This window comes from Pelobates fuscus, chromosome 11 (assembly GCF_036172605.1).
Source record: "Pelobates fuscus isolate aPelFus1 chromosome 11, aPelFus1.pri, whole genome shotgun sequence".
Classification (NCBI taxonomy): Eukaryota; Metazoa; Chordata; class Amphibia; order Anura; family Pelobatidae; genus Pelobates; species Pelobates fuscus.
Window position 1 is genome coordinate 9588933 of NC_086327.1, and position 119645 is coordinate 9708577.

Below are 119645 nucleotides of genomic sequence, written 5' to 3' on the forward strand. Positions count from 1 at the left end.
GAAGATACAATCTTTATCCAAACTTCTATATGTCTGTGCAATCATCAGATATACATAGCGAATATACTGTCACATTAAATTGGAAACCTTTGGCAATCATTCACAAAATCGTTGCGATGGCTAATGGGATCAGGTATTATCTCACAATGAGATCGTATTGCCTTATCGCGCATGCACAAGATTATCTATGGAAGAACCGTGGTCTCAACCGATCTTCCACAGACTCTGTTTTATACTCTGGCACATGAGAAAGAGAAAAATGGCCGATTGGGGGAATGTGACTGGACACGGACTCACTGCACACCCATGCCAAATCATAGGAAGTTTGGGGGTGAATGGTACTCTCCGCTTAGTGACACAGCCCAACTTGATCATTTCCAGGTAGTCACCCCATTGTACCAGCACTGACACAGTTACTGCGAACATCACAGGATTCTGTTCATTTTCTCTCCTAGTGTTGGAATGAGTTCCTTAAACTACTGTACATTTCTTCATTCCCTGTAAAGAGACGTGCACAGGGCACTTGAACAGCCAAGGTGTGTGAAGATGAATGTTTGGATCAGTCATTCCAAGACTGGCACAGATAGTAATGGCCGTAGATCTCTAAGGGAGCTTAGACAATATTATTTAACTTTAACCATTAAAGAGAAGACAGCGTGCAGGTTTAGACTGCTTTCAAAGCAGAACATACAGAGCTGGTAGTGAGGTCAGCTGGATCCGGTTAATGAATGCAGGATGCCCCAGAAGCTTACACTCTGTCTGAGAATGATATCCTTGGCACCGAGTGAAAAATGGCCACTCGCCACCCATTGGGTACAACCTTCCAAAAAGGATTGGAGCCATTGCATAGCACATTCCTTTACCTCTCCCACACGTTCCAATTGTCTCACAAACATATTACAGCTAATGGTATCCGAGGCAGCTGACATGACAAGCATGACGAGGGTGGGTACGCGGCCAGTATCCATGGTACGCGGCCAGCGGCCATTGACTTAACCGGCTATAGGGCATCTCACTCCTGGGCCCTGGCATAAGGAGAGCAGCCACTGGGGTAAGCTGGGTCTTAAATAGTTCAGCATGGATGACGGAAAATGGGCAAAACTTGACGTAAGGTATCGGCTCTGGGGTGACGCAGGTCCGGGGTAACAATTTGCATATGCCATTTGGTGCTTTCTGAGAATTATATTTGCATCCAGGTCGTATTATCTGCAGCAGCAAGTCAATTCAGAAACGTGTTCTGGGTGCTCAAACGTTCTGAATATTGGAGGGCACTTAGTGTTTTGCAATAAGGTGTTATAGGGGCAATGGATCGATAGTGGGCTCTAGAATCCATCTGTAACCACTTACACCCAACACACAGAGCTAGAGTTATGTTTAGAACTATATATACTAGAAAGCATGTACTGTATCGTATAGAAAGGCAAATATGACGATCGATGAACGAAACAAGGTCTAGCAGTACAAGGTATCGGAGACGACAAGCTGAGTCAAAGTTACAGAAACCAGATAAAGCAAAGTCAAAGCCGTGTCAAAATACCACAGAGTCAGAATACATTATAATACTACTGGGACTACGAGATAGCAGAACAAGGCACCTGAATGAGCGAGAGGTTAATATTTATAGTCTGTGTCTATTTTGCTATTGACTCCACCTATTCTTGCACACCCAGAAGATGCGTGTATGCTGGTTCACATATAAAGCAGTAGTACGCGCACCGGTAGCCTGCCACACAGTAGTGATAGTATAGCATAATAGTGATGTATGAAAACCTTGGAAAGATATCGTTGTGTAGGAGTACTGATGCACAAAACAAATCCTGGGCCTATATGGCAATTTTCTGTACGGGATTATAATATACAACTTATACATACATATACGCAAATTGTATACTTCATATACTGGAAAGACAATCAGTACATGGGGTATACAATCCCTGGGTGAGGTATACAATCTCTGTGTGAGGTATACAATCTCTGTGTGAGGTATACAATCTCTGTGTGAAGTATGAAATCACTGGGTGAGGTACACAATCAGTGTGTAAAGTATACAATCAGTGTGTGCGGCATACAGTCAGTGTTCAGTGTGCGCGGCATGCAGTCAGTGTGCGCTACATGCAGTCTCATACAGTCAGTGTGCGCGGCGTGCAGTCAGTGTGCGTTGCATGCAGTCTCATACAGTCAGTGTGCGCGGCATGCAGTCAGTGTGCACGGCATGCAGTCAGTGTGCGCGGCATGCAGTCAGTGTGCGCGGCATGCAGTCAATGTTCAGTGTGCGCGGCATACAGTCAGTGTGCGTGGCATACAGTCAGTGTTCAGTGTGCACGGCACGCAGTCAGTGTTCAGTGTGCGCGGCACACAGTCAGTGTGCGCGGCACACAGTCAGTGTGCGCGGCACACAGTCAGTGTGCGCGGCACACAGTCAGTGTGCGCGGCACACAGTCAGTGTGCGCGGCATACAGTCAGTGTTCAGTGTGCGCGGCATACAGTCAGTGTTCAGTGTGCGCGGCATACAGTCAGTGTTCAGTGTGCGCGGCATACAGTCAGTGTGCGTGGCATACAGTCAGTGTGCGTGGCAGTCAGTGTGCGCGGTATACAGTCAGTGTGTGCGGCATACAGTCAGTGTTCAGTGTGTGCGGCATACAGTCAGTGTGTGCAGTATACAGTCAGTGTGCGTGGCATACAGTCAGTGTGTGCGGCAGTCAGTGTGCGCGGTATACAGTCAGTGTGTGCGGCATACAGTCAGTGTTCAGTGTGCGTGTCAGTGTGTGCGGCATACAGTCAGTATGTGTGCAGTATGTGCGCGGTATACAGTCAGTGTGTGCGGCATACAGTCAGTGTGCGCGTCAGTGTGTGCGGCATACAGTCAGTGTGCGCGTCAGTGTGTGCGGCATACAGTCAGTATGTGTGCAGTATGTGCGCGGTATACAGTCAGTGTGTGCGGCATACAGTCAGTGTGCACGGCATACAGTCAGTATGTGTGCAGTATACAGTCAGTGTGCGCGTCAGTGTGTGTGCAGTATGTGCGCGGCATACAGTCAGTATGTGTGCAGTATGTGCGCCGTATACAGTCAGTGTGTGCGGCATACAGTCAGTGTGCGCGTCAGTGTGTGCGGCATACAGTCAGTATGTGTGCAGTATGTGCGCGGTATACAGTCAGTGTGTGCGGCAGTCAGTATGTGTGCAGTATGTGCGCGGTATACAGTCAATGTGTGCGGCGTGCAGTCAGTGTGCGCGGCGTGCGGTCAGTGTGCGCGGCGTGAGGTCAGTGTGCGCGGCGTGAGGTCAGTGTGCGCAGCGTGAGGTCAGTGTGCGCGGCGTGCAGCCCGTGTGCGCGGCGTGCAGTCAGTGTGCGCGGCGTGCAGTCAGTGTGCACGGCGTACAGTGTATGAAGGCAGTAAATCTCATTATCTCCAGTTATTATTATCATTATTATTATTAATATCATTATTATTATTATTGTAATGGTCAGGGGGTCCGTTTACCCGGCATGTATTCTCCTGCCCGATCCGGCTGATCCCTCTCCATCACCGGCAGCTCCCCGACCCCCCAGTGCAGCCGTCACACACAGCCCGGGGCGGGGCACTGAGCTCGGCGGCAAAATCTACTCCAACCCGGGGATTCGGCCTGTACCGCCCACCCCGCAGGCTGGACAGGGATGGGTGGGCAGAGCCGGAGCACATGGGCCCCAGATGGATGGAGGGCCCCAAACTGGGTCTCACGGGAGGGAGCAATAAATGGTTTAGATACAGGATGATGGGGGGGGGAGGCAGTTATAAGGCCCCAAATACAGAACGGGGGGGGGGGGGGGGGCAATTATAAAGACACAGACAGAGAAGGGGGGGGCAGTTATAGAGACACAGACAGAGAAGGGGTGGGGGGGCAGTTATAGAGACACAGACAGAGAAGGGGTGGGGGGGCAGTTATAGAGACACAGACAGAGAAGGGGGGGGCAGTTATAGAGACACAGACAGAGAAGGGGGGGGGGGCAGTTATAAGGCCCCAAATACAGAACGGGGGGGGGGGCAGTTATAAGGCCCCAAATACAGAACGGGGGGGGGGGGTCAGTTATAGAGACACAGACAGAGAAGGGGGGGCAGTTATAAAGTCACAGACAGAGAAGGGGGGGCAGTTATAGAGACACAGACAGAGAAGGGGTGGGGGGGCAGTTATAGAGACACAGACATAGAAGGGGGGGGGGCAGTTATAAGGCCCCAAATACAGAACGGGGGGCAGTTATAAGGCCCCAAATACAGAACGGGGGGGTGGGGGGGGCAGTTATACAGACAGAGAAGGGGGGGGGGCAGTTATAGAGACACAGACAGAGAAGGGGGGGGGCAGTTATAAGGCCCCAAATACAGAACGGGGGGGGAGGTCAGTTATAGAGACACAGACAGAGAAGGGGGGGCAGTTATAGAGACACAGACAGAGAAGGGGTGGGGGGGGCAGTTATAGAGACACAGACAGAGAAGGGGTGGGGGGGCAGTTATAGAGACACAGACAGAGAAGGGGTGGGGGGGCAGTTATAGAGACACAGACAGAGAAGGGGTGGGGGGCAGTTATAGAGACACAGACAGAGAAGGGGTGGGGGGGCAGTTATAGAGACACAGACAGAGAAGGGGTGGGGGGGGCAGTTATAGAGACACAGACAGAGAAGGGGGGGGGGGCAGTTATAAGGCCCCAAATACAGAAGGGGGGGGGGGGCAGTTATAGATACACAGATAGAGAAGGGGGGGGGGTCAGTTATAGGGCCCCAAATACAGAAGGGGGGGGGGGTCAGTTATAGAGACAGATAGAGAACAGGGGGGTATATAGTATACAATCTTATTATAAATTATACAGCTTATTATATAGTATACATCTTATTATATAGTATAGTATACAGCTTAATATATAGTATAAAGTATACAGCTTATTATATAGTATACATCTTATTATATAATATAGTATACATCTTATTATATAATATAGTATATAGTATACAGCTTATTATATAATATAGTATATAGTATACATCTTAGTATATAGTATATAGTATACATCTTATTATATAATATAGTATATATCTTAGTATATAGTATACCACTTATTATATAATATAGTATGCAGCTTATTATATAATATAGTACGGTATATAGTATACCACTTATTATATAATATAGTATACAGCTTATTATATAATATAGTATACAGCTTATTATATAATATAGTATATAGTATACATCTTAATGTAGTTGTTCTGGTAAGTATAGTCAATCTCTGCAGACTTGCTGGGGCTGGGAATAATGTTTTTTTTTTTTTTTTTTTACTAAGGGGAGGCTAAATAGTGTTTTAGCACTATATGTTAGGAATACATGTTTGCATTATTGACCCTATAGTGTTCCTTTATATGTGAAATTTACCTGAATTCTAACTTCAGTAAATACAACTGATGGAGGTTTAGGCATACCAGTCAAACACTTGAACCGATGTTAAATATCTATACGGATGGAGCTTATACAATGCATGGAAGGGACCCTTCTATAGACTGTCAACCTATCGTTCCTGTAAGATTTCTTGGAATTGTCCTATTTATGGTTAAACCCCCCCCTCTCATAATATTGTAAAGCGCTACGGAATCTGTTGGCGCTATATAAATGGCAATAAGAATAATATATGTGACTATTGTTTTACCATAGCTCCATTTACATTAAAATTCTGACTTACTTTCTCTATAATTATCTTTTCTCAGAATTCACCTTTGATTGTCAATCATTGCCTGCTTGCAGCTGGAATTAAAACCAATTTACTGTTTGTTATTTATGCTAAACACCTGCATTTAGTGTTATGTTGCTCGGTGCTGGAGGGGGCAGAGAGATGCAGACTCTGTGCATTACAATAATAAAGAATGGAAGGTTCCTTAAATGTACAACAGGTTGAGAAATCTTGGCCTACTTACAATCAGTCACTAGAATTGGACATGTTGCCGTGGTAGCATCAATACACACAGCACAAAGTGACACCACCTTGTGATAGTGATTAAGATGTTTTGTGTACTATCCCCTCATGGATTCAGGTCTACAGACAGAAAGTAAAATGTGAATGGCCTAATCTGATCAGAGATAAAGGATCCCACCAGGTTTTCCATGTCACAGTTATTTGAGTGAATGCAATATATTCTGCAAGGATTGTAAAGGCAATACGAAATGTCACGGTGATATTAAACTGTTGTGGTTATGGTGTTTAGAGTCTAATTCTAAACGAAAGCTGGAAGTATTCTTTAATATAGTATTATTATTATTTATTTTTTTTAGCTACAACTATATTTGTAAATATCCTTAAAAAAAAATGTTGCTTTAATTCTACACTGTTCCATATTTCTATTGTATGTACGGTATACATTTTATTAGACATAAGGTAAGTTTGGTTCTCAGATCAGACACTGGCGTTAGAAATGAATTATTCTCTGAACTTTAGGAAAATAGCCAAACTGAAAAATGTATTGTAGTCGGCACCTTTCTCTGCTTGTGTGGTCTAAATGTGTAATTCCCTTCTTAGTGAATCGACCCTGAAAAAAAATACTTTATACTGAACAAATGCTTGGCGCACCTGTTTGTGAACGAGATTTCCCATAATGCTCAGCATTTATTGTATATAGTCTTTGGTTACCAACCATTATATTGAACACAGTAGCTGTCCTGTGATAGATCCAGGAACAGCCAGCTTAGTTGCCTATAAGCAGCCATCTTGCTGCTATGGCAGACTGAATCTGAGCACAGCTCAGCTCAAATTTCAAGGAATTCAGTTAATCGCTGTATAACATAATATTATTGGTAAAGTGATATGTAAACATGATTTTGTGAGCTTATAGAATCCACAGTGTGTATCATTTACATTCAGCGCAATTTGCAATTACTTTAGAATTGGACTACAAAAAGCCATTGGGATTTTATTTGGTAAATGGTGAGTTTATTATGAAGTTGTAATAAAAATAGGATATTTTATCTGTTTGTGCTAGATTTTGCAAATACTGTATATGGAAAAATTAAACCTGCATAATGCACTGATTGACATGTTACCATAATGAGGTGAATAGGCTGCATCAATGGATCAATTTAATTCTATATGATAAAAGGTTAATGCATCTCATGGTCCTAGTATGTCTGCAAACGGAACGGGTTATTCTCTGTTAGAAATTGAAATTTAAGTTTAAAATCGTGAGCTGCTTCCAGTTGGGCTATTTTTGTTTTTTTTAAATTCTGAAATTCACTTTGTCTTACTCACATATAAAAACTAACCATATCTGCAAGGTACATATACTGTGTCTTTAAGAAAGGATGCTTCTAACAGCTGTACATCCATAGTGTATCTCTTTCTATAATCAGGCCTAGTAGCAGATATCTGGTCACCTTCCATATAAAGCACATTTTGTACAATAGTGAAAAGGCGTGAATAAATCATATTGACTTTTCGGGGTGTCACTGCTCCATGGTTATAAAGAGCAGAAGGCTGTAACGACTGTCTGAGAATTGGGTTAAACACCTGTAAAATGACACTGTGAATACTAAAAATGACTTGCAATATACAGACCTGCGATTACAAATGTAGCACTAAAGCGAGATCCTGGGGGAACCCCCCAAATATTAATAAACCCCTTACCAGGCAGAAGTATGAACTCGTGTAGTAATCTAAAGGTGATATAAAATTTCCTAGTAAGGTAAGCCATTGCAGCCTAGCAGAGTACAAGGCATTTGCACAAGTCTCAGCTGCCCATTTAATAAAATTTAGGGATGTTTTTGCCAGGAAGGTCCCCTTAATTTCTATTTCGTATTACCAGCTAGAGACGGCTTACCTCTGTGCAGGATTTGAATTCAGCAATCAGTCAAAGCACCCAGGGGACCGTCCCAATCCCTCCTCAATGTGTCTTCTGAAGATCAGGCTGGGTGACTTTTTTTAAACAAGGTGATTTTGATCCCCGCCCCCTTCAGTTTGAATTAAATATCTTTTGTTCTCTGCCCTAGTAACCAGGTACTAAAGGCCAACGAGTGTACGCTAGAAACTGTACAATAATCTGTGGTTAGGGCCTCACTTCCTATAGTTAAGCTTATTAACATGTAGCTGTCATTAGCTGGTAAACACAACAATATCAGCATACAAAGAATGTTAGCATGGAGATAGGCACTGTTGCTAAGGAATGTCCCAATCTAGTGACTGTCCTTTCATATTTCATTTGGAAATAAAGATAAATGAGGTCTGATTTAACCCTGTGTGTGCCACAGGGTATATAAACATAGCTTGTAGTGATTGTGGAGCAGTTACAGTAAGTGCAGCACTTGTAGGATCCAACAGAGGAGACAATTCTAGAATAATCCCGCTATATTAAAGCATACATTCAGAATAAACGCCTTACATTTCACAATCTGTATGACGGCATGCAGGGAGTATGATCAGTCAGCTTCTACAATTTTGTGCAAAACTGATGTTTGAAAGAAAACTTCCACAGGTCTTTATGGGACATCCCTCCCTCCCCCCCCCCCCCTAAAATGTACTATTCTGGCCAAAATCCCCATAAAGTTGTTTATATACTTGGTGCAGCTGTTTACCATGTAGCAAATACTTTAAGCTCCAAACGTTAGTGAATTGAAACCCAATGGCAAATCTTAGGCGAAAATCGTAGATTTGGAAAGTATTTAAGTGATGGGCGCTGCCATGGTATTTTATCCTAGATTTTACAAATAAATGTATAGTGAATACGCCATAATAGGTCTATTCACCAAACTAGGAATTGTGGAGAATTAAAGAGGGAATACAATATTAACCAAAATACATGACAACTCCTACACTTTGTCTATATTTGTCATACAATATCTTTCCAATGCTCCACAAATCCCAGTTTAAAACCTCCCAGCATTTTGATTAATTCTGTGTTTATTGATTTTAGAAGATTCCACATTACATCCGAGAAAATTAAAATTGGAAGTGTTAAAGCAAAATCCACTGACAATACAAAACGGACTCAAAAAGCTCCCCCGGTGTCAACACATACCATGCAGTAGTAAAAGAATACAATTATCAGCAATCTGGGTAGTCATATAACAGACATTAGTTGTGAGATACCTCTCGTACGTCCCAGGGAGAAAACCCCAGCATTTTTAAATATGCAAGATACTCCATACAAACCTACTTTACTCAAAAATGCAGACTACATGTTTATTTTCCCAATTTTGAAGACCAACCATAGACTTTATTAGAGTTGCATGCATTGATTAAAGTGGTCAGACACCATGACCATTTCAGTGTTTCACTTGGAAACGCTGCACCTACAGAGTTTATCCCCATTGTTGTCGGCGGTGTAACTCCTCCCCCAGCAGCATCACTGTGGCTTTATTAGTCAGTCTGGAACTAATGTTCTGGGCTGGTTAATGTCGATTCTGTGCAATATTTGTGCAGAGATGCTCAATCATTGGCTGAGAATGGTCAGCGGGTGCTATTAGCCAATGAGCAGGAGGATCGGTTTCTGCTGTTCTGCAATAGCTGTGAATCTGGCTTCCAAGAACAGCAGGAGCCAACAGGATGCTGGTAAGATGGCAAACGGGTACAAAATGGTGACAAGGGGACTTCTACCATCATCACCATTACAGCAGGCTATGATGATTGGAGTAGCCCTTGGATCAAAAAACTATTAATCTATAGATCAGTGGTAGGGGTCCTGATATTGTGGAACACACAACCACATTCTTTTAGGATCATTACTGAGCATCAAGCAGTTTAAACATGCAGCAATTCACAAAGAGCAATATATAATCATTATTTCCCAGTTACATCATTGAAAATCAACTTTGTCAGCTCAAGTTTTACATTATATCAGAATTCTCATCAGGTAATGCCAAGCTCGTGTGTTCCTTTAAAATTGGACATCATGACTTGGAAGGACAAACCCTAGCTATGATATATATAAAGATTAATTCTAAAACATGCAGATTGTTTTTTTTTTTCTTCAACAAAGGCTTGTGGTTTATCAGGGACCTATTCATAAAAAAATATATCAAAAACATCCACATTAGGTAATATATTGCTGTGGTAATACATTTACTGTGTACCATGCACAGACACTCAAACATTGCCAAGCAAATCTACAATGAGTTAAATAAAAGCCAAAACAACATTTTACTTAATAATCAGAATCTCCCAGACAACTTTATTTCATTTTTTTTTTTTTTTTTTTTTTTAAACATACACCTTCAAAAAAGCATAAATCTGCCTATATCAAATTTGAGAAATAGTTTATTTTTATATATATTTATATTTGTAATTTTTTTTTAAACATCTCACAAAATTTGTCAGTGGGTAAAAGAAAAAAAACATTTGTGAATCGACAAAAGTATAGATTTAAGAATATGCATAGGTTATTAGTAAAATACTTATGCTATTTATAAATAGATCCTTTACAAAAAAGAGAAAAGTAAACATTGGAAAATATAAAATTCTTAGCTGGTAAAAGTAAAAATATTCTTTGCTGGTTTTCATTCTTCAATTTAAAATATATCTGACTATGAAAACAATGGGAATGATATAAGAATGGAAGCTTCTGAGTGACTGATGCAGGAGTTGGTCCTTCTAAGTAGAAGAATGTAATTACCACCAAATGACAGGGGCGGGTGGGGGGCCGGGACAGACACTCAAATTGTGAACTTTACTATAAAATGCCAGTGAATTCCAACGACCAAATATGTGCCAAGTGACAAATCCTTCAAAATTGATGTTCTAGTTTCCTGTAAATCTCTTTCCAGGAGTTAAAAATAAATTGCTTAAAGTAAGGGAAAAAATTACACACAAAACCAAAAATAGCCAATGCTATTTGTACATTAAAATGTTATCAGTTCATCCTTGGTATTCCAGAGATTTGAATTTGGTTTCACTTGGATTATGCTGGTGATATAGCAGGCAGGAGTATACTCTGTATGAAGCAAAGCCCTCTGCTGGATAGAGGCACGTATTACTCAGACGTACTTAATACTAAGTAAGTAAACCACATTACACAAATTTTAAACTACACTCTGCTTAGATTGCTGGATGGATCTGAAAATCTCAACGCTAAAAAATGCTGTGTGACGTAGAATGAAACTAAATTCTGTTGGGCAATGAAATGGATATATCAAAAACTTATCAGTAATTAACAAAACAAAAAAAACAAAAAAAAACTTTTGAAAAATTTACAAATACCCCCCCTCCCCCCAAAATCTTGCACATAACAAACCCTCCACCTTTGTGGGCTGAATAAGACCTTTAACTCCCGCAGCAGCTTATAAATAACCAAATACGAAACTCCTGAACTCACTAGGGGATAAGGCAAGGTATCAAGGTAGGAGTGAAGAATAAAGAATAAAATATGACATTCTTAAACGCCCCTCTCAGCTTTCCATGTTTTGGTCCCTGTGTTACTCACATCTAGAAATGATCAATATATTGCACTCTTGATTTCTGCTTGATAAAAGGATAGAAACTGGTATAGATGGTATAAGAGAGCTGATAAAAGCAGCAAATAAAGAGCTGGTGGTATGTCTCCTCCATGATTCTTCCTGGAATTAGAGTGCACCACCTAGAATATAACTTGTGTTTTCAGTATCAAACTGCCAACACAACTCCAGGAAATTGGATTCACTTGGATACAAGGAAGTGAACTTTCGCCTGATTCTCTTATCCTGTAGCAGTTCCACAGAGCACCAGTCCCCGCTCTGAAAACCTTCAGGGTTTAACCAGTGCAGAGAGATCTGAAAATCGTCAACGTTAGGGTCGCCTCTAACCCTGGATCTGCAAGATACAGGAGAGATCTGAGACCTGATCTGATGCTTCTTCCAGTAATGGATGAAGATTAAATGAGACCTGAAGTACTAGCGTTTTAAAATGAGTCCAAGGGATGCCGTCCACAGCTGATGTGACTTTTTTAATTCATTTTTCTGGGAAGATGAGAGACCCTTTCAGTTCTCTGACTGAATCAGAACTGCACCCATCCTGTGCTTTGCTGTCCGGCAGGAGCACTAAAGAAATAAAACATGGAATATACATTAATAATCTTCATTTTATTTGTAGTTTGACCCTCTGAGAACAGAGCAATGGTTTTAGAGCAGCCCCCGCCAATACAATGGATTGTAATTTTGTCCCTGGACCCACAGAGAAATCCTTAATTATTATTAAGTCCACCAACTACACATAGAAATAGAACCTTAGTTGCACAGTGTGTTTTTTTATGATGCTCTCCTGATGCCCAGTCAGACTTTGGGGATAATCTACTGGGTGAACTTGTGATTTAAAACGTCAGACAACTGATCAGTCGCTGGCTGAACATCATGAGAGTTACTGTGAATGATCATTTGATTAAAAATACTTCAAATTTACCCAGCAGCTTTCGTAAAGTCTCCCCACGAGTCTGAAGAACCTGCAGGCTCTGTCCAGAACGAGGTGGCCCCGAGGTCCAGTGATTGCCCTGATTCTAGAGAAAGAAAGAAAGACTTGTGAATCAAGCAAGCACGAAGGACACAGGACTTAACAGGAAACAGTCTTAACGTAGACCCCTCAAAAAACAGTGTGTGAAGGACAAGAACTGCATCTCCTGAGTGGTCACAATATCTAATCTGTGCAGGACTAATGAAATAATCAGCAAACTTAAAGGGACACTATAGTCACCTGAACAACTTCAGCTTAATGAGGTTGTTCAGGTGAAAACTATGGCTCCCTGCAGCCTCTCTCATGTAAACACTGTAGTTTCTGAGAAAATACAGTGTTTACATTGAAAGTTAGGAACACCTCCAGTTGCAGTCACTCAGAGGGACTTTGGAGTTGATGGAGGCATAACATGTCTCTAAAAACCTGAAATACTGCTTTGCGGGATAATACATCTATTTGGAGAGGAGGTCAAATACAACTATTATTAAAAAAAAAGTACAAATAAAAGCTGCATGGGCAAAGCAGAGAGGGTATGGAGCAAAACAAAAATCTATTCTCTGTGTTGCAATGCACTTATTTAGGCTAAACTAAAAGTGTAACCCAGACATGGACCCCGTTCTCACTGTGCCTAGAGGGGTAGGCCAAAATGTTTGTTACAGGGGAGGCTGTATCTCTCGTGCAGAGGGAACATGCCAGCATTTCGGATCTGGACTGCCCTTGTGGGAAGGATTAGTCTGATATGGAAAGAATAGCAGTTCTCTCTGTAATGTCACAAGTGAGCAAAACCATTTAAGACCTGAACAGATATTTACCGAAGGGCAAGCTACAGGGGTTTATCTAAGGTGTTCCTAAAGCCATCATACAGGCTTTATCCCCACCTCCATACACATTACATAAAACAGAACATGCTAACTGTACATAGCAGCAATGTATCCTGCTAGTAACTGTGTTACTGCAATATTCCTGCACAGTGACAGGTGAGCACTGCTGACCTGTGTTTGATGCCGGCTGGGGATCGCTATGTTGTGCTGGAATGGATCCGAAAGCTTGGATTTTACCTCCAGGCGGTGGTGGGAGTAGGCTTGGTCCACTACTACTCGGAGGGCGAGGTTTAGTGCCATCTTTCTTTTTAATGTTCTTTGAGAAATAAAATCAGTTATGGAGTATATAATTACATAGAAACAGAACTATTCACACTTCTTATAGACTTCCAAGTGTACCCATCACTGACACAATAAAACCATCAGAATAAAGTTGTTATGGTGAAGTCCTGGATGCCAGCTTACCTGAAGGGGTTAAATGAGGTACTGAAGAGTTTAACACCAAAGTCTTAAATCAGGTACACCTCACTTCTGTGCCAGTCCAAAGCTTCAATCAAAAAGCCTCGGACCAGGTACCACTAATTTGCTGTAAGCATCAGTTGATCAACAGCTCAACAATCACAACACAGAGTAAAAAAAAAAAAGTAAATATATGTTTTACTCCGTTTTGTGAATATGAAGTTACTGATAGGGGGAGAGCATCATCGGACGCTCTCAGCTGAAGCCTTGAACTGGAATAGAAGTCAAGGGGCAAAGCTATTGGGTGCCAGACTGAAGCGGTTAAACCATTCGTTAACGGATTAACTCCTTTAGATAACCATGCATCCAGGGACTCCTTGCACCATAACTTCATTCTCATGTCATTACGGTGCCCGAAGAGTCTATTTAAGTGTATTAAACACAAATAATTACTGGAATGTAATGCTTTTTTTAGGATTATAGGCTGTGATGTCCAAGCTGGCCTGTCCACTACAATATAAATCAGAATGTTTAGGTAGGCATACATTTAATCTATATACTATCCTAGTGAAAATGACAGCAAGTGGATAGAATAAAAGACATTCTTATATTACCTCCTCCAAGATGGTGGCTACACATGGACATACGGGCTGCACACAATGACAAGTCCCATCCCATGATGCCCCAATAATCACTATACCTTCACAGGAAGTACAGACTATACCCATTTCCTGACAGTCCTCACATGATACACTTGCATTAAACTGATATAGTATGATATATTAATGAAAATTCCATCATAATATATTCAATTATTTATTTTTGTAATTACCGCAATGTTGATCTTGATGGTCTGACCTTCCTTGAAGCCAAGATCCAGTTTGGGCCCGGGATCAGGATTCTGGGCTTGTTTTGCAAATTCGGTCTGCTGTTTCACCCACCTACAAGGAAAAAAGCAAAAACAAAAAAAATAACTATTTATGCTCAACAGATAAAATTCTCTCAATACCAACAGTGTTCCATGAACCCAATCAAGGAGAGAAACTCACTTGAAATGATCCTGCAACGCAACATTGAAGTCAAAAGCATCACCTCGATCAGCAAACCCTACTCCTATAAACGCACGGCGTCCTGTCAGAAAGAGACACGAGAAACGTGAAGAGAGATCGGACTGAGCAAACTGCAACTAGCACAATGGCGGACTCATTAAACTCACCATTCCCATCTTCAATGCAAATGACAAAATATCGACTGGAATCTGTGACACTTTCAACTGCGATGCCTGGAAACTGATCCACGGGCGCCTGAGCAAAAAGTTCCCCTGAAGAAAGAAAGGGGAAAGTGATTGAAGAAAAGTAAAAACTGGCGGTCAGTAACGAGACAAAGCAGACTTTCTTACATTTCAACTGTAATAAAACTTGGAACAGCAGGGATAATATCCCAAAATCTGAAATCAGGAATTCTAAGAACTCGCAAAACGTGAATCTGAACATCAGCATGTACAATTAATTTCACAATTAAAAGGGATTTTCTAGTGTGGATTTTTGCTCTAGTAAAAAAAAACCCATGATGTAATTTAGCCCCTACTGCACCAAAAATGAAATAGATAAATAAAAAATTGTCAAATACCTTGGCTCATAGGAATTTGTAAAGGACCCTGAAAGCAACAATAGCCGTAAAGCTTACTTACATAGGCAACAGAATGTAAAAAGAATATCTGCATTTGAGCATAATGTCAACATACAGGAAATACAGTTAAATAATATATTTCTAAAATAAAGGAATTAAACATATACGTCTATAGCTGTTTTAATCAAACTTCTGGGCTGTTAATGAAATGTGGACAGTGAAATGTCCATTCACTCCCCCCACCCAGACAAAAGGAATTGTATGACCGATTGAAACTTCCTGTAATGCTTGGAAGCACTGGGGAAGATAACATGTCATCTACTTTAGATGGCTTCAGGCAGATTACTGGTACACACAACTAGAGTATAAATTAGGTTAAGTGAGACATTATGAACTTAATTTTGTACTGCAAAACACATGAATATAAAAATGTTTATACACGATTTTGGTATTAAATGGGTCAAGAAATCGATCTACTTGTAAACTTTCCTAATAACAGCTTTTGAAATCGAGATTTTGAGGTAATCATTGTCTTAGCTAGTGGTCTTTGAATATTGATTGTGGATCCCCGTGTCAGCAAAGTTTTTCATAAAGGTTAGTTTTGTATTCCTATTCATGAACAACATTGACACAGTCATCACAACTACCATCAAATGAGACAGTGGCGGAGGGTTCATTTTTCTGAGCGCCACCTTTGGGGTAATTAATAAACTAGATGACAGGTCTGGTAATTTCCCCCCCATATTCGAATAAGTTTGTGGACATGTCAGCAATTTCAGGTATAGAACCTTTGATTGTTTTGCATCATGCTCTCTCAATATTAGGCATTTTTGTTGGGAGTGTCCTTGGAGTAGGGGCATATCTGTTAAACATTTAAAACTAGTGAATGAACAGACTATGCCCCCCCCCTCCCCTTGTCAAACAATTAGTAACATCAATCACACCAAGCTAGAGATCTGTGATGTTAATATTTCTATCAACAATCCAAACAGTTTGTACTGTCCTCACGGAGAATGTGCACTGAGCGCTCGGCAGAAGAAACCAGTTTGCTGCCTGGGGCTCAGATCTGTGCCTAATTTGTTCAATCCTCACTGGTGTTCCAGGTCAATCAGGTTTAGGGTAGAGTCTAAATAAAACCTACTACAGGTATACAGTATATAAATCACAGCTGGGATGACATTGCTGACCAGTGATTCCACACCTGATAACATGCAATTAGCTGCATTAAGGGGCAAGTAAGTGATCAGAACGTAGTATTAAAAAAAACCTATAGAAAAAAAATATATATACATACTGGTACAATTGTTTTATATAATGAAGGAAATATCAAAGCTGAGACATTCCTTTAACTGTGGGGGAGGGCATATGTTTGAATGACAGAAGATTGAGTGTGCACAGTGTGGAAGATCTTCACTATATCTGTGCAAATTCAAGTGTGCTCTGCATTTATGATGTGTGTACATCATGTGAAGTATATTACAAACACACTGAGGGCACATCATGCCCTATATCTGCATTTATGTCCCCAGTAGTTCCTCGTGTTTACATCATGCAACGTGCATTGCACAATCCATGAGGTACCCAATACCTAGTGTCTGCCCTGTACCCTGCTCCAGGTAATTACATCTGGGGTACCCCATACCTAGTGTCTGCCCTGTACCCACCCTGCTCCAGGTAATTACATCTGGGGTACCCCATACCTAGTGCATGAATGCCCTATACTGTGCTCCAGGAACTTACATCTGGGGTACCTCATACCTAGTGCATGAATGCCCTATACTGTGCTCCAGGAACTTACATCTGGGGTACCTCATACCTAGTGTAAGACCTGTACCCTACTCCAGGTATTTACCATACTGTGTGTGATGCCTCTTCTCTCCATACCCAGCTCCTGGTATTTATCATACCGTGTGCGATACCCAGCTCCCGGTATTTATCAAACCGTGTGCGATCCCCAGCTCCCGGTATTTATCATACTGTGTGCAATATCCAGCTCCCGGTATTTATCATACTGTGTGCGATATCCAGCTCCCGGTATTTATCATACTGTGTGCGATATCCAGCTCCCGGTATTTATCATACTGTGTGCGATATCCCGCTCGCGGTATTTATCATACTGTGTGCGATCCCCAGCTCCCGGTATTTATCATACTGTGTGCAATATCCAGCTCCCGGTATTTATCATACTGTGTGCGATATCCAGCTCGCGGTATTTATCATACTGTGTGCGATCCCCAGCTCCCGGTATTTATCATACTGTGTGCGATCCCCAGCTCCCGGTATTTATCATACTGTGTGCGATCCCCAGCTCCCGGTATTTATCATACTGTGTGCGATATCCCGCTCCCGGTATTTATCATACTGTGTGCGATCCCCAGCTCCCGGTATTTATCATACTGTGTGCGATCCCCAGCTCCCGGTATTTATCATACTGTGTGCGATCCCCAGCTCCCGGTATTTATCATACTGTGTGCGATCCCCAGCTCCCGGTATTTATCATACTGTGTGCGATATCCAGCTCCCGGTATTTATCATACTGTGTGCGATCCCCAGCTCCCGGTATTTATCATACCGTGTGCGATCCCCAGCTCCCGGTATTTATCATACTGTGTGCGATATCCAGCTCGCGGTATTTATCATACTGTGTGCGATATCCAGCTCCTGGTATTTATCATACTGTGTGCGATCCCCAGCTCCCGGTATTTATCATACTGTGTGCGATCCCCAGCTCCCGGTATTTATCATACTGTGTGCGATCCCCAGCTCCCGGTATTTATCATACTGTGTGCGATCCCCAGCTCCCGGTATTTATCATACTGTGTGCGATATCCAGCTCCCGGTATTTATCATACTGTGTGCGATATCCAGCTCCCGGTATTTATCATACTGTGTGCGATATCCAGCTCGCGGTATTTATCATACTGTGTGCGATCCCCAGCTCGCGGTATTTATCATACTGTGTGCGATATCCAGCTCCTGGTATTTATCATACTGTGTGCGATATCCAGCTCCCGGTATTTATCATACTGTGTGCGATCCCCAGCTCCCGGTATTTATCATACTGTGTGCGATCCCCAGCTCCCGGTATTTATCATACTGTGTGTGATATCCCGCTCCCGGTATTTATCATACTGTGTGCGATCCCCAGCTCCCGGTATTTATAATACTGTGCGCGACCCCCAGCTCCCGGTATTTATCATACTGTGTGCGATCCCCAGCTCCCGGTATTTATCATACTGTGTGCGATCCCCAGCTCCCGGTATTTATCATACTGTGTGCGATCCCCAGCTCCCGGTATTTATCATACTGTGTGCGATATCCAGCTCCCGGTATTTATCATACTGTGTGCGATATCCAGCTCGCGGTATTTATCATACTGTGTGCGATCCCCAGCTCGCGGTATTTATCATACTGTGTGCGATATCCAGCTCCTGGTATTTATCATACTGTGTGCGATATCCAGCTCCCGGTATTTATCATACTGTGTGCGATCCCCAGCTCCCGGTATTTATCATACTGTGTGCGATCCCCAGCTCCCGGTATTTATCATACTGTGTGTGATATCCCGCTCCCGGTATTTATCATACTGTGTGCGATCCCCAGCTCCCGGTATTTATAATACTGTGCGCGACCCCCAGCTCCCGGTATTTATCATACTGTGTGTGATATCCCGCTCGCGGTATTTATCATACTGTGTGCGATCTCCAGCTCCCGGTATTTATCATACTGTGTGCGATCCCCAGCTCGCGGTATTTATCATACTGTGTGCGATATCCAGCTCGCGGTATTTATCATACTGTGTGCGATCCCCAGCTCCCGGTATTTATCATACTGTGTGCGATCCCCAGCTCCCGGTATTTATCATACTGTGTGCGATCCCCAGCTCCCGGTATTTATCATACTGTGTGCGATATCCAGCTCCTGGTATTTATCATACTGTGTGCGATCCCCAGCTCCCGGTATTTATCATACTGTGTGCGATCCCCAGCTCCCGGTATTTATCATACTGTGTGCGATCCCCAGCTCCCGGTATTTATCATACTGTGTGCGATCCCCAGCTCCCGGTATTTATCATACTGTGTGCGATCCCCAGCTCCCGGTATTTATCATACTGTGTGCGATCCCCAGCTCCCGGTATTTATCATACTGTGTGCGATCCCCAGCTCCCGGTATTTATCATACTGTGTGCGATCCCCAGCTCCCGGTATTTATCATACTGTGTGCGATCCCCAGCTCCCGGTATTTATCATACTGTGCGCGATCCCCAGCTCCCGGTATTTATCATACTGTGTGCGATATCCAGCTCCCGGTATTTATCATACTGTGTGCGATCCCCAGCTCGCGGTATTTATCATACTGTGTGCAATCCCCAGCTCCCGGTATTTATCATACTGTGTGCGATCCCCAGCTCCCGGTATTTATCATACTGTGTGCGATCCCCAGCTCCCGGTATTTATCATACTGTGTGCGATATCCCGCTCCCGGTATTTATCATACTGTGTGCGATCCCCAGCTCCCGGTATTTATCATACTGTGTGCGATCCCCAGCTCCCGGTATTTATCATACTGTGTGCGATCCCCAGCTCCCGGTATTTATCATACTGTGTGCGATCCCCAGCTCCCGGTATTTATCATACTGTGTGCGATCCCCAGCTTGCGGTATTTATCATACCGTGTGCGATCCCCAGCTCGCGGTATTTATCATACTGTGTGCGATATCCAGCTCGCGGTATTTATCATACTGTGTGCGATCCCCAGCTCGCGGTATTTATCATACTGTGTGCGATCCCCAGCTCCCGGTATTTATCATACTGTGTGCGATCCCCAGCTCCCGGTATTTATCATACTGTGTGCGATCCCCAGCTCCCGGTATTTATCATACTGTGTGCGATCCCCAGCTCCCGGTATTTATCATACTGTGTGCGATCCCCAGCTCCCGGTATTTATCATACTGTGTGCGATCCCCAGCTCCCGGTATTTATCATACTGTGTGCGATATCCCGCTCCCGGTATTTATCATACTGTGTGCGATCCCCAGCTCCCGGTATTTATCATACTGTGTGCGATCCCCAGCTCCCGGTATTTATCATACTGTGTGCGATATCCAGCTCCCGGTATTTATCATACTGTGTGCGATATCCCGCTCCCGGTATTTATCAAGCTGCGGTTACCTGAGGTTTTGTCCTCCAGTTTGATGAAGGCTTTCTTGCCGAGGGCTGTGATCCTCAGGCGGCCGCTCCATGACGGTTGATCCAGCTGCCATTCGGCGGCCCTGGGGAGAGAGACATAGAGTCACCCCGCATCGAGGGAAACCCGACCCCGGTACCAACACACCGCCCGGACCCCCCCGGTACCGATACTTACCGGTACCCGCGGTTGGAGGCTCGAGGCGGAATACGGTAGACGTGCACTTCCGGCTTGACGCAGATGACCGACTCGTAGTCATTGTCCGCCATGTTGGTACTCCTGCACTTCCGGGACAGGCATCACGTGATAGACACAATGTGCACATAACACCATAGAGTTCTGTAGGCGGAGCTAGACGTGCCTGACTGACCATCCCTGGCTCACTCTGTGCTCTATTACTCTGCCTGGCTGACCATCCCTGGCTCACTCTGTGCTCTATTACTCTGCCTGGCTGACCATCCCTGTCTCACTCTGTGCTCTATTACTCTGCCTGGCTGACCATCCCTGGATCACTCTGTGCTCTATTACACTACCTGGCTGACCATCCCTGGATCACTCTGTGCTCTATTACTCTGCCTGGCTGACCATCCCTGTCTCACTCTGTGCTCTATTACTCTGCCTGGCTGACCATCCCTGTCTCACTCTGTGCTCTATTACACTACCTGGCTGACCATCCCTGGATCACTCTGTGCTCCATTACACTACCTGGCTGACCATCCCTGGATAACTCTGTGCTCTATTACACTGCCTGGCTGACCATCCCTGGATCACTCTGTGCTCTATTACACTGCCTGGCTGACCATCCCTGACTCACTCTGTGCTCTATTACACTGCCTGGCTGACCATCCCTGACTCACTCTGTGCTCTATTACACTGCCTGGCTGACCATCCCTGGCTCACTCTGTGCTCTATTACTCTGCCTGGCTGACCATCCCTGGCTCACTCTGTGCTCTATTACTCTGCCTGACTGGCCATCCCTGGCTCACTCTTGGCTCTATTACTCTGCCTGGCTGACCATCCCTGCCTCACTCTGTGCTCTATTACTCTGCCTGACTGACCATCCCTGGCTCACTCTTGGCTCTATTACTCTGCCTGGCCGACCATCCCTGGCTCACTCTGTGCTCTATTACTCTGCCTGGCTGACCATCCCTGGCTCACTCTGTGCTCTATTACACTACCTGACTGACCATCCCTGGCTCACTCTGTGCTCTATTACTCTGCCTGGCTGACCATCCCTGGCTCACTCTTGGCTCTATTACTCTGCCTGGCTCACTCTGTGCTCTATTACTCTGCCTGGCTGACCATCCCTGGCTCACTCTGTGCTCTATTACTCTGCCTGGCTGACCATCCCTGTCTCACTCTGTGCTCTATTACTCTGCCTGGCTGACCATCCCTGTCTCACTCTGTGCTCTATTACTCTGCCTGGCTGACCATCCCTGGATCACTCTGTGCTCTATTACACTACCTGGCTGACCATCCCTGGATCACTCTGTGCTCTATTACTCTGCCTGGCTGACCATCCCTGGCTCACTCTGTGCTCTATTACTCTGCCTGGCTGACCATCCCTGTCTCACTCTGTGCTCTATTACACTGCCTGGCTGACCATCCCTGTCTCACTCTGTGCTCTATTACACTGCCTGGCTGACCATCCCTGGATCACTCTGTGCTCTATTACACTGCCTGGCTGACCATCCCTGACTCACTCTGTGCTCTATTACACTGCCTGGCTGACCATCCCTGACTCACTCTGTGCTCTATTACACTGCCTGGCTGACCATCCCTGGCTCACTCTGTGCTCTATTACTCTGCCTGGCTGACCATCCCTGGCTCACTCTGTGCTCTATTACTCTGCCTGAGTGACCATCCCTGGCTCACTCTTGGCTCTATTACTCTGCCTGGCTGACCATCCCTGCCTCACTCTGTGCTCTATTACTCTGCCTGGCTGACCATCCCTGGCTCACTCTTGGCTCTATTACTCTGCCTGGCTCACTCTTGGCTCTATTACTCTGCCTGGCCGACCATCCCTGTCTCACTCTGTGCTCTATTACTCTGCCTGGCCAACCATCCCTGGCTCACTCTGTGCTCTATTACTCTGCCTGGCCGACCATCCCTGGCTCACTCTGTGCTCTATTACACTGCCTGGCTGACCATCCCTGGCTCACTCTGTGCTCTATTACTCTGCCTGACTGACCATCCCTGGCTCACTCTGTGCTCTATTACTCTGCCTGGCTGACCATCCCTGGCTCACTCTGTGCTCTATTACTCTGCCTGGCTGACCATCCCTGTCTCACTCTGTGCTCTATTACTCTGCCTGGCTGACCATCCCTGTCTCACTCTGTGCTCTATTACTCTGCCTGGCTGACCATCCCTGGATCACTCTGTGCTCTATTACACTACCTGGCTGACCATCCCTGTCTCACTCTGTGCTCTATTACTCTGCCTGGCTGACCATCCCTGTCTCACTCTGTGCTCTATTACACTACCTGGCTGACCATCCCTGGATCACTCTGTGCTCCATTACACTACCTGGCTGACCATCCCTGGATCACTCTGTGCTCTATTACACTGCCTGGCTGACCATCCCTGGATCACTCTGTGCTCGATTACACTGCCTGGCTGACCATCCCTGACTCACTCTGTGCTCTATTACACTGCCTGGCTGACCATCCCTGGCTCACTCTGTGCTCCATTACTCTGCCTGGCTGACCATCCCTGGCTCACTCTGTGCTCTATTACTCTGCCTGACTGACCATCCCTGGCTCACTCTTGGCTCTATTACTCTGCCTGGCTGACCATCCCTGCCTCACTCTGTGCTCTATTACTCTGCCTGACTGACCATCCCTGGCTCACTCTTGGCTCTATTACTCTGCCTGGCCGACCATCCCTGGCTCACTCTGTGCTCTATTACTCTGCCTGGCTGACCATCCCTGGCTCACTCTGTGCTCTATTACACTACCTGACTGACCATCCCTGGCTCACTCTGTGCTCTATTACTCTGCCTGGCTGACCATCCCTGGCTCACTCTTGGCTCTATTACTCTGCCTGGCTCACTCTTGGCTCTATTACTCTGCCTGGCCGACCATCCCTGTCTCACTCTGTGCTCTATTACTCTGCCTGGCCAACCATCCCTGGCTCACTCTGTGCTCTATTACTCTGCCTGGCCAACCATCCCTGGCTCACTCTGCGCTCTATTACACTGCCTGGCTGACCATCCCTGGCTCACTCTGTGCTCTATTACACTACCTGACTGACCATCCCTGGCTCACTCTGTGCTCTATTACTCTGCCTGGCTGACCACCCCTGGCTCAGTCTGTGCTCTATTACTCTGCCTGAGTGACCAGCCCCTCAAATGAAAACATTCAAGTACAAAGAAACTGAAATAAGTGGAAAAGTAATACCAAAACCCTTTTTATATTAATAAAAAAAATATATATATATATATGTGTGTGTGTGTGTGTGTGTGTGTGAAACATGTAAATACATGGAATACAGTCCCTACAGGAAGAGACTAAGAGAGAAGGGAGTCAATTCAATAAATCCAGAACTGCCTGTCCGTTTACTTCACATTGAAACAAGAACTGGTGCAGAAACTGCTTGGTAGCATCACATCCAGGGAGGGTGTAGTAACTTTGTATCCTGTGAATAACAGTAGCGATCTGTCTCTAACAGCTGGAATTATAGGAGAGGGAATTCCCATTATATAGATCTATATCAGTGACAGCAAGAGGGGGGATAGAGGGAAGAGCTACACACAGTGCCCACCCAGTCTAATGTAACCTACTACAATACAAAACCAGAGACTAAATAAAAGAAGCAAACAAAGGACTCGGTTACTACACCCTCCCTGGATGTGATGCTACCAAGCAGTTTCTGCACCAGTTCTTGTTTCAATGTGAAGTAAACGGACAGGCAGTTCTGGATTCATTGAATGGACTCCCTTATCTTTTTAGTGTTTGAGTGATGAAGCTTTAGCTGAACTACAGTATGTCTAGCCATCACCCTAAGCTAGATTATGGTTTAAAATATATCATACTCAATGTATTGCCATCTACATACAGCAATTCCAAGCTCAGCTTTGTATTTTGAGAGTCTAGAAACCGCTCATGAGTTAGTTCAATGGTCTCTTGAAACAGGGCCCAACTGACCAGACTCCAGCATAACTGCTTCCCTGATTTTCGTTGTAGGAGAACCCTGTTAACTGAATTAAAGAAACACTGTATTGTTAGGAATACAAAGCATTATCTTGGCCCCTCAGCGTGAGGAAATCCAGCATAGTGTCACAAAATCAAACTTACTGAAACTGCAGAAGGTGCCCCATAGACAGTCACTGGAGGCAGGCTTAACCCTGCAATATAAACCGCCGTTTCTCTAAAAGGGACTGGAACACTGCACTCGATGAGATGGAGTTGTCTGCATGCCTATAGTGTCCCTTTTAGCAGGGTCGAACACTCTCAGCCAATGAACACAGTCTTCTATCAGGCCTGCTTAGCGAATACAGCACAATGCGTCAATCAAACCCAGTAAATCATCAAAATGTTATAAACCGGTTTTCCATTTTACTATGGGAGGATGCCATAACCACTACAGCAGGCGGTAGCAGTTGTAATGGTTGGAGTGTTCCTTTAAGTGAAATGCAATGTATGGAAAGTGCGCATTGGTTGGCAACACAGAAGGATGGAACCACTGGGCCTGTCTAAGTTCTTACCTGCAATCAACGCATCACCCCACTGATCGATGCAGTACCAAACACTCAAGTGACAGAAGATTTGATTTACAGTTACAGACCATTTCCTACAGGCAGGGGGAGAAGAATTGTCATTTGCACTTTTTCAGCATAGAGCTGTTCAACAAACCAGAAAGAAACACACATTGTAATTACTTCTAATGTCCCTTTAAACATCTCAAGCATGGAAACCCCCGTTAATCTAGATGTAAAACGTTAAAAAGGGAAATTTCATTTTTCCTGGAATTTATACTTTAACAAAACACCTCGAACTTGCGCTAACTTTATGCAGGAGGTGCCATGCGTCTCTTTTAAAACGTATACTAGATACAAGATTCAAAAGTTAGATCATGAACTGGCTCAGACAAGGAAAACATTGCAAACGAAGAGGGGGGGGGTGATCAGAAATAGTTAGTCAATATAGTTTCTCGACACTGACTGCCCGATGTAAAGGACAGAGCTTATAATATGAATGACAGGGAGCCAAGATGGAGGCACCCAGGTGCAGGATAAAACAACTGAATTTTATTTCTCACATGTCACAAATGCAGATTTGTTAATAAAAGCAATAAGTAAACAGAATATTAATACTAGGAGGTGCAGTCCCCCATTTCATATTCTACACCTTTGGCTAAAACAACCCAGGAACATTTCCAATGGCTAACAAACTGAAAACCCAGTAGATAAAAACAAGTACAATTTGAAAAATGGTTTTATTTTAGGGAATCTTTGATGGGGAGAACATTTTAAACTACGCTATCACATGGCACGGTCTGTGTTGGTAACCGAACACATTATGAAAGAATAACAGCAGACTTTGCACGCTTTTCTTTACATATAGTTACTAGTAACAGAGGGACATATTGTTAAAAAACATATGTATGCATTGGAAAAGAAAACCCCCTTACCTAAACAAAAACAAAAAAAACACACACCAAAAACCACAGAGTACATGATACTTTAAGAAAATGTTATAATGGCTTTTATTGGAATAATGGAATACCCCTGTCATCATTACAGCAGGAGCAGAGATGTAATCACTCCACGTAATCGAGTGATCCTGCTAGAGTTTGTTCCTTATCGGCTAAGAGCTGCCCTGTGCATCTACCACCTTAAGCTCACTGGAGCAGGTGAGCCACGAGAGTTACAATATTGGGAAGAGCTGAGCTGCCAGTACTTCACCCTAATTAAAACAAATACTATCAGACATTAGCTTAAAAATTGTTACATGATTTGGAAGGTTCCAGCTAAGCTGCACATATATCACTTACTTGAAAAGAAAGATAAAAACCTTGATTTTCTAAGACAAACATGTAGCATTTACACAGAAATGCATATGAATGCTTCAGAACCGTAACCGGAGTTGGGTAGATTTATATAGAAAAAAAAATAAAATACAAAAAAAAAGGGGGAGGGGGGGGAACACGGCTCTTACAGCCTACTACTTAAAGGCACTCATAATGTAAGAGTAAAGGAACACACTGTGTAAACCTACAGATTCATTTATACACACCCAATGAAAAAAAAATAAAAAAAATCTCCAGTTAAAATAGAGAAAAAAAAAAAAGGAACTGCCCCTTGATTCTGGATTTCAAGCTAAAGGCTGTGACGGTGTGTGTACAATAGTAACACTCATCATGCTGCCATATTTGGATTTCAGACATTCTACCTGCAGGGACAAAAGGGACGGAAACCCCGTGAGAGGTTTTATTAAATCAATACACATAACCCAGAGAAGTTTAGTTTGAAGTGCAAGTGATATGACCGTATAAAATACTGCGTAAGAGGCATGTTTTCCGTCAACTTTATTCAACATGGTTTGTTCCCAATGTTCTGATTTCTAAAATTAATGTATATATTTTGTTACAGCACTGAGCTAGAACCAGAAAGAACAGCTCTACATCCATGTCACAACTGCTGACAGCCATGATAGCTTCAGAGTTCCATCCACATCCCTTAGAGGTCTTTACACATACTAGTGAACCCAGGCCCAGGGAGTTCGCTTTGCAAAATAGTAAAAAGTTCCCTACGGGCTTACGTCTCCCTTCAAATTAATTACTGCATTTATTTGAGATAGCCCAGAAGGTTGGGACCCAGCAGATATGGCAAGGGAACAGTTCTGGGCCAACTCCATCGTGACAAACTGTGCTGGAAAAGGCTGGAATTCAGCAACAAGAATGCCTGGGAGCACAGTACACTCAGCAATTGATTTCCATATTCCACATCTTTGTTTTCTAGGAAGAGCCCAGGCATCATGGATCAAGTCTTCATCCTAACATTGTTGTGCCAGAATCCTTCAGTCCAAGACAGATGACAGAACAGACCAGCAGAATACTGTAGCAAAGGGTTCTCCTGAGCGGTTTCTGCCACCCAGCTTGCAAGCCATGCTGGTTAATAGCTCATGCACACCTGCCCCTTCTCACACTCACACACGAGGGCATGTCTAGCCAAGCTTAATGCACTCAAAACATCCTGAAGCCACTGCAGGGGGAACGAGCTCCAAAAGCTTTCTTAATACAGGCCCTGAAACGCCAAACACTGGAGGGCTGGCTTTACCCCATTACTGTCTGTCAATACCAGTATGAGCAATGAAGCCATTGCACTGCTATGGTTTGCTGTGTTAAGAAAACTACAATCTAATTTCCGCAGTTAAATCAAAGCGCTTTGTCTTAGACATCTAAAACCCCCTCCATGCACAGTACATCATAACCGAAGGAAGCTGTTTGAAATGGAAATTCTTAGTAATGAGGCAGGCAGTCATTAAGAAAATATATGTGATAAAGTGGGGGGCTTGTGGACCCACTTCCCTCCCTGGAGATGCTGTTAACATTATTGCTGGCGGTAACTTCAACAGAAGTGGCAGTCGCAGGCACGTGGCACCCCCTTCTTTATCTATATGTGGCTTTTTTCCGCACCACCCTCCCTGCCTATTTTGCACATGCACACGCTTTCCCTTGTGTAAAGCGCCAGGGTAGCTTGTGGCAATGTGCCAATCACAGTGGTCGGAGCTAGAGGCGTGGCGGGAGGGGGGTCACAGTGCACAGGGTTTAAGGTCACAGTGGGCAGAGCAAAAAGGGCATCAAAGTGCAAGTAAATGAGGTGGTCCCCCTCTGCTCAGGTCCATTGGTGTAACAGGGCAGCACAGCCCTTGGCAGCGGTGCTCCGTCACATCTATCTGCGCTGAAGGAAGCCTTGTGATCCATCTGGACCCAGTGGTTGTCGGATCACATTGTTAGGTTGTCTGATGTCCTCAGGCTGATTGACTCTCGCTGTCCTAGGAGAAAGCATGAAGCACTTACATCTATACAAATAAAAACAGGATTGTAATATAATACCACCCCTTCTCTCTATCCCCTCATAATAATGCTGGATTTTTAGATTTTTTTTGGTTGTAGGGTAAATACAGATTCAGGGAACTAGACATAAAATTCTAGGCCAAAGTGATATCCCCTCTCTAGGAGATGGGACATGACACACTGGAAGACAATACAGGCCACCACAAAAAAGGAGGAGATATCCGCTTCAGGAACAAGAACTACCAGCCTCCTCGGAATGGATGCTGCTCTTTGCTAGACTATTTCTGATATCTTCCTCATTTCCAGAGGACAACGATGCGTCCCCTTTGAGTTATGGATAGTTCACCTTTCATTTTCCCCAATACAGGCTACTGAAGTATATAGTAGGGCAGACAACAGACAGAAGGAAAACTCAATTTTGCTGCCCTTACCACGTGAAAAGAGCCACCATGTTCCCAAGATGCTGTGCACACGGGCTATGCAGAGAGAATCAAGTGACATTTGGGAAATGTGCATTACGCTACTATACAAAGACCACGCGATCAATTGATTTATTTAGAATCTACTTTTCCTACTAAAGTGAAAGGGACTTGTTAAATTTGCTTTTGCAAATGTCCACAGCCTAGTGTTCATGCAAGCTAAACTGAATACACCAAAGTCTTGTTGTACGATTACTCCTGTCACACATGGTTAATGATTTGACTACATCTGAAAATTAAATGTGAGGATTCTACAATGTACCAGGGAGGATGTTATTGCTGATCAACCTTTATGTACACAAATTGAAATGTCTATGGCAGAACAGAGACCAATATCCAGAATTCTAACAACAGCCAAGTCTCAGCATAGACTAAATTAACTGAAAGCTCACAGCGAGCAAGATAAGTGGTATATGAAATCAATAAACAGGCATCAGGTTTTCCAGAGCATCCATACTCCAGAAAAAAATTACCTGTCGGCTACAGGTTTGTCTGGCTCTTCCTCTGGGCTGGCGCTTCCTAAAATACGCTTCCGAGCTTCTGCGTACTCTGCCTCTCTCTGTGCCAGAGACTTAACAGGCAGTGCAGGTCGGCTGCTGGCATTGGTGTTGCTTGCCAGGCCGTTACTCGTAGGTCGCTTTAGTATTCGGATCTGAGGAGGAGGTCCAGCTGGCAAGGAATCGTCCTGGATCACCACGGGAGCTTTAGGTGGAGACTTTGACTTGCTGAAAAGAAGAGCCGATGCTGGTTACAGCTAATCCACACATGCATTATGTCAAAAATTCCCCAAATAACATCCTTTTTTAGCAACTCTAGACAGAATCCCTGTATATTTGCATAAGAGAGTGCTATCCACAATGGAATCTGGAATGTGAGGGAGCAGTCTCCAAACGAACAATACTAGTTTTAGTAGAATGTAATTTGATAATACCCATGTCTAGAGGACTATGATCATTACCACATCAGAATACCCAAAATTAGTCAAGAGGTTTCATCTCTTACCTCTCTCTTTGAGTGATCTTTAGCTTCTTTTCCAACCGTCTGTCTATCTCCTGGAGGGGTAAAGACAAAAATACTGTTCAATCTACGAATAGAACCCTTAAATTTACACAACAGGGCCTATTTATCTTTGAGCACACAATACACTTTGGGTAACCCTTTAAACCAGTTAACGGTCTTTTCCTCAAACATCATAATCACTAAAGTCCGCCCTGTAAGCCCTGGTCCCCAATAATGGGGCAAACCGTTTAGCAATGGCTTGCCCACTTACCAGGAACCTGTCAGGCTTCTGGCCTGCTCTGAAGCAGAATTCAGAAGTTGGATGGCATAGAGTGTCAATGAACGGCAAAATGAGCATGACAATTTGCTAGCCTGGAACTTTTGTTCCTGCAGCAGAGGGGTTAAATCTCAATATGTATGAATACATAAAGATTGCCTTACTCAGATTACCTGCCTCATATCTAGAACACAATGTATTCCGCCATGCATCTAATCATTAATTCCCAAACTGCAACAAATCTGTAAATTTATATATATAGACCAGGGGTGTCAAACTGTGGTCAATATGCTGTTGGTGCACTGCATCTCCTATAATTATGATATGGAACACACCTATTTTATACTTTGTTTATTATACTACAGAGTTTAAATTCCAGCCTCATTCTGATTAGCTTAGATTCCTTCGGCACTCCAGATATTGTGAACAACCTCTCCCATAACGCTGGCAAAGGATCATGGGAAGTGCATTCCAAAACATCTGGAGTGCTGAAGGTTGCCTACGCCTGCTACTTAGAACATCGAGAAGCCAATCAGAATAAAGCTGTGGTTTGAAATAGATCATTTATATTAATTCACATCCTTGCAAGCAGCTTATTAACAGCCTTATTTAAAAAGCATAACGAGCAAGCTGTTTGATGTGTGTCTACACCTGCACTTGTCTTGGGACATCATATTAAAGCCATCAAAAATAAGATATTGCTGACCTTTCAAACAAGCTACCAGAAGTACTATGGCTGACGAAGCATTTTAAAATCTGTCCCCTTCCTGGGATCAGCATCAGATATAGGCCTCCACGTTTCCGAGGAATGTGGGTGACATGATCCCACCATGGCTTGCAGCAAGCTTTGGCAGCCGCTCAGCAATCCATTCCCTGTGGCGTGGAGGGTATTAATAACTGCCTACAAGCCATAGATAAATCTATATAGTCTTCCAAAAACCCAAAGTTAACATACATCGTTAAAATGGTGAAGTGGAATAGTACATTTAACACCAATTTAAATACCACACTCTCTAATGCATAATCTGCTCTTTATGTGAAGTCATGTCTGATATTTGGGTTATCTGGGCATATTGCAAATACAGATAAGAACACTAGTCTTTGTGGGAACAGGAATACCTAGTGTAGAGGTCATGTAGTTTATACCTCTATATTGAGAAAAGGAGGGGAGAACCATCAACCCTTCCCAAGAAAACCTTACACGTCATTTAGCTGTGCGCTGTATAGTTTAAATTAGGTAATTTTCCATACCACAATGCCTGTGCAATAAAGTGTGACTAATAGAAATGTACCTTTAATAGTGCATGTTCAAAATGCCAATTACTTTATTTATATCCTGTGTGTTTACAGCTCAGTCTTTAACTTATATAGCACAATTTAGCTCAGAAAACCCACCACAACTGGAATGTATCTAATGAAAAGGGACACTCCAGTCACCAAAACAAGTTTAGCTTAATGAAACCGTGTTGGTGTATAGACCATGCCCCTGCAGTCTCACTGGCCTATTCTCTGTTATATAGGAGTAAAATCAATGTTTATACAGCTCTATTCACGCCTCCCTGCATGTGATTTGCACAGCCTTCCTAAACACTTCCTGTAAAGAGTTTTCACTTCCTTTATTGCAAATTCTGATGAATTTAGAATTTCTCATCTCCTGCTCTGGTAATAGCTTGCAAGAACCTGCACAAGCATCCTGTGTGTGATTTAAGTTCAATTTACATAGCAGGAGTTAACTCTGAAGGTAATTTAAATTATATTGAAAATCAAACCATTTTGTTTCCATGCAGGTTGTGTCCGTCACACCTGAGGTGGTGTGGCTAGGGCTGCATAAAACAGAAGCAAAACTGATTTAACTCCTACATGGCAAAGGATTAAGCAGTTAGACTGCAGAGGCATGATCTATACACAAAAACTGCTTCATTCAGCTCAAGTTTTGGTGAATATAGTCCCCTTTACGGTCCAGAAGATGGGTTTTGCATGATCATTGCTCACTTTTCTAAGCTTCCATGAACATCAAGGAAACTGTGCAAGAACCAAACACTAAGACAGTAGGTCAGTAGCCAAATATGCAACATTTTAAGAAACAAGATTTATACTGACAGGATTCAAAAGAGAAATGAATGGGTTAAACAAACCATACATTTTAAACATAATTACAGGAAGCAGCCTGCTTGACTAATCCGGCTATTAAAGATTAGACTATGTAGCATTTTATTGCCTGTTAGGAGGGAGAACTTTCACTTTCAATCAATGAGCATTAAGCTTGAATGGGAATTGGATTGCAATGGAGAACACATACAGAGCAATAAATATAACAATACGCATATAGACAACACTAAAACACAGTGGACCCTCTAAGGAAAGGGTCATAGCACTAGAGAGAGGGGTGTTAATGGTTTAGGAAATAATTCAGACCATAAGGTGGATGTACAAATTAGATTTCCAGCTCAGATGCTGAAGGAAAAAGAAACCCACCACAACATTAAGAAAATAGCAAGCATTCACATTTAATGTGATCCAAATGAAGATATATTAAAGGAACACTATAGTCACCTAAACAACTTTAGCTTAAAGGGACATTCCAGGCCATTGGAGTGGTCTGGGTGCCAACTCCCACTACCCTTAACCCTGTAAGTGTAAATAATTACCTTGCAGGGTTAAGTCCGCTAGTGGCAGCCACTAGAGGGAATTCTGTGTTCTGTGAACACGAAAAGTATGTTATACGACGCTGGACGTCTTCATGCTATGTGAGGACCTCCAGCGTCGCCGAAATCCCCATAGGAAAGCATTTAATAATGCTTTCCCATGGGGAGGTCTAATGCGCGTGCCTGACTATTGCTGCGCTTGCGCGAACATTGGCACGCATGCGCATTAGGCCTCCCCCGCCGGCTGATGTCGGCGGGGAAGGAGAGTAGGCAGAGCCTGACCCAGCACCGGACTCCGGCAACTTGGGAAAGGGGGTGGGAGGGAGGGGACACTGTAGGGTCCTGCAGTAAGTTTTCCTGGCACTGGAGAGTCACTTTAATGAAGCAGTTTTTGTGTATAGATCATGCCTCTCAGATGTTACTGCTCAATTATCTGCCATTTAGGAGTTAAATCACTTTGTTTCTGTTTATACAGCCCTTGCCACACCTCCCCTGGCAATGATTGAGAAAACCTGCATGAAAAAAAACTGGTTTCACTTTCAATCAGATGTAATTTACCTTAAACAATTTTATCTCTCGCTCTGTAAATTGAACTTTAATCACATACAGGGGGCTCTTGCAGGGTCTAGCAAGCTATTAACATAGCAGGGGATGAAAAATAAATGAAAATCTAGGGGGCGGGGTTTCTAGGGGGCCGCCATTTCTAACTGCTCCTCATCTACCTCCTAAATCTAACCGAAAATTGTAAAACCACCTCGATCAACACTGAAATAAACCGCAGTACCGTAAGCTGGGCAACGGACTGCGTCGATCGATGCCTTTCTCGTTCACACCGAGTCACACAAAACCGAAACGCAAAACTGGGGCCTACTACGCTCCACAGATACGAGGCCTGGACAAGCTCATCGACTGCCTACTGGAGGCACACGACAAGTGAGTCGGTCTCCTGCCTATTGACGCCACAGCCCCACACACTTCCAATGGGGCGCCAATCGCAAAAACCCGACAGGGACATTGGGGTTATGCTCCAACGACCGGCAGCACCAAAAACACTGCAGAGAGAGACCGAGGAGACACTGGCACCCGTGCTCCGGAGTGCTAACAGGGACACCTCACCCACTCCACGAGTAACCAACAGCTCAGCAGCTCAGAAGTGATTATGGTCCCGGGAAGATATGGCCCTTTAAGTACAATATTTGGGCATATTGGACTTGTATGGTGCTGCTAGCCCTTTAAGAACAATTTTGGGGCATGGAGAAAATTTGGGACAATGCCCCTTTAAATCTGTGTCCCCAGACCTATTTGGGACAAGGCCCCTTTAAGACTGTGTCCCCAGACTTGTTTGGGGCACTGCTCCTTTAAGACGGTGTCCCCAGACTTTGGAAATAACTTTAAATGGCTTTTCCGCTTATGGTTCGGTAATTGGGGCACAGGCGGATCACCCAGAAGTGGAAGTGTGCAGGTAATTTACCTCCCAGGCTGGGAGCCTGCTGTAGGTAAATTGCCGAACGCTGGGTGGCCGCAGTTTGTGCAAACCAACACGTGGCGGCAGCCATCTTTGTTCATTCAATGCGGTCAGCGGTGAATGGAGCCAAATTCATGGAACTGAAATCGGCTACACAGTTCCACGAACACCACTGAGCCTTACCTTCTCCCCAATGATTTTGCAGCCGCAGAGACAAAGTCCCGTTCGAAGATTCGAACGCTCATTCGAATGGGACTTAGTCATTTTTTCAGCCTGAAATAGACCAACCGCACAGCCCAAATCTATGGAACTGTTTTGGGCATGAAAATGTGCTTGTGGTCGGTCGGTCAATTAGGACTCCCAGCTAACTTTTTAACCCCTGGATGGAATTGGCTGAATTTTGACTATGTTTATAATTAAAGTGTGCTGAGTTTGAATATGTTATTGCTTATTGAAACAGTTTTGGTGTATAGATCATGCCCCTGCAGCCTCACTGCTCTATTCTGTCATTTAGGAGTTAAATCACTTTTGTTTCTGTTTATACAACCCTAGCCCACACCTTCCCTGGCTGTGACTGACACAGCCGCATGAAAAGAAAATGGTTTCATTTTAAAATCAGTTAACTTGATTTTATCTCCTGTTTGATAAATTGAACTTGAAATCACACACAGGTGGATTAACAAAGCAGGAGATAAGAACTTATTAATTAAACAGACTGTGCAATAGTAAAAGTTTAAACATTAGATGACACTTTACAGGAAGTATGGGTAAGTCACGTGCAGGGAGGTGTGACTAGGCTGTATAAACAAATATATTTAACTCCTAAATGACAGAGGATTGAGCAGTGAGACCACAGGAGCATTATGTATACACCAAAACAGCTCCATTAAACTAAATTGTTTTGGTACCTAGAGTGTCCAATTAACTTCAAGCACTATACCCGGTGTCAAACCATTTACCTAGGACAGTAAGGCACCTGTGGTCTGTCTGTTCTGCACAACTATGCTAAAGCATAAGTTCATACTTTTGCATTCAAACTTTGGATATTATTCAATGGTGGAGAGCATTAGTTAATCAGTTATTACTACTAGTGCCCAGGAATATGCTGCAGTGATCTTTTCTTTGTATGAAAGTGTAAACTTGAAACAAATCCTCATTTAGAGCTCCTACCTCCTTCACATCCACGATGGCAATCCAGCCTGCTCGAAATTCCTGAACCCACCTCAATTACACAGCACCCCCTCCCGCAGGAATCTCAACAGCATACCTACTACCCTCTCTCAAAATCCTAACCTCTTAGACTGCCCCTCAAATCCTACTTTTTGCATCCTATTCCCAGTCTCTCAGATACACTCTACATTTTTACTGCATCCCCCGCACCTGCTTTTCAGATACCCACAACATTTGCATTATGCACCCATCCTACTGCCTTTATCCCCCATTTCCCCTGACTTTCAGATAGACCCCACATTTCAACCTACATCCCCCCCACTGCAAGATTTCCACTGCTGACCCAATTTACACAACCTGATTTTAAGGGATCCCCCGTCCCATTCACAGGGATACCTCCTCCTTCTCCCATTCCCAGGGACTTCCCCTTATGACCCCATGCGGTCTCCCACACCGGGACACGTGTGGGCCTGCGACAGAACGCTCCATGGTGGAGCCCCGAACCTGTGCCAGACCCCTCCATGGTGGAGCCCCGAACCTGTGCCAGACCCCTCCATGGTGGAGCCCCGAACCTGTGCCAGACCCCTCCATGGTGGAGCCCCGAACCTGTGACAGACCCCTCCATGCGTGACAGACCCCTCCATGCGTGACAGACCCCTCCATGCGTGACAGACCCCTCCATGCGTGACAGACCCCTCCATGCGTGACAGACCCCTCCATGCGTGACAGACCCCTCCATGCGTGACAGACCCCTCCATGCGTGACAGACCCCTCCATGCGTGACAGACCCCTCCATGCGTGACAGACCCCTCCATGCGTGACAGACCCCTCCATGCGTGACAGACCCCTCCATGCGTGACAGACCCCTCCATGCGTGACAGACCCCTCCATGCGTGACAGACCCCTCCATGCGTGACAGACCCCTCCATGCGTGACAGACCCCTCCATGCGTGACAGACCCCTCCATGCGTGACAGACCCCTCCATGCGTGACAGACCCCTCCATGCGTGACAGACCCCTCCATGCGTGAAAGCCGAGCCCGTGACAGACCCCTCCATGTGTGAAAGCCGAGCCCGTGACAGACCCCTCCATGTGTGAAAGCCGAGCCCGTGACAGACCCCTCCATGTGTGAAAGCCGAGCCCGTGACAGACCCCTCCATGTGTGAAAGCCGAGCCCGTGACAGACCCCTCCATGTGTGAAAGCCGAGCCCGTGACAGACCCCTCCATGTGTGAAAGCCGAGCCCGTGACAGACCCCTCCATGTGTGAAAGCCGAGCCCGTGACAGACCCCTCCATGTGTGAAAGCCGAGCCCGTGACAGACCCCTCCATGTGTGAAAGCCGAGCCCGTGACAGACCCCTCCATGTGTGAAAGCCGAGCCCGTGACAGACCCCTCCACGGTGGCGCGCCGAGCCCGTGACAGACCCCTCCATGTGTGAAAGCCGAGCCCGTGACAGACCCCTCCACGGTGGCGCCCCGAGCCCGTGACAGACCCCTCCACGGTGGCGCCCCGAGCCCGTGACAGACCCCTCCACGGTGGAGCCCAGAGCCCGTGACAGACCCCTCCACGGTGGAGCCCAGAGCCCGTGACAGACCCCTCCACGGTGGAGCCCAGAGCCCGTGACAGACCCCTCCACGGTGGAGCCCAGAGCCCGTGACAGACCCCTCCACGGTGGAGCCCAGAGCCCGTGACAGACCCCTCCACGGTGGAGCCCAGAGCCCGTGACAGACCCCTCCACGGTGGAGCCCAGAGCCCGTGACAGACCCCTCCACGTGTGAGCCCAGAGCCCGTGACAGACCCCTCCACGTGTGAGCCCAGAGCCCGTGACAGACCCCTCCACGTGTGAGCCCAGAGCCCGTGACAGACCCCTCCACGTGTGAGCCCAGAGCCCGTGACAGACCCCTCCATGTGTGAGCCCAGAGCCCGTGACAGACCCCTCCATGGGTGAGCCCAGAGCCCGTGACAGACCCCTCCATGGGTGAGCCCTGAGCCAGACCCTCCATGTGTGACAGACCCTCCATGTGTGAGCCCAGAGCCTGTGGCAGACCCTCCATGTGTGAGCCCTGAGCCAGACCCTCCATGTGTGAGCCCTGAGCCAGACCCTCCATGTGTGAGCCCTGAGCCAGACCCTCCATGTGTGAGCCCTGAGCCAGACCCTCCATGTGTGAGCCCTGAGCCAGACCCTCCATGTGTGAGCCCTGAGCCAGACCCTCCATGTGTGAGCCCTGAGCCAGACCCTCCATGTGTGAGCCCTGAGCCAGACCCTCCATGTGTGCCAGACCCCTCCATGTGTGCCAGACCCCTCCATGTGTGCCAGACCCCTCCATGTGTGCCAGACCCCTCCATGTGTGCCAGACCCCTCCATGTGTGCCAGACCCCTCCATGTGTGCCAGACCCCTCCATGTGTGCCAGACCCCTCCATGTGTGCCAGACCCCTCCATGTGTGCCAGACCCCTCCATGTGTGCCAGACCCCTCCATGTGTGCCAGACCCCTCCATGTGTGCCAGACCTCTCCATGTGTGCCAGACCTCTCCATGTGTGCCAGACCTCTCCATGTGTGCCAGACCCCTCCATGTGTGCCAGACCCCTCCATGTGTGGCAGACCCTCCATGGTGGAGCCCGGTTCCCGTGACGCGGAGGCTGTGTGGAGCCGGTTCCTGCGGCCCAGCCCGGGGGGAGATGTCACACTGGGGGCCCTGGCCGTACCGTGAGCTGTGGTCTCCACATTGTGCTGCGATGCGGCTTACGCTGGCGCCATATAACGCGGAGGGCAAAGGTCGGAGTCCCCGCCCCCCCACTCACCCCGCTGTCCGCAGCCTCCTCCCAGTTCTCCGCGACCTCATCTTCTTCCATTTTCCACTCAGCCGCCACCGGAAACCAGGCCGAACGCCGGGCTACACTGCGCATGCTCAGAACGGGAGCGCGCACGCACGCACGCGGACCAGCACGTCCTGTGTCAGCGCGGCGCTGCCGGAAGTCGGCCATGATAGCACACCCCAGGAGCGGAAGTGCTTGGCAGCCATGTTTCTACTCCAAATGTTATGGATACAGAGTGAATGGCTGCTCTGTGTCAAGCACTGACTGGGTTATTAAAGGAATTGTACTTTACTGTTCATAGTCTTGGTCCTTACAAGTTAGCATTGTCTGTGTATCTATCTACCCTGACTAATAAAACAATGTCCCATCCTCAGACTCTCACTGTTACTTTAGCACCCACTATGTGCTGGGTTTAGATTCTCCCCAGTAAACATTCTTACAGAAAAATCACTAAAAACTCAATTTGTCAAGAAAGCCTATAAATCAAACTATTAACATTCTATCTATTGTCTAACCCGCTTCACATCATCTCATCCAACTGCGCCATCTAACATTTACGATCTCATTTTATTGGAGACTCAACTAGCAATCCACCATGAGATGCCGTTTAATATTACGTTTATTAGTAATAATACCCAGCTCCGCTCAAAATGTTAGCTAGTCTGAGCTGGGCCATTGTCACTTTTTGATCCCGTACATCCTACATGACTTGTAAATGTGTGTTAGTCCACCTATTGGCACATTTAATGTATTCATTCATGGGGAAGCAAGGCGTTTAATGTATCTTTGCAATATATATATATATAATTTAGACGGATGATAAGATATTTTCACTGAACTGTGCAAAATGGTGGCTATTACCAACCCAAGATTTAGGCTATGAGATTTTGTTAAACTTTCTCAATTATGTCTATATTTTGTTTAGGGTGGGTACATGTGTTACTGTATATACAGATCTGTGAAGTTTGGTGTCAGGAGGCATGACTGAAAGTGTAACACAAGCACATAAATACCTCATCTGCCATTTTACCCCACTCCCCTTAGAATGCAAGTCTGCTTGAGCAGGTACCTCGGCATCTTCTGTTCCTGCATGTCTAAGTTGCCTTGTTGCAGCTATTTGTTTGTTAGTCCACCTATTGTACAGCACAGAGAAACATGTTGGTGCTTTATAGATAATATGTAGCTTCGCTCACTCTGCACTTTTCATGGTTTTCAGGGCATTTTGAGACATATACTTTGATTGCTCAGCACATGGCAAACTCTGATAATCTCCTTTACAGATGTCAGCTCAACCCCAGATACAACCACCAGACTGCACTCCATCTCCCAATAGCAGACCTGCCAAACTTTGGGTCACTATCCTCTGGACTGTGACTATACTCTCAGGTGAAAGTGGCTGTTACCAGGGTTACATTCTGGGCTGGATGGAGCTGCTGTATTTTGAGCTTAGAGCAACTGAGTCTGAGCCAAATAGCTATAACCATGGCTAAGTGGCTGTATTTTGCAATGTGAGTGACACTTCTGAGCTAAAAGAGGCTGAACTTGAGCCTAGTGGCTGCATCCAGCGTCGACCCATGGTATTCTGGGCTGAGAGAGCCTCAACTTAAGCCTACTGGCTGTAACCAGGGACGAGTGGCTAAGCCTAGTGGCTGTAACTAGGGATGAGTGGCTGAGCCTAGTGACTGTATCCAGGGATGAGTAGAGGTATTCTGGGCTGACAGAGGCTGAACCTGAGCCTAATGACTGTAACCAGGGGTGAGTGGCTGAGCCTAGTGGCTGTATCCAGGGTCAAGCGGTGGTAATCTGTGCTGAGAGGGGCTGAAACTGAGCCTAATGGCTGTAACCAGATGCGAGTGACTGTATCCAGGGGCGAGTTGCTGAGCCTAATGACTGTAATCAGGGGCGAGTTGCTGAACTAAGTGGCTGTAACCAGGGTGGCTGAGTGGCTGAGCCTAGTGACTGAACCTGAGCCTAATGACTGTAACCAGGGGTGAGTTGCTGAACTTAGTGGCTGTAACCAGGGTGGCTGAGTGGTTGAGCCTAGTGACTGAACCTGAGCCTAATGACTGTAACCAGGGGCGAGTTGCTGAACTTAGTGGCTGTAACCAGGGGAGAGTGGCTGAGCCTAGTGACTGTAAACATGGGCGAGTGGTTGAGCCTAGTGGCTGTAACCAGGGGCGAGTGGCTGAGCCTAGTGGCTGTAACCAGGGGCGAGTGGTTGAGCCTAGTGGCTGTAACCAGGGGCGAGTGGTTGAGCCTAGTGGCTGTAACCAGGGGCGAGTAGCTGACCCTAGAGGCTGTAACCAGGGGCGAGTGGTTGAGCCTAGTGACTGTAACCAGGGGTGAGTGGTTGAGCCTAGTGGCTGTAACCAGGGGCGAGTGGTTGAGCCTAGTGGCTGTAACCAGGGGCGAGTGGTTGAGCCTAGTGGCTGTAACCAGGGGCGAGTGGTTGAGCCTAGTGGCTGTAACCAGGGGCGAGTGGTTGAGCCTACTGGCTGTAACCAGGGACAAGCGGTGGTATTCTGTGCTGAAAGAGGCTGAACCTGAGCCTAGTGGCTGTAACCAGGGCTGAGTGACTGTAACCAGGGGCGAGGAGAGGTATTCTGGGCTGAGAGAGGCTGATCCTGAGCCTAGTGACTATATTCAGGGACAACTGACGGTATTCTGTGCTGAGAGAGGCTGAACCTGAGCCTAGTGGCTGTAACCAGGGGCGAGTGGTTAAGCCTAGTGGCTGTAACCAGGGGCGAGTAGCTGACCCTAGAGGCTGTAACCAGGGGCGAGTGGTTGAGCCCAGTGACTGTAACCAGGGGTGAGTGGTTGAGCCTAGTGACTGTAACCAGGGGCGAGTGGTTGAGCCTAGTGGCTGTAACCAGGGGCGAGTGGCTGAGGTTAGTGACTGTAACCAGGGGCGAGTGGCTGAGGTTAGTGGCTGTAACCAGGGGCGAATGGCTGAGCCTAGTGACTGTAACCAGGGGCGAATGGCTGAACCTAGTGACTGTAACCAGGGGCGAGTGGCTGACCCTAGTGGCTGTAACCAGGGGAGAGTGGCTGAGCCTAGTGGCTGTAACTATGGGTGTAACGGATCGCCTGGCACCCCGACTGGGCACCTCCGTTAATGGATGCTCCTAGTGCTTCCTGAGGACTCCAAGCACTCTGGCAGACACCACAATCACCGAATCTGAGAAGCATATAAATCCTCTCAAGCCTCTGAATGCTGTAGACAGTTGAATAGGAACCATACAAATAGGTTTGCACTCCTAGCAGTCAAACTGGAACAGCATGCAATAAATCCTCCCCCAATAATGAGACGACACTTCACTTTGAGGATTAAACAGGAACTCAGGTCTGGAACACCCAGCCTGGTTTTTATTACAGTTGTGCACATACAGGACACACCCAGGGGGAGGCATAAAACAACCAATCAAGTAACAGTACAACCCACACATCCCCTCCCCTCAGATAAGCAATTAACATAATTACTACATACAGTAAAAATACATTTTCCACACATACTCTGTAACTTTAAAACCATACATCCCATTCACATAAAAATACATATCCACAATCAATCCATTCAGGGGAACAACATATTAAAAAATGGCATGAATCAGACCAGGGGTTCAAAAGTTAGTAAAAGTATCTTTTGTTCCCCCTGGCTGGTAGTATTTTAATTAAACAGTAAAACAGCAAACAGTAAAAGTAAAAAAATCCCCACAATGCATCTTGGTTTCCTCCCTTCTGCCCTGGAGATAATTGGAGAAGTAATCCAATTATCTCCCAGGTCAAAGCCAAAACTCCATTACACATGTGGGGACCTAAATACAGGATTATGTTTTAAAATATATAAAGTCACTTTTTATACATTAAACACAGACATGTAACATATCCCCAGATAGCTCAGGTCTGCGTGCACATTATTAGGTGAATGGCACGCAGACCACACAAATACAGTTTAATTGCCATGGAGCCAAAGTCTTTCCCATAGTCTTTCATTATATGAATAGGCTCCATGGTATAGCTATCTGGGGTATCACATTCCCATAAAGTCTGGTCCATAGTCCAAAGGCAAGAGGCGGGCAATCAGCCCCCTCCAAGGACACGTGGCGAGGTCGGTTTCGCCACAATGGGCAAATGGCTGAGCCTAGTGACTGTAACCAGAGGCCAGTGGCTGAGCCTAGTGACTGTAACCAGGGGCAAATGGCTGAGCCTAGTGACTGTAACCAGGGGCGAGTGGCTGCCCCTAGTGGCTGTAACCAGGGGCAAATGGCTGAGCCTAGTGACTGTAACCAGTGGCGAGTGGCTGAGCTTAGTGGCTGTAACCAGGGGCGAGTGACTGTAACCAGGGGCGAGTGGCTGAGCCTAGTGGCTGTAACCAGGGGCGAGTGACTGTAACCAGTGGCGAGTGGCTTAGCTTAGTGGCTGTAACCAGGGGCAAGTGGCTGACCCTAGTGGCTGTAACTAGGGGCAAATGGCTGAGCCTAGTGACTGTAACCAGTGGCGAGTGGCTTAGCTTAGTGGCTGTAACCAGGGGCAAGTGACTGTAACCAGGGGCGAGTGGCTGGGGCGAGTGGCTGAGCCTAGTGACTGTAACCAGTGGCAAATGGCTGAGCCTAGTGGCTGTAACCAGGGGCGAGTGGCTGAGCCTAGTGGCTGTAACCAGGGACGAGTCGCTGAGCCTAGTGGCTGTAACCAGGGGCGGGTGACTGTAACCAGTGGCAAATGGCTGAGCCTAGTGACTGTAACCAGGGGCGAGTGGCTGAGCCTAGTGACTGTAACCAGGGACGAGTTGCTGAGCCTAGTGACTGTAACCAGGGGCGAGTGACTGTAACCAGTGGCAAATGGCTGAGCCTAGTGACTGTAACCAGGGGCGAGTGGCTGAGCCTAGTGACTGTAACCAGGGGCAAGTGACTGTAACCAGGGGCGAGTGGCTGGGGCGAGTGGCTGAGCCTAGTGACTGTAACCAGTGGCAAATGGCTGAGCCTAGTGGCTGTAACCAGGGGCGAGTGGCTGAGCCTAGTGGCTGTAACCAGGGACGAGTCGCTGAGCCTAGTGGCTGTAACCAGGGGCGGGTGACTGTAACCAGTGGCAAATGGCTGAGCCTAGTGACTGTAACCAGGGGCGAGTGGCTGAGCCTAGTGACTGTAACCAGTGGCGAGTGGCTTAGCTTAGTGGCTGTAACCAGGGGCAAGTGACTGTAACCAGGGGCGAGTGGCTGGGGCGAGTGGCTGAGCCTAGTGACTGTAACCAGTGGCAAATGGCTGAGCCTAGTGGCTGTAACCAGGGGCGAGTGGCTGAGCCTAGTGGCTGTAACCAGGGACGAGTCGCTGAGCCTAGTGGCTGTAACCAGGGGCGGGTGACTGTAACCAGTGGCAAATGGCTGAGCCTAGTGACTGTAACCAGGGGCGAGTGGCTGAGCCTAGTGACTGTAACCAGGGACGAGTTGCTGAGCCTAGTGACTGTAACCAGGGGCGAGTGACTGTAACCAGTGGCAAATGGCTGAGCCTAGTGACTGTAACCAGGGGCGAGTGGCTGAGCCTAGTGACTGTAACCAGGGACGAGTCGCTGAGCCTAGTGACTGTAACCAGGGGCGAGTGGCTGAGCCTAGTGACTGTAACCAGGGGCGAGTGGCTGAGCCTAGTGACTGTAACCAGGGACGAGTCGCTGAGCCTAGTGACTGTAACCAGGGGCGAGTGGCTGAGCCTAGTGACTGTAACCAGGGGCGAGTGGCTGAGCCTAGTGACAGTAACCAGTGGCAAATGGCTGAGCCTAGTGGCTGTAACCAGGGGCGAGTGGCTGAGCCTAGTGGCTGTAACCAGGGACGAGTCGCTGAGCCTAGTGGCTGTAACCAGGGGCGGGTGACTGTAACCAGTGGCAAATGGCTGGGCCTAGTGACTGTAACCAGGGGCGAGTGGCTGAGCCTAGTGACTGTAACCAGGGACGAGTCGCTGAGCCTAGTGACTGTAACCAGGGGCGAGTGACTGCAACCAGTGGCAAATGGCTGAGCCTAGTGACTGTAACCAGGGGCGAGTGGCTGAGCCTAGTGACTGTAACCAGGGACGAGTCGCTGAGCCTAGTGACTGTAACCAGGGGCGAGTGACTGCAACCAGTGGCAAATGGCTGAGCCTAGTGACTGTAACCAGGGGCGAGTGGCTGAGCCTAGTGACTGTAACCAGGGACGAGTCGCTGAGCCTAGTGGCTGTAACCAGGGGCGAGTGGCTGAGCCTAGTGGCTGTAACCAGGGGCTGTAAAAAATGGCTAGTTTTATTTGTATCCATGTATGCTATCTCTCTATATAATGTATATACAAAGTAAAATAAAAAATGAGAGCAGCTCTAAACATAAACATTCCTAAATTCATAGCAACGTGACCTCCACAATATGGCGCGTTTCAGTCTCCATAATTGACCTCCACAATATGGCGTCTGACCACGGTTACACTCACTATGATAGGAATTGACCTTCACAAGATGGCGCATATTCCAGGATACGCTTGTTGCGTACGTGTAGACACTCCTGCGTGCGCGCCCTCGCCGCGCTCTGTTCCTTCCTCTCCTGTCTGCCGCTGATAGTGCTGGAAGATGGCGGCTTCGTGAATAGGGAGGGACCGGCCTGAGCTCCGGGACACACGGGGCCCACCTGGCTGGGAGAGGCTCAGAGAACCCCGGGGGCCACACCGCGTGCAGGTGAGACCGGGGCCCCGTCCGTCTGTCTGTCTGTCACACAGTCTGTCTGTAGAGGGTCTGACTGTCACACAGTCTGTCTGTAGAGGGTCTGACTGTCACACAGTCTGTCTGTAGAGGGTCTGTCTGTCACACAGTCTGTCTGTAGAGGGTCTGTCTGTCTGTCACACAGTCTGTAGAGGGTCTGTCTGTCTGTCACACAGTCTGTCTGTAGAGGGTCTGTCTGTCTGTCACACAGTCTGTCTGTAGAGGGTCTGTCTGTCTGTCACACAGCCTGTCTGTAGAGGGTCTGTCTGTCTGTCACACAGCCTGTCTGTAGAGGGTCTGTCTGTCACACAGCCTGTCTGTAGAGGGTCTGTCTGTCACACAGCCTGTCTGTAGAGGGTCTGTCTGTCACACAGTCTGTCTGTAGAGGGTCTGTCTGTCTGTCACACAGTCTGTCTGTAGAGGGTCTGTCTGTCTGTCACACAGTCTGTAGAGGGTCTGTCTGTCTGTCACACAGTCTGTCTGTAGAGGGTCTGTCTGTCTGTCTGTCACACAGCCTGTCTGTAGAGGGTCTGTCTGTCACACAGTCTGTCTGTAGAGGGTCGGTCTGTCTGTCACACAGCCTGTCTGTAGAGGGTCTGACTGTCACACAGTCTTTCTGTAGAGGGTCTGTCTGTCTGTCACACAGTCTGTCTGTAGAGGGTCTGTCTGTCTGTCACACAGTCTGTCTGTAGAGGGTCTGTCTGTCTGTCACACAGTCTGTCTGTAGAGGGTCTGTCTGTCTGTCACACAGTCTGTCTGTAGAGGGTCTGTCTGTCTGTCACACAGTCTGTCTGTAGAGGGTCTGTCTGTCTGTCACACAGTCTGTCTGTAGAGGGTCTGACTGTCACACAGTCTGTCTGTAGAGGGTCTGACTGTCACACAGTCTGTCTGTAGAGGGTCTGACTGTCACACAGTCTGTCTGTCACACGGTCTGACTGTCACACAGTCTGTCTGTCACACGGTCTGTCTGTCACACGGTCTGTCTGTCACACGGTCTGTCTGTCACACGGTCTGTCTGTTACACGGTCTGTCTGTCACACGGTCTGTCTGTAGAGGATCTGTCTGTCACACAGTCTGTCTGTAGAGGGTCTGACTGTCACACAGTCTGTCTGTAGAGGGTCTGACTGTCACACAGTCTGTCTGTAGAGGGTCTGACTGTCACACAGTCGGTCTGTCTGTCACACGGTCTGTCTATAGAGTGTAGGGATCGACCGATATTGATTTTTTTAGAGCTGATACCGATATTCTGTGAACTTTCAGGCCGATAGCTGATATAATTTGCAGATATTCTGTACATTTACCATTTTGGAAAATAAAAACAATATCTAAAGGTAAATGCACAAAATTATAAATGCCACGTGTAGTGGATGTAGTGTGTTTAGACAGGGGAGCTGTGTGTGTTTGTGTAGTGTGTGTATGTAGTGGATGCAGTGTGCGTTTGTGTAGTGTGAGTTGTGGATGCAGTGTGTGGTTTTGTAGTGTGTTTTTGAAGTGTTTGTGTAGTGGATGCAGTGTGTATTTGTCTAGTGTGTGTAGTGGATGCAGTGTGTGTTTGTGTAGTGGATGCAGCGTGTATTTGTCTAATGTGTGTAGTGGATGCAGGGTGTATTTGTCTAGTGTGTATATAATTAAAGCAGAGTGTTTGTGTAGTGTGCGTAAAGTGGATGCAGTGTGTGTGTAAAGTGAATGCTGTATATATTAAATGCAGAGTGTGTTTGTGTAGTGTGTAGTGTGTGTGTATTTATGTAGTGTGAATGTAGTGTGTTTATATAATATAGTGTGTGTATATAATGCAGTGTGTTTGTGTAGTGTGCATTATAAAAACACACTACACAAACACACTGTGTATATAATGCAGTGTGTGTTTATATAATGCAGTGTGTTTGTATATAATGCAGTGTGTTTGTATAGTGTGTGTTTGTATAGTGTGTGTGTGTGTATATAATGCAGTGTGTTTGTGTAGTGTGCATTATATATACACACACTGCATTAAATACACACTTACTATACAAACACACACATACTATACAAACACACACTACATTATATACACACACACACTATACAAACACACTGCATTATATACAGTGTGTTTGTATAGTGTGTGTTTGTATAGTGTGTGTATCTAATGCAGTGTTTGTGTAGAGTGCATTATATACACAAACACACACTGCATTATATACACACATACTATACAAACACACACTGCATTATTATACACACATACTATACAAACACACTGCATTATGTAAACACTGCATTATATACACAGAGGGTCTGTCATTCATTGAGCGTGTCTCTGGAGGGTCTGTCATTCATTGAGCGTGTCTCTGGAGGGTCTGTCATTCATTGAGCGTGTCTCTGGAGGGTCTGTCATTCATTGAGCGTGTCTCTGGAGGGTCTGTCATTCATTGAGCGTGTCTCTGGAGGGTCTGTCAGTCATTGAGCGTGTCTCTGGAGGGTCTGTCAGTCATTGAGCGTGTCTCTGGAGGGTCTGTCAGTCATTGAGCGTGTCTCTGGAGGGTCTGTCATTCATTGAGCGTGTCTCTGGAGGGTCTGTCAGTCATTGAGCGTGTCTCTGGAGGGTCTGTCAGTCATTGAGCGTGTCTCTGGAGGGTCTGTCAGTCATTGAGCGTGTCTCTGGAGGGTCTATATCTATCTGCTGTTAGGTTGTCAACTCATAACAACTCATTGTTTACTGAATACGTACGCAAGTCTCAGTGTGGTATACATTGAAAGGTTACCTAGTGTAATGTAACCGTTTGTGTCAGTGTAGATATAAATAAATGTGGACATAATTTGTTTCCTCCCCAATCCTCCTCAACATGCATTGGTCTGGATGCATTGTATATAAACATAGTGCTAAAACTGTCTTTCGTAAAATAGCATTCTCCTGTTTGAATCTACAAATCATTTTATATCTATGCATTATGCTAGCCAATGGTGTTTATTTTTAGATAAAATTATCTCACATCCAGTTTCAGCTGGGCAAGGATCTTGCTGCATGGAGGTCCAGCGCATGTTTATGTGTTGCACAAGCCATTCTGTAATATTTATCCTAGAATTATTTGCTTTCAGAGATGATAACAAGTGGTGTCCACGAGTGCCCAGGGCTTCCTTCCTCCGTGCTGGGAACTGGATGTTGAATATGTTTTTCTGTTACATGGTCATTTAAAATAGAGGTTGTTAACCGTTGGGTCAGAACCCCCCATGCCTCTTGTGTTGCAACAAATATATTGTAATCTTCAAGCCTCAGACAATTGGTCACAATAAATTACGTTCTGTTGCATCTCTTCTTTCCCCAATTCATATGAAAAACCCTCTGACACTAGACACTAAGGATATTTGGAAAAAAATATTTTATTTATATAATATGTTACCAAGCTAATCTTATACTTAAAAGGACACTATAGTCACCAGAACCAGAAGTGTTCCTTTAAAGAATGGTTTGGCATGTTAATGACATGCACGTAACTCAGCTTCCTAAAAAAAAAGTTAAATAACCACTTCCTTAACCCCTTAAGGACACATGACGTGTGTGACACGTCATGATTCCTTTTTATTCCAGAAGTTTGGTCCTTAAGGGGTTAAAGAAGCCTTGGGGTTTATTCATTAAGCCAGAAACTGTTAATTATACATACATGGAAAGATAGAACAGAGACACAAGCTGATTAAGTAAATATTTAATCTGACAATAAAAGATTCACAGTGCTGAGTACAACATACAGTAATAAATGACATACAGATAACAAATTGCAAAACAGTACATAAAATAAAATAGGAGAAAACACATGAAATTCCTTACATATATTTACCCCATATAGAATTCTTGTGGGAGTCTTAGATGGTATTGATCTCCTAGAACAGGGGTAGGCAACCTACGGCACTAGTGCCATGCACGGCACTCGAGGTGTCTTTGCACGGCACTCAAGGCTGCTAGAGCCAAACAGGCTCTGGCCTATCAGGAGTCTCAGTAAAACTTCAAATATCTGCTAATATGAAAAGATGGTGAAGGACTGCAGCACATAGAGGAAAGCAATGCAGCACATAGAGGAAATGATCTCAGATCACTTCCTCCAAGCACTTGTGAATGGGAATCCACAACGTAGTAGAGCAGCCTGCAGCTGCTGTTGCAGCTCCTGTCTTTGACCTGTACCAGGCCAGCCTGGTCCCCACTGGAACCCAGGGAAGCCAACCATACTGCTAGATATACACAGATATTGTGGATCAAACCAAGTGTTTATCGGAGTATCTGCTCCTTTCCAAATTGTTAAAATAAATGCGTGCACGCTCTGAAGTAAATTACACTGAGACACAGGTATCAGGTTAATGAAAAACTTCGGAATGTTTATTCAGGGGGTGGCAAGCCCCTTATAAAGGCAATAAAACATGATATGCAAAAATGGAGATAACAGAGAGAATGCATCTTTAATTGGTTAGGTGTTAAGTGTCTTATCTAATGCACATCCTATGAGGCGTGATGTCACCATCATCCCGGGATTTTCCTCCGGATGTAGGCGCCATCTTGTTACACGAGGTAGTTAGTCGGTGGGAGGGGGTGCTGTAGCAGCCATTTCAAATAGATATTGAATACAGGTATACACAGTAAATAGACATTTTACTATCACTAATTTACATTCATAACACAGAAATGAAGAATAACCCTCCCCTTATACAAATAATACAAACAGCCCACACACAAACATACACACAATCTGCACAAACGTAACCCGCTAACAATCCACATACATGCACACAACCCCACATGCAGCCTCTCACATGCAATACCCCAAACAGCCCACACACACTACCAAACACACAATGTGACATATCCATCCAGACACAATTCCACAAGCAGCCCTCATACACAGCCCACATTCATATGTATCATACACAACACCATAAACTACCGTATATACTCGAATATAAGCCGAGTTTTTCATCACATTTTTTGTGCTGAAAAACTCCAACTCGACTTATACTCGAGTCAATGTCTGTATTATGGCAATTTACATTGCCATAATACAGACAATGGGGCTGTGGGGGCTGGCACGAAGCTCTTACCTCTCCTGCAGCTCCTGTCAGCTCCCTCCTCCTCCGCGCTGGTCCGTTCAGCACCTCTGTCAGCTCCCAGTGTAAGTCTTGCGAGAGCCGCGGGGTCATAGTACAGCCGCGAGACTTACACTGGGACTTGCAGAGGGAGCTGACCGGACCAGCGCGGAGGAGAAGGGAGCTGCAGGAGGGGTAAGCGCTCGCTGCCAGCCCCCCTCCACTGAACTGCCAATGCCACTGGACCACCAGGGACTGAGAGCCCCCCTCCCTGCCATGTATCAAGCAGGAAGGGGGGGCGAAAAAAATAATAAAAATATAAATAATAATAATAATAACAAAAAAATAATAATATAACAAAAAAATTAATAATAATTAAAATAATAATAATAAAAATGCCCACCCCTCACCAAGGCTCTGCAACACAAACACACACACACTGCACTCATACACAGACACTGCATTCATACACACTGCACTCATACACAGACACTGCACTCATACACACTGCACTCATACACACACACTGCACTCATACACACACACTGCACTCATACACACACACTGCACTCATACACACACACTGCACTCATACACACACACTGCACTCATACACACACACTGTACTCATACACACACACTATATTTATACACACACTGCACTCATACACACACTGTAAATAAATATTCAATTAATATAATTTTTTAGGATCTAATTTTATTTAGAAATTTACCAGTAGCTGCTGCATTTCCCACCCTAGTCTTATACTCGAGTCAATAAGTTTTCCCAGTTTTTTGGGGTAAAATTAGGGGCCTTGGCTTATATTCGGGTCAGTTATACTCAAGTATATACGGTACTAATGTAAATATACAATATAATAGCTTATACACGCACAAATACAACAATGCAAAGCAACTGCAGTAAAAATAACAAAAGCAGAATACGGCAGCATACTCACCTCAATTTAAAAAAATAGGACTGGCACGCTACGGGACATCACATTCCTATATCGGCACAGTGCTGCTAAAAGGTTGCCTACCCCTGTCCTAGAAGTTACTGACAAAAGAAAAATGAATAACTGAACTCTCTGGATAGTCCAGCACCCTCATTATATATCTAAACTAGTTGTTTCTCAGTGGGCAGACCCTGGGGGGGATCAGAGGGGGTTGGTCTGGCAGTCTATTGCCCACTCTATGAAATTCCTTGTGTCCAGCTCTGGTGATGGCTATCTAGATGTTTTATGGTCTAGGCCTGGTGCAAGATCAAAGACCACAATAAATGTCAACAAAAAAACAACTCTTAACATATATCTACACACATCAAACACCAACTCATGCTTTTGGCATGACACTGGGTAAAGGGAATCGTTACCTCTCGGGGAAGTTTGGTAAAGGGAAACCTTAGCTCACGGGGAAGCTGGGTAAAGGGAAACGTTAGGTCTTGGGGAAGCTTGGTAAAGGGAAACGTTAGCTCTCGGGGAAGCTGGGTAAAGGGAATCGTTGCCTCTCGGGGAAGCTGGGTAAAGGGAATCGTTGCCTCTCGGGGAAGCTGGGTAAAGGGAATCGTTGCCTCTCGGGGAAGCTGGGTAAAGGGAATCGTTGCCTCTCGGGGAAGCTGGGTAAAGGGAATCGTTGCCTCTCGGGGAAGCTGGGTAAAGGGAATCGTTGCCTCTCGGGGAAGCTGGGTAAAGGGAATCGTTGCCTCTCGGGGAAGCTGGGTAAAGGGAATCGTTGCCTCTCGGGGAAGCTGGCTAAAGGGAATCGTTGCCTCTCGGGGAAGCTGGCTAAAGGGAATCGTTGCCTCTCGGGGAAGCTGGCTAAAGGGAATCGTTGCCTCTCGGGGAAGCTGGCTAAAGGGAATCGTTGCCTCTCGGGGAAGCTGGCTAAAGGGAATCGTTGCCTCTCGGGGAAGCTGGCTAAAGGGAATCGTTGCCTCTCGGGGAAGCTGGCTAAAGGGAATCGTTGCCTCTCGGGGAAGCTGGCTAAAGGGAATCGTTGCCTCTCGGGGAAGCTGGCTAAAGGGAATCGTTGCCTCTCGGGGAAGCTGGCTAAAGGGAATCGTTGCCTCTCGGGGAAGCTGGCTAAAGGGAATCGTTGCCTCTCGGGGAAGCTGGCTAAAGGGAATCGTTGCCTCTCGGGGAAGCTGGCTAAAGGGAATCGTTGCCTCTCGGGGAAGCTGGCTAAAGGGAATCGTTGTCTCTCGGGGAAGCTGGCTAAAGGGAATCGTTGCCTCTCGGGGAAGCTGGGATAAAGGGAATCGTTGCCTCTCGGGGAAGCTGGGTAAAGGGAATCGTTGCCTCTCGGGGAAGCTGGGTAAAGGGAATCGTTGCCTCTCGGGGAAGCTGGGTAAAGGGAATCGTTGCCTCTCGGGGAAGCTGGGTAAAGGGAATCGTTGCCTCTCGGGGAAGCTGGGTAAAGGGAATCGTTGCCTCTCGGGGAAGCTGGGTAAAGGGAATCGTTGCCTCTCGGGGAAGCTGGGTAAAGGGAATCGTTGCCTCTCGGGGAAGCTGGGTAAAGGGAATCGTTGCCTCTCGGGGAAGCTGGGTAAAGGGAATCGTTGCCTCTCGGGGAAGCTGGGTAAAGGGAATCGTTGCCTCTCGGGGAAGCTGGGTAAAGGGAATCGTTGCCTCTCGGGGAAGCTGGGTAAAGGGAATCGTTGCCTCTCGGGGAAGCTGGGTAAAGGGAATCGTTGCCTCTCGGGGAAGCTGGGTAAAGGGAATCGTTGCCTCTCGGGGAAGCTGGGTAAAGGGAATCGTTGCCTCTCGGGGAAGCTGGGTAAAGGGAATCGTTGCCTCTCGGGGAAGCTGGGTAAAGGGAATCGTTGCCTCTCGGGGAAGCTGGGTAAAGGGAATCGTTGCCTCTCGGGGAAGCTGGGTAAAGGGAATCGTTGCCTCTCGGGGAAGCTGGGTAAAGGGAATCGTTGCCTCTCGGGGAAGCTGGGTAAAGGGAATCGTTGCCTCTCGGGGAAGCTGGGTAAAGGGAATCGTTGCCTCTCGGGGAAGCTGGGTAAAGGGAATCGTTGCCTCTCGGGGAAGCTGGGTAAAGGGAATCGTTGCCTCTCGGGGAAGCTGGGTAAAGGGAATCGTTGCCTCTCGGGGAAGCTGGGTAAAGGGAATCGTTGCCTCTCGGGGAAGCTGGGTAAAGGGAATCGTTGCCTCTCGGGGAAGCTGGGTAAAGGGAATCGTTGCCTCTCGGGGAAGCTGGGTAAAGGGAATCGTTGCCTCTCGGGGAAGCTGGGTAAAGGGAATCGTTGCCTCTCGGGGAAGCTGGGTAAAGGGAATCGTTGCCTCTCGGGGAAGCTGGGTAAAGGGAATCGTTGCCTCTCGGGGAAGCTGGGTAAAGGGAATCGTTGCCTCTCGGGGAAGCTGGGTAAAGGGAATCGTTGCCTCTCGGGGAAGCTGGGTAAAGGGAATCGTTGCCTCTCGGGGAAGCTGGGTAAAGGGAATCGTTGCCTCTCGGGGAAGCTGGGTAAAGGGAATCGTTGCCTCTCGGGGAAGCTGGGTAAAGGGAATCGTTGCCTCTCGGGGAAGCTGGGTAAAGGGAATCGTTGCCTCTCGGGGAAGCTGGGTAAAGGGAATCGTTGCCTCTCGGGGAAGCTGGGTAAAGGGAATCGTTGCCTCTCGGGGAAGCTGGGTAAAGGGAATCGTTGCCTCTCGGGGAAGCTGGGTAAAGGGAATCGTTGCCTCTCGGGGAAGCTGGGTAAAGGGAATCGTTGCCTCTCGGGGAAGCTGGGTAAAGGGAATCGTTGCCTCTCGGGGAAGCTGGGTAAAGGGAATCGTTGCCTCTCGGGGAAGCTGGGTAAAGGGAATCGTTGCCTCTCGGGGAAGCTGGGTAAAGGGAATCGTTGCCTCTCGGGGAAGCTGGGTAAAGGGAATCGTTGCCTCTCGGGGAAGCTGGGTAAAGGGAATCGTTGCCTCTCGGGGAAGCTGGGTAAAGGGAATCGTTGCCTCTCGGGGAAGCTGGGTAAAGGGAATCGTTGCCTCTCGGGGAAGCTGGGTAAAGGGAATCGTTGCCTCTCGGGGAAGCTGGGTAAAGGGAATCGTTGCCTCTCGGGGAAGCTGGGTAAAGGGAATCGTTGCCTCTCGGGGAAGCTGGGTAAAGGGAATCGTTGCCTCTCGGGGAAGCTGGGTAAAGGGAATCGTTGCCTCTCGGGGAAGCTGGGTAAAGGGAATCGTTGCCTCTCGGGGAAGCTGGGTAAAGGGAATCGTTGCCTCTCGGGGAAGCTGGGTAAAGGGAATCGTTGCCTCTCGGGGAAGCTGGGTAAAGGGAATCGTTGCCTCTCGGGGAAGCTGGGTAAAGGGAATCGTTGCCTCTCGGGGAAGCTGGGTAAAGGGAATCGTTGCCTCTCGGGGAAGCTGGGTAAAGGGAATCGTTGCCTCTCGGGGAAGCTGGGTAAAGGGAATCGTTGCCTCTCGGGGAAGCTGGGTAAAGGGAATCGTTGCCTCTCGGGGAAGCTGGGTAAAGGGAATCGTTGCCTCTCGGGGAAGCTGGGTAAAGGGAATCGTTGCCTCTCGGGGAAGCTGGGTAAAGGGAATCGTTGCCTCTCGGGGAAGCTGGGTAAAGGGAATCGTTGCCTCTCGGGGAAGCTGGGTAAAGGGAATCGTTGCCTCTCGGGGAAGCTGGGTAAAGGGAATCGTTGCCTCTCGGGGAAGCTGGGTAAAGGGAATCGTTGCCTCTCGGGGAAGCTGGGTAAAGGGAATCGTTGCCTCTCGGGGAAGCTGGGTAAAGGGAATCGTTGCCTCTCGGGGAAGCTGGGTAAAGGGAATCGTTGCCTCTCGGGGAAGCTGGGTAAAGGGAATCGTTGCCTCTCGGGGAAGCTGGGTAAAGGGAATCGTTGCCTCTCGGGGAAGCTGGGTAAAGGGAATCGTTGCCTCTCGGGGAAGCTGGGTAAAGGGAATCGTTGCCTCTCGGGGAAGCTGGGTAAAGGGAATCGTTGCCTCTCGGGGAAGCTGGGTAAAGGGAATCGTTGCCTCTCGGGGAAGCTGGGTAAAGGGAATCGTTGCCTCTCGGGGAAGCTGGGTAAAGGGAATCGTTGCCTCTCGGGGAAGCTGGGTAAAGGGAATCGTTGCCTCTCGGGGAAGCTGGGTAAAGGGAATCGTTGCCTCTCGGGGAAGCTGGGTAAAGGGAATCGTTGCCTCTCGGGGAAGCTGGGTAAAGGGAATCGTTGCCTCTCGGGGAAGCTGGGTAAAGGGAATCGTTGCCTCTCGGGGAAGCTGGGTAAAGGGAATCGTTGCCTCTCGGGGAAGCTGGGTAAAGGGAATCGTTGCCTCTCGGGGAAGCTGGGTAAAGGGAATCGTTGCCTCTCGGGGAAGCTGGGTAAAGGGAATCGTTGCCTCTCGGGGAAGCTGGGTAAAGGGAATCGTTGCCTCTCGGGGAAGCTGGGTAAAGGGAATCGTTGCCTCTCGGGGAAGCTGGGTAAAGGGAATCGTTGCCTCTCTGGGATGCAGGGTAAAGAAAGACGTTACCTCTCTGTAAAGCTGGGTCAAGGGAAACAACCTCTCTGAAAACCATTAATTAGTGCTTCCTCTGGGTGGCCGCCATTTCATATAACCGAACACGTGGCAGAGAGAATGGTGGCCATCTTGTCTCCCAGTGGTACTTGGTCGTCGAGTGCCTGGAACTCTTTTCGGCTAGGCACTCGCGCATACATCAGTAAACTGTCGACCACTGCCCATTCCTGTTCCCGACCACCTACACGAACGGCGTTCGGGAGATATAGACTACTGAAAAGGGGGATCATTCGTACCCTGAAAGCTATAATTCACTTGTATGGTGTTCGCACAGGAATCTCACGAATGGAGACCAGCCAGGACACCTATTTCTCTGGAACTATTTTGGGCTAGCGCCTCGTGTCTGGCTGGTCAAAACTTCATCACTATGGTATTCCCGTTCTACTGAACCGATCTGAGTGATTCTTGGATATGTTGGTCACTCAGATCGAGGCTATCGGGGAATGTGCTTTTTGTGGGGTTCCAATGTACTGCTGGGGTACAGGATATTTTGTGCATTTTCTGTACCTAAGAGATACTCAAGCAATTGTCTCTCAGGCACAGGGGATTCTGGGATTGAAACCACTGCATTTCTTGTGTAAGAAATCCCTTGCATTGGACTGGGCATAAAAGCAGTGTATGTGAGAATAAAACTGTTATACCCCCAGAGTTGTGTGTCGTCCAGTTGCTGGGGAGGAGGTGGGAGATTCTTGGATTGCATTGCTTGTTCCTGACTGTATTTTGGTATACCAGCGGAGTAGAGTCCCTGCTAGGACTAGGGCTCTGTTACATTGGTTTTCAGCGTCGGAATTGAGAATTTACGGAGGAACAAGAGTCAGTAGATTTAGCAGTACCAGATGGACCGTGGATGGACTCCGTCCTGAAACGGTCCACGTTAAAGGATCTCCTATAGGCAAGAGGGAAAAAAGCAAGCAACAAGAAAAAGGCTTCCCTCATTCCCAAAATCATGGCCGAGTACTGAATGGATGGTGGTTCGGTGCACGAACGGGAGCCGACAGAGTTTCAAAGGGAACTGCAATTTCGGTTATCCTTTTATGGAGAAAACCCATCCAGACATTTTTGCCCAAACTATGTCGGAGGTACAAGAGTTTCTGTTGAAGCAAAAAGATCAACAAACTCAAAACAAACCCAGGCAGTGACATTAGCACCAGAGGGTAAGACTAGTATACCATATGGGGCATTTAAAAACTTTGTGGAGGCGGAGGAAGATATTGATGCATTCCTCCAGGATTTTGAGAGACAATTCTTTTAATGTGTTGATTTACAGATATCCAGGAGTCGATACGAGATGGCAGACCCCACTACCATAACAGGAGCAGCCCGGCGGGCAGATGAATATCTGGATGCCCGCTGACAGCAGATGTTGGTCCAACCTAGACCCTTTATCAGACCTGCCACACCCCCTTTTGGACCAGTAGCACCGCCGAGGCATTTTAGTACCGCCAATGCTCCACTGCCCTTCTTTCAACCGCAGGGCCACATCCAGTGCCACACATGCAAGAAGATGGGACTAGTACGCAGAGATTGCCCCTAGAACCGGGACAGGGCTCAGTGGATCTGCCCGGAGCCGCCCCCACCTACCAGGGCAGCCGCCCACTACCAGGCAAAGACCCCCACCCGGTATGCCGCTCCAACCCCACAAATAGAACAATGGGACATCTTACACGAAGCCGACCCAGTTCAAGCGGCCGCCGATAATTGCCAGCATCAACGGCAGACCATACACCTTCAGGGTAAGGCAGTCCAAGCGCTGTTCCTGACTGTATTTTGGTATACCAGCGGAGAAGAGTCCCTACTAGGACTAGGGCTCCGCTACAGAAACCTCTCTGGCATGCTGGGTAAAGGGAAACGATTCCTCTCTGGGTCCCTGTGTAAAGGGGAACGTTACCTCTCTGGGACCCTGGGTAAAGGGGAACGTTACCTCTCTGGGACCCTGGGTAAAGGGGAACGTTACCTCTCTGGGACCCTGGGTAAAGGGGAACGTTACCTCTCTGGGACCCTGGGTAAAGGGGAACGTTACCTCTCTGGGACCCTGGGTAAAGGGGAACGTTACCTCTCTGGGACCCTGGGTAAAGGGGAACGTTACCTCTCTGGGACCCTGGGTAAAGGGAAACGTTACCTCTCTGGGACCCTGGGTAAAGGGAAACGTTACCTCTCTGGGACCCTGGGTAAAGGGAAACGTTACCTCTCTGGGACCCTGGGTAAAGGGAAACGTTACCTCTCTGGGACCCTGGGTAAAGGGAAACGTTACCTCTCTGGGACCCTGGGTAAAGGGAAACGTTACCTCTCTGGGACCCTGGGTAAAGGGAAACGTTACCTCTCTGGGACCCTGGGTAAAGGGAAACGTTACCTCTCTGGGACCCTGGGTAAAGGGAAACGTTACCTCTCTTGGACCCTGGGTAAAGGGAAACGTTACCTCTCTTGGAAGTTGCAATGCTGCCCTCCATTTAGTAGTATATTGAACTACAGATTCATGGAAATCCTGGCTGATCCCAAGGGATTGCAGATTTCTGCATTTTTATACTTAAATATTTTTGAATGCCCGTTTCTGTAACATCCTTAAAGTAGTATCACTTAACCAAGATAAACATTTTGTAATGCTGTTTTAGCAGCAGATATTCCAGACGTTGGATAATTGGAAGTAATAGATTATTTGACGGAATGGATCAGGTGAACTGAGAGAGGTACTTTGTAGCTGGTAGATGGCTATTGTTGCTAGAAGTTATTGTTCTAGCTCATTGAGATCTGGTTGTGGCTGTAGCTGATGGGGAACTGGTTGTGGTTGTAGTGAGTGTTCTGCTGTGTTTTATACTGTGCTCGCTTGCATTTTCCTGTTACAAAGGGAAATGTGAAACCACTTGCAGTAAACCAGAATCCCTCACTGAACATGTTCTCCTCCTGCAGGCTGTTTAACAAGTTATTTGCCACAGGACCGGCCGTGCTATTTCTACCAATAAATTGGCACCTCAGTGCCCTGCCCCCATTCCCTTGCACTTGGCACAGTGGTGCTGAGTCTGCACCTGTCCTAGCCAGTTTCCTCTCATGGGTGGAAATAATGTCATCTAGAGAACAAGCTGGGATCTCGAAGTTCTCGTCACGATTATAGCTAATTACCATCCAGACTGTGTATTCTGACACATGGGGAACTGCCTTCCCCCCCTCCCCTCCCCACAGCTGTGCCATGCTTCTGCTGCCAGGGGCTGAACCAGCCCCCTCCTGTGGGACTCTGAGGTTTTGAACATCTGCATGCCTTGGGAGATTATTTAAACATAGCCGTTCCAGGTCAGTCCATTAAACCCTTCTCTTTTTTTGTTCTGCATCTCATGCTGAGCTCCTGGAGCAGGTGAGTAACATTGGAATATGTTTGGGTGGGTTACATGCTGCATGTTAACTGTACGGTTCTTCTCCAGATGTTTTTAATAATCTATTACCTCTATAGGATTTAATGTCGGTTCCAGTGCATGCCAGCTAGAGTGTAAAAAATTAATGAACATGGACATTTTCTGGCATATTCAGCAATTTAATGTAGAAGCACAGATTTTACTGTCAGATAAAAGGCAGTTGGCCCTTCTAGTCCTTTCTAAAATCACACTATTTATCCTTGATGTTTTTCCTGCACATTAATACATCTACCACCTCTGCTGGAAGGCGTTGCCATGCATCTTCAAGTTCTATTCTAGGATTCTGGATTGACATGGTAGCTTGGGATTGAGCAGTTTAACTTTGCCTATGTACTAATTCCCACCCTGAGCTCAAAGATAAATGTAACCAAAAAATGCTTATTTTAATGAAAATTTGCAGGGTCTATGGCCCCTATTGTTTTTACAATATATCGCTGGATTTGCCCGGATTTGGGCAGGGTCCTTGGCTTTCAGAATCTGGTAAAATACTTTTTTTTTTTTTTTTAAAACTTGTTTGTGATAAGTTGTGCTACCCGAGCTGCTGTCTACGGTAAAAACAAAATGACTGCTTCTTGCTACTTTCTAGTATTGGGGAGCGAAAACTATTTCTATAATATTTTGATACAGTTTATTTAACAGCGTTGCATTTGTACACATTAGAAAGAACAGTGGCTGCAGACACCACGTTCTAACAAGGAATAAACTGCCCTATTGCTTTGAGTAGAGTTTCCCTCTGACACTCTGCTTGCCAGAAGGATGAGCCATGCATGTGATCTCAATTAAAATCACCCCTGCACACAGCTTGCGTTAGCGTAGTCTACATTGCATTCACAGGGCTTGCTGGCGATAGACGTGGAATCTAACAGAGCACTTTGTGTCTGATAAGCGTAGCTTGCGTTGTTGTGCGCCTTGCCAGGAGAAATATTTTTGTCTGTTGTGCCAGACAACGGAGTTAGAGAAACAGTCTATATTCCTTGCAGAGCAGAATGGAGAGTTATCAAATTGTTCTGTGCCAAAAAGTGGTGCAAAAATGTAAATGGGGAGGAGTCACACATTGAATGAGCCTGGTTTCCATGGTGACTCTACCAAGTTTAGCCTATTGAAGCAGAATATCTCCCTATATGTGGCCCTGTCGAAGGAGATTTATCAAAGTGTACAGTCACTATGGAAACCAACAGGCACGTTTTATGGATGACTCCTCCCCTTTTAGATCTTTCACCACGTTTAAGGACATATTCCCAGTGTTTGTGCACTTGGAACATGAGTGTAGGATGACAGCCTTGTGTTTTACATGGCAAGTCATGAAGCGAAATGGTTTTATGGTTAATGGCTTCACCTGTGAGGTTGGTAAACCCAGAAACCCGTGTTTGTTTGATCTCTAGCCCTGGATCTATTCCCTGGATCTTAACTCCAGAGTGTTACAGAAGCAGTTATTGCTTCCCCAGGCCAGTGGAGACCTTCTTGACACTGGGGAGAGTTCAAGTGTTTTTCTGATTTTAGTGCCTAATATTCTGCAACTAAAAAACACGTCAACAAGCTAATTCTCGAATTGTAGAATGAGTCTCCCAGGTGAAAGCAGTCACAAAATGTTGGGTCCATGCTAAGAGCCACTAAACCATAAGATCCCCACCTTAAACTGCTACACTACAGTAGGAAACAGCCCCATCCCAGATCAGGAAAACTATCCACCAATTAGGAGACTATTATTCTGGGTCTGATTATATATCGGAAACCTCTTAATCGAACCGCTGATTAGGCTGATAGCATTGGTTCTATGACTGCAATCAGTTTACTGACCGAGGATTTCACAGATTGAAAGTGCGGATGGAGGAGATAACAATTCCCCATTTTATGTCAGAAGAATTAAAATCAATCTTACAGCTCCAGCAAATTGTATAAATGCAATACAACGTGCAGAGCCCGTTATGGTTCATTGGACAAGGCTGTAGATTTAAACATTCTGCTTGTCGTCCCCCCACCCCAATTTGAAGTTTAGTGAATAACAAAACTCCATGTCCTCGCATAGTCTCTCTCTGCTGTCCTCCCTCATGGTGTGTGTTGGCTGTTGATACTGTGTGTGGATAGTTTGGGTGCTGGCTCTCTGTGTTGGACCAATGAGACAAAAACATATGTCAGAGACAAGTGTGACAAGCTGTTTACATCTAGACATTTTACAAGTCTGAACTGGTGGCCAGTTTAGGTGAAGACCCCAGAAAATGAAACATTCCAATACCCTAATGCCTAATAATAAATATTTGTACAATTGGGTTCTCTTTATAAACTATACAAAAGATACGCTTATCTGCAAAACGTGTTTGTATTCTGACTGGTTGTACTGTGTGTGGATGGTTTGTGTACAGGTTGTTGGTAATGTTTGTTGGCTGTATTCTGTCTGTCAAATGTGTGCGTGCATGCCCTGTTTTTCTATTCAGGAAGCTAAGCATTACACAGAGTCAGCACACGCCACATCCACACACATTACACAGAGCCAGCACACGCCACATCCTTACACATTACACAGAGCCATCACGCGCCAAATCCACACACATTACACAGAGCCAGCACACGCCACATCCACACACATTACACAGAGCCAGCACACGCCACATCCACACACATTACACAGAGCCAGCACACGCCACATCCACACACATTACACAGAGCCAGCACACGCCACATCCACACACATTACACAGAGCCAGCACACGCCACATCCACACACATTACACAGAGCCAGCACACGCCACATCCACACACATTACACAGAGCCAGCACACGCCACATCCACACACATTACACAGAGCCAGCACACGCCACATCCACACACATTACACAGAGCCAGCACCCGCCACATCCACACACATTACACAGAGCCAGCACCCGCCACATCCACACACATTACACAGAGCCAGCACCCGCCACATCCACACACATTACACAGAGCCAGCACCCGCCACATCCACACACATTACACAGAGCCAGCACACGCCACATCCACACACATTACACAGAGCCAGCACACGCCACATCCACACACATTACACAGAGCCAGCACACGCCACATCCACACACATTACACAGAGCCAGCACACGCCACATCCACACACATTACACAGAGCCAGCACACGCCACATCCACACACATTACACAGAGCCAGCACACGCCACATCCACACACATTACACAGAGCCAGCACACGCCACATCCACACACATTACACAGAGCCAGCACACGCCACATCCACACACATTACACAGAGCCAGCACACGCCACATCCACACACATTACACAGAGCCAGCACACGCCACATCCACACACATTACACAGAGCCAGCACACGCCACATCCACACACATTACACAGAGCCAGCACACGCCACATCCACACACATTACACAGAGCCAGCACACGCCACATCCACACACATTACACAGAGCCAGCACACGCCACATCCACACACATTACACAGAGCCAGCACGCGCCACATCCACACTCGTTACACAGAGCCAGCACGCGCCACATCCACACTCGTTGCACAGAGCCAGCACGCGCCACATCCACACTCGTTGCACAGAGCCAGCACGCGCCACATCCACACTCGTTGCACAGAGCCAGCACGCGCCACATCCACACTCGTTGCACAGAGCCAGCACGCGCCACATCCACACTCGTTGCACAGAGCCAGCACGCGCCACATCCACACTCGTTGCACAGAGCCAGCACGCGCCACATCCACACTCGTTGCACAGAGCCAGCACGCGCCACATCCACACTCGTTGCACAGAGCCAGCACGCGCCACATCCACACTCGTTGCACAGAGCCAGCACGCGCCACATCCACACTCGTTGCACAGAGCCAGCACGCGCCACATCCACACTCGTTGCACAGAGCCAGCACGCGCCACATCCACACTCGTTGCACAGAGCCAGCACGCGCCACATCCACACTCGTTGCACAGAGCCAGCACGCGCCACATCCACACTCGTTGCACAGAGCCAGCACGCGCCACATCCACACTCGTTGCACAGAGCCAGCACGCGCCACATCCACACTCGTTGCACAGAGCCAGCACGCGCCACATCCACACTCGTTGCACAGAGCCAGCACGCGCCACATCCACACTCGTTGCACAGAGCCAGCACGCGCCACATCCACACTCGTTGCACAGAGCCAGCACGCGCCACATCCACACTCGTTGCACAGAGCCAGCACGCGCCACATCCACACTCGTTGCACAGAGCCAGCACGCGCCACATCCACACTCGTTGCACAGAGCCAGCACGCGCCACATCCACACTCGTTGCACAGAGCCAGCACGCGCCACATCCACACTCGTTGCACAGAGCCAGCACGCGCCACATCCACACACACTGCACAGAGCCAGCACGCGCCACATCCACACACACTGCACAGAGCCAGCACGCGCCACATCCACACACACTGCACAGAGCCAGCACGCGCCACATCCACACTCATTGCACAGAGCCAGCACGCGCCACACCGGAGCACATTATGTGCTATGGTACATGGTGGCCCATTGGTGGTTGAACACGGTAGTTTGTGATCTGCTCTACCAGGAGGCTCAAACCAAAGTCCAGAGCTAGGAATTCCCCAGCGCTAATAGTATCCTTCTAAACTGCTAACTGGTAATATATTTCAGACTCCTGTAAGAGTCTGTCAGATTAGTGGAATATGCTATTCTTTGGTCAGCTGTAGCTGTGTGTTTAGGTGCTGTCAATGTGGGACTTGTGAAAAACTTTATTGAAAGCTGGCAGGTGTGGAACATTCCATGAACTTGACTGCCTTACTGTCTGCCAGTGCATGTGGTGAAAATGTTATGTTTTCTTTGACACCAAATTCTCTTTTGTCAACTTGTCTGTTTATTGCATGTATGTTCTCAGGGCTGAAGCGCCGGCATGCCCAGACAGATAGCACATTGTTGTTTTATGAAATGAGGCAGCTAATGAGGTGAGCAGCTCAGAGCTCAGTTGCCCTAAACAGTGTTACTGTTTTTGCAAGAAATAATATTTAACTGTGCCGGTCAATAGAATACACTTCACTAGCCAGATAGCCCCTGCTACTCCTGTCTGTTTGTCATTGCTCTCCAGGGCTGTGACTTTTCATGGATCCTAGCTCCTAAATTCAAGAAACACCGATACAAAAATACAAATAACAGATGGAGTTACGCAAGGCCAGTTTGGCTGTTCAGGCAGTTCGGGTTCCATGCAGAATAGTGGGGTAATGAGAGTAGAAAGGTCACAACAAACAAGACCCAGTGGAGCGCTAATAAAATGAATAAACTCACCCTTTTAAAAAGGGATATGAAATATGAGGGAATCTGGAGAGAGAATATAATGGAGACAATAGTGTAGTATGTATGAACTTGAGGTACATAAAGAGAGGAATTTATATGTAACACACTCACATGGTACAGAGCCTGAAAACGATAGGCTCAAATCATAAGCGCAGGGGTGTTTTAAAGCAAACACCAAGCTTCTTCGATGGTTTAGTAGCAATCCTCAAAGAAAGGGAGAGATAAGGGGACAATGGACCAAAGTCCTAGTGTGTTATCCTCAACCCAGAGTGGTACCAAAACAAGTATAAATGCTTGCTCACCTTTTAGAGAGCCAATCCAAACTGGGCTCTCAGTGTGATAGATAGTGTGCCTTTAAGAGGGCACTGCTCTTCTTTGTGGCAGGAAAGTAGATGCAGGTCGTAGGCTCAAATATAAAAAAACTTTTTATTATAAAACACTTACATAAAATATAAATAAAAAAGTTCCCATAAAATTATGGTGTAAAGATGAGTCCTCTTCCGAGACGCGTTTCGCCTTATGCAAAGGCTTTTTCAATCGGTATCCTGCTAGTGTCTTCCTGCTGTTTAAATATCCAGAGAGTCCTTCCTATTGGTTCTTACTGCCTTCCGGATGACCAAATATGGTGAGGGGTGTTCCGATCAGCTGTTGTGAGTTCTCGTAATTCCGGAAGTGACGTATCGCCCTTGCCGCGACGTCACTTCCGTTTCAATCGTAGCCGCCATTTTGGTTAGTGGCAAGCTTCAAGCTCATTCACATAGCGTTAGTGTTGTGGAATACAACGTAAAAGGAAAGGGAAAAAGGGATTGTTGCGGAGCTGCAATATTATAATCCCAGGATCTCCGCTGGTAGAACACAATAATCCAAGTACAAAGCTGGAAGCAGGCAATATTCCCAAATCCTCCCAAGAACCAGACGAAACACAGTCTGAGAGTCAACAGACACTTTATTCAAAAAGACTGATATTTAAAGCAGGTCACTCAACTGTCACTTTATTAAAAAAACGGATATTTATAGCAGGTCACTTAACAGGGGTTTCCAAAGATGGGCAGCAGGGGTTTTGGTTGAGGGGACTGGAGGGAGACTACCGTTTCCAGGTCCTCCTCCCATCAGCCCCTGCTGTAACATACAGTAATGAAAACCACGAGGACATAAACCGTTACCTTTCTACTTCAAAATATACAACTTAGTCAGTTTTAATAGCAATGCTAACGGATGGGGAGGATTCGAACAGACATACACAGTACAGCATAAATTAAACATAGCCGGAGACGCCACACTATACCGGAGCGCAGTACACAACAGAAAATAGGCACAACCATTCTATCTTAGGCAGTCCCAAGTGGCTAGGTTTGCCACAATGCTCCCCCAGAACCAAGCCGGCATACACAGTCTGATCCCAACGGATCGGCTTGGGGATGTCCGGGGGAGTGCTCACAGATCATTTCTCAAGTTCTGTCTGTCTGGACAACCCATCGGCGTTACCATTCTGTTTTCCAGGGCGATAATGGATCGTGAAATCAAACGGCTGCAGCGCCAAACTCCAGCGCAACAGCCGGGCATTGTCTCCTGACACCCTGTGTAGCCACACCAACGGGTTGTGATCTGTGAGCAAGGAGAATGGTTGTCCATACAAATAAGGTTGTAACTTTTTGAGGGCCCACACCACGGCCAGGCATTCCTTCTCGATGGCGGCGTAGCTTACTTCCCTTGGTAGTAATTTTCTGCTTAAGTAAGCTACGGGATGTTCTCCGCCATCAGCTCCCACTTGGCTCAGTACTGCCCCCAATCCAAACATGGAAGCGTCTGTGTGAACAAGAAATCGTTTAGTTGGATCAGGGGCAGTTAACACAGGAGCCTTAGTTAATGCAGTTTTTAGTTCATGGAATGCCTGTTCACACTCTGGGGCCCAGTTGACCTGTCGTGGCAAGTTTTTCTTGGTCAAGTCTGTCAGGGGTTTGGCCAGGGCGCTGTAATTGGGCACAAATTTTCTGTAGTAACCAGCGGTACCAAGGAACGCCAATACTTGTGTCTTTGTCCTGGGGGTAGGCCACTTAGCTACTGCCTCTATCTTGGCCGGTTCGGGCCTCTGCTGTCCGCATCCTACCCTGTGTCCCAGGTACTGCACCTCTGCCATCCCTATGTGACACTTGCTAGGTTTTAGTGTCAGCCCTGCCTCTCCAATACGGTCAATGACCACACTAATATGTTTCAAATGATCTGACCAGGTCTGGCTATAAATGGCTATATCATCTAAGTACGCACAGGCGTACTCTTGGAACCCGTCCAGTAGCCGATCTACCATCCTCTGAAAGGTAGCCGGAGCGTTTTTCATCCCGAAAGGCATGACCCGAAATTGATACAGGCCAAACGGGGTGACAAACGCCGACTTGGGGATGGCCTCCTTGGCTAGTGGAATCTGCCAGTATCCCTTACACAGATCAATGGTAGTGAGATACTGGCCTCTTGCCATCCTATCTAGCAGCTCGTCTATACGGGGCATCGGGTAGGCGTCAGACACTGTTTTGTCATTGAGCCTCCGGTAGTCTACACAAAACCGTGTGGTGCCATCCTTCTTGGGTACTAGCACTACCGGTGATGCCCAGGGGCTATCTGAATGTTCGATAACCCCTAACTGCAACATTTCCTCAATTTCTTTCCTCATGTGCTCCCTTACTGCTTCAGGGATACGATACGGAGTTTGTCTCATAGGGAGCTGTCCTGGGGTCTCTACTCGGTGGGTAGCTAACAGAGTGTACCCTGGTAAATTGGAGAAGGTAGCACCTTTTGCCGCAATCAACTCCTGTACCTGGGCACGCTCCTGGGGACTTAGCCGCTCCCCCAGCTGCACACCTGTAGCGTTTTCTGCAGAATCTTCCTTTTCTAACATGTCTGGTAAGGGCAGATTCTCATAATCCTCAGTGGCTGGGGCACAGATGGCTGCTACCTCCTCTATTCTCTGGTGATAGGGTTTGAGCATGTTCACATGGAGCATGCGTCGTTTCCCTACCCCAGAGCACGGGCCGATCACATAAGTGGTGTCACATCTCTGTTCTACCACTTGGTATGGGCCCTGCCAGGTGGCCTGTAGCTTGTCTGTGCGGACAGGTTTCAAAATTAGAACTTTCTGTCCCACCTGAAAGCTACGGTCTCTGGCTCCCCTATCGTACCACCGGCGCTGTCGCCGCTGAGCCGCCCGGAGGTTCTCCCGTACGGTTTGGGTCAGAGCCTCCAAGCGGTCCCGAAACTCCAGCACGTATGGCACAATGGGGACTCCATCTGCACTGCTCCCCCCCTCCCAATGCTCTCTAATTAAGTCTAGGGGTCCTCTCACCCTTCTCCCAAACAATAACTCAAATGGAGAGAAGCCGGTAGATTCCTGTGGCACTTCTCGGTACGCAAAAAGCAGATGGGGTAAAAACCTCTCCCAGTCCTTATGGGACTCCCCAAATGTCCTGAGCATCTGCTTCAAGGTACCGTTAAAGCGCTCACATAACCAATTGGACTGCGGGTGATAGGCAGAATTTACAATTGGCTTAATGCCACATAACTTCCATAGCTGGTGGGTCACTTCGGCTGTAAATTGGGTCCCCCTATCCGAAATTATCTCTTGGGGAAATCCCATCCTGGAAAATATCTTCATCATAGCTTCGGCTACCGTTTCTGCTTGTATATTGGAAAGGGCTATAGCCTCCGGGTACCGGGTGGCATAATCTACAATGGTCAGAATATACCGCTTGCCGGAAGGGCTAGGCTTGGACAGTGGTCCTACTATATCCACTGCTACTCTGCTAAAGGGTTCTTCAATAATGGGAAGGGGGCACAATTTTGCTTTGTGGCGGTCACCCCTTTTTCCCACTCTCTGACAAATGTCACATGTCTGACAATACTGTCTTACATCTCTAGATATACCTGGCCAGAAAAATGCATGTGTCAATCTGTACCTCGTTCTTGTCATCCCTAAATGCCCAGACAGCGGAATATCGTGGGCAATTCTAAGCAGTTCCTGCCGGTATTTCTGGGGCACTATAAGCTGCTTATTAGTCACATGTACAGACCCCCCTACCACCCGCTCAGCAACACGATACAACAGATTTTTCTCCCATACATACTGTTCTCCCTCTAAACCTGTCTGACCAGCTGTCGCCTTATCCTTATATATTTGCAACGTGGGATCGTTTTTAACCTCTGCCTCAAAGTCAGTCGGGGTATCCCAGGAAACACGGGTTACACGGGGTACATTGTCTCTTACCTGAGCCTCAGAGTGTGTGGAAGATGAAGCCGTGGTGCGAGCCTGCTGACGGGTGGTCACTGGATATGCCTCATGGCGAGGACTTTGGGGCACAAAAGTGGAAGTCATTTGCCCCAGGTCATTCCCCAAAACAACATCAGCTGGTAACTTGTGCATCAGCCCCACCTCCACCATACCTTCCCCCGCACCCCAATTCAGATGTACCTTGGCAGTGGGTAGCCGGTACATGGCACCCCCTGCTACCCGGACTGCTACCGATCCCCCGGTATGTGCTGATCCTGACACCAAATGCGGGGCAACCAAAGTTAAGGTAGCGCCGGAATCACGTAGCCCCTGTACCTCTTTCCCTTCCAGAGTCACGGTCTGGCGATGTGGTTGTCGGTTGTCAGTAGCATGGATGGACATTACATCGTGCAAAACGCCCAGGGGTTCATCAGCCGACTCAAGCGGCACTCCTGGCAAAGTTGGCTCTGTATGATAATAATGGGCAGCTGCCCGCGGGGCCATATTCTGCCGGAGCTGATTCCAGCTCTGGCGGCTCCGGTTTTGGGTGCACTCCCGGGCCATGTGCCCCCATTGCTTACAGGCATGGCACTGGATGTTGGCCCTGCCATTATAACGGGAGTGGGGAGGTTGTCCCACAAGTGCTGGTCTGGATGGTGCTGTCGCTAGGGCAGGAGCAATAACTGGAAACGGTTGCGGGTTGGGTTTTGCATACCCTCGGTTATTATTTTTATGATGCCTCCTAGCATCATAATGTTGGTCGGCCAATCGTGCCGCTTCGGTTAGGGTGTGAGGATTTCGGTCATTCACCCATTCTTGAGCCTCTGGCGCCAGGCCATTACAAAACTGCTCCAGTAGCAACATCTGGCGTAACTCCTCCATGGTGGTAGCTCTGCTGGCTTGTATCCAGCCTTGTGAGGCTTGGTCAAGCTTGTGTGCCCACTCCGCATGTGAGTCTTTGTCCCCTTTTTTCAATTCTCGGAACTTGCGCCGGTATGCCTCTGGGGTAATGGCATACCTTTCTAATAGCGCCTGCTTTACCTTGTCATAATTCTTGCTGTCCTCTCTGGGTACAGCCCGGTAGGCGTCTGCTGCACGCCCAGACAGTTTGCCTGCCAACAAGGGTACCCACATAGCTTGCTCTACATCATGCAAGTCACACAATCTTTCAAAATCTTGCAAGAATCCATCTATTTCGTCTTTATCCTCGCAAAAAGTTTTAAATGCATGATGTGGTATTTTTGGCCTTCCCTGGCCCACAGTTGAAACAGCAGCGGTTTCTGCTTGAGGTGAGAAGGCTTGATTCCTTTGCGCCATCACGTACTCCTGTGCATCCGCCGAAATTATGGTCATAATTTCTGGAGATACTGGAGCGGGCCAAAATGCCAATCTTGTCCTCATTTCTCGTTCAAATGGGGTCTCCTCCAAGTTTGCTGGGGGTGTAGCTCTACGAGCTCGGTCTCCTTCCATTAGCTCGGCAATAAGTCTTGCTTTAGGCTTATTGTTGGCTATCTTACCCCTGGCTTCCAACAGCTCCTTTAACGTTTGCCGTTTCAATATGGTGTAGTCCGTCCCCATTCACTTCTGCATCTGTATCAATTGCCTTCTGCTTTCCAGTATGTCAATTCCAATTGTATAAACAGCGTTTTTCCTGCTGTACGGTTGGATCCCGCCGCTTGCCACCAATTGTTGCGGAGCTGCAATATTATAATCCCAGGATCTCCGCTGGTAGAACACAATAATCCAAGTACAAAGCTGGAAGCAGGCAATATTCCCAAATCCTCCCAAGAACCAGACGAAACACAGTCTGAGAGTCAACAGACACTTTATTCAAAAAGACTGATATTTAAAGCAGGTCACTCAACTGTCACTTTATTAAAAAAACGGATATTTATAGCAGGTCACTTAACAGGGGTTTCCAAAGATGGGCAGCAGGGGTTTTGGTTGAGGGGACTGGAGGGAGACTACCGTTTCCAGGTCCTCCTCCCATCAGCCCCTGCTGTAACATACAGTAATGAAAACCACGAGGACATAAACCGTTACCTTTCTACTTCAAAATATACAACTTAGTCAGTTTTAATAGCAATGCTAACGGATGGGGAGGATTCGAACAGACATACACAGTACAGCATAAATTAAACATAGCCGGAGACGCCACACTATACCGGAGCGCAGTACACAACAGAAAATAGGCACAACCATTCTATCTTAGGCAGTCCCAAGTGGCTAGGTTTGCCACAGGGATCAATTCAACATCTTGGTTACATAGGTCTATTAATAAGACAATAAGTCCAATAAGAGTATGTTTGAAAGGAGATAAACTTAATCCTTTATATTAAGCAACAGCCTATATTCGGCTGTGTAAATAGATGGTCGTTTTAATCTTATATCTAGGTTCTTAAATATATAAGAAAATTTACAGTGACACTGCTGTCTTAAAGGAATACAGCCACCTATATTAAGCTGTATAAATAAATTGTCTTTTCAATCTTATATCTAGGATGTTGATTACATAGGTGAATTTTCAATAACGATGCTGTCTTAAAGGGATATACACCCAATTGGTGTTTAGTAGAATAGAAACGTAAATTGCAGACGTGTGTCATCCATATGAAGTATCCTGTTCTAATAAATATATACATACATTACTCAAATGTATATATAAATCTTAAGTGGTGTTATTGTCTTAAAGGGATACAATATCAATTCAATTATTAAAAAAAATGTGTCGATAAATTAAATTACGACTTATATATTTCATCATAGTGAGAACCATATGAAGGCTGAGATGAAGAGGAAAAGGAAAAAAAAAATGTTTTATAAAAAATGGCAAAGTTCAAAATCAAGATTAAGACCTCTAGGGTGTAGAGTGTCCAATTCGAATATCCACTTCATCTCAGCCTTACCCATTTTCCTCACCAAGTCATCACCTCTCCAGTCTGTGACTACCTTTTGGATGCCCTTAAATTGTATCCCTTTTGGATCACTATTATGCATATTTTTGAAGTGAAGTGATACACTGTGTTTAATAAATCCATTTTTCACATTTCTGACGTGTTCCTGTATTCTCACCTGCAGAGGGCGTATTGTCCGCCCAATGTATAGGAGGCCACATGGGCAAGTCAGCATGTAAATTACCCTTTTGGTGTGGCAGGTGATAATGTCCTTTATTTTATAGTTCTTATTAAGATCATTGGGATTTGCAAATTCCCTAATTGTTCTTTTAGGGTTATTGGTGTGCCTACAGGCCCCACAAACACCACAACCATAAAACCCTTTAGATTCATTAAAGGGGTTTAGCACTTCTTTAGCTCTGGTCGAATTGTTATTGGAAAGACTATTTCTTAAATTAGATACTCCCCTATAGATAATTTTGGGTTTCTCCGGTAGGAGAGTGTTTGTTTAGTATCTCGTCATTTTTAAGGATAGGCCAATGTTTATGGATTACTTTTTTAACTTGTTTGCTCTGTATGTTGAAATCGCAAATAAAGGCCAATTCACTGTCTGCAGAGGTGGTAGGTTTCACTTTATATTTTAAAAGGGATTCTCTTTCTCTAAGACTTATCTCATCATAAGCACTGTCGAGTAACTGTCTATCATATCCCTTATCTATGAAGTCCGTCATGATTTTTTGTGCTTGTTTATGAAACATAGCAATATCGGTACAGTTACGTCTTACTCTGAGAAGTTGTGCCTTAGGTGCGTTAAGGAGCCAAGGTGAGTAATGGCAACTATTGCCCTCGATGTAACTGTTTACATCAACCTTCTTAAAGAAGGTACTGGTCTTGATGGTGTTACTTTCAATAAAAATGTTGAGGTCGAGGAATTCGACAGAGTTCTTACTGCTATTTCTGGTAAGCTTGATACCCCAATCATTATTCTCAACACATGAAAAAAAGAGATCAAGGGACTCGCTGCTGCCCTTCCAAACAAAAAAAATATTGTCTATATAACGATGATAGGACACCAGGTTTGCATCCCACCTACGGTCACCAAAAACAAACTGATGTTCCCAGTATGACATGAACAAGTTGGCGTAGCTGGGTGCAAACCTGGTGCCCATCGCCGTTCCACAGATTTGCAAATAGAATGCCTCACTGAACCAAAAATAGTTATTGTGGAGTATCCAATTGATTCCCTCCAAAATGAAATCAATCTGAGATTGTGGAAAAAGTCCAGATCTCTCGAGGAAAAACTTTGTCGCTTCACATCCTCTATTATGTTGTATGATGGTATACAAGGAGCATTCATCATCCCATATAACATCTTTAAGGACCTGCAGGACATTAATGGTGTCTTTTAGATGACCTTTACAGTTCTTCACTATAGGCTGTAGGCATTGGTCGATGTATTGGGAAAGCCTACTCGATATAGATCCTATTCCTGAGATGATGGGGCGCCCAGGGGGTTTGGTGATGTGCTTATGGATCTTTGGCAAGTAATAGAAAACAGGGATCCTGGGATGATGGATGTTTAGAAATTCTGATTCTTTTTTTATTCAGGATACCTTCTAACTTGCCTTTGTCTAGCAATTTAGTATAACTGACCTTAATTTCACTAGTGGGGTCTTTATTTAAAACAATGTATGTTGTAGTGTCACCAAGTAACCTATTGGATTCTGCAATATAATCATCTTTCTCGATAAGGACAATTCCCCCCCCCCCCCCTTATCGGCCGGTTTAATGACCAGTGTGTTGTCATTTTTGAACTTCTTTAGACTGTCTCTTTCTTGAAAGGTAAGATTATATTCATTCTTCCCAATAGGTTTGATACGTTTAATATCCCTCATAACCATTTTTTTCAAATGTTGACATCTCATCAGAGATTCAAAACTTGGGAAAAAAACTGGATTTCTCTTTAAGTTCCGTATGCACAAATTCATCATTTATTTCACTTGGCATAGGTCTTGTTGATGGTTTCTTATGAAAGAATTTTTTTAAACACATTTTTCTTTTAAACCTGTTAAGGTCCAAATAGGTGCTGAATTTATCTAATGTTCTAGTCGGGGCAAATTTAAGGCCCTTTTCAAGTAATGATTGTTGGGATTTGGAGAGCACTCTATTTGTGAGGTTAAAGATACCATTCTTAATTATTTTTTGTCTCTTTTTCCTCTTTTGTAGAGATACTCCTCCTCTAATTCCCCTTCCTCTATGGATCTCCGCCTCTTTCCTAATGGGGAGCATTTGTATCTCTCCCTTTCCTGAAGTTCCCAAAAATCCTCCTGTCTTGGTGAACGGTCTAGGTGTGCAAATCTGTTATATAGAGGAACATTATCCTCCTTTTTTCTCTCAGGTCTATTCAAATATGGTTGGCGTTTGTCGAAATGCACACTCTGTTTTTTCCATCTATATGTGTCCCTTCCATCAGAGTGGTCATTTCTTTTTTTATTGGGAGAGACGACGTCTCTTCTACCATAGCTATAGTTAGCCTCCGCTTTATAACTTGATCTATTCATTGTTTTAGTTTGGGGTTCTTTATGAAAAGGAGTGTCACTATTAGAGTGCCTCCTACCAGAGAGACCTTTGTGGGTATTTGGATAGTAAGATATACTTCTATCAGGAATGTTTCTTTTAGGGTACTTTGTTCTTTGGAAATTATTTACATTATTATAGTTATATTTGGAGTATGTCCTGACTCTATTATTGGCATAATCATTTTTATCCCTCAAATATTTTCTATTTTTTGTTTCAATTACAGTTTTTTCCATTTTTTCTAAATTGTCTTTTATATCCTCTGTAATAGAGGTATATTCTTCTGAGGAGGTATTGTTTATTAGATAATTCTGTAGTTCATCAATTTTTTTATCTAGTTTTGCCAGATTATGCTGGCGTCTCTCAATAATTAAGTCCATTAATCCAAAAGAAAAACTCTCTAATTTGTTATTCCATTCGGTCATAAAGTCTTCTTCCTCTTGGTCAAAGGAAGGATCCTTTGAAAACCTTAGACCTCTTGGTGTGATCTTCTCTCTATTATATTTCTCAAGGGTTGCTATTTCCCACTTATTTTTAATCGGGTTCCATCACCAGCCATGGTTATAAGGTTTGCAGATCCTCCCTACTTGAGACAGGGGTTTTGGTTATTATTACAGACTATATTTTTTTTCCGGCAAAAAGGTTTCTCTAGCCCAGGGGTAGGCAACCTTCGGCTCTACAGATGTTGTGGACTACATCTCCCTTGATGCTTTGCCAGCAATATGGCTGTAAAAGCATTATGGGAGATGTAGTCCAAAACATCTGTAGAGCCGAAGGTTGCCTACCCCTGCTCTAGCCCTTATGTACTGGAATTGGACACTATCTTTACAAGGCCCTGGGCTACAAGGTTTTACTTAAAATATTGGTTTGGCATTGCTAACTTTGCTGGTAAATTTCCCAATGATGTGAGCCTGTTTTATACATACCATAAAATTACATATAACGTGTTTTTGGTTTGGGTGACCTCGGAAAGCCATGCTGCTTGTGACCCCCTGGTCCCTATTAACTTATTCTGTCTTTCTCTGCAGACAGTCCGTGGGATGCTATGGCTAGTTCCTCTGACAGTGAGGACGACGCATTCATGGCTGTTGACGCAGTGGAAGGAATAGAAGGAACGATGGAACAAGACTATGAGCCACATCCTCGGAAACAGCCGACCAGACATAACCGTTCCATGTCAGAGCTACCGGAGGAGGTGCTGGAATACATCCTGTCCTTCTTGTCTCCATATCAGGAGCACAAGACTGCAGCTTTGGTGTGCAAACAGTGGTACAGACTCATTAAAGGTAAGCTAGCTACTATGGGCCCAGGCGACTGCACAGAAATTCCCAACATAGCCAGTGTTGATATGTTATTTTCTCTCTCTCATGCCACTCACATGGTAGACACGCTGAAACGCACCCACACACATTTTTGTGCCTAATCCAGCCTGGACGCACACACAATGCTTTATACAAGCTTCTAGAGCCTACACACACTCTACATTAGCAGAATCACCCTAACTTTGTACTCTACATTCATATGTGTAGCTGATCTCATTTAGTACGCTTAGCTCAAACATTGGCTAAAGTTTAACCGGCTAGGCTAAGGTACCTCACTACCACTCATAGACACAGTGCCCCTACTCTCACTCTGTCTATGCAACCAATACCTAGGTCTCCACTCCAGTTTGTACACCTTTTATGAGCCAGCACTAGTTCTGTGCTTTTCTCACTTGAGTAATTAATATGGGAACCTAGGATGATTCATGATATTAGCCTTTTTAAAGTCTTTATATGATTTTTAGTACGGGAAATGCCCCACTTAAGCTTGTAATCACCAGACTTCCAATCCTTATGCCAGCAGTGTCAATTTGTCAGTACCGATTCTATATTATTTTATAGTTGACACAGAGATTTCTCTCGAATATTATACTTTATAATATAAAATGTGCAACATTAATGTATGCTTAACACATGTTTATAAATGTTGAATTGGCAGGTGAGCAACTGCTAATGAATAAAGGTAAGCTAGTTGTAACAAACGCTGGTATTTCAGATACCCGTTAGTTCCTTTCCTCCCGAAGTGCTAGAGGCTGAGTGATTATAGCTCGCAGTTCGGGTGTTGATTCGAACGTTCTCCAGATGAAATACAGCATCCAAGTAAATTCACCAAGCAAATCAGACGGAGACCCAAACATCAGCCTAAACTAGATGAAGGGTACAACAGGAATTAATTTATTCAGGCAAACTGGCCCATTTTAATGCAAGTACCCATGCACAGGGTTTACAGTGACATTCCAGGGGCGTTCTCAACTGACCTGAGAGGGGACTATGACAAAATACATACTGTAAGTACATTGGCTCTCAGGTCCAGGACACTCCCACATAAATAGGGTAATCCTTCCCCTGTGCGTGGGAGATAATTGAGTCAAGGATTGTACTAAACTCCATTATCTCCAGGCACAAAAAAAAAAACCATACTTTTCAACAAAACCCAGAAAGTACCTTAAAACCCATGGAAACCCCTACAAAAGTAATTTCCCCTGGAAACCCCGATTTGGGGGACCAACATATCCAAAAATCAACCAGATTGTTTCAGGGGTTTGGGATTTCCATGAAGGTCATAATTTGACCGATTGCATACAAAACTACCGAATAGCGCTCTCCTGGCTGGTTGGTGAAAAGAAGCAGGCATTCGTGAAGTCGATCGGCGTTTGGGAAGTCGAGTGTCCGATTTTAGTTCCAGTCACTCGACGACCAAGTACCGCTGCCTCTTTTCGTGCCACACAAGGAGAGCACTTAATTTGCGTTTTTCTTTGTAGATAATGAGCCAGGGGTTGGTCTGTGTTCGGTAGTTTTAACTACCGAACGAGAAAAATCAAAGTTAATGAATAAAGTGTGTGGTTTCTTCACACAAGGAGTTTCATTTTGTTTTATTGGTAGGTCTGTTGTCTGCCACAGATGCAAAAGGACTCAAACTCACCTAGTTTGGAGGTTATTACTTCTTTACAAATCATCTGCTTTTGGCTTTGTTTCTGTTAACCAATTGTGCGATTTTTTTTTTTTTTTAAATCCTCCAGAATACCTGTCAGGGAATTCATTTCCTTCACCTCCTTTGTTGACGTTTTAGTATACTATTAGATTGGTTATGTATACCCGGGCCGGTGTTGGTTTTAGAATATATAAGGCTTAGCCTTTGTGTAACTATCGATATCTTTGTAATAAATTATGACTGTGCTTTTGACACCTTTTCTACTCGGCGTGTGTATGCATGGATTTATAGCTCCATTTGGTGTAGCTGCAATTTAGTCAGCAGGTCCATTCATTTTATCTGCAAAATAGAATTGCTACTAATTGGTGAAGAACCTGCCCCATGCATCATCACGCTGCATCACTTCTTCTGTCTCTCTGCTCCAATCAAATGCTCTTCATAGAGCAAAAATAAAAAATAACACACATGAATGTAGGGAGATGGGGAGGGGGGACATATAGGCTTCCACTTGCAGGAGTGCTCCCATATGTTTTGCAGAGACCTAACACTAGGCAGTCTGTAACTGAGCTGCCTGAGTCATTTGTGCCGGTGGTGTAACCAGAACCCGGCACAAAAGTTCAGATATCTTTTTATGTGTAGTGTTTCAATAAGAAAATCTGCACATCCAGATTCCTTGCTTCATGACCACTTGTAGAAGCAGAAGTGATCTTGGAGGCTGGAGTGACCCTTTAAAACCTTAATAACAGTGGTTGCATGGCTGATGTGTGCAGCCATCATGAATGGAAGTAAACGGAACAGAGTACCAGTTGTTATAAGTCTTGTAGAGACTGATGAGTCAAAATCTGCCCATCAGCCCTAACACAGCTCAGGCACCATGCAAGGAGTTTTTTTTCCCACAGACAGGTTGACAGATTGATAGGGAAGAGAGGTTTCTCTCTTCTTGTACATGTGCAGAGACACTCAAGCGTTGTATGCATTGCTCTCCCGAAATGTCTGTGATTAATGTTTAATCTGAGATGTTACAGCAGTCCCCTAATGTTATCCCTTCCCAGAGATCACTTAGAGGAGGAATTTTCTACAGCGGTAACCTTTTAGTCCAGGCTAGCAGCGTGGGCTTTATTTGAACTTTGTTAAGAGGATCCCTAAAGAACAGATCATTATGACTGCATTAACCATCGCTTGTTATTAGTTTAATAATTATCTCCAATATGTACTAAAAGGCCCATTTACTGTTTTTCTTCTGCATATGTTGAGCTAGACACTGTATGGGAACCTCCCCTGACATTAGTGAAACATTTCTTTATATTCCTTAAAAAAATGCCTACAGCTGTAACTGACTGCAGTCTACAGGAAGGCTAAGTCGTCGGTCTCTCTGGCCGGCATCTGCTTTAACCCCTTAAGGACCAAACTTCTGGAATAAAAGGAAATCATGACATGGCATGTGTCCTTAAGTGGTTAAACTTCAATGTATTTATTTTCTTTTTTTGAGAATTTTGTATTCTTGCCTGTGGAATTATGTCTGTTTTATGGCTCTCTGCCCAATTTTCAGGTCTGCTTCCTTTTAAGGGTAAATAGAAATTAAGTAAGAGTTTGGGAAGGTTGCACAATCTGTTGCTTTGCGGTTTTTACAGCAGACTCTTTTAGAGCTGAAGCATTCACATCGAAATCTCTCCTCTCATTATTCCAACACAGTGTCGCAGTATCAGTCAGCCACTACCTTGTTATAGAACTGCATGTAGTGAATCTCTAACTGATGGCACGTTAGAACTTCCATGATTAAGCCAGCCTTCGGCTAGTGCAGTGGTAGTCAACCTTTTTCTACCTACCGCCCACTAATGCATCTTTTTGGTTGAAAAAATTTCCTTACCGCCCACCAGTTTTCGCGCAAATGCGGAATATTTTTAAGAAAGGGGGGTGTTTTTAAAAAAAATAAATGTACGTATTTATCTTTTTATTTCTACTTAATGCAGGTTTATAAGGATTTTAACTTTATAACGTTTAATGAGAAAACAATAAAGTAAATTGAAATTACCTTTACTAGTGATTAATGAGATCCTTGCGGTTGATGCTGCGAGACTAAATATTTGATATCTGGTTCGATTTTCGTAAGGAACAAACAAAGGTCTCTTTCAGTGATATTCAAACGACTTCTCTGTTTGCGCATAATATGATTTCTCATTTGTGCGTCAGCTCATCTCCTCTCCCTCCTCAATTCCCCTCCCCACCTTTTATTCCCCTTTTTTTCTATTTTTTAACCGTCCTTATAGCAATGCCCAGTAGGAAGGCTGAGCTAGGTAGCCCACTTACTATAGTCCACTATAACATACAGACACACACACACACAGGGGACACACACAAAGACACACAGGACACACACACAGACACAGACAGGCACACATACACACACACACACACGTATGTGTGCCTGTCTGTCTTTGTATGTGTGTCCTGTGTGTGTGTGTGTGTCCTGTGTGTGTGTGTGTGTCCTGTGTGTGTGTGTGTCCTGTGTGTGTGTGTGTGTCCTGTGTGTGTGTGTGTGTGTCCTGTGTGTGTGTCCTGTGTGTGTGTGTGTGTCCTGTGTGTGTGTGTGTGTGTGTCTTGTGTGTATGTTATAGTGGACTATAGTAAGTGGGCTACCTAGCTCAGCCTTCCTACTGGGCATTGCTATAAGGATGGTTAAAAAATAGAAAAAAGGGGAAAAAAAGGTGGGGAGGGGAATTGAGGAGGGAGAGGAGATGAGCTGACGCACAAATGAGAAATCATATTATGCGCAAACAGAGAAGTCGTCTGAATATCACTGAAAGAGACCTTCGTTTGTTCCTTACGAAAATCGAACCAGATATCAAATATTTAGTCTCGCAGCATATACATACAAACAGACATGCACACACACATAAGACATACATAGACACACACACATGCAGACACACAAACAATGACACATACATACAAAGACAAGACACACATACATACAGACAGACACATACGACACACAGACACATACGACACACACAAGACATACATACAGACACAGACAGGCACATATACAGACACACAAGACACACATACACACACACACACACACAAAGACACAGACAGGCACACATACACACAAGACACATACATACAAACAGACACACAGACATGCACACACACATGCAGACACACAGACATGCACACACACATGCAGACATACATAGACACACACACATGCAGACACAAGACACACATACAATGACACATACATACAAAGACAAGACACACATACATACAGACACACACACACACACACACACAAGACATACATACAAAGACACATACAGACACACACACACATATATACACAGACAGACACACACACATATACACAGACAGACACACACACAAGACATACATACAAAGACAAGACACACATACATACAGACAGACACACACACATATACACAGACAGACACACACACAAGACATACATACAAAGACAAGACACACATACATACAGACACACACACACATATATACACAGACAGACACACACACACACACAAGACATACATACAAAGACACATACAGACACACACACACACATATACACAGACAGACACATACACACACACAAGACATACCTACAAAGACACACACACACAAACAAACACACACACACACTTCATATTTAAGTCACCCTCCTGTTTCCTACCTTTAAGGTGCAGGAGGGTGACTTTCCCTGGGGTCCAGTGGTGGCTCAGGTGGATGGGAGTCAGAGTTCCCACTCTGACTCCCTGGTGTTTCCTCCCGCGCGGCTCTCAGTTTTAGCTGGGAGGAGTGACCGGGGAATCACTTCCTCCCAGCTCTGATGTCATCACAGGGGGCCCGGTCGCGCTGTTAAAGCGCCCAGCGCTGACCGGGCCCCCTTACAATCCGCATCCATCGGGTGGCCCTGACAGCATGGGCCACCCGATGGACACTTTGGAAGGCGGCCCCGGCGGTTTACCGGGCGGGCCGGAGCCGCAAATGGTCACGGCGGTACCCAGTCGCACGGGTACCGCCGGCTCGCACCGGCCCGATCAACCTGGAAATCCCTACCGCCCACCTGGAATCCTGAAACGCCCACTAGTGGGCGGTAGGGACCAGGTTGACGAACCATGGGCTAGTGAAAGCAGTTGGAGCTAACCCCTTGTTTCATTGTATCAGGAATACTTTTTTCCTATTTGACACCTTATCTTCACAGTGGTGTGATTACCCCTTACAATGAGTTGTGATTACAATGAATGTTCTGTATGTGTATGTGAAATTACAATAGAATGTTTGTGGTCCTAAGGCAGTGGGATAAAGTATAAAAAGGCCACAGTTTTATTGTAATAGTGACTAACCAATATGTTTGTGTATGTCAGTTTATAAAGCTTTGATTATGCATTGTACTTAATATTGTATTAACTAATTTTATAAAAAATAAATGTATATGAGAACAATGTGTGCATGTCCCTTATACACATTATGGAACATAGATGCTAGAATAAAAACTATGGGGTAAGTTATTTAGGGTGTAGTGGACAGATTGATGTGCCAACTATAAACAGCATGTGGGGCTCCAGTCTGTCTCTGAAACTAACTATATGGTTTCTTGCTTTTCCAGGAGTTGCCCATCAGTGCTATCATGGATTTATAAAGGCAGTCCAGGATGGGAATATCCAGTGGGAAAGTCGGACGTACCCCTACCCAGGAACTCCAATTACTCAGCGTTTTTCCCACAGTACGTGGCGCAGTTTGCTTTTAGTAACGTTATTTAAAATAGTGCCTACAAATCTCAAGGAGAGCTCCGGAGCTCACACAGCTACTTGCAAATCGTATAGTATGGGACATTCTCCAAAACACATTCCTCTTCCGGTGGCTGCTGTGGCCATCAGGGCAGATTAATGATTGTTTATACATGATTTTAGAGATTAGCTGCTTCCATGGACATATTGGCCGTTACACCAGAATAGAAGCAGTGCAAGTATTCAGAGTGGCTTGGCTCCTGACCTCTCATTGCAAGAACAGGCAAAGATTTCTTAAATAAATCATTGCTTTTCATTGAAACACAGCATTTTATTTGTGTGTATTGTATGAAGTGTGAGAGCACAGTCATGGCTATAACAGTCCATTTTCTGTGCAGGATTTGGGACTAGATAAAAGTCTGATGAACGTATTGTATAATCTGCATTTATGGTCGTGTAGTATAAATGCTGCATTCAGTACAGCCAGCAGTCCCACAATGCACTGGAGGTGAAGGGCTAAAGACCAAACCCAGTTACCTGTTCTGAGGTCCTCCTTCTCTTTCGCATGCTGGGTGCTTAGTTTACAGGCCCTTTTTGGTAACGGTTTGTTTATCTTTTAAAACTCACTAATAAGCAATTTGATTGACAGAAGCTGACCTGTTTATGTTACTGGCCTTTTTTGTAACATGCGGTTTTGTGTTTGTGGAATCCCCTTCTGGTGACATCCATGCAGGGGATGCTTCTTGATCTTCACTGTTTAGCTGCCTGCTGTTCATTGTGCTCAGTCTGTGTGTGGTTCTATATATACAGTGAATAACTGTTCATTGTGATCAGTCTGTGTGTGTGTTTCTATATATACAGTGAATAACTGTTCATTGTGATCAGTGTGTGTGTGGTTCTATATATACAGTGAATAACTGTTCATTGCGATCAGTCTGTGTGTGTGTGTTTCTATATATACAGTGAATAACTGTTCATTGTGATCAGTCTGTGTGAGGTTCTATATATACAGTGAATAACTGTTCATTGTGATCAGTCTGTGTGTGGTTCTATATATACAGTGAATAACTGATCATTGTGATCAGTCTGTGTGTGTTTCTATATATACAGTGAATAACTGATCATTGTGGTCAGTCTGTGTGTGGTTCTATATATACAGTGAATAACTGTTCGTTGTGATCAGTCTGTGTGTGTTTCCATATATACAGTGAATAACTGTTCATTGTGCTCAGTCTGTGTGTGGTTCTATATATACAGTGAATAACTGATCATTGTGCTCAGTCTGTGTGTGTTTCTGTATATACAGTGAATAACTGTTCATTGTGCTCAGTCTGTGTGTGTTTCTATATATACAGTGAATAACTGTTCATTGCGATCAGTCTGTGTGTGGTTCTATATATACAGCGAATAACTGTTCATTGTGATCAGTGTGTGTGTGTTTCTATATATACAGTGAATAACTGTTCATTGTGATCAGTCTGTGTGTGGTTCTATATATACAGCGAATAACTGTTCATTGTGATCAGTCTGTGTGTGTTTCTATATATACAGTGAATAACTGTTCATTGCGATCAGTCTGTGTGTGGTTCTATATATACAGTGAATAACTGTTCATTGTGATCAGTGTGTGTGTGTTTCTATATATACAGTGAATAACTGTTCATTGTGATCAGTCTGTGTGTGTGTTTCTATATATACAGTGAATAACTGATCATTGTGATCAGTCTGTGTGTGGTTCTATATATACAGTGAATAACTGTTCGTTGTGATCAGTCTGTGTGTGGTTCTATATATACAGTGAATAACTGATCATTGTGATCAGTCTGTGTGTGGTTCTATATATACAGTGAATAACTGTTCGTTGTGATCAGTGTGTGTGTGGTTCTATATATACAGTGAATAACTGATCATTGTGATCAGTCTGTGTGTGGTTCTATATATACAGTGAATAACTGTTCGTTGTGATCAGTCTGTGTGTGTTTCTATATATACAGTGAATAACTGTTCGTTGTGTTCAGTCTGTGTGAGGTTCTATATATACAGTGAATAACTGTTCATTGTGATCAGTCTGTGTGTGTTTCTATATATACAGTGAATAACTGATCATTGTGATCAGTCTGTGTGTGGTTCTATATATACAGTGAATAACTGTTCGTTGTGATCAGTCTGTGTGTGTTTCTATATATACAGTGAATAACTGTTCGTTGTGTTCAGTCTGTGTGAGGTTCTATATATACAGTGAATAACTGATCATTGTGATCAGTCTGTGTGTGATTCTATATATACAGTGAATAACTGTTCGTTGTGATCAGTCTGTGTGTGTTTCTATATATACAGTGAATAACTGTTCGTTGTGATCAGTGTGTGTGTGGTTCTATATATACAGTGAATAACTGATCATTGTGATCAGTCTGTGTGTGGTTCTATATATACAGTGAATAACTGTTCGTTGTGATCAGTCTGTGTGTGTTTCTATATATACAGTGAATAACTGTTCGTTGTGTTCAGTCTGTGTGAGGTTCTATATATACAGTGAATAACTTCATTGTGCTCAGTCTGTGTGTGTTTCTATATATACAGTGAATAACTGTTCATTGTGATCAGTCTGTGTGTGTTTCCATATATACAGTGAATAACTGTTCATTGTGATCAGTCTGTGTGTGTTTCTATATATACAGTGAATAACTGTTCATTGTGATCAGTCTGTGTGTGGTACTATATATACAGTGAATAACTGTTCATTGTGATCAGTCTGCGTGTGGTACTATATATACAGTGAATAACTGTTCATTGTGATCAGTCTGTGTGTGGTACTATATATACAGTGAATAACTGTTCATTGTGCTCAGTCTGTGTGTGGTACTATATATACAGTGAATAACTGTTCATTGTGCTCAGTCTGTGTGTGGTACTATATATACAGTGAATAACTGTTCATTGTGATCAGTCTGTGTGTGTGTTTCTATATATACAGTGAATAACTGTTCATTGTGCTCAGTCTGTGTGTGTTTCTATATATACAGTGAATAACTGTTCATTGTGATCAGTCTGTGTGTGTGTGTTTCCATATATACAGTGAATAACTGTTCATTGTGATCAGTCTGTGTGTTTCTATATATACAGTGAATAACTGTTCATTGTGTTCAGTCTGTGTGAGGTTCTATATATACAGTGAATAACTGATCATTGTGATCAGTCTGTGTGTGTTTCTATATATACAGTGAATAACTGTTCGTTGTGATCAGTCTGTGTGTGGTTCTATATATACAGTGAATAACTGTTCATTGTGATCAGTCTGTGTGTGGTTCTATATATACAGTGAATAACTGTTCATTGTGATCAGTCTGTGTGTGTTTCTATATATACAGTGAATAACTGTTCATTGTGATCAGTCTGTGTGTGTTTCCATATATATATACAGTGAATAACTGTTCATTGTGATCAGTCTGTGTGTGGTTCTATATATACCGTAAATAACTGTTCATTGTGATCAGTCTGTGTGTGTTTCCATATATATACAGTGAATAACTGTTCGTTGTGTTCAGTCTGTGTGAGGTTCTATATATACAGTGAATAACTGATCATTGTGATCAGTCTGTGTGTGGTTCTATATATACAGTGAATAACTGATCATTGTGATCAGTCTGTGTGTTTTTATATATACAGTGAATAACTGATCATTGTGGTCAGTCTGTGTGTGTTTCTATATATACAGTGAATAACTGTTCGTTGTGTTCAGTCTGTGTGTGGTTCTGTATATACAGTGAATAACTGTTCGTTGTGATCAGTCTGTGTGTGTTTCCATATATATACAGTGAATAACTGTTCGTTGTGTTCAGTCTGTGTGAGGTTCTATATATACAGTGAATAACTGATCATTGTGATCAGTCTGTGTGTGTTTCTATATATACAGTGAATAACTGTTCGTTGTGTTCAGTCTGTGTGAGGTTCTATATATACAGTGAATAACTGTTCATTGTGATCAGTCTGTGTGTGTTTCTATATATACAGTGAATAACTGTTCATTGTGATCAGTCTGTGTGTGTTTCCATATATATACAGTGAATAACTGTTCGTTGTGATCAGTGTGTGTGTGGTTCTATATATACAGTGAATAACTGTTCATTGTGATCAGTCTGTGTGTGGTTCTATATATACAGTGAATAACTGTTCATTGTGATCAGTCTGTGTGTGGTTCTATATATACAGTGAATAACTGTTCGTTGTGTTCAGTCTGTGTGAGGTTCTATATATACAGTGAATAACTGTTCATTGTGATCAGTCTGTGTGTGTTTCTATATATACAGTGAATAACTGTTCATTGTGATCAGTCTGTGTGTGTTTCCATATATATACAGTGAATAACTGTTCGTTGTGATCAGTCTGTGTGAGGTTCTATATATACAGTGAATAACTGTTCGTTGTGTTCAGTCTGTGTGAGGTTCTATATATACAGTGAATAACTGATCATTGTGATCAGTCTGTGTGTGGTTCTATATATACAGTGAATAACTGATCATTGTGATCAGTCTGTGTGTGTTTCTATATATACAGTGAATAACTGTTCATTGTGATCAGTCTGTGTGTGTTTCCATATATATACAGTGAATAACTGTTCGTTGTGATCAGTGTGTGTGTGGTTCTATATATACAGTGAATAACTGTTCATTGTGATCAGTCTGTGTGTGGTTCTATATATACAGTGAATAACTGTTCATTGTGATCAGTCTGTGTGTGGTTCTATATATACAGTGAATAACTGTTCATTGTGATCAGTCTGTTTGTGTTTCTATATATATACAGTGAATAACTGTTCGTTGTGTTCAGTCTGTGTGAGGTTCTATATATACAGTGAATAACTGATCATTGTGATCAGTCTGTGTGTGGTTCTATATATACAGTGAATAACTGATCATTGTGATCAGTCTGTGTGTGTTTCTATATATACAGTGAATAACTGATCATTGTGATCAGTCTGTGTGTGTTTCTATATATACAGTGAATAACTGTTCGTTGTGTTCAGTCTGTGTGAGGTTCTATATATACAGTGAATAACTGTTCATTGTGATCAGTCTGTGTGTGTTTCCATATATATATACAGTGAATAACTGTTCATTGTGATCAGTCTGTGTGTGGTTCTATATATACCGTGAATAACTGTTCATTGTGATCAGTCTGTGTGTGGTTCTATATATACAGTGAATAACTGATCATTGTGATCAGTCTGTGTGTGTTTCTATATATACAGTGAATAACTGTTCATTGTGATCAGTCTGTGTGTGTTTCTATATATACAGTGAATAACTGTTCATTGTGCTCAGTCTGTGTGGGGTTCTATATATACAGTGAATAACTGTTCATTGTGCTCAGTCTGTGTGTGGTTCTATATATACAGTGAATAACTGTTCGTTGTGATCAGTCTGTGTGTGTTTCTATATATACAGTGAATAACTGTTCATTGTGATCAGTCTGTGTGAGGTTCTATATATACAGTGAATAACTGTTCATTGTGATCAGTCTGTGTGTGTTTCTGTATATACAGTGAATAACTGTTCGTTGTGATCAGTCTGTGTGTGGTTCTGTATATACAGTGAATAACTGTTCATTGTGATCAGTCTGTGTGTGTTTCCATATATATACAGTGAATAACTGTTCGTTGTGATCAGTGTGTGTGTGGTTCTATATATACAGTGAATAACTGTTCATTGTGATCAGTGTGTGTGTGGTTCTATATATACAGTGAATAACTGTTCATTGTGATCAGTCTGTGTGAGGTTCTATATATACAGTGAATAACTGTTCGTTGTGATCAGTCTGTGTGTGTTTCTATATATACAGTGAATAACTGTTCATTGTGATCAGTCTGTGTGTGGTTCTGTATATACAGTGAATAACTGTTCATTGTGATCAGTCTGTGTGTGGTTCTGTATATACAGTGAATAACTGTTCGTTGTGATCAGTCTGTGTGTGGTTCTGTATATACAGTGAATAACTGTTCATTGTGATCAGTCTGTGTGTGTTTCCATATATATACAGTGAATAACTGTTCGTTGTGATCAGTCTGTGTGTGGTTCTGTATATACAGTGAATAACTGTTCTTTGCTCCCTATCCAGGTGCATGCTATTATGACTCCAATCAATCAATGTATGTGTTTGGGGGCTGCACGCAAAGTAGCTGTAACGCAGCCTTTAATGACTTGTGGAGGCTGGACCTGAATAGCAAAGAATGGATCCGACCCCTGGCTTCAGGTGAGTTCCCATGAACCATGTGCCACACTGCCAGCATTACCTCCTCTGGGCTCAATAATTCACAACTTTCTTGGGGATAGTTCTGATGAGTACCCGTCCTTACACAGCAGCACTTTGGCATGGCTTAGGTGTCAAATTCTCCCTCTTTGTTATATAGGCACAGGTTACTGGAGGTACTCTCGATACTCACTGACCATCCACTGCATGGCTATGTTCACTGTGCCCCTTGGAGAGAAAGACGATGATGGAATAATTCATGTGCCCCATTTATTTGACTTGTGTTAACAGGCAGTGTACTAATGAACAATTGAATCTGTTGACTCCGTGTACGATTGTCTTGGCTCTATTTCCACTGGTGATGTTCGGAGCCAGTGATTCTGCAGTTATTGAGTCTATCTGAGAGCAGATACGCGTGTTTGAAATCACCCTTTCTGTCCAGATTCCAGTCCAACAAAGAAATGGAACTCTGCGGGCAGTGAAGACCGATTTCTGCTTGTAACAGTAGCCGTGATTACTGTTGTTTTTAATGTTTCTTCATTGTTTTTCTTTTCTCTGTAATCTCTCCTTAAGGTGTGTCAGGATATCAGCAAGTGTGATTGTTTGGAAGATGAGATTTCACTTTTATTAACATGTTTGTCACAGTGTATGACGGGCTGGCTGCTCACATGGACAGTTTTTAATGGGATATTTTTTTTTTAATTCTCCGCATGCACCCTGAGAATGCACTGTGCAAAAGTATCCCACGGGAGGGGTTCTAACCACAAACCCACCCTGCCTTCTCCTTCCCGGGCAATGCCATGCTACAGGCAGCTTGGCTTCCAGTTATTAGCTCATTCTGGAAGAATGCCCAATGTTGCTGTGTTACAACATGTGGTTTAGGTAGAGGCAAGGGAGATTGGGCACTGAGCACTAACCATGAAGATTTCTCCCAAAGATTGTGAAACACATACTACAGGTCACAAGGAAAGGCACCTACAAGGTTAACTATTAAAGCATATTCTACATCTCACAGGGTCACATGAATCGGCTACATTTTAGAGGTTCAGATGTTCCATTTAGTACCACAATGGCCCTTATTGAGACTAAGATTGATTTAAATATCACGCAGATCCCAGAGTTTGTTTGCGCTTACCTACTCCAGGTCATGGGTGATAGTTTGTGGTATTAATGTGCCAACCGTCATTGCCGACTGAGTGCAGGAGCCTGTGAAGTACTTGGTGCTAGCCTGCAGCTCCCTGAGGCTCCATGATTACACGTTTAAACCAGGATTTAACCAGAAAGATACGTCCTGCTTTTATAAGGGGGCACCCTACTTTGTGCTCTCTTAATATAGGATAGTGTTACTGGGGGCAATTAAACCCTTCACTGGCTTTGAGAGAGTTCTTATCTTCTATGTGGGTTTTTATATTGGGGAGCATTTCTGGTGATGTGAATTGGGGTTTACTATTGGGGAGCATTTCTGTTGATGTGAATTGGGGTTTACTATTGGGGAGCATTTCTGGTGATGTGAATTGGGGTTTACTATTGGGGAGCATTTCTGGCGATGTGAATTGGGGTTTTTACATTGGGGAGAATTTCTGGTGATGTGGATGGAGGTTTAATAGATGGTTATTGGGGATGTAGATGGAGGTTTAATAGATGGTTATTGGGGATGTGGATGGAGGTTTAATAGATGGTTATTGGGGATGTGGATGGAGGTTTAATAGATGGTTACTGGGGATGTGGATGGAGGTTTAATAGATGGTTACTGGGGATGTGGATGGAGGTTTAATAGATGGTTATTGGGGATGTGGATGGAGGTTTAATAGATGGTTATTGGGGATGTGGATGGAGGTTTAATAGATGGTTATTGGGGATGTGGATGGAGGTTTAATAGATGGTTACTGGGGATGTGGATGGAGGTTTAATAGATGGTTATTGGGGATGTGGATGGAGGTTTAATAGATGGTTATTGGGGATGTGGATGGAGGTTTAATAGATGGTTACTGGGGATGTGGATGGAGGTTTAATAGATGGTTATTGGGGATGTGGATGGAGGTTTAATAGATGGTTATTGGGGATATGGATGGAGGTTTAATAGATGGTTATTGGGGATGTGGATGGAGGTTTAATAGATGGTTACTGGGGATGTGGATGGAGGTTTAATAGATGGTTACTGGGGATGTGGAAAGCTTTTGCTTTCAGTTTTAAACATGGCGATGGGGGCGGCTGAGTACCTCACCTCTTATTCCCTAGAGCTAAACATGAGAACTTTGACACAAACTGACATTTGTAAATTTGCTTTCATTGATCGCCATCATTGATCTAAATTACTGAAAATGAAAGAATTTTCCATTTTGTGAGTTTGACTTGTTTGAGGATTTGTGGCCCCCAAATATCTTGGTGACTTGGTTGTATGTGCACATTCTCTGAGAATTCTTCCTGAAGCTGCTCTGCTCCCGATCACAGCCCCTCCTGCCTGCATCATTGTCGGTGTGTGCAGTGTGAGTGAGGCCGTTCCCAGGCCGAGAGTATGGACCAGATCTCAGGGTAAACAGTCCTTGGAATGGCTGGGAAAAAGGAATGCTGCCCCACACACTTCTCACTGGTTTATTTCCTGTAATCCTGAGATCATCTGAATTTCTATTAACACTGCTTTAGCGAATGCTTTTTCTGCCAGCAATGTATTGACTTGTCCGGCCTGTGTCCCTGTCTCCTTATTTACCGTGGCACATATATTGGCAGTATACCATTATTAATGCAATGATTCTGACTGAGCCTCACTTAGCTCTCTCATGACTCTAAGCCAACGTCTACCAAGCTAAATGCTGCTGAGGGTTATGGGGGTTTGCCTTAATGACAGCTTTATTTTAATTATCTGTTCAAAGTATAAACTCAGCATATTATTTGTGAACTGTGCCTCTTAAGAGACCAGACTAGGATTCAGCTGAGCATCATGGGAGATGTAGTCCACAGCAGCTGCAGTAACAAAGAACTTTGCTGCTCTGTACACTCAGCTTACCAACCTTTGTAAAAAAAAAATCCATTTAGAAACCCACAATTAAAATGTAGCCTTTATCCAGCAATGCTTGGAGAGCTGGATACATTGAGCGGCTACCCAGCATGGTTGGTAGAAGGTCCTGTTCACTGTCCAGCATAGTTTGAAGTGGGCACATCCTGATCAGGGTTATGTATGCTGAACCCATAATATCACTATATGTTGGGTTAATGTCAGAGCATACGCACAGCTCCAATCCCCGTTTATAGGTTTAGTATGCCAGTCCTGAGGGTGAAAGTAATGTGTTTAGTGTATTAATTCCCCTCAGACACCCTTTGTATTTTTACACCAATTTCAAATGTGATTCCCAGAAGGCAATGTTTCTGTTTAATTACATGTGTGGCACTATGCCAAGTGACCGCATTCACCAAATCTTCATTTATAGTGTCTGCGGATCCTGCTATACTGGTTCAGGGCCTGCGTCTCCATTCCTCTTATTAACACAATTATTCTTGAGGGTCCAGTTGTTAATTCTGAATGCATTGCAGTGTCAGTTCCGCATTGGCAGCACACAGTGACAACGGAATTTGGAATGTTAATGGGATGAGCCATGTCAGATTGAGCACCCTCTGTAGTCTGGAAAAGCTACCTACGGCATATGAGAGATACATAGACCTCTAACACTTGGATGGTTAAATAGATCTATTTCTCAGCTATTAACTGTAGCCAATTGCTGTAATGCAATGTACGATGAATGAGTTTTTTGGCTGCTATTTAACTGTCTTGCTGTGAGCCCAGTTAAATATCTGCTTTTTTAATCTAGTTATGCGGTGCTGGGCCCCTACTGAGTGCCAGAACCTGCTGCAGTTTGTTTTAGTTGTGATGGGTTTTTAATTTATTTACTTATTTCTATTTAAATATTGGGCACTTGACAATCTGAGATCCTAAAAATTGATAAAAGCACATTTAGATTTAATCTCACAGGGTAAAGTCATGAAGGGGATAGGCGGAATGGCTGTTAAATTGTTACTGAATACACAGGCAGACTACATGCTCTAAGTAAATGATCAGGAGAGATCGATCATCTTTAATGTATGGATGTAGTATGCTACAGCACAGCTCCACTCGCTATGCAGCATGTAAATGGAATTACATTTCTGGGAATGGGGTGAAAGCCTTGCATTAGTCATACCTCTGGCACACAGAAGGTTAATTTGCATGGTTTCTGTTCCAGGATCCTACCCTTCACCCAAGGCTGGAGCTACGCTTGTGGTGTACAAAGAACTGCTAGTTCTTTTTGGAGGGTGGACCCGCCCAAGCCCCTATCCGCTCCATCAACCTGAACGCTTCTTTGATGAAATCCATACTTATTCACCCTCCAAGAATTGGTAAGCGTGGACCAAAATGGCAAGACCATTCACATATTTAATGGCATACCCGTTTTTAGACTTTTCTCTGTTTAAAAATGAATAACATGAAATGATTTAAACCAGAAAGGGCACATTTAGCATTTGCTGTTTTTCAAGTCCATTGAGGGTATTCTAAAACAATGCTGATTCTTTCTTTCAAGGTGGAATTGTATAGTGACAACTCACGGGCCCCCTCCTATGGCTGGACATTCGTCATGTGTCATTGGCGATAAAATGATTGTGTTTGGGGGTTCGCTGGGAGCTCGACAAATGTAAGTAATCTTTTAACTGCTACTTTCTCCTGATCCACATTCCTTACTTTTTAGACCGGAAGGAAATATTTACCCAACATGAAAATAACATATTGCATGTCGCAATATATAAACAATGCATGGATATATTTCCATCGAATTAAGTGGCAGACAAAATGTTTATTTGCAACAGATAATCACCCATGGCTAGCTATAGTCTCACACCTCATCAGCCGCTCTCCCACACTACTATCAAACTTCATACACTCCATTTGCAGCCTGTGAGCACAGTCAGAGTCGATTGGTTCTGACAAATCCTAGGTGCCAAGTCCCGTTTCGGTGTCGTCATGGCCCTAACAGAGAACTTACATTACTGCCGGCTGTCCTTACCTCTTCCATGCTTTAATGTGTAAGGTCTTGTGTTTTTCACCTTTTACCCAAAATACAGGAGTAACGATGTCTGGATACTGGATCTGGAACAATGGTCATGGTCAAAACCCAAAATATCTGGTCCCTGTCCCCACCCCAGAGGAGGACAATCTCAGGTAAATATCTCTACAGAACTTCCTAGTTACTATGGTTGGTTAATCCCTTTATTTAACTTCCCCCTAAAACTAGAGTTATCTGCTAGACTGGTCAACATTGTGTCTCCCATTGCTGCCAGCAAGTGAAGTGAGGTTCATTGTGTCCTGAGTGGACTTTCTCTCCATCCTCATCTGTTAAATGTTACTGTAGTAGGTGAGGTTGATAAATATCATACTGCTTATCGACAAATAATAATCTGGTGGATTTTTTTCTTACCTAACCTGCTACTTTTCAGGAAAGACGTGAGATTAATTCTATGTTGTTAGTTAACATGACTCGGTGGGGGTTCGGTGTTAGTGGGCTACACATTGTCCAATATTCTCTATCCGTTCTAACCCAATGTGTATCCATCTTTCAGATTGTTATCGACAATGACACTATTCTGATTCTGGGAGGTTGTGGAGGTCCTAACGCTGTGAGTATATTTACCATAAATTATTGTTACTCTACGTGTGTCTCCAGAATAAACAGGCTCCATATTTCAATGTATTTTGCTTTGTTAACCAATTCCAATTATTTATTAACATTAAAAACTGTCGTGCTTTGTGTTTCTGTCCAAACATAGTGGAATGTTCCTTCTGATTGCTCCACTTTTTGAACCTAACCCAATACTTTATTTTTTTTTATATACAAAACAATTGTGTAAAATTCTACTTTTGGCTGAGATGGTCTTTTTTTACTTTCACTATTTGTCTCGTCTCTTTCCTTCACGTTAGTCTCTCAGCTGGCTGTTGTTGATTTAACATTGCTGATCTGTGTGTGTTTACAGCTGTTTAAAGACGCCTGGTTACTTCACATGCATACCAACCCGTGGACCTGGCAGCAGCTTAAAGTGGAGAACGATGAGCACGGTGCCCCTGAACTCTGGTGCCATCCTGCATGCAGGGTAAGGTTACAGATCAGGGTAGCCGCAGGTTCATAGTCCCTATCTGAGCAATGTATGTCTGTGTACAATGTATGTAAACAATATACAAACAATGCTTTGCACAGAAAGAACTCATCAGACTTTATATAGGGGCTTCCACAGAAAAATGATAAAATCTTTTGTCATATTCCAGTTTTTCCCTCAAAATGTATTCCAGGCCTCTCACATGAAGCTATAACAGTGTTTGTGTTGTAGAGAGCATTTCTGATCTGTTCATACCTCCAGTATTCGATGCCAAGAGGACAGCAATTATAGAGAGCTCTCCTTATAAGGAATATTGTGCCTCTGTTGGCATGGGCTGCTTGCTTTTAGAAACTAAAATAAAACTATTTTTTTTTTTGTACAATGTGCATGGGAGTGGGATACTCTATAGCTTTGAATGCTCTTTAAGGTGTAACGTTCTGGGTTTATTTTCGCACAGGTTGGACAATGTGTGGTGGTCTTTAGCCAGGCACCCAGCGGCCGTGCTCCCCTCAGTCCCAGCTTGAACTCTCGTCCATCTCCAATCAGTGCTACACCTCCATCCCTGGCTCCTGAGACACGAGACTTCCGCTCCCACTCGCCTGTTAGAGCCCCTGATGAAGCACCCTGTGTGAATGGACGCTGGGGAACACTGCGGCCCCGAGCTCAGAGACAAACTACATGTGGTTCCAGAGAAGGCAGTTTGTCCCCTGCACGGGGTGATGGTCTGTCTCCTGTCCTGAATGGTGGTAGCCTGTCACCAGCAGCCGCCGTGGACAGCCCCTTGCTGGTAGTGTCATTGCCTGCTGCAGAGGGCTATGACACCAAAGCCCCTAACTCAGTTCCTATTCGTAGGGGCTCACTGCCTGAGCAGAAAGATTTGTGTCTGGGTGCATCAGACTGCACATGGGAGAGAAAACGGGAGTTGGAGTTAGACACTGCCAGTCGTATACCACCAGAGCAAACCAATGGAGTTCACACTCCCCCACACATCACAACTACTCTGTCTGGGGCGGTTTCTCCAGGAGAACTCCGTAGAGGACTAGAAGCTGTCCGGGCCTTAACTACATCTCCCCCTTCTTCTTCATCACAAGGTGGGGCCACCCCACTGAGCCCCCCTACGCTGTCTTCACCCAGCTCACCCAGCAATGGAGCGGAAGCTGCAGCTGCTCCCCGTCCAGCCCCCACCCAAGGTGATGGACACTCCCTACCACCTATTGCCAGACGTCTAGGACATCACCCGCCTCAATCACTTAATGTTGGCAAACCGCTATATCAAAGCATGAACTGCAAACCCATGCAGATGTACGCCTTGAACATTCAGGGAACTCGGGAAAAAGGTCGTGTAAAGTGGAAGTTGTTTAACAGCAGCTCAGTGGTGGGACCCCCAGAAACCAGCCTGCACACAGTTGTACAGGGCCGAGGGGAGCTCATCATATTTGGGGGACTAATGGACAAGAAACAAAATGTCAAATACTACCCCAAAACCAACGCCTTGTACTTTGTTAGAGCCAAGAGATAATGAGATGGTATACCTGAACTGAGAGACCCTTATAGAATAATAACCTGCCACCGTTGCCCCCTTTTTACCCATTTTACACTACGTTGCTCTTTGTGGTTTTTGCCCTGGGTTGGGAATATTATCCAATATGTCAGATTGCAGCCTTGTTTTTTCAGGTTTCCTCACTTACAGATCCGATTTAACCTCCTCTCTGCCTCAAATGCCTGTAAAATGAATTGTTCCTTCCCCTGGCTGTGCTGGGGTTACTTCTGCTAATCGGCAATATTTTATTAGATTATCTTTCAATAGGACCTTGAAAGAGTTGGCCTTAATTTCAGTGTAATCCTGCTTAAAACAATATAATTGTAATTAGATTGTTACACGAGCAATCAAACAAGTCTTCTTTTAGATTTTTCATTTTAATGAGGCTTCTTAATGCACAGTCATATCATGTCGAAAGAAGCAACAGCCACAGAATTCTAGAATCTTTGTGCTCTGCAACCTCTCTGAAACTTGACCAATTGACCGATTAATTCCACTATTGGCCATAGAGAGAGATGTGTTATTTTGATTGCATTTCTTTTTCTAAGTTCCACCTACGGAGCAGTGAATAGTGTAGAGAGAGTCCAAAGTATTCCCACCATTATTTTGTGGTTTAGTCACCAGATTGGGAGGAATTGTCACAAATTCCAACTTTATGGTCAAGACCGCAGATTTTTTCATTTTCAGCTGTTTGGCTTAACTTTTGCAGTTTCTTTGCCAGTTCTCTTTGACTCCCAGTTTAGTGAATAAATCATTAAGAAAACAAGCCATCTACACGTTGGCTTCATTACCTTGCAGGGTATTACTCACTAGCATCGGCCACATAGAAATATCAGCGTTTGTGTTATAACAAATACAGGGTGTAAGTCCTTACCTTGTGGCCGATGCAGTTTATCTGTTGACGACCGCCTTTCTTAAAGTGGATATCTTAGCAATTCCTGAAGGCACTGCATAGTGTTGCACTAGTAATTATTATTCCTCATTAATTAGTGATCTAGGTGCATTTTGAGATATATTCTCCAACCGTAAATTTAGAATACTCAATCTCATATCCTGGATTAACGTCATTATCCTGCAGGCTTCACTTATATAAGGGGAAACGTAGCTTAATTCATGGGACCAGATTTCTTGATATGTTTTCAGGTTACATGGAGCTGTTTGTTTCTCCCAGTGCCTGAGTCAGCACGCACGCTAACACATACAATTAAAATATTATGAATTTAGTGTTTCACACGTCACTGTTTGTCTCAGTCTTTCACTTTTTCTTAAAATTAAAATAAACAAGATCACAAATGCTGATTGCCTCATTGAGCAGACCTCAAACTGCCGATTCCATCAGTCTTGAAGTGAATGAGTTAAGTATCAGCACGAGAAAGTAAATCGTCAGTGCCTCTGGATTGAGGAGCAGATTCTTCAGATCAAGGGAAGGTTCTTATAGTGACTGGACAGATTCTCAGTGTGAACGAGTGTTTCTGCATGAAGAGGTGACTGGGCATGCGGTCACTGGCTCTGGATAACTGAGCAGATCATGCATGTAGCAGGGTGAATGTTCAGTTAACCACTTGCTTGCTTACATATATATTCATTGTTTATATCAATGTACCGCATGTATGTAAGCAATCACAAAGTGTCACTTTTGGTCGTCATACTACGTTCCAGTAGATAAGCACAAGCTGTGCCCCTCCTCCCCTTGCTATAACGTCAACGTAATGTAACGTCATTTAAAAGGGTCAAATGTAAGACTTGCTCACCTCTCTTGCTACTTGTTTTTCTCTCCTTAACTTTAAAGGGCACTCCAGACGTGGACCCCTTGCTCACGGTGCCTAGAGGGATATTGGCTATACACCACTGATGATACCTTACAAGGTTGAAACGATTGTCTGGGGTTGCTGTATCTCTCGTGGCATTTCGGATTTGGACTGCCCGTACGGGTGGGACCAGTCTGATTTGTTCTCTCTGTATGGGCACTAGATGAGCTAAAACCAGCTTGAGATCTGAGCGGGGACCCACCGAAGGGCAGGCTAATTGAGCTGTTGTCCTTTCTAACCTCTCTTGCTACTTGTTCCCCCACACCATCATGGCATACCATTTGAAAAAGACAACCCAGTTTAATTTAGAATTTTTTTTAAATCTCCTGCACTGTTACTAGATTGCTAGACCTTGCAGGAGCCTTGTGTGTGTTATTGAAGCTCGATTTGCAAAGCAGGAGATGAAAAAAAACTTCTTCTAAAGAAAGTTACCATATGCATGAAAATAAAACCATTTTTTTTTTCTTCATTCAGGGTATGTGTTACAGCCAGGGGAGGTGTGTCTAGGGCAGCATAAACCGAAACAAATGCAAGAGGCATGATCTAGACACCAAAGCTGCCTAAGCTAATGTTGTTTTGTTGACTATAATTTACTTGTAAAATGAAGTCACTAACCCTGTAAATACAATTGCCGTGAAATAAGAAGAGTTTGAGGGTGGAGATGATAGCTTTTCTAAATGCAGAGAGCTACATATCTCCAATTATTTCAAATGACAAATAAAGGTGTTTTTTGGTGCTGTGGTCAAAGAGATGGCCACTCCATAACACTAAATCTAGAATGTAACCAAAAGTGTTTAAATAATTCCTAAATATATTAACTTTGGTTTAGTGCATGGATTCAAACTGTGCAGCACATAGCCTGGCTGAGAGTATGCGATTTATTAATAGGGAGCTCTGGGATACTTGTACACTTTACTCATTATTGTGAGTTATTTGCTGTGGAGCTCTGTGACCTACACTCCTTCAAGTGGGATATTTATACATTGCACATTCCTGTTCATTACTGGGAGTCTTATTGCTGTGGAGCTCTGTGGTATAAACATACACAAAACGGAGCACTGGTTAAAAAAACAAATACAAAGGGATCTTGGTGGCCACTAAACACTTAATGGAATGGGGGGTGGGGGTAACTATTATTATTTTTCTCCTGAATGTTGCACACTACAGGCTGATATTTTTTCACACACAGCTTATCAGCTTATAGCAGTCAGACTGTGAAAACTGAAACCCACGTTGGAGTGTACGTATAAAGTGATGCTGATCTGTATGATAAGATCATTTGAGAATTGTAGGGGAGATTGATTACTCATTATATTATTAGATACTTATTGCGAAACATCTTTAAATAGCTCAAAATCTGTTCCAATAAATTGGTGTTTTACAAGTTGTTTGTAATGTCCCACATCTTATACTCTTGACAGTTTTGTTTGTACCTTCATGTTTTATAATAATAACAAAGAATACTGTTTAAATATCCTGTGTGTATTCTGCTTACCTTTCTATGTCAAAATAATTCTGGCATAAAAGAATGCAGCAATAAAAATCTAATTATAAATTAAATGTGTTACACCAAAAGTAACACATAAATAATAATAAGGAAAAAAGAATGAAAGAAAAGGTACAAGGGTAATAGTGGAAGAATAGTCAGAACTGATCATTTGCAGCAAAAAAAATGCATATTATTCAGCAAGTGGTGTGTCACAGCATTGTGCTAGATGTGACGCCCAGCAGCAGAATTACTGCAGTGTCCTGATGGGTATTATGGCTGAACAGGGGACCGGTCGGGTACCGCATCCCTAACAGCGTGACTGGGCCCCTGTAATATTGGATGCTGGGACGAAGTGAGGGCTGGTCACCCAAATACAGAGAGCGTCGCGCAGGGGCAGGAGAAGCAAGGAGTGAGCTGTTGCACACTCCACACTCGCTCCCATCAGCCTCAGCCAGCAGCACCAAGATCCCAAGCATGCAAATATAACAATTACGACCTGTATCGGTCTGTATTTCAGATTGTGCACATATGTGTCCGTTTGTGTATGTGTATCTGTGTGTCAAGGTGTGTATGTATCGGTGTTTATCTCTGTGTTAATGTGTATGTATCCCAGCAAACACCAAGACAGCATGCAAACATTACGTACAAACACATCCATGCAATCAAACATAAACATGACATACAAAACACACCCTTGTATTAAAACGCTAAAATGATATACAACCTTTCATTCAACACCAACACAGCATACAAACCTTACATACAAATGCACCCCTGTATTAAAACACAAAAATGTTATACAGACACCTCTTCATTTAAACACCAACACTACATACAAACAAACCATACACACAAGTACACCACTGCATTCTAATGGCAACAGTACATACACATTGATGTTAATAAATTGATATTTAATAATGGGCACACTGACAATTATTAATGGGCACCTGTAACCTGGTATTTACTGTAGGCAAAATTTATTGTGGTATTTAATTGGCACACTAATATTATTAATTGACAAACTGATTGTTATTTATTTGACACACTGTAATATTAATGGACAAACTGGCTGTGGTATTTAATTGACACTAATTATTAATTGACAAACTGACCGTGGTATTGGCACATTGTAATATTAATTGACAAACTGACCGTGGTATTTGGCACACTAATATTATTAATTGACAAACTGACCGTGGTATTTAATTGGCACACTATAATTATTAATTGACAAACTGACTGTGGTATTTGGCACACTGTAATATTAATGGACAAACTGGCTGTGGTATTTAATTGACACTAATTATTAATTGACAAACTGACCGTGGTATTTGGCACACTGTAATATTAATTGACAAACTGACCGTGGTATTTGGCACACTAATATTATTAATTGACAAACTGACCGTGGTATTTAATTGGCACACTATAATTATTAATTGACAAACTGACTGTGGTATTTGGCACACTGTAATATTAATGGACAAACTGGCTGTGGTATTTAATTGACACTAATTATTAATTGACAAACTGACCGTGGTATTTGGCACACTGTAATATTAATTGACAAACTGACCGTGGTATTTGGCACACTAATATTATTAATTGACAAACTGACCGTGGTATTTGGCACACTAATATTATTAATTGACAAACTGACCGTGGTATTTGGCACACTAATATTATTAATTGACAAACTGACTGTGGTATTTGGCACATTGTAATATTAATTGACAAACTGACTGTGGTATTTAATTGGCACACTATAATTATTAATTGACAAACTGACTGTGGTATTTGGCACACTGTAATATTAATGGACAAACTGGCTGTGGTATTTAATGGACAAACTGGCTGTGGTATTTAATTGACACTAATTATTAATTGACAAACTGACCGTGGTATTTGGCACACTGTAATATTAATTGACAAACTGACCGTGGTATTTGGCACACTGTAATATTAATTGACAAACTGACCGTGGTATTTGGCACACTGTAATATTAATTGACAAACTGTGGTATTTGGCACACTAATATTAATTGACAAACTGACTGTGGTATTTGGCACACTGTAATATTAATTGACAAACTGTGGTATTTGGCACACTAATATTATTAATTGACAAACTGACTGTGGTATTTGGCACACTGTAATATTAATTGACAAACTGACTGTGGTATTTGGCACACTGTAATATTAATTGACAAACTGACTGTGGTATTTGGCACACTGTAATATTAATTGACAAACTGACCGTGGTATTTGGCACACTGTAATATTAATTGACAAACTGACCGTGGTATTTGGCACACTGTAATATTAATTGACAAACTGACCGTGGTATTTGGCACACTGTAATATTAATTGACAAACTGTGGTATTTGGCACACTAATATTAATTGACAAACTGACTGTGGTATTTGGCACACTGTAATATTAATTGACAAACTGTGGTATTTGGCACACTAATATTATTAATTGACAAACTGACTGTGGTATTTGGCACACTGTAATATTAATTGACAAACTGACTGTGGTATTTGGCACACTGTAATATTAATTGACAAACTGACTGTGGTATTTGGCACACTGTAATATTAATTGACAAACTGACTGTGGTATTTGGCACACTGTAATATTAATTGACAAACTGACTGTGGTATTTAATTGGCACACTAATATTAATTGACAAACTGTAATTTTTTTTTTCCAATTTGTTTTATTATATATTTTCTTGAATATCAAATATCACATAGAACATATAACATCAGTGTATGACATGAGACAAAAAGTTACAGGAAAAACAAACCATAACAAAAAAAACATACAGAATTTTTTTTTAGCATTAAGTAATTCTCCAATCTTCTCAATACTACGATCTTAGTAAACCCATGTTTCCCTTCTACACAAAAAAAAAACACGTCCACCTATAATTTGTTTTTTTGTCAGCGAGACATTTCAATCATTCAGATTTTACCCATTTTCTTCTTAAAACTAACCTATTTTAGATAATGCATATAAATCTTTTTCTCATACATCAGAGGACTTACTCGGACCTTTATAATAGTCCTTTTCCATTTTAATTTGATATAATTGTAAACATATTTGTTTGATTTTTTTTTTTTAAAAACTTTCTCCTTTCCAATTTCTTGCTCCAAGTATTTTAGCAGCTATCAAGCAGTGGGTTATCAGAAATTGGTCTATCTTCCTTATTTTAGGCCAGTATATATGTTGTAACATTGTTTCCGGGGTTTTATGTAATTTTACATAACATTTTGAACCCACTGCCACACAACAGACACTTTTTTACATGACCACCAAATATGTACATAACTCCCTTTCTCTTCTCTACAATTCCAACATTCCTTGCTCAATCCTGGGGATCATTTGGCTAGTCTTGTTGGAGTCCTGGACCATAAGTTGGTCAATTTAAAGTGAGTTTCTATCAACGTGAGTGAATGAACTAATTTATTAATGTTCTATATAGACGATACCCAATCTTTTTCATTTAAATGTATTCTTAAATCCTTATTCCATTTACTAATGGCTATAGGTGTATCTGTAATGTTATTTTCTTCTATTCGTTTAACACATCTGGGAAAAAGCCGTTTTACTTTATTCTGCTGTAATATTGTTTTAATTATTTTATATAGATTTCCTTCAGTTACCAATTTAACTTTCTCTATAAAATGTTTGACCCTAAAGTAAGTAAAGGTATCCTTGTCCGTCAAGTGGAACTCTAATTCCTAATTTAATTGGCACACTGTAACATTAATTGCAACACTGGCTGTAGTATTTATTAATTGAAACACTGACTGTAATATTATTAATCCTTTAAGGATGGCGGGCGTGCTATGCCGTCCTTAGAGACCTGGCTCTAAACACTGGGGGGAGCGGCATAGCATGTCCCCGCTGCCCTATGTACTTACCCGGTCGCCAGCAATCGCGGTATGGGGACTCACCTGGGAGCCTAGGGAGTTCCTCTCCGGCCCTCCTGGGCCATGTGATCGCGAGGTCCTTGCGAGTAATGACAGGTAATCCCCCTGCTGCCTGAAAAAAAAAAAAAAAAGGTTTAAAACAGTTTAAAATTACATAATATAAACTTAGATCATATATAAATTTACTGATATCGTCAGTGAAATTTTTTGCATTTTTCACACACAAACTGCACTTACACTGATGATATAATTGTTGTGATACGTTTTACTGTTTTGAAACACTAATATTTGTGTTCAGCGAAGTCTCCTGAGTACAACCATACCCCTCATGTACAGGTTTTATGGTGTTTTCAAAAGTTAGAGTCAAATATAAGGCTTGCGTTTCAGTTTTTTCACACTGAAACTTGCCAGATTTGTTATGTTGCCTTTGAGACCGTATGGTAGCCCAGAAATGAGAATTACCCCCATGATGGCATACCATTTGTAATAGTAGACAACCCAGTCCAATCTTTTTTTAGTAGTCACAAACCCTGGCCAAAATTGGCGTTCAAATTCATTTTTTGCATTTTTAACACACAAACAAATATTAACACTAACTTTGGCCAGTGTTTGTGAACAAGTGGCTACTAAAAAGGACTGGACATAACCCATTTAGAATACCTTGGGTATTCTCATTCCTGGGCTACCATACGGTCTCAAAGGTGTACCGTAACCAATCTGGTGAATTTCAAAGTGAAAAAAATGAAAAATCTAACATGCTATATTTGACCCTGTAACTTTCCAAAACACCATAAAACCTGTACATGGGGGGTACTGTTTTACACGTGAGACTTTGCTGAATACAAATATGTCTATTTTATTGCAGTGAAAGCAAACAGTACTATGACATTCACAGTTAGAATGTCACGTAGAACTAAATTTTTTTAAAAAACTATTATTTTCTCCCATTTTTAAATATTTTATTCATATTAAATTGTTTCAGAGTAAAATATTTGATGTTAAATGAAAGCCCCATTTCCCCTGCATAAAATGATTTATAATAAGTGTGGGTGCACATAATATGAAAGAGTCGAATTATGCCTGAACAGACATATAGCGAAAATTTAAGTTTTTGTTTACGTTTTGATTACAACGTGTACATTTGGCGGTTAATTGACCAACTAGTATTTATTAATTAATTAACAAGCATGCTGTAATATTGTGTAAATATAACCTGGATAACCTGAGTGTGGACAGGGTGATAGTGATTTTAATATATTTCCTCAGGACATGGCTGGAGAGAAGGTAGGAGAACTGTGTAGTCACCATTCTTGCTATATAGAGAAGCCTTTGTTCTAATTATTACCATGGAGTGATTCTATAACCGGCTATGTATAAATTAACCCCTTAAGGACCAAACTTCTGGAATAAAAGGGAATCATGACATGTCACACACGTCATGTGTCCTTAAGGGGTTAAAGGGACTCTCCAGGCAGAGTATTTTACTCACCTGGTTCCAGCGCCGGGAGCCTCGTGAAGCAGCGCCCCCTATTTAGTCAAAATAACGAAATAGGCGGGTGTGAGCAGGGAGCAATCAGACGCTTCCATTTGGAAGCGCCATTGCTCCCTTGTGTGCATGTGCGGCTTCGCCACACATACTTCATAAGCCGCCCTCTGAAGTCCTGAGCGCACTACCGTGCATGCGCGCGGCCGCGAGCTGAGCTGACTGACAGCTCAGCTCGTGGTCTTTGCCCGCCCCCCTCCTCTGCTGACAGGCTGGAGAGAGAAGGCGCGTACACAGTGCCTTCTCTCTCCTGCACACGTCAGACGTATTTTAATGACGTGTCTGACGTGTACAAGGCCTTTTTAGGGCCCTGCATGTTAGGAAGTCCCTCTGGTGGCCGTCTGAGTGACAGCCACTGGAGGTATTCCTATCAATCAATGTAAACACTGTATTTTCTCTGAAAATCCAGTGTTTACATTAGATTGCCTGCAGGGAGCTATAGATCATACCTGAACAACTACATTAAGCTGTATATTATACATTAAGCTGTAGTTGTTCAGGTGCCTATAGTGTCCCTTTAATTAAAGATTTCTATCCCTGGGAGGAGGACTCGGATAAAGGATACAGTGTGGCTATTTGATACAATGTGATTCCCAGCTCCGGCGCGTTTCCCCCCAGTCTGACCCCCCCTCCGGCCGCCGTACACACACACACACACACACACTGTTACCATGGTAACGCTGATTTAAGGGTTGCCTCCCGCCCGGTCACCATAACAACGGCCGGTGCCGCCCCCTAGCGGCGGGTGAAGGCGGAAGTTGCCGGGAGAGCGTGAAAGGGCCGGAGAGCGATGTATCCCCCGGTGAGGAGGGCTGCCGGCCGCGGGGCATGCTGGGGGTTGTAGTGCTCAGGGAATTACAGAGTAAGCACCCGGGCTGGCTGAGCGTCCTGGGAGTCTTGCCAACACTTACAATGCTCAGCCAGGACCCGATTAACCCCCTGACTGTGACCCCCACAACGCTCAGCCAGGACCCGATTAACCTCCTGGCTGTGACCCCCACAACCCTCAGCCAAGACCCAATTAACATCCTGGCTGTGACCCCTACAACCCTCAGCCAGGACCCGATTAACATCCTGACTGTGACCCCCACAACGCTCAGCCAGGACCCGATCGACAACCTGACTGTGACCCCCACAACGCTCAGCCAGGACCCGATTGACAACCTGACTGTAACCCCCACAACGCTCAGCCAGGACCCGATTAACAACCTGACTGTAACCTCCCCAAATCTCAGCCAGGACCTGATTTAAAGACTGGGATTACCCAAGGGTCTATATTTACATTTCCTGGGTTTGACCCCTTTTTACCACAAACATCCCATGTGTAGTAACACAGGCAAAGAAACCATGATTTGGGCAAAACTTGGTGAAAATCAGTTAATGATACTGAGACTAAAACAAACATTCAAATTATAAAACAAGTGTACCAGAAACAGTGAAAACACAACTGGCTGCATTCATCATAGAGATTTAATATACACATATAACAGAATGAATAAACAGAATTTGGTGTTTTATTCTAAAAAGGGGAGCAATCAGCAGGAACATTCCATTGGTCTCCATGGCGATTGCTCCACTTTCAGAGCTGCGCCAGTATTGTTATTCTATATGTGACCCACTGTATGTCTGCTCTCTGTTCAAACAATGTCTGACAGCTACAAGCTCTCCACATTGACATGGTAATGTAAAGGTTCATAGCAATTTGTGTCTAACTCCATTTATTTGTGTACCTAGGCGTTTATTAGTACATAGCCCTAGAACCTACAAGCCCCGGGGGATATGGCATGGGCAGCATTTCCCAAGCCAGGGTCCCTGATCGTTCCCGATTGGCATCAGACTGTTGAAGGGAAAGAATATTTGAATTGCATTCTCCGTAAGAAGAAAAGAAAGCTGTTCGGTGAGTCATTTTTCTGTATTATTTATCAATCTTCAGGAAAAGTACAGGAGTAATATATCAGGGAAATGAGTTTCTATTATTTGTGGTATCAAGATGAGGCAATGTTTCCATGGTTACATCAAAATATAAACCAGAAACAGCAAATACCTTTTACTTAAAAGATCAACACTGTGCCACATGAACCAGACAGATCACCAATCCCATTAAATCCATCAAATGTAGAGAGCAAATATCCAGGCACACACAAGATGTCCAAAATGCAGACTTTATTAGAGTGCAATGCCATTCTAGCCCCAAAAGTCTGCATTTTGGACATCCTGTGTGTTCTCTAAGTTTCCATGGTTACTGTCCAAGAATCAAGGATCCCACCTTTCAAATTTATTCCCACCTTTAAAGGGATAAAAGGTCCCATCTGTCACCCCTTTAAATGTAATAATAGAGAGTATGATACATTAATGAGCCCTATATGGCAGCAGTAACTTTATAACTTTTAATGTTCGCTGTGATGGCCAGTTTGGCTATCACATCGAATATTATTATTATTATATTCACATTTGATGTTTTTGCATTTCCTACAAATTATCAAGCTTCACGGTTTCTCCAGTGATTTTCCATTAAACCAGAAAGTACCTCATAGCTTTCGATAGAATTACTTAACATATCCCATAAGCAATACCCTGTGGGTACATCAATGGTTTGTGTTTGTGAAATCTATAGACAGTTAATTAAACCTTACCCACTGACTATGGCTACAAGGAGTTTGCCATGCTAAATAAGCATACCATTCCATGCTGACGTGGCATCTTTTAGGACCAGCTCATGATGGTATCCAAGTGTAACTGGTCTTTAATGGAGTTAAAACTGACATGCAGATTATTGTAATATTTCTTTAATTGTTTGCAGGGCTTATCGAGAGGCCTGTCCTCCCTCCGCAGCTTCCAGCAGATATAGCTAGCTACAAGATTTTTGTTGCCGGTAAAAGTGGCGTTGGGAAAACAGCCTTGATCGCAAAACTTGCAGGACTGGAAGTTCCAAGCACCCACCAGGAGACTACAGGTAAGTGCACATGGTCTTCTAGCTCTTTGTTGACTGATGGCCACTAACCTAGCACTGTCACTACTGATTTTATTGGTGGTATGTACGTAATTTTACACTTATTTTTAAGTTTTACCGTTTGAGTCCGTGATGAGACACATACTTATTATTAGGGCATTACCAATGAATGCTGCTAAATAAAAGTAGAGGTAGGTAGGTTTCTAGTGCTTGTTGTATAGTGTGGAAGACAGCTTGAACAACCCAAACCAGATTCTCTCCTGCCTGGTTAATGGTTTGTGGTTAAAGAAGACATCTGTTCAGAGAGCAGCGCCTTGATAAGGTCCTTAGATTCAGGGTTATGTGAAATAACAGGAGGAGAAAACAGAGGGAATATAGTGTAGTATGTTAATGCTTTTAATATGGAAAAAAAAAGAAATACGCTTACAGTGTATAGAGAACTAGCTCAAGTTGTAGCGCCTCGGCAGTACAATCACCGCCTTTGGATATGGGCTGAGCGTTGTAAGCTAATAGGATATTCATTCCAACAAATAATAAAAACAGAATAATAACAGTGATCTAGTATAGTATGTTAAAAGTCCAGGAAGGTGCGTAAAATATAGATGAAGTGCACACTCACATTTAATGGAGCCTTTTGATGGCTCCTTGTATGGAGCTTGGAGTGGAATAATCCCTGCTCTGGGATATATCTGCAGATTTCTTAGATATATGCCAGTTAAAATCCTCACTGTAATAAATCTAAAACAAGAAAAAACAAAAACAAAACAGTGTACACCGAGTTAAAAAGTAGAGTAAAATAACAGATGTACTCACTTATATTGTTTTGCTCAATCCATAGGCGTGTGTGGTATATTCCCCACCGCACCAAGGAAGATGTATCAGCTTCAGAATAGCAGGAGGGTCCAGGAATAGTAATAATATATAAACGTTAATAGAAAGGTAGTAAACAAAATAGAATAGTATGATACACACAAGTTTCACCCAGTAATTAACCTTTTTCTAATGTCTTTTCCTTTGTCAAGTGTTTCAATATTGATAAATGTGTGTGTTTGCGTGTGTGTATATAATGCTCTATGGAACCTGTTTAGTTGATGATAAAACAGTGTTGCTGGCAACTATTTGTTATTACGCTACAAACAGTGTTACAATAAATTCCACGTACATAATGGCCCATGTTTTCTCATAGGTTATAAGCGTGTTCTTCTTATCCCTTTCTATCATTGCAAAGCTCTGCGGAATATGTTTAATAATAATAATAATTTAAAGTATGGTTACAGACTTTCTCATAACTGAGCCATCAATCAGGATGGCAAAGTCTGTGGTTAATGACTCAATTAATATTATGTTTCCCCCCTTTTTAAATCCGTTCCCACAGTGATACATGTCTGTGACAACGTTTCTTTATAGCACGAATGCATAAACAGCTGCCATTGGCTAGTCTCCCCGTGACCATGTAAATGGTTAAACTGAGGAATAAATTGTTTTGCAAATATCTACATGCTGCGTGAGATGCTGTCTAGCGTTTTAGTAAGGACGGCTCATGCCAGGGATGAGACCACTCATGGGACCCTGCAAAAATCTGGTATTAATAGGAAATGCTCATTTAAAAAAATAAGTTGTGCAGGCAGTTACAATTGTTAATGTGACCGTAACTGCTCCTTGCGACATGGCCAGTAGATGCCCGCAGGGCTCATTTTCTGTATCAGGTCCCCCATTAGATATGATATATGGAATAAGCACTAATCACTATGTATCCCCATCATGCCACAATAGTATGTCAATAGATTCCTAATGGTGTGTACTGGGGCCCTCTTTGTGTTATGTGACTGGTTCACAGGCATGTTTATAGTTTAAGTAATCCAGTTTTTGCAATAAACTCTGTTCTGCATTTTCCAGGAATCCAAACGACCTGTGTGTACTGGCCAGTGCGCCCCAGGGGCAGCGAACGTCCGGTTATCTTCAGATTCCAGTTCTGGGATTGCGGAGAATCCGCTCTAAGGAAGTTTGATCATATCTTACCGGTTAGCATCACGAATGGGCTGGGTTGTTCGGTTAGAGATTCCTTTCGAAAATATGACTTCGATTATTGTAGGAATTTCCACACAAAGCTGTTCACTGCTTAGTTAATCTCTCCTATCTGTGCCCTGACCTCAGTGAGATGACTAGGATACGATCTAGTTTGCAGAGAACAAATGATGGTCTTGGCACACCAAGTAAATATAAATGGGAGCAGATTCATTGGAGCAGATGAAGGCAACGTATCGGCCCACAACAGGACCTTTGTCAAGGATTAGATCTAGAGCCACAAAAAAGCACTTTCAGTTTGATTCAATTTTTTGTTTTGTTGATAAACCCCAAAATAAAAATACTAAGGTATAGCTTCACCCTCTTAAGTCTTAATGCATAGTATAACAGACACAATGGTATAGTCCGTATAATGGGACAAGAAGACATGTTTAGCTTTTCCTGGAGTTTAAAGGGACACTATAGTCACCAAAGTAACTTTAGCTTAATGAAGCAGTTTTGGTGTATAGGTCATGACCCTGCAGTCTCACTGCTCAAATTTCTGCAGTTTAGGGGTTACTGTGTTATGCAGCCCTAGGCACGCCTCTCTCCATGTGACTTACACAGCCTTCCAAACAACTTCCTGCAAAGAGTCATCTAATATTTAAACTTCCTTGATTGCAAATTGTTTAATTTAGAATTTATTATACCCTGCTCTGGGAATAGCTTGCAAGATGCCGCAGGAGCCTCCTGTATATAATTAAAGTTAAATTTACAGAGCACAAACAAAAATAAACTAAAGTTTATAAAGATAAACAAAATGTAACTAAAGTTACATGTGATTGAATATGAAGCCATTTTGTTTTCCTGCAGGCTGTGTGAGGGGAACTGTGCTAGTGCTGCATAAACAGAAACAAAAGTGATTTAACTCCTAAATGGCAGTGAATTGAACAGTGGCACATCAAGGGCATGATCTACACTAGAAAACTATTTCATTAAGCAAAAATAATAATTATCTTGGTGACTACAGTGTCCCTTTAACTCCTTCAATTTAAATACATTTAAGTGAGGTTTTAGCAAGTGCCTGCTAATTGTGCTGTTTTTTTATGCTATTCTCAAGGCATGCAAGGAAAAAGGAGATGCAGCTCTCTTCGTGTTTTCCTTCACAGATCGTTCATCATTTGAGGATGTCCCGGCACTAATCTCGCGGATGCTCGGTGAGGATGAGGATCTGGCACGAGTGGTGATCGGTACCAAGTATCCTGCTAATAATCTACCTGGCCACCTGGCCAGTTTCTTCTGTTCTGTAACAAAATAGTTATTGGAGCCAACGTCTGAGGTGTGACCTAATGCACATACATGGAGGGAAAAGTAATCTAATATAATATGTGCACACAAGCAGTTTCCCAACCTGGACATTAACCCAGTGAGCCTTTCCCACCATTCCCACCACGCAAAAAGCCCACAATATGTTATTGCATATTATAAGTTTATTCTATGACATTGTGGTGGGACATTTAACATATCCACAAAATGGATTGTTGTATCACACACTGTATTTACCAACATATCACACACTGTATTTACTACCATATACACCGTATTTACCATCATATCACACACTGTATTTACTACCATATACACCGTATTTACCATCATATCACACTGTATTTACTACAATATACACCGTATTTACCATCATATCACACTGTATTTACTACCATATACACCGTATTTACCATCATATCACACACTGTATTTACTACCATATACACCGTATTTACCATCATATCACACTGTATTTACTACCATATACACCGTATTTACCATCATATCACACACTGTATTTACTACCATATACACCGTATTTACCATCATATCACACTGTATTTACTACCATATACACCGTATTTACCATCATATCACACACCGTATTTACTACCATATACACCGTATTTACCATCATATCACACACTCTATTTACTACCATATACACCGTATTTACCATCATATCACACACTCTATTTACTACCATATACACCGTATTTACCATCATATAACACACTGTATTTACTACTATATACACCGTATTTACCATCATATCACACACTGTTTACTACATTTTCCAATGCACTGTCATTCACTTTTTAGTGAATAAACCCATTTATTTTGACTCCTCAATAGCCGTATGTAGTGCCAGGAAGCTCCTCTAGATGTGTAAAGCGATGGTTATGTTTGGGTTCCTTAACGCCATGTCAGACTAGATCAGTACATGCACACTGATGTCACAGAACAGGACCTTCGTGACTTCCAGAGGACGTGGCACCTGCCCGTAATGCGGGTGAGAAGTGTCAATGGTCCCTGGCTGTCTGATGGGCGCAGTCTGGATGGGAGCGTTGGATTGGCAGATGCAGCTCCTGTGCTGAATGGCTTGGCAGAATTGCTGTGGCACAGAGACCAAGTGGCTGCTGGACTCGAGTCTATCATTGTATAACCACTAGAGCCACGTCTCACACATATAGCACACTTGCAGAATTCAGTACTCAAAAAACTGAAGGCTATCTTTTCACTTGACCAGCAGGGGGCAGCATAATACTGCTGTGCCTTTTAACCTTTGTGTTCCCATTCCATGTATTTGCTATATACTATTGTTTATAGGGCATTCACAGCTGAGAGTCTGTGTCCCTGGACAATACTCCATAATAATAGTAAATGCAGATGCTGGTCATTACATTTGCTGCTGTCACTTTGTGAAATGATGCTCAGGAAGCAGTGACCTCTGTGTAGTGAACACAACTTCTGTACAGTGATTAGGTTAAAACATGTTATACACCCCATCTTTGAATCAGAGTGAGCGCCAATGGCCAAAAATAGGCTCCCAAGGCCAGTTTGCAGAAGATTAAGGCATTTCCATGAAAACACACATTGACCTCACTTCCCTGGCTGCAGCTCCAGTGACAGATCCCAAACAGGGGATGATTTATAGCAGGAAGGAGGACCTGACCCCAATTACTCGGGTTAGACTGATTAAGGCATAGTTGGGCAATTTAAAGAGTAATGACATTTCAACTAGAAAATGATGTAAGTTATATTGAATGAACATGCTTCCTGATTAACTCCTACAGGGCTGGCAGGTATTATCCGGCTTGAGTAATTACTAAGCATTTCATTGATCTCTGACCCAGCTGGGTCCCAAGGCCCATTAATGTACTCATTATGCAAATCTGACACAGTGTCACTTTAGCAGCCAAATCTAACCAAATCTATGGTGAATAGGTAACTATTTGTTTTCATTCACATTTACTGCCTTATTTACTATAAGCACTCAACTTATACACCAGTGGTGGGATATATATATATTTCACTTCTGTGTGCATCTTTTCTATAACACTTTGTGGGGGAGAGAGTCCCTATTTTGTGGTAGCCGGTAAATTAATGTAAAATATCAGATAATTTTTCAAAGTGCCTACTGTTTGCACACTTAAACTCGTTTAATTTCAATTACAAGATACTTTAACATGCTTGTTGCAGAACTGCATTCATATCTGTGCTCTCTGGGTGTCTTATAAGAGAGGCCATTAAACTCAGTTAGTCTGTGCTGTATAACCATCTTACTGCCAAACACGACTACACATCAGGCTTCTTTGGCAATGAACCAGTTACAATGAAGGGCACGTGTTCAGCAGAAGATATTTTCACGGTGGAAACATGTTGAATATTCTGTAATATCCCTCTCTTTACTGCAGCCTCAGGGCAGAGATTAATTGTAATGCTTGTTGTAACACAACCATGAACACGAATGAGCGACTTATTCACACCTGTTCTCAAGTATATATATATATGTACTTATACAGCACCAACATATACTGCTGCGCTGTACAATGGATGTAAAGGATGCAAGTAATTATAAGCAACAAACCAAGTCTGATATAAAGAAACAAGATTTATAAGATGTAGTAGAAGGTAATTACATCAATGGTGTAAAAAGTGCAGTATGTTTAGAGAAAAATATAAAACTACCAATATTATGATTTTTTTTTTTTTGTCTACTCAGCATTTTTTTCTTATAACTTTATAAAATTCAATAAACAAAACTTCTGGTTGGCTGCTGACATCACATGCTCTCTACAGCCTTGTTTTATGTTTTTTTTATTCAATGGCTGTCACTGTGACTAAATATTTTGGTGTAATCTCAATATGGCCGCCTCCACGCTGAAACACTGTTCTTTAAGTGGTAATTCCAGATACATTTACAGTAGTTAAAATAATAATTAATAAAATAGTAAACTGTTGGGATTATGAATTTAAACTAAAAAATAATAAAAGTATTATATACAGAAGTTCAACAGCCATTTAAAATACAAAGATGCTGTTACTGTTGACTATCATTTTTTGTAATTTTGTTGTTGATATATACGCATCAATGTAAAAAAAAAAAATATATATGACTTGCTACTACCACAGGGTAAAATGCTAAAGCAATTGGTAAAAGTAGGTAATGCCCCTGGATTTAGTGGTATTTGCCCATGGGTAATTAGGGAGCTCAGTCTAGTAAAGGTCAGACCAGTACTGTCACTATAATGCTGCTTAGTCAACAGGGACATTTAATGCCAATTCAGGGTCAGGAATGTTTATCTCCATTTCTAGGCGTTATTGCCATCAACATACTGGATGCGTGAAAGGGTTGAACTTGATGGACAGGAATCTTCTTTTAGTCTAAATAACTCTTGTATAATGGGCAGGGAAACCAGATCCGGCTTTCTATGTATTTACTAAGCTATTCTCCAAATGTTACAGACGTGTTTCGACTTGCTTATAAGATAAAACACATCTAGTCGTTGCAAAGATGGAGGGGGCTGTTTAAATGAGCTGTGAATTACAGATATATAGTAAATGGTGATTTGAGGGTCCATTAAAGCCCTTCCTTAGTAAATATATCACTCCTGTCATTTTCCTCACAGCAGACTGCTACCGCTTCCAGAATAGCCTGTGTAAAGCCAGCGCCTAACCTATCATGCAGGTAGTGAAACATATAGTGGGCACTGGGTGGCTTATTAACTAAACCGTGACCATGGTGAACTGACAACCAAATTATTTAATCGGCTACTGAGTACTGATTTGGAAATCCCTCTCCAACTTGGTTGATTTAGCTTCATTTTGCTAATTGTTTGTTTATTTCGCTAGAATTTGGTGGCTAGTGAATATTCACATAGGCAATATATCATGTTTGGACCAGCAAGGCGGAGAGGTAGTTTGAAATGACTATTAGTGCTGATTTGTGATATGCACAGTTTCATCCATTAAGTTATTTTTTTTGACATTCTTTATTTAGGTTTTTGTCAGTAGAAAACAATTGACATACTTCAGTGTAACTATATTTCGTTAATGTCCGCGTCTGGTGTGCTAAAGGGTTAACTTATGGGGACTGTTGGGGGGCTCCCCTGCTGTGCTAGCGTACCCTATCCCGTATGACGCTCGCTGGCAGACTACGGGGCTACTATTGGAGCTCCGCTTCTCATTGAATCTGTAGGGATTGATGAATCCAGCCTCAGAATGTCCGTTGAAGGTGCATTTCTCCCATTCCCCTCCCCCCATCCCGGGCCCCCGTCCCGAGGTCTCAAATTTAAGGCAAAGAGGGTTGTGTGTAGTGTTTCGAGGGATTGATAGACTGGGATTATAGCTTGCAATGAGGTTAGGCCGGGGTTCATCGGTACGGGGAGTAGGTTGTGCCCTATTCTCTAGTAGGAAAAAGGGTGTTGCCTTGTGGAGTGGCCCAACTGTGGGGTCCTGGAGCTACCAGTTGGTGGTATCATACTGTTAGGCTGGTGCCTTTGTGCGTCAATGTGACTGGCTGCCGCCGAATGGCACACTTGTTCAGGATGGCAGAATTGACAATCCCTAGTTAGTCGGGATCTGTTATGTCTCATCGTCGTTGTCGTGGGATTGGGTGGTGTTGGGGTCATGTAATGCCAAGGGTAGTTAACGTCGCCCAAAGGTTGCAGGTGTCACTCTGTTCCCGGTCGGGGGTGAGGGGTCTATGTGCTGGCCAACCCCCTGGGCGATCTATTAGATTCTGTGGCGGCCATGTAGATGATCCAGGGGGCCCACAAGCAAGTGCAGCGCTCCTGTGTCCCACGTAGTTCGGACGTGAGGGTCTCCATCGTGTAAGTTTCGTCCACTTTGTCTATCCATTGTGCTATCGTGGGGATCTCTGTCGATTTCCATCTGGCGGGGATCAGGCTTTTGGCTGCATTGAGGAAATGCCTGACTAGAGATTTCTTGTAGCGTGGTACAGGCATCTGTGTGTGGTTAAGCAGCATGGGTAAGGGTTCCAAGGGGATGTCCTCGTGTAGGATTTCTGCAAGTTTGTTGTGGATCTGTTGCCAATAGCCTGTGATCTGGGGGCACGTCTACCAAATGTGCAGGTCCGTTCCCTCGGCGGTTTTGCAGCGCCAGCATGTACCGTCGGGTGTCAACCCCATAGCGCATAGTTTGGTCGGGGTCCTGTACCAGCAGGTCAAAATTTTGTAATTAAGTTCTTGCATTTTGGTATTGAGTATCCCTTGGTGCGCGAGTACGTGTATCCTTTCCCACTGCTGGTCCGTAAGGGTTACCCCCGTGGCCTGTTCCCACTTGGAGTGGAAGTGCGCCGGCGCCCCTTGGTCGGACGCTATGAGCATTGCATAGAGAGTCGAAATCCCTCGGGTCAAATGTTCTCCGCTAAAACAAAATGTCTCGAATTGTGTGGGGTCTCTGTGCAGGAGTTGTCTCCCTTTAAGGGTAGCGTAGTAATGTTGTACTTGGTGGTATCGGAACTGAAGGAGACCTGTAGGCCTGTTTTGATTCAACATAGTTGCGTATGTTTTTAGTTCAGTATTCGTACACAAAGCCCGAAGGTGCTGGACTTCCCTCCCTCCAAAACCCTTGATGTCCTGCTGTCGTAGTCCGACGGCCAGGTCGGGGTTGTGTATTACTGGTGTCATGGGCGCCGGGTTAGTCGTGAGCTGCAGCTTGTATCGGATCATCGACCATATTCTTAGAGTTGCCCCAATAAAAGGGTGATCCCTGAGTTCTCGGTCCTGCATCGGGGCCCGCATCCACGTTACCATCGGGATACGTCCGCCTGTCCATGTCCGTTCCAGATGTACCCACTGTTTTTCTGTGTCCTGCACATGCCAGTCAATGACACGTAAAAGATGGGTGGCTTGGTAATATCCCTGTATAATATCCCTCCGCGGTGCTTCGGGAGGATGAGCTGTGTCCTCTTCACTCTCGGGGGGCCCGACGACCACACGAATTTCAGTATCACTGAGCCCAGGCACCTGGAACAGGTACAACAAGCGTGGTAATAGGTTCATCTTCACCGCATTTATCCGTCCGAACCATGACACACAGTGTTTCCCCCAATCTTATCAGGTCCGTGTGGAGTGTTCGGAAGATGGGGAGGAAGTTCTCCTGGTAGAGCCGATTCAGGTCTTTTGTCAGCCAGATCCCTAGATATTTCAGTCCAGCCATTAAGTTATATCTGATGTTTGTGTTGCATTTTTGCTAAACAAATATTTAAATTTAATTTAATTTCCAATGAATGTGCCATATACACCCCGCACCCCGGGTGCACATTCTCCTCTCCTTAACCATCCCACCATTTCCCCACCTCCAATTTTCTCCCATTCGCCCCATATTATCGTCCAATGACCATTTTTATTAAAGCTATAGAAGACTGATTTTTCTCACTGTGACTGTTTGTCATATGATATTACAGTGTAACGCAGAGAGCAGTGTTCTGTGTACTAATTATAGGCCATGTTTTTGTAAATAACCTGTTTACATTGTGAGCCTGGTGCAGTAACAGCCTTGGCTCTTGTATTAGCAAATGGACCGAGTTTGTTGGTAAATGTCGCCCTTTAACAAATAATTTTGAATGCTGTTAATGAAAACAGATCAAAAACAGTCACAAACACTGGCCAAAGTTAGTGTTAATATTTGTTTGTGTGTGAAAAATGAAAAAAAAACTAATTTGAACGCCAATTTTGGCCAGTGTTTGTGACTAAGTGGCTACTAAAAAAGACTGGACATACCCCATTTGCAATACCTTGGGTTGTCTATTATTGCAAATGGTATGCCATCATGGGGGTAATTCTCATTTCTGGGCTACCATACGGTCTCAAAGGCAACATAACAAATCTGGCAAATTTCAGTGTGAAAAAACTGAAACGCAAGCCTTATATTTGACTCTGTAACTTTTGAAAATACCATAAAACCTGCACATGAGGGGTAATGTTATACTCAGGAGACTTTGCTGAACACAAATATTAGTGTTTCAAAACAGTAAAACGTATCACAACAATTATATCGACAGTGTAAGTGCCATTTGTGTGTGAAAAATGCAAAAAAGCCACTTTCACTGATGAGATCATCGTTGTAATACAATTTTTTTTTTTTTTAAACACTAATATTTGTGTTCAGCGAAGTCTCCCGAGTAAAACAGTACCCCCCATGTACAGGTTTTATGGTGTCTTGGAAAGTTACAGGGTTAAATATAGTGCTAGCAAATTAAATTCCCTGGACTTTCTGCCTGGGTTATCTGGCAGGTCCCACAAATTGTAATTAATAAAATGACTTAATTATGTCAAAATATTACATAAATATATACGTAGAATTATATATATATATTTTCTAATTATTACATTTTTTTCCTTTTTAGCGTATTTATATATTTTTTTTACTTTTATATTATATATATATATTTAAGATCTTCTATGTTTATTTTGATATTAATATATATATATATATTAAAATACACTTAGCCAGTGTATGTGTATGTGTGTGTATATATATATATATGATCTAAGTATATATTGTTTTATTTTGTACTGTTTTAACTTTATTTCATTTTTTTTTACAGGCAGCAGGGGGACTACCTTTCATTCCAGGCACTCCCCCTGCTGGCACTGCTATTCCGTCCATGTGATCGTGAGGTCCTCGCAAGGACCTCGCGATCACATGGCCATATCGGCAGCCGGGTCCCCAAGGACGGCATAGCACACCCGCCGTCCTTAAGGGGTTAATAATTATGAGAATATCTAAAAACAACTTGCAAAAGCTGCAGGTCTTTTGTCTGCAGTCTTTACAAGCCCTCCCCTTCTAACCCCGCCCAGACTTTCTGTCGCTGTCCAATCACAGACTACCCAATGCAGCTCAATGAGAAGTCTTTGCAAAGCAGGTGCTCTGTGCAATTGCTGCCTCTTGAGTTTTGCTCCAGCAAGCTTAGCAACCAGGAAGTAACAGGACCGGGTGTCTGATTGACAGCCATGGGGTGTAATAAGTTTTTTTTATAAAAGTGACAATTTTTATTAAAATCTATGTTTTTTGCTACAGTTCTTAGATGTCTGAAGTGTCCCTTTAAGGGTAATTCTAATGGGTCTGTTCCAGTCTCACCAATCCATGATCTATTGCTAAAACCTTACACCAGCATCAATGATCCTTCATCAACGACAGAAAGTTTTCAAATACTCTAGTGGGTGTTCAAGGGAAACTATAGTCACCCAGATCACTTCAGCTCAATAAAGTGGTCTGGGTGCCAGGTCCCCCAGGTTTTAACCCTTCAGATGAAACATAGCAGTTTCAGAGATATTGCTATGTTTACATTGCAGGGTTAATCCAGCCCCCCCTAGAGGTGCTTCCTATGGACTGTTTGAATGCACGCGCGGCTCTTGCCTCGCATGCGCATTCCGCTCCATTTGGGAGCCGACGTCGGAGTGGGAGGAGAGGTCACCAGCGCAGAGGGAGCTCGGCACTGGATTAAAGTAAGTAACTGAAGGGGTTCTAAGGGGTACCTTGTCAGGAAAACAAGTTTGTTTTCCTGACACTATAGTGATCCTTTAACTATTCTCATTAAACTCGTTTAAGCACTTAAGGACACATGACATGTGTGACATGTCATGATTACCTTTTATTCCAGAAGTTTGGTCCTTAAGGGGTTAAGCAGGGTCCTTTTCAACCTATTGTTGCTGTAAGTTTTTTGTAATTGTCCTATTTATAGTTAAATCCCCTCCTCTTATAATATTGTAAAGTGCTACGGAATCTGTTGGCGTTATTTAAATGTCTAATAATTAATCCTTTGCTAGTCACAACTTTTACCAATCCAAACAGGCTTCACCAATGCAATCTCTAGCAATCTCACTGGGTCAT

At 44.1% G+C, this 119645-nt stretch overlaps 4 protein-coding genes across 5 annotated transcripts; 2 read left to right on the forward strand and 2 right to left on the reverse strand.

The window, feature by feature from the left end:
- Positions 1 to 10048: 10048 nt before the first annotated feature.
- Positions 10049 to 20826, reverse strand: NECAP2 (NECAP endocytosis associated 2). Its single transcript, XM_063435953.1, has 8 exons — positions 20694 to 20826; positions 20501 to 20601; positions 14917 to 15021; positions 14750 to 14831; positions 14533 to 14641; positions 13413 to 13557; positions 12373 to 12466; positions 10049 to 12014 (listed from the first exon to the last, which is right to left on the reverse strand). Exons 1-8 carry the CDS (start codon positions 20783 to 20785, stop codon positions 11972 to 11974), a joined length of 771 nt encoding a protein of 256 aa, XP_063292023.1. The 5' UTR covers positions 20786 to 20826; the 3' UTR covers positions 10049 to 11971.
- Positions 20827 to 27027: 6201 nt separating this feature from the next.
- Positions 27028 to 38487, reverse strand: SZRD1 (SUZ RNA binding domain containing 1). Of its 2 annotated transcripts, none has more exons than XM_063435863.1 (4): positions 38373 to 38487; positions 30017 to 30066; positions 29488 to 29739; positions 27028 to 28513 (listed from the first exon to the last, which is right to left on the reverse strand). In XM_063435863.1, the coding sequence occupies exons 1-4, from the start codon at positions 38475 to 38477 to the stop codon at positions 28411 to 28413; spliced, it is 510 nt and encodes a 169-aa protein (XP_063291933.1). In that variant the 5' UTR covers positions 38478 to 38487; the 3' UTR covers positions 27028 to 28410. The 2 variants fall into 2 exon arrangements, with proteins under 2 accessions (XP_063291933.1, XP_063291934.1); XM_063435864.1 differs by having other exon boundaries at positions 28406 to 28508.
- Positions 38488 to 44944: 6457 nt separating this feature from the next.
- Positions 44945 to 96954, forward strand: FBXO42 (F-box protein 42). The gene is made up of 10 exons (XM_063435408.1): positions 44945 to 45070; positions 75121 to 75378; positions 81696 to 81812; positions 87931 to 88065; positions 92277 to 92430; positions 92613 to 92723; positions 93151 to 93247; positions 93646 to 93702; positions 94057 to 94173; positions 94634 to 96954. The coding sequence occupies exons 2-10, from the start codon at positions 75138 to 75140 to the stop codon at positions 95693 to 95695; spliced, it is 2091 nt and encodes a 696-aa protein (XP_063291478.1). The 5' UTR covers positions 44945 to 45070; positions 75121 to 75137; the 3' UTR covers positions 95696 to 96954.
- An 8316-nt stretch (positions 96955 to 105270) lies between these two features.
- Positions 105271 to 112914, forward strand: CPLANE2 (ciliogenesis and planar polarity effector complex subunit 2). The gene is made up of 6 exons (XM_063437142.1): positions 105271 to 105302; positions 106235 to 106397; positions 107301 to 107453; positions 109347 to 109471; positions 110575 to 110711; positions 111714 to 112914. The coding sequence occupies exons 2-6, from the start codon at positions 106280 to 106282 to the stop codon at positions 111946 to 111948; spliced, it is 768 nt and encodes a 255-aa protein (XP_063293212.1). The 5' UTR covers positions 105271 to 105302; positions 106235 to 106279; the 3' UTR covers positions 111949 to 112914.
- The last annotated feature ends 6731 nt before the right edge of the window (positions 112915 to 119645 follow it).

Excerpts from the sequence above, each read along its gene's own strand:
- NECAP2 (XM_063435953.1), bottom strand. The coding sequence starts at position 20,785 with ATGGCGGACAATGACTACGAGTCGGTCATCTGCGTCAAGCCGGAAGTG. Across the intron at positions 14,832-14,916 it reads TTGCATTGAAGATGGGAATG|GACGCCGTGCGTTTATAGGA; the intron begins GTGAGTTTAATG and ends TCTTTCTGACAG. Across the intron at positions 12,467-13,412 it reads CCAGCCGGCATCAAACACAG|AATCAGGGCAATCACTGGAC; the intron begins GTCAGCAGTGCT and ends TTCTTTCTCTAG.
- SZRD1 (XM_063435863.1), bottom strand. The coding sequence starts at position 38,477 with ATGCGCAGTGTAGCCCGGCGTTCGGCCTGGTTTCCGGTGGCGGCTGAG. Across the intron at positions 30,067-38,372 it reads AGGAGGCTGCGGACAGCGGG|GAGATAGACAGACGGTTGGA; the intron begins GTGAGTGGGGGG and ends TTACCCCTCCAG. Across the intron at positions 28,514-29,487 it reads GACAAACCTGTAGCCGACAG|GACAGCGAGAGTCAATCAGC; the intron begins GTAATTTTTTTC and ends GCTTTCTCCTAG.
- FBXO42 (XM_063435408.1), top strand. The coding sequence starts at position 75,138 with ATGGCTAGTTCCTCTGACAGTGAGGACGACGCATTCATGGCTGTTGAC. Across the intron at positions 93,248-93,645 it reads CCAGAGGAGGACAATCTCAG|ATTGTTATCGACAATGACAC; the intron begins GTAAATATCTCT and ends TCCATCTTTCAG. Across the intron at positions 93,703-94,056 it reads GTTGTGGAGGTCCTAACGCT|CTGTTTAAAGACGCCTGGTT; the intron begins GTGAGTATATTT and ends GTGTGTTTACAG.
- CPLANE2 (XM_063437142.1), top strand. The coding sequence starts at position 106,280 with ATGGCATGGGCAGCATTTCCCAAGCCAGGGTCCCTGATCGTTCCCGAT. Across the intron at positions 107,454-109,346 it reads CACCCACCAGGAGACTACAG|GAATCCAAACGACCTGTGTG; the intron begins GTAAGTGCACAT and ends TGCATTTTCCAG. Across the intron at positions 109,472-110,574 it reads AGTTTGATCATATCTTACCG|GCATGCAAGGAAAAAGGAGA; the intron begins GTTAGCATCACG and ends GCTATTCTCAAG.